The sequence below is a fragment of the Siphateles boraxobius genome, unplaced genomic scaffold (assembly GCF_051911475.1).
Source record: "Siphateles boraxobius isolate OS27281-9 unplaced genomic scaffold, OSU_SipBor_1 130, whole genome shotgun sequence".
Lineage (NCBI taxonomy): Eukaryota > Metazoa > Chordata > Actinopteri > Cypriniformes > Leuciscidae > Siphateles > Siphateles boraxobius.
The window spans coordinates 34,143,045-34,280,497 of record NW_027508734.1 but is presented as its reverse complement, the minus strand read 5'-3'; the positions used below and the strand labels follow the sequence as shown (position 1 = coordinate 34,280,497).

The following is a 137,453-nucleotide window of genomic DNA, read 5'->3' as shown; positions in this document are numbered from 1 at the left end:
ACGTTTATTTAAAATTAACAGCATGACGACTAGAAGTGAATGTGCTTTCCATTAAATGAATCACACACAGTAAACAAATCCTTAACAAAAAAACAAAACAAAAAAAACGTTGCAATGAACGTGCTTTGTTTTAAAGGAGCTGTATGTAAGAAATTTATTTAAATTAATCATAAAATGGCCCTGATATGTCACTAGACATTAAGAAATCATGTTCATTTCAAATACTTATATCACTGACAACAGTATTCCGGCCAGGATATTGTCATTTAAAAAGTGAAGTTGCAGCCCTTAACTGATGTTGATGTTGTCATGTTGTGTTTTGGTCTGATGCGCCACCCTCCACCTATCTACCAATCACGAAGTCAGTAGTGTTGCGGCATCCGGGTTGCCAGCTCTGCTAGTTACCACAGCTGCAGCTACAAACGTGTCTGAATTGGATAAAAAAAAGTCTAACGTTGCGAATCAGATAAACTGATAGACTCATAAACTCGTTATGAATCCGAAATACTCGTTACAAAGTCCGAAATAAAACAAGGATCTGTATAGGAGATGCCTTTGAAAGATGGAGACGGCTGAAAACGGAGAAGAATTTCTGGACAGGTAAGATTCATCTATGTTTGGCTAACTTGTACTTGATGTAAATGGACATTTCAAATATTCATGACAGTCGAACAAAGTTATGCATGTTCGTGCAAAGTAACGTTACGTTAGCTCATATGGAGGAGGTGGGTCATCGAATTGGAGGCACTATAGGCGCAATTCCACGGTAAAATAACTTTTTCTAACGTCCATAACACATATGAAAAGCACATTGTAGCCTATGATGTGAATAATGTGTCCCAATTGGAACGTTTTGTAGCCTACTTGTTTATCATGCAAGTTCTACAGCCAAAACTAATAGAATGACGTAATCTTTCACATCACATATTTTAGCGTTATGGACGTGTACTGCAGAGTAAGTTAAAAAATACAGCTGGTCGCTTTCACTTATAGTGTCAGCTAAATGAATAGCTGTATCTTTGATATCGATTACACACAGTGACCGAGGCTTGTGCTTGTACTTACGTTAATGACAGATATACCGTTAGTATACTAACAGCTACTGTTCTAACAATGTACTGTCACATACGAGCGTACATCTTTACTATTATATTTGGCTAATCGCCATTAGTAAATTTTTGCGATATATAATTAATTTGCAAAACATCTCTCATTTGAAGCATAAACATAATTAACAGAAAACAAACTTAGCCTACTGTGTAGGACTCGTCACTTGCCATTGGAAGCTTCTGTAGCAGCCTACGTTCCTGCTTTATCCTGCAGCCTATCTGGCAACCTCGAGTCAGGGAGGAGGGGAAGGGGATACACCGCTCTACAGTAATTTGAAGGTGATTGCAGTACCAGTTTTGGCCACAATCCTACATACTGCTCCTTTAAATAAATCACACACAGTAAACAAAACCTTAACAAAAAAAAAACTTTGCAATGAACTGCAATTTAGACGCACAAACTGGGTGCCGGTGGGGTGAGACGTATGCTCGGGTAGATTCGGCTTGAAGTCGTTAATCCTCGGATGCGCTGTTACAAAAAAAAAAAGCTGTGCACAAAGCCAAGCGAATTGGGGTCTTGCGCACCCAACGCTTCATTTTTGCCGCGCGCACCTTCGCGCTCGTGCGGACCATAGACAGTAAAAGAAATGGACGCATCGAGTATAAACAAGGCTTTACTCCGTGTCAGCGTGCGCTCTGATCGGTAAAGTGGCACAGACCTCTCCAGCAGTAGCAGCCTCCGAAGCACCACTAAAGGCTGATTTATACTCCTGCGTCGGACCTACGCCGGAGCCTCTACGCCGTAGACTACGCATTGGTTTTAATTTATACTTCTGCGTCGTTGTCCGCGTTTACGCACGCAGAGGGAGCATGTGAAACCCGAGGGAGCGGTTTGAGCAGACCAATCACAGCGCTTGCGTCCGCGTAGAATTGACGCGTTGTTACATTTTTGGAGAGGTGCATGTCAAGCCTGTTTAAAGGCTGATTTATACTTCTGAGTCAGACCTACGCCGGAGCCTCTACGCCATAGACTACGCTTTGGTTTTAATCTATACTTCTGCGTCGTTGTCCGCGTTGACGCACGCAGAGGGAGCATGTGAAACCCGAGGGAGCGGTTTGAGCAGACCAATCACAGCGCTTGCGTCTGCGTAGAATTGACGCGTTGTTACATTTTTGGAAAGGTGCACGTCAGGGTACGCCGAAGGGTACGCAGAAGTATAAATTTAAACCAAAGCGTAGTCTACAGCGTAGAGGCTCCGGCGTATTTCCGACGCAGAAGTATAAATCAGCCTGTAGGAGTGACGGCGTAGCTACGCCGGGGAGTTGACGCAGAAGCATAATGAGGCCTTCAGGCTGATTTATACTTCTGCGTCGGACCTACGCCGGAGCCTCTACGCTGTAGACTACGCTTTGGTTTAAATTTATACTTCTGCGTCGTTGCCCGCGTTCACGCACGCAGAGGGAGCATGTGAAACCCGAGGGAGCAGTTTGAGCAGACCAATCACAGCGCTTGCGTCCGCGTAGAATTGACGCGTTGTTACATTTTTGGAGAGGTGCACGTCAGGGTACGCCGAAGGGTACGCGTGCTACGCACAGCCTATGACGTAGCTACGGCGTAAGTTCGACGCAGAAGTATAAATTGGGCTTTCAGGGTAGGCCGAAGGGTACGCGCGCTACGCACAGCCTACGACGTAGCTACGGCGTTCGACGCAGAAGTATAAATTGGGCTTGACTCCGCCTCTGTTTCCTTCGTAAGCTGATATTAGTATTTAAACATTCTCTATGATAAATTTTTTTTGTAAAAAATTCAAATGACGGTGTTCAACTATAACCATCGGTCTCACGGTTATATAATAACCGTCACATGCCTACTTTATTCTACACTGCTCTGTCCCTCCTTGTAAAAATGGTCTGATGGGTTCCATGAAGCCAGTCCCTCAAAACTAGGCAATGGGCTCAGATTGGTTAACTGGCCCAGTGTGTTGTGATTCGCTAACCACCTAGTGCCCGTTTTTCGGAAACGTCACGCCCCGTACCTTTACCGGTAGTTTGTGCTTTGGTGTATTATAAATGATGGCGTCAATAAAACCAATCGGACCCAGAGAATGTTAGTGAAGATGATCGAGCAGAACCTGTTCAAGAACGGCTGTTAAACGACGTTTCAGAAAGGTTTGTTTTTTGGTGTTGTTGTTCTCTCATTACTTTTTAGATATGCTGTTATTAAATTGTACTAATTATTATAGTATTACAAAAAATAAGCTTCATAAACAAGAATTTCATATAACCGTTCTAACATATTATACTACAGTCCTCAAAGGGATTTTTTTGAGTAAAGACTGCGGATCTATAGTGATCGTTTCTGACTGTACGACACCGTTACTTTTGTATTTTTAGAACGATTGTAGAATCGTTAGATTGTTAGATCGATTGTTAGAACGATTGTAGTCAAATATCTGTCGCCAGAACTATTAACCCAAAACAAACAATAAACTTTGGCTTTACTACAGTAGCCAAATCAGACACAGAACCATGTTTAGCATGCCTGTAGATAAACAATCATGTAGATAAACAATACATAAAAGCTCTAATCAAAGAATAATTTACACTAATTCCAAGTTCGCTGTTAAGATTAAAAAAAGGTGTCTGTCGGATAACGTTAAGTATGAATGAGCATTAGCAAACTGGTTTGCAGAGCCAAACAGCATTGTCATTTGTTTACTTCTTTGCTACAACGAACAATTAACAATACGAACTATTACAGGAAAGCACGACGAAAAATAAATCATATATAGGTTGTGGCCCGTAAACAACAGCTTCTGTTCCTAAAGTTGGAACTGCTCCATCTTTCAGAACAAGCCGTTGTGCGAATCTTGCATTGAACTTGCGAAGATTGTGGAAGCTTTCCTTCGTAAAATGTGCAGCACAGAGAGCGAGATTTGGGTAATAATTATGAGGGACCGAGTTAAAAATACATTTTAACAATTGAGATCCCTAACTCCCCCGACCCTAGGAAGGCTGAACAAAGTGAACCTGCAATCCGGATGAAAATTACAGCGTTCCGACGGCATTGCGGCAACAACAGCCTATACCACAACAACTCTTCTCCAAGGCAAAAATGGCCTCACCCCCCTTATTTAGTATTCTCAGAGGAGGGGTTTAGTGGGGTTAGTGATGTCAGCAACCCTGGAGGAATGTCGTGTAGTCCCTACCGGACGTTTGCTGTAGTCCTTAGAAATTGATTTCTTTAAAAGAAAATATCTCCCTTTGCTTTGAACTCTGAGCATTGTAACTTTGCAGACGTTGTTTATGCTCAAACAGCAACATTACATACTAGCTAAAGTTAGAAAAGTGAAATCGTGTTTTACCACCACTTTAACAAACTCATTTTGAAATCACTGCACTGGTGTTTCTTACATCACAAACTAGTCACAAATACCTTGTAACCAATCAGGTCAACGTGTAGGCAAAGCAAAGCAAAAGAGTCTCATGAGCCTCCCCATATAGTGTTATCCCTGTATATTTTTCTGTTGATAGGAGAAATCGGGTACATTTAGCAATATAGCGGGTGAATTATGTATATGATTATGTTATGATGAACTATATGCCTTTCTCCACTGACGTTCTATGATCTTCAAAGCGTTTCTAAGGATGTTGATTTTCAGAAGGCAGATTGAGATGGCGAACAGGAACATGATTTGTGTAACATTAGCAACACATTATTAGCTGTTTGATAACGTAGTCAAGAAAAAGGCTAATGATATTAATTACCGTTATGTGTCCCACGTTGTAAAGAGTGATACAATTGTGCAGCATTTACCGCAGTAACTTGAGTAAAAGCTGACCGAGTGAATCTTTGAGCTGGTGTGAGTGAGTGGAGGCAGGGCTCATTTGCATAATCCTAGATCCGCATATACTAAATGAAGCAAGGGTGTAAATTTACATTCAAGCTATTTTAAGGCATGAAGAAAAAAAAACTTTAAATATATAATTTTGATGATTAAAAACGAGTTATTGGAGAATTATTGACAACAGGGAGACTTTAAATCAGATCTACTGAAATACACCACATTTTACAACTAACAAACTCTAGATCACATTTGGCAAAATGATTTGCTCAAAAAACAAACAATACTACAAAAATTGCACAAAAAATATTTATTGATGTGGCAATCTGACAGTGCATGTTATTAAAGCATATCCACTCTTCACAGAAACAACCGAAGGTGGAATGTGGATTCATGCAACATGCCTTAAAATACTATAGTAAACCAGGAGACACTCCCATACACTGCTGAAACTCACGTTTATAATACAGGTTCAATAGCTGAGCAGTGCCACTGTAAGAAAAGTACATTGCTAGATGAGCACAATGAGACAAATCTTGCTTTTTTGCAGTGCTTTGGCAAGACATTGGCATTATATTGATATTACAAGACACCAATGTGTAGACGTGTGGAAACCGTGGCCAGCCAGCCACCTGCCAACTTCATGTATGATGTAAACTTATTTTATTGCTACAAAACATTATTATTTCAAATCCAGGGCTTCATCACCACGTCATTGATAATTGCTTTAAAAGACAACTTAAGAGAACATATTTTGAAAAAATATTCTCCCAAAATAGTTCTAATTAGTAAACACACACAGCTCCCAAATAAAGAAATAGAAAAAGGCTCGTACATATTGTAAAAACTGAAAGCGAACTGAAGCTGTTGGAGGCAGTATATAAACATGATAAATGGTACAATACTGCCCTTTCTTCCATAAAACAGTCAATAAGCTTGATTGATGTGAAACTATTTCTCTGGAATTATTCACAGTTTTTGGAAAATCAAATGAGAGGGACTTCGATTGCATGTATATACAGTACTGTACAAAGACTATAAAAACCTCTAAAGCCCTGGTTTCACAGGGCTTAGATTAAGCCAGAATCAGGCCTTAGTTCAATTAGAATATTTAAGTAGCTTTTATAAACGTGCCTTAGAAAAAAAAAGAAAAAAAAACATTACTGGTGTACATCTTAAGGCAAAACAATGGCACTGACATATTTTAATATAATGTTTCTTTCAGTTGAAACAGCTCAAACATGAATTTAAGTCTGGGACTAGCTTAAGCCTTGTCTGTGAAACCGGGATCAAGCTTCTATTCTGTGATGTAATATTTGAAATACATTGTTCAATTCTAGTCACAAAAAGTTCAAAATTTTGTAATGAATTTCAGAACAAACACTAAAAAAGAGTGTGTTTTGGTTTTCAGGCACTGTAGTGGTCACACACACCAGGATTTTGGACACAAACACAGCTTTAGTCAGAGTCAGAGTCTGAGTCATCATCTGTGAGGAAGAAGAATATGTTAAGAGAAATGAAGGAGGACAGCCTCTAAATAACAACAGGAAAAAGAAAAAATAGATGGGAAATTCCCCGCGAAAAAAAACTGCACTGTAAGTTTAATGCATGAGGATTACTACTGCAGATTGCTTGTAGCAAGGGTTACTTTATATATGATACTGAAGGAGTTCAGCCTGCCTAGTCACATAACTAGAGTAAACGCTACACTGTGGATGATTATTTATAAAGTTATGAAACCACGTTTGATAAGAAACCACATCACTCTTCCACTTCCTGCAACTGGTCTCACTAACTGTCTTGATGCTTTAGTATGATGTGGAAAGTTTTGTGCAAGCAATCAATCATTCCTGTGAATGAGACTTCAGCATAGAAAAGAGAACTTTAGGTAAGACTTTTGTTAATGCTTTTTAAAAAAGCTGTCTCCTACGCTCACCAAAGCTCCAATTCTATCATCATCAAAAAATTCAAAAGAATAATAAAACAGTAATATTGTTAATTTCTTTTTCATTTTAAAATAACTGTATTAATATTTTGTAACAATATAAACATATTTACTGTCACATCTGATCAATTTAATGTACACCCTGCTGAATAAAAGTATTAAAAAGAATCTTACTGACCCCAAATGTTTGAAAGGTAGTATACATAAGAGCTCTGTATAAATACCTCGTGTGTTTGGTGGTTCCTCACTGGAGTCACCTCCCTTGAGGAAATTGGCCAGTTCATTAAAGATGAAATAAAAGTCCAGGGCGAAGATTATTGTGGCAACAAAGCCAAAGACCTAAGAAGTGAAAAGAGAAAGAAACATGAGATCAATCTAAACATCACACAACTGAGTCACATGTAGCAACTATAAATCATAGAGAATTTGACTGAACTGATGTGAGCCTACCCCAGCAGCCTTTGAGGCTCCATCCGGATATTTGGACACAGATATTATAGAGATGATGAAAAAGATGATGGAGGCGCTGACACAGCGCAGGAAGTCCTTGATGAAACAACAGACATGGAGATTTGGAAAGGAGGACGGAATTTTGGTAGTGTAATTTGATCCAGCACAGTCATTTTGTAGGTCAGTAAACTTACCATGAGGGGCCAGTGAAAGCCCTTAAATCTCTCATTGAACTTTGTAGAATAAGCAAATAGCAGGAAGAGGGCCGCCAAGAACTCAATGAAGGGAGCGGTGACGAAGGCAGCTGCTGTTGAAGCAGCAAAGCACACAAAGCTGATGAACGACAGCACCTGAGGAGACAGGAAACATGATGATGCATTTTTATTTAAATATTGTTCTTTATTATTTTGTTTATTTGTGACAGGGTGAGAGCACTACTTATCTGCCTTAACAAGAACCTGCTTCTGCCACTTTAAATACTGGCTGATTGGCTCTCAATGTTTTTTTTTTTCATTCATTAGCTGGAAAAAATCACTCTGAAAGTGATTCCAATTAAATTGTTTCTCTGTGTCATTATTATTATAGTTGTGGTGTGGACTTTCCTATTCTCAAAGAATTAAAACGATTATTACAAATATATAGTTAATCGTCCTTAGTGTTAACGGGCATTTATTGTATAGCCTACTAAAATAAATTAAAGTATCAACCTCATTCATGTAGCAAAATATAAATATATTTTTATAAAACAACTGTTATTTCCAGTCAGCAATCTTGATTATATATAATCATTATAAATACCTTATATATAACAGCAGAATATGCTTAGGATTTGCTTAAAGCGAGCATTTTTGAAAGTTGACATGTTAGACAGATAATCAACCGCAGCTTCAAAAATCAAGGCCAAAACAAGCCCAATGATATATTATTTATTATCAATAAATGAGCCTGCTACATATTAAACAGAAACCACTCAGAGTTTGAAAAGCAAAAACAGAAGTTATTTTACAAAAATCATCACATTGCAACAAAGCGGGAGAGCATGCACTATCGTCCGATCACCTGTGAGGAGAATAGATTTGGAGATGGAAAAGGAGAAAAAGACAAGAGCACTAAGGAGGAGCTGTGATATAGCTAAATATTTATAATAAAATAAATTCGAACCATATCTACCGTTAGTATTAGTATCCATTTTTTATTATAGTCTGTAATGATTAATACATAATAAAAATATTTTAAAAAATAATTTAGGTCCATCTCCTCCCCTGCACCGTCCATTATCTCCTAGGTTTTCTCTTTGTTCTATCCATTGGTTCTTGATTGGATTGTAAAATGTGGGCATTGCACTCAAAAATGGAGGCAGATGAACATGAGTTTGGGTTTAAGCAGACTAAATGACTGGAGAAGTCGGGCAGACGTCACTAGAGAGAAGTCTGTCGCTTTCACCAGAAGATCAAGTTATGACATTCTGATTGAAAACTACGTGGACAAAAAAATATTTAAAAAATGCATGGAATCGTTCACAATAAGATTGATAACATGAATTTGGTGAGAACATAAATAAATATTTTTCTATTTTTGGAGCTGTGGTGTGCCAGCTTTTCTCTTTCTTTTTGCAACTTTTTGTCCTTGAGCACCCTCATTAAGCTTTTCTTTTTCCCTTTGGATGTGCACACTGTATGTTGAATCTTTGCAAAAATAAATTTCCATAAAATTTTTAATTCATGACAACCTTTTTTATTTATTTTATTTTATTATCCAACTCTTATGGAACTTGGCTACTTGGCATTGGCGAAGGACAAATATAGACCTAACAACTGGCCACATTTTTGTCTGAACTGTAAATAACACAATATTAGCCTAATTATTTGTTTAGCAAATCAAAATATTTTGCATAAAATATCAAGGAGGTTTGGTGACCTCTTCTAGCCTTGATAAAACTCCCCCTTCAGATGAACGAGGAACGTTTGACCAATATGTGACCCTGGATCACAAAACCAGTTAAGTAGCACGGGTTATATTTGTGGCAATAGCCAACAATAAATTGTAAGGGTCAACGATTTTTCTTTTAAGTAAAGAACATGTTCCATGTAGACATTTTGAAAATGTTCCTACCGTAACTATATATTTTTTATTTTTATGAGTGAATGCACCACAAATGCTAACATACATGGACAACTTTAAAGGCAATTTTCTCAATGTTTATTTTTTGCACCCTCAGATTACAGATTTTAAAATAGTTTTATCTCGGCCAAATATTGTCCTATCCGAGCAAACCATACATCAAAAGCTTATTTATTCAACTTTCAGATGATGTATAAATATCAATAATAAAAAAATGATTCATATGACTGGTTTTGTGGTCCAGGGTCACATAGGCTACTGTAGAAAACAACTAATGTGCTCATTCTCATTTTACTTCAGCAAAGAAACAGAAACTTTTCAGAACAAACATATTTAAAAGACAATTAGGCTTAGGCCTGAAGAATAATCATTGAAAAACAGATCGATAAGAAAAAGAAACTAAAATCAGAAGAAAATGCCAAGATTTATGTCGCAGAAAGGACTTGTGAAGTGTCTGCATCCAGGTCAAAACAAACAAACAGACAATAACAGATAATAGAATTCGACAAAACAATGCAATTAGGACTTACACACTAGCTATGATGGGTGGATAACAAATAAAGGTCGAAAAGCTTACCACTTCACCGAGCAGCAGTAGTCCTTTTCGGGAGGAGATGAATTCTTTACTCGGGAGAAGAGAATGAATTACGGTCTGTCGTGACCGGTTACTATCCGACGCCTCGATGTCCCCCATCACGCTGACGAAACTCTTCTGTTTCGTTATAAAGTTCACAGTAGTGATGCGTCCCACTATCCGCTATGAGACAGCTACTCTTCGCAAATCGGCATAACTTTCCACGGAGTGGAAACGGAAATAATGACTGCGGAAACGAAGCACACAAAAAAGAGCAGCATCTGCATTCCCGAAATCTGGAGACCGTTAATAAGTGAACAGAGAATGTGGGCGAAACATCTCTCACATCACAGGAGTCTCCAAGTAGCAACTGTAAAGATATTATGTGCAACAACTGCACATTTCTGACTGAACAGTTAACCCTTATCCTCTGTTTGGGTCTGAGTCTGACAGACTTCAAGCCCCGCTAGTAAAAACATGGAAGGTAGCTGTTTCATACTTCCTAACTTTGGCTAACATTGTTCATACTTTATTTCGACCTTCTGATAACTCTAAATTGTAATGTAGACATGCATTTTCGGTAAAGCTGATTTGAAACAAATGTATGCCTATTGTGAAATGCGCTATATATAGCCTACAAATGTGAAAATAATAACAGATAATAAAGTTTTCAGAATGTTTTTAGAAGTCTTTAATGAAAAATGTTTTTGAGGTCATGAGTCATAAATGCAACCACTATAATAACCTATTTTGTGAACATATCAACATTCTTAAATATATAATGCATGTTTAATATATACCATGTTTTTATATTGAACATGGTTTGAAGAGATTGTTCTTGCTGGGATCAGCTCCAAATTTGCATAATAATTCTGGATAACAACAATCTTTCAAATAAAGTAAAATTTTACTTGAGGAATAAGGACATTTAATCAATCGGGGTTAATATTTTAAGACATTAACAACAAGATCCTCAATTTGATCTACTACATGGACAAATGTATCATGGTGATAATTTGTGCATAGCTTTCCCTTAGGTTTAACATGTAGGCCTATGCATTATTAATGAAAGAAGTGAATGCATTATTACTATACAAGTATTTTACAATCTTATTTTGGTGAAAATGGTCTGTTCACAAAATGAGAGAGCTGGTCCTGCAGAGCTTTAATTCCCCCCTGTTTGGGCCTCTGTGGTGGTTCTTGGCTTGTTGAATGTGATTTTTTTGAAAAGGACACAGCCATCCAAAGACAAAAAGGCTGCAGCCACAAAGCCCACGATCTGTCAACCAAAAGACTCTGTAGTAAGAAACTTGTTGTGTCATAACTGGGTCATTCACAAGGATGGCATAAGTTTGAAAACATCTCATAGATTTAATAAGGCCTGCATAATCATTGAAAATATAAAGAGAGAGTTCCAGGAAGTGAGGATGCGTGAATTCTCACCCCTCCGCTCAGTGTGCCCTTTACTGTGTACGTAGAAACTGCTACCAGGCTAAGAATACACATCAGTGTAGCTGCAAAGAATGAGTTGAACACATCCTGTGGAGCAAAAGTGTATTACCAAAAATTGTATTTGCACTAACAACTGCAGTTGCAGGTATATTCGCATTAATTCAATCAAGTGCATAGATTTATGCTCTTACAATAAGGGGCCAGAAGAAGAAAGTGAACATCTTGTTGAGTTTCAGTAGGTAGAGCAGAAGAAATCCAAATGTGATGAAAAACTCTATGCATGTTGCTGCAATGTAGGGGGGCCTAGAAGCCACTGCATAACACACAAAAGCCACAAAAACACACACCTGCCAAAACAATAATACTCAAGAGTTGTTCGAGGAATTTCAACAAGACATTTAGTAAGATGGTAAGTAAAATGCATTATTGGAAAGTAATGTGATTTTGTGAATAATGATTTTCAACAGCCTTTGAATATACAGTATTACATTGTGTTAAAATCATCTGTGCGAACCTTGTTTTGTTTTTTTTAAGCAGGTTTACATGGTTTCCCTTTCTAACAATGTTGTATTCAAAGTATCAAGTCTGTGCCTTGTACTATTTAAACAAGTCAGTGATTGTCTGAGCATTTGTCCTTCCCAAAAAGTATTTTAAAAAGTGTGCAGTATGTTAAAATTTCACTAATGTCTCACCATTTCTGCTATTTTCAGTAGACCTTTTGTGGACTTCAGAAAGGCCAAATCAACTTCCATTGTGGCATTCATATGATCTTTGTCCGTATGTTTGAAGTCGTTGAGTTGTTTTCAAAACACAGTGTGGCAGATTTAATACAGTACTTCCTGATTGAATGCTTCCTCTTAGTATCAGGAAATGAAATATTTCACATCTTTTCTTTTAAATGCACTTAACAGTTTTTCATCAGTATAAACGGATTCTCTGCATTTAGACTTGCTCAGATCTTTTTGTCTGGTGATAATATTCCTGCATGCATTGAAAATTATGTAAAGTAATTTCGTATAGCAGCCCTTAACTGGTCCTTCAATTTCTCTCAGGTGTGGTCCCAATTTGAAAAAAAATAAAATACATGTCATGTCACTATCTTTGATCAAATAAAAATTAAATGTATGCCTTTTTGTGATTTTTTGTGATTTTATTTACCTATAAAAGTACAATATTTGTAAAATAAATAAAATATTTCTAAATATTTGGGGACTTTGGTGACGTGATGGTATAAAAATAGCAATTTCAATAGTCACTAGATGCTGTATGCATTATAGGCTGAAATCTATAAACCATTGTTGTAACGAACTTAACCTCTTAACCGTGTCCATGTTTAGTTAAGTTTAGTTAAAGAAGCCAAAATATACTTACAGACAAATATGACCATGCTATAAGACAAAGGCAAAGTCGGAGACAGAGTAATCCTTTATTTCTAACAAAAAACATCAAATGTCAAACTCCAAAAAGTACCAAACAGGTAAGAATAAACAATAACCTAACAATAACTCAATAAAAAGTAAATGGTAACAAACAGGTAAGAATTAATGTAAAACATGTTTTGTTTGGAAGCATCAACAAATCTTGCAGTAGGACTTTGAAAAGTGTGTGTGTGTGTGTGTGTGTGCTTGCGTGCATGCGTGCGTGCGTGTGTGTTTTGCACAGGGGCTGATTGGCACATTTAAAAAAAAATTGGCTCGGTTATTTGCTCATTCAATTCTTTGTTTGTGTTTTTGTGAGTGACTTTTTATTTGACAAAATAAAAATAAAAAACTGCTCTGTTTTAGGCTCATTCAACGCAATGCTTTTGTGGATGAGTGTGTGTGTGTGTGTATGGGAGAGTGTGATTGTTTGCCACATTGAGAATGTTGTATAGGCTCACCCCTTCATTTATGTGTATGTATGATCTGCATTGTGGTGTGTTTATTGATTTTTATTGGACAAATAAGACAAATTGCTCTGAATAGTATTTCCTATCTATTTCCTATTTGTGCCCACTTTTGTCCACTAAGAGCCAATTAAGAAAGGTTTTTTCCCCCAACCACTTAAAGGGACACCAGGCAACTTTTTTTACCTTAACTGAACAGCTTCGGAGTCAGTGGAATGTTTATATTACTTATTTCGGGTTGAATGGTGGTGGTTTCACACCCCCTGGTGCCTGAGAGCGTAAAAAAACTCACTTGCAACTTTGGGCCTGCGGCCGCCGGCCTCGCCGTCAGGAAGTATTGCGTGATATCAGGTCTCGCGATGTAACGAATTGCTTGACGGCACTGCACACGTACACGCCCCCATTCAAGCGCCGGCTAGCTATAAGCAAAGGGCAATGATAGATAGAGTTATGGCTGAGCCTGTAAAAAAGAAGCAGAAAGCTAGGAAATCTTTGTCGGAGGACCAACGAAAGAGGAAACGGGAGACTGACCGAGCTAGAAGTCAGACTTGAGTAAATATCAAACCTGCTTTTTCAGAATGGCGAAAACTGAAGAGAAACAGAAGCCTGCAATACGGATGCTGACCTGGCCTTCTTGCTGTTGCACTTGTAAGTATCTTTGGAATAAACTGTTTAATATTTAAATTTCAAGTAATTGTGACCTCAGGATGTTTGCTATTGTCTGTAATGGTTTTTATTATGATCGCTGTCTGTTACAGCCTTTCTAGTACGCTAGATACTAAAACACGTTTGATTTCTGTAGTTGTTTGGCCGTTCCTGTGGCCTACCCGCGTCTAAATGGCTAGCGGAAATTATGGCTTGATCTAGCCCTTCTATGTGTCTAATTTAGCTTGCACGTTGCATCCAGGTGTTACTTTGCTTTTTTTTTGGCGCCCAGGTATAGCTTTTTTGCCGTGCGCTACATAGTGTAGAAGCCGATGGCTCACCGATCGCATTCTGTATTGTATTGATGGATAATATGCTACAAATCCTCTCAACTACAACGAAGCCCAGACTCAAAATATTTTCTGTGACCGGCTTTTTTGCAAATTATCCCCTCACCCCTTCCCTTGGCCTGATGTCGCCTCATTCATATCGTTTGTTCACGGTAAAAATACTAGTATGCATGACAACACAATAAAAAAATAAATCGCCATCAGTTGGAAAGAAAATATTGCTTTACTTACCTCGGTAGACATAACTGGTTTTGAAATAGCCGGTGTTGTTCCGAATTTCGACTCCCTGCCAAAATTATTACCCCCCTCGTTGAAATCAGTATCTGATTGCCTAATCCTAACCCCACCCCTAATCCTAACCCCTCCCCCACAACTAATCCTAAACCTACCATACTAGGGGGGTAATAATTTGGCGGGGGTCAGAATTCGGCAACACACCGGTTCATGCTCAGTCAGCAGGGTTGACAGCTGATCATCTGGGCTGCTCATGACGAGGGGAGAGGAACAACAGTTCGTTTTTACAACAGTGTGTTTGAAAGCATTTACTACCAGACACCAGGGGGAGCTAGGGGAGCTTCGTAGAGAAAAAACACTCAGGCTTGCCTGGTGTCACTTTAAAGGTGCAGTGTGTGATTTTTAGCGGCATCTAGTGGTGAGGTTATAAACTGCAACCAACAAAAGTTATGGTGGCTGACAGGGAAATATGTCATCGTCTGAGACAGCAGAGAGTAGCCAGTTCAGCAATGAGGTTTCTTTACAAGGATAAATTAATAAATTATGTATTACATTTATGAAATTACTTAATTATTCAGTAAAACTATGTTATTGCGAATATTATTGTTACTTGTTCATCATTGTGTAAGTGTTTTATTCGCTGAACTAAGCTTGCTTCCTTGCACGAAGAGCAAAATAGTAACAAAACGCGTTTGACCGTTTAGGACTGCTGTAGAAACATGTCGGCGCATTTCAATGTAAGGGGAGCTGCGGTGTATGTAGATAGAAACTGCTCATTCTAAGGTAATACAAATATAACGGTTCATTAAGTAAGGTCTTTTACACCACTGAAAACTTATTTTTCAAGGTAATGACGAAACTCGCTCCGTAGCGATGTTTGTTCGCTGTCGGCTATGGTAGAAACATGAAGGCACAATATGTCGACCTCCATAAAAAGGGGTGCCCGCCGGGCCCGGATATAGGCATGGGCAAGGAGGGGCAATGCCCCCCCAAATGCGTTGACTGCCCCCCCAAACGTGATGGCATGCAAAGATCGCAAATTTAAAAAAGATTTCAAGAAAAATGGTCAGAGTGAGCGCTCTCTGCTCTCTATCCCTCATTCAAAGTAGCTACTGATTGGTAGATGCATAGGGAGGGCGTGGCCGCTTCTCCGGCTTGTGGTAAACCTGCTGAGCTTCACGTCTCAGTCAGTCACTGCAGAGCGGAGCACGCAGACACACACTGTGACAGTGACAAACTTTCCAATGAGATTCTTGTCGCAAAAATTATGTTGGAAAAATAATTCAAAAAGACTAATGATGATGAGAACGTAGAGTTTGTAGATCTCTCCACCATTTGCACATATCTACACGGGTATAAGAATGCCTTTCCTCAGCTCCATCGCATGTATGTGACCTCACTTGTGATTGGAATATCATCTGCATCATGCGAGAGCTCTTTCTCCACTTTGTCTCGGGTTCTTACCCCCTTCCGCCGCACTATGCTACATGAGAGAAAAAGAAATTTAGTTATTCTGGCTCACGAGAAGGCCATAACAACAGGTCTAGATATGGACGCATTTGTTAGGACTTTTGCACAGAAAAGCAGACGACTGATGCTATAATGACTGATATAAGCCATGCGGTGTACAGAGCTAAAGAAATGAAAAAAAAAAAAAAAAAAAAAAGAAATAAAAAAGATTGAAATAAAAAACAAAAGGACAGACAAGACAGACAGAGAGATAAAAAAAAAAAAGATAAAAAAAAAAGATAAATGCAACCTCAACAGGGCACAAGCCAGTGTCCTATTTGTGTCCAACATAAAACCTATAAGACAAATCCAATGCTGATAGCTGATAGCTTTGAGCTGATAGATTAGAGCTGGGGCGATATAGGATTTTTTCATTTCACAATATATTTTTTCATTTCTGGCCATATCGATATATATCACAATATAAATCAAATCACTATATTTATCAAATTTAAATGTTCCGTTAAATGACTTGCCCCCCCTGATATTCTACCTGCACCCCCTAGTGGGGCTGGCTGAATCCGGCCCTGGTGCCCGCGGGTATGGAGATATAAATGTCTCATTCTAAGGTAATAAAACCATAACGGTTCATTAAGTAAGGTCTTTATACATCACTGAAAACATAGTTATGGATCTTATATTGCATTTCTGTCAATAGATCCTCAGAAATATTACACAATGCACCTTTAAAATTGTTGAATTGAGTCCATGTGTAAGTGTTTAGGCGGCAAACTTATAGGGAAAGTTTGCAAAGTCTTGTACCGCTCAAATTAAGGAAACTATATTATATAAAAAAGGAACCTTAAGGGTTAGACAACATTGTGATTCTACTGATTGTACTGAAGTCAACTTATTGTTTCAGTCTTTTATTTAAGCAGCCACACATTATTTTACAGACAATTTCAATTCAATTATATTGTGACAGACAAACGATATGAAGCAAACACACTGCGTGTAGGTTTTGCTGCACCATTTCATTAACGCTTTCAATATGCTACAATGTACTTGAAGTAGGTGCTGCAGGGATGGCGTTTTTTTGTAGGCCAAAACCTGGAAACAAACATTTTAGCATTCGCAAACTATTGCAAACGAACCGTGGTGTAGTCAGTTTATCGGCTGAGGTTAGCTTTTTATTTCTGGATGTTGTATTTAGGCTTCAAAATTCATAAAAGTTGTGTTTATTTGTGAAAGTTATCTCGATGGACAAAATGTGCAAATATCGGAATATAAGGAACAAGATAACAAACAGGCTTCCTAAAGTTAACTAACCAAGAGAATATCCCACAATGTAATTGTGTTTGTAATAAGGAACACCCACAGTATTACAAGTGTGCATAACAAAGTTTGTGTGTAACGTTAGCCATTGTTACTCAAGGCATAAGGAAAAAAGTTTCTTAAAGTAAGCTAGCTCTCTCAAAATGTCAACTACTATGTCTGTAGGCAACTAAAGTGTAATAATAATAATAATGGCTTAGTTTGTAATAACAACTTTTGTGACAATTTAAAAATAGAGACTTTTATTTTGACATGTTTTGGTTGCTCATTAATGTTGCACGTAACACTGCAAGTTTTGCGCATCACCACACTTGCTTATTTGTCTGTATAACTACTAAACTATTTGTCTGTGTAACTACTAAACGTCGATTAAACTAGCGTGATGATTGTTAACTCGTTAAAAACGTTTTCCAGTGTTGTCTTACCTTTGTGTTCATACAAATCTCTGTCGACAAATGTACTTGTCCGACAAACACCTGCACTGGGAAAGCATTTCATCGGACATTCGCGCAACAGCAGCACGTCTCTCAGTGACAGTAAGTCCTGCGCCAACTTGCGTTCTACGCAATATAACGGCGACCACAACTCTCATTCTTGTCTGTTTTTGTTACATGTTTAGTTCTGTTCATTTTTTATTCAATTCTTCACTAACCGAGCTACATTATGCACAAGCAGCTTTGCATTAACAGTACTGACATGAGCTTTTTGCCTCGTACACCTTCGAACCTTTGACTGACTGATGCCATAGAGATCTAACGCTGAATCCGAGAAGAGATTAATTATGTTGTCTTCCTCTGAAGGAAAACTGGCTAGAAATGGCGAGGAGAGGAAATCAGTGGTGAGTTAGTACTGATGAATAGATCCTCTTCACTGAAAGAGGGTGACTTATACGGCTGAGAACACATTGAACATAATATCGTTAAAGATGTTTTTGTTTTGAAATCTGCATCCACTTTTGTTCAGATCTGGTTAGAGGGAAATATTGCAAGTGGAAAGACAACATGTTTGGATTACTTCAGCAAAACCAGTGGCATTGAGGTAATACAGTAAATGGGTCAATGACGTGGCGTGTCAATTCTGGTGTCCAAAGCATATTAATTACATTAAAAATGTATACATTTTTAAATGCACTTCATTAAATGACTCAACTTCCCCCTCTTTAATTACTCATGTGAGAATTCAATACAAATATTTAATCTTGAAGGAACTATTGATCTCAAAAGTCCCAAAATGTCATTCCGGGTAACTGTCCCGGCTTAAAATCTGAATACAAAAATACGACAAAAATGTAAAAAAATATAAATAAAAGTATTTACAATCTACTTGGGCATAATTGTATTGTTTTCAACGATACCTACAAATATAGTGATAATACTAAGTTTATTTAAATTTTTATGACATAAAGACTTTTTTCTCCAAATTGTGATTTCTCTAATGTCATTCCTGGATAACAGACATAAATTACCATTTTGGACCATAATGCATTTTGGTATGGCAAGTGAGATAATATTGTATCAAAAAGAAGACCCTGAAGGAGCACCAGAACATGTGCAAATGTGAGTAAGCTTCTCTTAAAATGTTGATATTTTGACCTTTTCGGTCACTGGTGCACTTTGCAGCAATATCATGTGTCCTTTTGGATCACACTAATACAACATTTATAATGTTTTTATATTAAATAACGATCTATTTGATCTAAAAGATTAGCTTATAGCGATGGTAGCTAAGTTGTAGTTTTCCATGGTGGTTAAGTTAGTGCCTGATTATAAAGAAAAAATATTTGTTTTGTCATTCCTGGATAACAACATGTCATTCTTGAATAACAAAAAACCTCTGTTAGCCAGGACATGTCATCCGTTATCCAGAATGACATAAGCGTAACAATCTAGTTTTTAATTAACATTTGTAAACTTTTAGGCATAATTATTTTATTTATATTATTAACATTAACATTATTTACATAATTGTATGTTTTTTTGCCATATTTTTGCTGTCATTCATCTTGATTTCATATGATTCAATGAGTCACATTCAATTATCTTTTAATTGAATTTTGTAATGTTAATAATAATAATGTAATCACGAATGATGTAGTCATATTTATTAATTATACCCCATTTTGGTAACCCTTTATAATAACGGCATGTTATTAATCATTAGTTAAGCATTAGTAAACAGTTAATTCATAATTTATAAAGCATTAATAGACATTAATAAACAGTTTACAAATACAGCTATAAATGCTTTATGCTTGATTTATAAGCATATCTATAATGTGTTTAATAATTGTATTTTCATACTTTCTTAATGATCAATTTATAAATTCTAAATGAAGTAGTGAATTATTTACAAACCAATTATTTGGGAGTTGATAAGTGATTCATAATATCACTTAGAAAGTGTGAGTAAATGTAGTAAATTCAGGTAGTTATAAAGACATCTTATAAAAAACATTATTTAGACATATAATAGTGTGTTAGTAAATGCTTTATTAACATGTATTTCTACTGTAATTCAGGGTTCATTCAAGTAGTTATAAAGCATTTAGTAGTGGTCAGTTAACTATTTTCGTGAGCTCATCTAAAGTGAGGACTAGTTATGCCTCGTAAATCATTTATAAAGGAGATTTAAAGAGTTAAATAAACTGAATCACTGTGTTGTGTTTGTTTCCTTTTTCTGTTTAGAAGATAACTGAGTCTTTAAATCTCCTTTGTAAATTTTTACAAAGCATAACTAGTCCTCACTTTAGATGAGCTCTTCAAAAGAGTTAACTGACCACTACTAAATGCTTTATAACTACTTAAATTAAACCTGAATTACAGTAGAAATACATGTAAATAAAGCATGTACTAACACACTAACTATTACTATATGTCTAAATAATCATATGTATGAATGTACATTTTAATAGTTTATTAATCATTTACATACACTTTCTAAGTGATCTTATGAACCACTGACAGTTCCTACATAACTGGTTTGCAAATAATGCAATACTTCATTTAGAAATGATAAATTGATAAATAATAAAGTATGAAAATACAATTATTAAACATTATAGATATGCTTTTAAATCAAGAATAAAGCATTTATAGCTGTATTTATAAAATATGTTAAAGTTTTATCACAAAATGTGTGAAATGCTGTTGCATTTAAGTGTTTTCGGTGAATTAATCAATTTACATAAAAAAATGTTGATTGACACGTTTTTAACGATTTTAAAAAAGTTTGTGTTTCTTACTTTGTTTCAAGTTTGAGTGTTGGAAAGAAAAATGACAGGAGGCTGGTTTTCATGGTATTCCTGAAAAATATTGCAGAATGTCCTTCCGTCTAACAGTATGTCATTCCGGCTTACAATGACACAGGAAATTAATTTAACCCGTTTTTTTGTGTTAGATTACACAATTCAGTTTTTTTGTTGAGTTAAGGATAAAACAAGTCTTATTTATTTTATTGGAACACATTTTTAAACTTTTCCCAGCTTTTTTTTTTTTAATTTGGTTCTGAATTTGAGTTATCAGCAGCCAAAAATTAGCCCATGTCTATATGAAATCCCAAATTGATATTAATTATTATTAAAATGTAGTTTTCCGAGCACTAATTGTTTGTTGAGCTCCAGTTATGGATATCAGTACATTTGTATATGCCAACAATGGTAGCAATGTAATTAATTTAAAAATTCATTACGTTACCCAGGAATGACATTTTCATGGGGAAAAAGATCTGATTCACCCAAAAAAATGGTTAATTACATTCTTGAAATGTGTACATGTAATTGCATTACATACACAACACTAATAAGTATAGAAAGTTTTATTTTTTTCACGTTTTAAATCCTTATCCGTCATTCACCCAACTGCATAACATTTCTCACAGTACCTGTAATCTCTCTCCCTCTATTCTTGTTATTCATTTATTTAATAGACAACTAAAACGTGTCTTGTGTTTCAGGTGATGACAGAGCCGGTGTCTAAATGGAGAAATGTGCGGGGTTGCAATCCATTGGTAGGGATCCAGTAGCACTTTATTGTGGATTTAATGAGCTTTGTAGTTCCCCCTGTCTTTACACAGCTGAGTTAAGCCTGCTCAAAATTCTGCGTAAAGAAGATACAATGCAACATAAAAGCCATACTAAATTATACCCTATACCCTATAAGCTCTAACCCACCTAAGCTCCTTCTATACCAATATGCAGTTAAAATAGTAGTGTAAATGCATTTATGCCACCTCTGTGCAGCATTAAACAGTCTGTGTAAAGACACCTAATTTTCACTTCAGAGACACTTCTGTGCCCCCTTTGCACTGTAAATTTGACACAATTGTAGGCTATACTTTATTGCATTAAGACCTCTTTACACAGACAAGTTAAAGCTGCTCTGTGCCTGCTCAAAATTATATGTAAAGATACTATGTTGTATAAAACCCAAACTAAATTATGCCTGCTCTGACCCACCTCAGCCCCTAGTATCAAATCAGTTGTAATTGATGTGTAAGTGCATTTATGACAACTATGAACAGCATTAAACAGTCTGTGTAATAACACATAAATGCCACTTCAGAAGTGCCCCTGCGCCAGCTTTGCAGTGTGCATTTGTTATTATTAGACTTAATTAAAGCATTTTTACACCGATGAGTTAAGGCTGCTCTCTTTCTGCTTAAAATTCCGTTGCCACATAAAAGCCAGGCACAATTATGCCTGCTCTGACCCACCTCAGACCCTGGTTTAAAGGTATATGGATAAAATTCCTGTGTAAATGCATTTATGCCACCTTTGAGCAGCATTAAAAACAGTCTGTGTAAAGACACTTAATGCATCTTAAGAAGCTGTTCTATTAAACTTTTGCAGTGTAAATTTGGCATTATAAATGTATTCTATTCTGTCACAGGGATTGATGTACCAGGACCCAACCAGATGGGGGCTCACCCTTCAGACATATGTGCAACTCACAATGCTGGATCGCCATGTCAAACCAATGGCATGTATAAGTCCTCTTTCATATCCCTACAGTCAGTTTTGTTCAGTTGCTTTACATGTAGCCGTTTCTGTTCTGCAATACAGAAATGAGTCGACGCCTTCTGTGTAAATAGAGGAAATGGAATGCTAATCATTCATGACCTGTTGTTTTTCTTTCTATCATTACAGTCACTGCCAATCAGAATGCTGGAAAGATCTATTTACAGCGCTAGGTACATTTTTGTGGAAAATCTTTTTAAAAGGTAGATTTGATCAGAAATCTGAAATAACTTTGTCAACTATTTATTATTAAATGTGTAGCTGTTAACGTTAAATAAAACCGTATTGTTTGGTTTGGTTGACAGTGGAAAGATGCCTGAGGTGGACTTTGCTGTTTTAAGTGAATGGTTTGAGTGGATCATAAAGAACATTGCTATTCCTGTGGACCTTATTGGTATGGCTATTTATTGGCTAAATATTTCTGTATTGCACTGGATGTTGCTTGTTAGATGTGGATAAAGGATTTTTTTTTATTGTTGTTGTGTAATGTTATTAATACATGTGTTCACATGTTTTTATTCAGTTTACCTGCAGACCTCTCCACAGACCTGCTATGAGAGACTAAAGCAGAGGTGCAGAGAGGAAGAAAAGGTTATTCCCTTGGTGAGATGTTGTTGAGCTATAATTCAACTATTGTGTGCATGCAAAAAACAAATCTGAAACAAAAACCAAAGTTGAGTCTCTACACTGGCAATAGATGATATCAGAAGGATAGATTACAAATATTAGACATTTTATCATATATTTTAAGAGATACTTTCACTGATTTGCACACTTTAGGAATACCTAGAATCCATCCATAACCTGTATGAAGACTGGCTCATTCATCAGAAGTCATTTGAAGTTCCTGCTCCAGTACTTGTGAGTTTCTGTCAATATGTGTTGGTTAAAAAGCCTTACTGCAACAAATGATATGTATTGTTGTGACATACTGTATAATCACCTGTTGACAAGCTGAACTCATGAATAATGTTCCATGCAATATATATTGATGTAATTTGTTTTTTCACATTGGTGGGCAGGTAATCCCAGCAGATCATGATCTTAAGAAGATGCTGCATAAGTATGAGGAGAACAGAGAGAAGATACTAATGGTGCATTGCTCTTGAGTAAAGGATCTCAAAGAATGATGGTTTTATCAGTTTACAAATTTCTTCAGGTCTCTCAGAGACAGATGAAGCAGTCACTTTGTGCAAACATTCCTCCTGCAATGAAAGTTGATTTAGTAAATCATAGTAGAATTTGTAAATTAATTTATATAAATGTTTTATTTGAATGCTATACTATTTATTGTTATTTCGTGTATTTGCATTTGTCGTCCTAACTTGGTTTAAGCATTTAACAGAATATAAACTCATTTACTTGTTTAGTTTCATAAAATCATTCCATATTATCTAAAACTACTGCAATTGGAAACATTTACATTGGTTCTTTTGTTACATCAGTAGACATTTTATATTCAGAATAGCAATTCTATGTGATTTGGTCCTGCATTTTACATTTACATCATCATATTCAGGTGTAATGAAAGATCCCTTTCTTTTATTTTCATGTTCATTCTGCCACTTGCAGATACCTTCACTAAACAAGCACAGATCCTGATGGTAAATGTATGTTACTTAAGGTGTTACTGAGACCAACGTATTTGACATTGTTTTACATTGTTTTAAATAAACTACATGAAAAATTATTTGAAAATACTGATTTATTACATTTCAAATCTAGTCACATAATTTTATGGCATTCTCCATTGTAGCCTCAGCACTGTAAGATTAATACAAATAATGACCTTATTACTTTCAATAATAGGCAGTATAAGATTCACCAGAACACCATATTTTTTACATTTATATTAACCTACATGAATCCAAGGTTAAACAGTCCCGCAGAACAAGTGTTCTTCGATTAAGACAAGTAGGTGCACATTTAGCTGTTCCTCTACATTTAGTAAGGCACAGTACCTAATAAATCAAGCTCTAAGAATCATTTTGACCCAAGCAAGCTCCAAGACAACATTTCATGGTGGGGCCAATGTAGGCGTGATATGGGCTTGAGGTATGGGTATGTCTATGGGTTCCTATTCTTTCCTATCTGAATTGGCACCAGTATAGGTTAATTTAGGTAGGGCCAACCAACATGGAACCCATGGACAAACCATGAAATGTTAGCTGGGTTCAAGAAATGTATAGCAGCAAGAAACCTTCCTTCACTTTAAAAAGCTATAATAAAAGGTATGGCACACAGACATTCTTCCTGTTACCTTCAGAAATTGTAAGATACCAAAACTAAACTGAAATCATGGCTTTATAAACAAGAAACTCTGTATCAATAAAAATGCTTCATACATCATTACTAGCACAAAGGTATTATTTTAGTCACTGCACTGCCACACTAGCATACTTTAAAATCTCTGACATGGGTGAGGTAAAAACCTTGAATACTTTGAGTCTCTAAACCATCACGTATGTTTGGTCTAGCTCGTCTTCTGGTTGTTGAGATATGGGACTCTTGTGTGCGCTTGCACCCTCATTGGCAGTCTGACTGTGGTCAGTTGGTGGTCCAAACACTGTTGTACATTCGTTCAGTGTGCTAGGGATGTAGATTGACTGAGGAGGCTCTTTAATAGTGCTGTCCTGTGCAAGAACGCCATCAGATCCAGCACAGCTCCCGCAACCTGCAATGTTGCAGACAGGCTCCTGGGACGGGCTGCACAAGATGGGCAGGCTCATGCCATCTGGGGATTTTGTGGGTGGGGTTGTGGTGATGTCATTGTGTCCACTAGATGGCTGGGTCTGTGCGGTCTCCTCTATGGGGTATTTAAGGGGTTCATCTACACTGAGGTCCTTCACGTGCATTTTCCCCATTCGCTCAGTGAGCTCAAGCAAGCAGTCATCTGTTGAGCCTTCACGGTTGCGTCCTTGCAGCAGTGTCCCGACTTGAAGCACCAATAGTCTGTCGTCTAAGGCCTGGGCTTCTTCAAGTGGGTTTGGGATGTGTAGCTTTCTAAGACCTGGGGTGGTCTCATTGTGTATGGCTATAGACTGGGGTCCACTCATGTCAGTACTGACCTCGTGGAACAGGCCTGCATTGTGGCCCCTGCATCCAGCCTTCTCCTGGGCTTTGAGAGGCTGCATCATTCTTTGAGACTTTTGGAAAATAGGCTTTTGTCGGATGGCCAGGTCTGGGTAGTTCTCCCGCATCTCCAAGATAGACTTATCATCAGTCATGAATGAGCTGGATGGTCTATCTACATCAGATATAGTACTGTCTTGAGACTCGTTGAGTTCCTGATTATGAGGTTCATGACTTTTAAGTGACTCTTGTTGCTGTTGTTCCCCTGGGTTTACCAGTGAGCCGCCTTCAACATGCCCATCATCCTTAAAAATATCCTCATTTAGATTACAGATGTCATTGATGGGTTCTGAAACTTCTTCCCCAGCACTGAAGGTCAAAGGAGAAGCTCTCGTTCGGAGGATGTCCAGACATTCTACATGTGATCTCTGGTTCATGAGTTCGAGAAGATACTCGCACTCTAACCTGGCAAGGAAAAGGTTGAATCCCATACTCTTGGCCTTTTCAGGGTCAAAATGATCAGACAGTCTATACTCTGTGTCTGTTTCCACACAGTATCCGATAATCTGAAGAATACTCCTGGCAAAAGGCAATACTGGCTTGATGTAATAGACAAAGTTTCCTGTAAATTTCTGAGAGAACAGGGAAAAACAGTCCCAATTAATGATATAGGAATCTATAGAATTTATGACAAGGTTTAGGTCTCTTTTCACTTCTTAAATAGTTCAACCTTGTGTCCTGACTTTGTGATGAATTAAATTCATGTTCTTTTGAGATTGACAGTGTGTACACCAGTCTAAGAAATGTGGGGTTTGAAATTCCACTGAATGTATTCTTTATTTTTATACCTAGGGTCTTTGAGAGCCTACATAGAAGTAAATAATAGAGGACTGTTGAGATATGTTATCAATTAAAAATAATATATAGAAAGATATAATAATATAATGACACAAAAATACAATGATACATTTTCTGCAATAAAAGTTATGCTAAAACCATTTAAATCAGGTGTACTCTTTGGTTAGGCTGTTCTAGGTCTGGCAGTCAACCACCTGAGACTGGTTTAATCTGTTTTTAGCATAATCAACTCTCAGAATATTGGCTATTTCGATTTGGCAACATTTGGCATAATTCCCATGGTTTCACAGACAAGGCTAAGCCTGTCCCAGACTAACATGTTTGAGCTGTTTTAACTGAAAACAACTCACAGCTGTCCTAACCAAAGGAAAAGTATAGCCTACCCCAAACCCTTCTAAATCAGAAAACGGACTGACAAGGTGATATGAGACCAGAGAAGAACAGCAAACCATCTGTGGCTGGCTGTTATTGCCATCAGCTGGAAGAGTAGAGAACAGACCTATCTATAAAACCTTTATTTACCTTTAATGTTTTAATCTCTTTCTTCCACGGAAACAAAAACAGGTTGACACAGAACATCTCCAGTAACTCGGCGGCTTTTCTAAAGTCGCGGACGTGTCTCTGGCAGTCTCTGTATTGTGCGTACTTATACAGAGTCTCGTAGAAGTCCAGCAGCGTGTTGAATCTCTTCCGCGGCTCTTCCTCCGGCAACAGCAGCACGCGCCTGGCTTCATCTGTCACCTGTGTCTCCAAACACACTTTCACATCGCCTTCACAACTAACTTCGTCGTAGTACTCTAAATACTTAACGAACACGTCTTTCCGCGAAACCGGCGTTTGATCGTCGACGCTGTTGGTCATGTTTGTTACAGAAAGTGATCAAGTTGTCTCCCGATGAGGAAGCGAAAGTAGTATGCAAATAAGGAGTGATGATGATGCATATGCAGGTATCACCAACGATGCAAATACGGAAGAACCCCTATATTTTTTGATTCTAGTATAATCACGGTCCAGGATACTTTAATAAAAGGCATGAATGTCTATGTCCATGACCAATAAGCTAAACGGTCCTGTATCGCAGCGTTGTAGCCTATAGCGGTCTCATGTTCATCTCAGCCTTAACATAATACGTATAACATTATAAATAATATAACAATTATCTCAACAATACCAGCTGTCTATGTTTTGACAGAAAAACGGTTGATGATACCTACATGTCACCATTATTGTTATTCTTCCTTCAAATGCGGGAAACATTACTGACATCTAGTGCAGAAAATAAGTAATTCTCATCACTTTTGTGTACGAGTGGCCAGAAGACGGCGATGTAATCATACAGACGCTCAAGTCAAAAACACTTTTGGGTAGGCCTATGCCACAAAGGAAAATAACCTAACTTATGGATATGGGGAAAATCAAATCAGACTTTTAAAATTAATAGGATGAAACATCTTAAAATGCCCCTCTCCAATTTAAAACTTTATCCCAAATGATATTCTCGCAGCTGGGTGGCCTACAGTTTCTGCTCTCTTCATTCCACAAACAAATCTGGCTCGCCTCTTATTTATAAACACAACATTTTCCCACATTCATATTTCATATGGAACAATCATAATATTCTTTATAAAAACAAGTACTTATTTTTTCAAAACTGGCATGATAACAATATTAAGTTAGTAGCCTACGTGATCTTTTTAATGAACATGGGTGTCTAGTATATAGCCTACATATGGCAATAAATAAATTTTTCCTGTAACGCAGGCCCTAGAGAATTTGCCATAGTTTTCGATGCTATTCCAACAGGTGTTATTACATTGTTTAAAGGTTTCGATAGGACTTTGTTTACCATACTACCTATTTTTGATCCCACTCAGACAATGGCAAGATTTGTCTAGCCATACTCTAGCAATAGGTCCATTCGTGCTCTCTTTCAGAAAGATATTATCTTGTATTATTATTGTACGTTTTGTTATATTTTTTTCTTCTTCTCTCCTCTGGTGGTTGTTCCGGTTCTTGTTTAACATGTTGATATTATTTGTTGTCTATAGTATAATTATATAGGCTATAATAATAATAAAAAAATAAATACATACAAAAATGTATGGGGAAAATCCAGCTTTAAATGGAAACCGTTAAGGAATTTTTTAAGTAGCCTATCTTGTGTAAAAAAACTATTGGTGTAGGAATGTGGTAAACATTCAATACAATTATAGTAAGTACCATGGAATTACCATCTGATGATGGCCACAGTACTTTTTCTAAGCTCAGCGCAATAAGGGAAATTCCATGTGGAGATACAGACCTATGAGTTATGGGACTCAATGAGCAAGGAATTAATGCTGGAGCTCCTGTTTCCATGACTGATCTCTAGAAGCTTATAACTGCACACACGGGGAGAGATAAGTTATAAATAAATTATTTATATAATTGATATTATATTGTGATTATATTATTAATATTATATTATATAAGATATTGCGATATTATATAAGTAAATAACAGTTATTTTAAATTGTAAATATATTTTACTGTATTACTGTTTTTACTGTATTTTGATCAAATAAATGGAGCCTTTCAAAAACATTTAAAAATCTTACCGACCCCAAATTTTCGCATAATAAATTAATTTATTTGGAATATGAACAATTAATATACAGTTGCAATCAAAATTACTGAACTGCCTTGACCTGCAAGAATTTTGTTGCTGAGAAGAGAACAACATTTTATGGAAACAATTCAACAAAGGCATCAGTTATAGAAAGTTTATCAATACACATTTGAGTGATTCTGAGAATGTAAAGTTGATGAAAAAATTATTCAACCCCCAAAAGTCAAATTTTATGCAGAATCTTTTATTCTTTATAACTGTAACCCTTATTTCTTGATGCCGCATCGACGATTACTCCAGTCTCTTCATCGTGGGTAACATAAATAAAACACGGGTTACAATGGTGATAATTCACGTTTCTTCTTTACTCAGAAGCATCGGCACAACAGCATGAACAGCTGCCTAACTCGTCTCGCATACAACTCACTTCCCCTCTCTCCTTTTTTTTTCTTTCCCCAGCGCGGTCTGCCTTAAAGAGGCAGGAGCACAAAATAACCTCTACACCAATATATATAAAACTTTGTATAAGACAAATAAAAATGTATAAAACATTTTCTTAAATTATTATTGTTTGACATCTGTTTCTTTCCCAAAAATAAAATAATCAACTAGTGAAATAAAATAAAATAAAATAACGAACTAGCAAATTTAAAGGTTACATAACCTTCCAATAAACGCAGCCTATAAGTGATTAGAAGCTACATGATCTCTACTGCAATCTCGGCCCATTCCTTGCTTGAAAAAGCTTCCAGATCACTGATAATCTTTGGTTTTCACGTTACCACTGCTTTCTTCAAATTACACCAACTATTTTCAATGAGATGTAATTTTGCAGGCCACTCAAACATTATACGACTGATCCCTGATCCAAGCTTAATCTGGAAGGATTATTTTAGGATGGCTGTCCTGCAGGAAAGTCCATTGATCATCAAGCTTCAGTCTCTGCACCGAAAGCATCACCATATTTAATGATGTCCTTCATACAGCTCTTTTGACTTGACCATATTTGCTTCTTGTCTTTAGCACATGCATGGGCTAAATCCATGTATGTTTAACAGCAAATGCTAATTGTCACGGTTCACCATCTATCCTTTGCACTACATTCCCCAGAATCCTCTTTGGCGCACCTGCAATCACTCTCCCCTGAATTATCACCTGCACCTGTTTACAATCAGCCTCATCAGCCAGCTCATAAAAACACTCACCACAGCATCAGTCTGGGTGAAGCCTCCAAAAGGAATCGACCATAACCCATTTCCTCCCGAAGTCTTTGAATCATCCTGAAACCACCAAGTAAAGTATACTCACCTGTGAAATACTAACCTCTGTGTCCTTGTCCCGCTGTTCCCAGAAGTCCTGCCTGATTCCATGTTTCCCGTGATCCGATGTTCATCAGAGTGTCTGGAATTCCCGCTGAGGTCTACTTGTCCGTGGTTGCATCTGAAACAGAAAAAGACAAGTATTAATGAACTGTGATTGCTTGAATTCAACTAACATAAGGAGGATCTGCTCACCTGGAACCTGCCCTGCACGTAGCGATCATCTCGGAATCTTCACCTGAACTTTGCTGTAAATGAACTCACGTTTGAATTCACGTACCTTTGTCTCCGTGCCTGTATCCTGACAGAAGGCTTGACCGTACCGACAGAACGATCAACCCCATATATATATATATATATATATATATATAAAAAGATGAGCCGAAGGAGGAAGAACAAGAAGGTGAGCCCCATTGAAACACCTATCCTTTTCCAATAGGAGCTCTCTCTAGAAGAGTATGCGGGGCTGTACCTAGAACTTTATGATGATATGACTCAGGATGAAGAGGTACTGAAATGGAGTTTCTGGGGTGGTCTGAAGGACACGCTAGCCCAGATTATTCTGGTAAAGGACCTAAATATGACCTTTCTGGAATTCGTGGATCACACGCTGTGGGCGTGTGGATCCAACTACGTCATAGAAGATCTCCCACTCCAACCAGTTCCAAGCCCGCTAGCGCCTGAGCCCGTCGCCTGCCCGTCAACGCCTGAGACCATTGCCTGCCTGCCAGCGCCCGTGTCTGCTGTCCCAGAGCCAGTCTTCGAGCAAGAGCCTGAGCCCGTCGCCTGTTCGCCAGAACCGGAGCCAATCACCTGCCCGCCAGAGACTGAACACGCCGCACTCGAGTCTGCTCTGGAGGACACAGCGCTCATTGTGGTGTCCATGGCTGTTTTGTGTGTGTGGGCAGCACACACATCAGCGACAGCCCATGAATCCAGCCCAGAGCTTCCTTCGCCGCTGGTTCCGTCCAGCCCAAAGCTTCCTTCGCGGCTGGTCCCGTCCATCCCAGAGCTTCCTTCGCCGCTGCGCCAGAGCCCGCTGGTCCTGCGCCGCTGCGCCAGAGCCCGCTGGTCCTGCGCCGCTGCGCCAGAGCCCGCTGGTCCTGCGCCCCTGCGCCAGAGCCAGTGTCTGCTGTCCCAGAGCCAGTCTTCGAGCAAGAGCCTGAGCCCGTCGCCTGTTCGCCAGAACCGGAGCCAATCACCTGCCCGCCAGAGACTGAACACGCCGCACTCGAGTCTGCTCTGGAGGACACAGCGCTCATTGTGGTGTCCATGGCTGTTTTGTGTGTGTGGGCAGCACACACATCAGCGACAGCCCATGAATCCAGCCCAGAGCTTCCTTCGCCGCTGGTTCCGTCCAGCCCAAAGCTTCCTTCGCCGCTGGTCCCGTCCATCCCAGAGCTTCCTTCGCCGCTGCGCCAGAGCCCGCTGGTCCTGCGCCGCTGCGCCAGAGCCCGCTGGTCCTGCGCCGCTGCGCCAGAGCCCGCTGGTCCTGCGCCGCTGCGCCAGAGCCCGCTGGTCCTGCGCCCCTGCGCCAGAGCCCGCTGGTCCTGCGCCCCTGCGCCAGAGCCCGCTGGTCCTGCGCCAGAACCCGCTGGTCCTGCGCCAGAGCCCGCTGGTCCTGCCCAGCCCAAGATCCTCTTTGCTGCCGGATCCCCCCCTTTCCTTTAATTTCCCCATTAAAATTTTAGGGGGCGCAGTATAGCTGCTAGGGGGGCCGCGGAGGTCTCTCGGACGAGGTTCCCAGTGCCACCATGGCCACCTGAAAAGACATCTCCGCCATGGCCGCCCGAAGGGTCCTCACCGCCATGGCCGCCCGAAGGGTCCTCACCGCCATGGCCGCCCGAAGGGTCCTCACCGAGCTTCCTTCGCCGCTGGTCCCGTCCAGCCCAGAGCTTCCTTCGCCGCTGGTCCCGTCCAGCCCAGAGCTTCCTTCGCCGCTGGTCCCGTCCAGCCCAGAGCTTCCTTCGCCGCTGGTCCCGTCCAGCCCAGAGCTTCCTTCGCCGCTGGTCCCGTCCAGCCCAGAGCTTCCTTCGCCGCTGGTCCCGTCCAGCCCAGAGCTTCCTTCGCCGCTGGTCCCGTCCAGCCCAGAGCTTCCTTCGCCGCTGGTCCCGTCCAGCCCAGAGCTTCCTTCGCCGCTGGTCCCGTCCAGCCCAGAGCTTCCTTCGCCGCTGGTCCCGTCCAGCCCAGAGCTTCCTTCGCCGCTGGTCTCGTCCAGCCCAGAGCTTCCTTCGCCGCTGGTCCCGTCCAGCCCTGAGCTTCCTTCGCCGCTGGTCCCGTCCAGCCCTGAGCTTCCAGAGCCCGCTGATCCTGCCCCAGAGCCCGCTGATTCTGTGCCAGTCCTGTCCAGCCCAGAGTTTCCTTTGCCGCTGGTCCTGCTTAGCTCAAAGCCCTCTTCACCGCTGGTCCTGCCCAGCCCAAGACCCTCTTTGCTGCCGGATCCCCCCTTTCCTGTCAATTTCCCCATTAAAATTTTGGGGGGGGCGCAGTATACCTGCTAGGGGGGCCGCGGAGGTCTCTCGGACGAGGTTCCCAGTGCCACCATGGCCACCTGAAAAGACCTCTTCGCCATGGCCACCCGAAGGGTCCTCACCGCCCTGGACGCCCGAAGGGACAGCTCCGCCCTGGACGCCGAGGGTCCGACAGCTCCACCCTGGACGCCCGAGGGTCCGACAGCTCCGCCGTGGCCACACCCACAGCCTGTTCCGCCCTGGACGCCCGAAGATCCGACAGCTCCACCCTGGACGCCCGAGGGTCCGACAGCTCCGCCCTGGACGTCCGAGGGTCCGGCAGCTTCGCCGTGGCCACACCCGCTGCCTGTTCCGCCCAGGTCCTACGAGCTGCCAGCTCCGCCCTGGAGGCTTCCCGTCCTGTGCAACCACGCCCTTGTCAGCCTCCAGGGCGCCCACACTCCCACCCCTTTTGATGTTATTCGACGCGAGGACGCGCCTTCGGGGAGGGGGGGGGGTTCTGTCACGGTTCACCATCTATCCTTTGCACTACATTCCCCAGAATCCTCTTTGGCGCACCTACAATCACTCTCCCCTGAATTATCACCTGCACCTGTTTACAATCAACAGCCTCATCAGCTAGCTCATAAAAAGACTCACCACAGCCTCAGTCTGGGTGAAGCCTCCAAAAGGAATCGACCATAACCCATTGCCTCCCGAAGTCTTTGAATCAAGTAAAGTATACTCACCTGTGAAATACTAACCTCTGTGTCCTTGTCCCGCTGTTCCCAGAAGTCCTGCCTGATTCCATGTTTCCCATGATCCAATGTTCATCAGAGTGTCTGGTATTCCCGCTGAGGTCTACTTGTCCGTGGTTGCATCTGAAAGAGAAAAAGACAAGTATTAATGAACTGTGATTGCTTGAATTCAACTAACCTAAGGAGGATCTGCTCACCTGGAACCTGCCCTGCACGTAGCGATCATCTCCGAATCTGCACCTGAACTTTGCTTACTCACCTCTGCACTGTACTGCACTGATTCACTGTAAATAAACTCACATTTGAATTCACGTACCTTTGTCTCCGTGCCTGTATCCTGACACTAATACAGTTTTGTTTTAGTTTCCAAAGGCCTTTTCCTTCATTTTGTTTTAACACAATTTTAAACAACCACACAAATGAGTGGCTTAAAAACAGCAGCGTTGAATAGGGGTTGAATAATTATGTCAATTGCTGTATTACAAAAAAAAAATCCTATAACTGAAAAGCATTACATTATATATTGACATTATCACTTTTAATTTGCCACTAAACTGTTATAGATGCAATTTTTAAATAAATTTAAAAAAAAAACTCTGTAAAACTTTGTAAATTATTACAGTCTCCGGGGGTTAAATAATTTTGTCTGGAACTGTATTTACCAATACATAACAATCAAGTTATGAACATATCAAAACATATACTGAATGCAGCAAATATTACAGGATCACAAAATGCACAAAAATTAATAAGCACTTATGTCACTGAATAAAGAGTTATTGGTGCTGGAGAATAAAAATAATAATAATAATAATTCGAATAACAGGAACTAAAGGGGGAAGAAGCTACTTCCATAATCTCACTTAATTTACCTTTTCTGACCCGAAAATATTCAGTAAAACTTTATTTTTAGATGACATAATTACACAAGTTAAATTTGCTTACCATAGAAATACATTAAATGATGCATAATTACTAGCAATTAACCTAAACCAAACCTTAACCCTTCACCTTTTAGCTAAATAATACTTGTAACCAAATAATCAGTAGATGGTCAAATCCACATTAATTACATATAACAATAAATGTTTATAATAACTTGAATAAAATGTTTCAGTTATACTTTGATTTCTGTGGTGTGATAGATTTGTGTGGCTCTGCATGGATTAAATGAGCATTCCTCTGGTATAGTTTAATAGAAGAGGATCTCTGGGACAGGAGGCTAATTAAGGTGAGAGCTATGGCACAGGCCATCTGTTCAAGGCACTTTCTGTGAGCCCACCATGCAAACAGGCATGAGAGAGAGAGAGATGAATATCCACATCAGAGGCTTGTAATTCATTATGAATGACAGGAGTCAATGAGCAAAATGGTTCAGGAAACATTCTGTCCGTTTGGATGCCTTTAGTTAACAATCAATTGGCTCAGCCTCGGCAGGCCTGACGTGAAGTGGCTCAGGCTCGGCAGGTATGACGTGAAGAGAATAAGGCTTGGTGGGTACTGTGGAATTGCGGGGTTTCTAATCCTCAATACCCACAGTAAATGAGGAACCACTCAGCAATAAAGCATAGTCAATGTACTGAGAAAGGGAGAAATGGATTTTTCCCCCAGGTAACTTGAATTTAATGAATTTGTTTAAACCCAAACGAAAACTGTCTTTAAGGGCCACATCATTAAACTCTGTGCAATCACTGAGTTCCACAAAGTCCTCTACGTAATGCCAGAGGTGGAAGGTCCAGGGGTCAGAAAGTAAAAGTCCTGCCATAAGTTTATTCCACCCATGAACTCAGCCAGCTGATCTCACTAATTAGGTCTACCTACTGGCTGAAAAACTGCTAATTAGCAGATACAGGTGATTGGAACAAACTACTGAGGAGGACTTTTACTTTCTGAACCTGGACTTTCCAGCTCTGCATAATGCTCAATGGGCCGATTGCCTTGACAGAGGTGTAGGAGGGCAACTGCTTGGTTAATTTTGGTAGGTCAAGTATTCTGTAATGTATTCCACTGTGAGGCAAGATGAGAACCCAAGTGCGGTTTATTTACAAAACATGATCAAACATAAAACAAAGGCATGGCGTGGCATAAAACTCAATGATCTAGCAGGGTTATTTAATTTCAAACGATCAGAGTGATAGTTTGGAGCTAATCCGTTCATGGCTTTAAAAACAAAAAGCAGAATTTTAAAATCAATTCTGTAACAAACTGGCAACCAGTGCAACAAACGTAGTATTGGAGAAACATGATCAAACTTCCTTGTGCCAGTCAAAAGTCTGGCTGCTGCATTCTGAACCATCTGAAGACAACTGATATTGGATTGACTCATTCCAATATAAAGAGAATTACAATAGTCAAGTCTAGATGAAATGAACGAATGGATCACTCTCTCAAACTCTGCAAATGTTAAAAAACTCTTAAGGTGAAGATACACGGGTCAACTTTTTGAGCAATGTTGCTGGGCGATTGCCGAGCGATTGTTGCTTGGGCACTTTCCCATTGAAAATGGGCAGTACATTTCTATGTGGATAATTTAGATCTGTCGTGGGCCCTGTGTCTCATCTGGTGCCCGTTGACGTCAACATTGCCCAGCAACATTGCTCAAAAAGTTGCCCAGTGTATCATCCCCTTTAGCCTTAGATAATAATCTTAATTGGAAAAAAATAGATTTAACTACAGCATTTATCTGTTTATCAAACTTAAAGATCAGAATAAAAAATAACACCCAAGTTTTTCACAGAGTGTTTTACATAGGGGACCAAATCGCCATCAGGAGAAATGGAAACACCTGTGGTACCAAAAACAATACCCTCTGTTTTGCTCTCGTTTACATGCAAAAAAATGAAGGAAAACCAAGACTTAGGCTGAATCCCAATTCTCTGTCTTACCCCTTCCCCTTACCCCTTACCCTTAGTTTTGCACGTTCCCGTGAGAGTAAGGGCTATCCCAATTCTCATTTTGATCTAGGGGTAGGGGTAAGGGGAAGGGGTGTATACCCCTTAAGACCAAGAATTTTCGCGAGCTTACTTGAAACCAAGGGGTACCCAGAATGCACTGCGCAACTGGCAACAATGGCGGACATACCATCCAGAGTGTCTCATAAATGTAAGTTTTTTCGGCTTAAATGATTGATAAAAAATTTATGAAAGTCTTGTTTTGTGCTCTACACAGTTATGTACATATATATTTGCAACTATGTTGTTTTTTGAAACGTTTTTAACGTTTTTAAAAATCGCTAGTTTGCTACGCTAGGCTATGCTAACGTTACATTGCTGATTTGCACAATCAGTCCCACATTTCGAGATCACCCAAAAAGTCTGGGATTCAGCTTTTGCTTTCTACAGTTGCCATTCATTATCTGTACATTATTTGAAAATGACACGTACGTGATCAGCTTATCAGGTGATGCATTCAGCTTCAAACGGATCCCGACTGGAGACGATCAACACGGGAATATTAGATAAACAATACATTCAGATTCACCGATTTAAATGAACGAATTCAGTCCGATTGAAACAACACCTTGTACATGTAAACATAATGAATAGTGAAGGCAGAAAGCAAAAGCCGAATCCCGGACATTTTGAGCGATCCCGAAATCCAGGCGACATGTCCGGGAAAAGGAAGACGTTGTATGTCACCCTGGAGACATCAATACGTGCTTTACATATACTGTCCTGTATCACACAGGGACGCATGAGGAAACCAGGCAGCTGATACACTTTCGGGATGAAAACGAACTGAAGTTTTTACGATCAAAATATGCTGCAAAGCAACTATGGGAGTGAGTCATGCGTTCATGTTGTAGCCATTCATTATTGTATTGTATTATTTTAATCATTTGTAATTCATTCCTGTTCATGCACCTGTACATTGTTGTTGGTTATGATACAGGACACTGATGAAAGAAATGGGTTTGGAGGGAAGGGTTTCTGGCCAACAGGCATCAAAGAAGTGGGAAAATCTAAAGCAAAGATACAAGGTAACTTATGTGATGTTCTGTTAAAGAAAAAAAACATACATCTTCAATCTCAATGCAAGGCAATGAATGCATACTGTATAAGTTATTATTGTATTTTGTATTAGATTTCGACTTCCAACGATTATGAAAATACGATCCAACAATTATGAAAATAACATAATTGATAGTGCCTAATCGGTCAGATAGCTTACACACAAACATGTGGTTGTTAGTATCCAATCAATACTCTTAAATAAAGTCCTAGTTCTAGGCATTATTTAATTTTTTTTGTGTGTTGTGTGTCCTTCCAGGAACTAAGAACTCCCAAAACAGGGTCAGGTACAGACAGGGGGGAAGTGACCGCTGCAACCTGGCAATATTATGGTGATATGCATGAGGTGTTGGGTGCCAGGCCCTCACTGGACCCTCCTGTGGTGGTGGCATCCTTTTATGAGGATCCCATTACAATCCTCATGGTATGTAATGCAGCACATGTTAACATGTTCTTATTGTAATGCTCTTATATATATATATATATATATATATATATATATATATATATATATATATATATTAGTGGCTGGGTAAAAAAATATAAATTTCTCGATTTTAATCTATTCTCATTTTTACGAACCAATATCGATTCTTAAATCCCAACAATCGATTAGTCATCCTGTTTTCAGTTGATGAATGAATGGTTCATTCTGCCCTACAAAGGCAAAAATGGTAACACTTTACAATAAGGTTCGTTAGTTAACATTAGTTAACTACATTAGTTAACATGAACTAATAATGAACTACACTTATACGCCATTTATTAATCTTTGTTCATGTTAATGTCAACATTTACTAATACTTTAGTACTGCATTTTTGTGGTCCAGGGACTGTTTATTCTGTTGAATAACAAATTTTGACTATTTAGGATATTGTTGAGCCCTCATCCCCAGCCAGCACTTCTGCAGCCAGCAGTTCAGAACCCTCTACCTCTGCCTCTGCCTCTGCCATGGCAAGCCCCTCACCCCCCCCCCCCCAAAAAAAAAAAAAAATCCGATCCTGGATTTCCTCACTGACAGAGACCCTCTCCCAAGACAGAGAGGTTCTTGGTCCTTTTTGAAAAGATGGTTGATAAGTTGTAGTTTTTGTATGTTTTTTATGTTTACTTTATTGGTTCTTTAATAAAATATATTTTATAAAAAATAAGTTTGGTCTCTTTTTAAAGAAGACACTTGGCAAATTATTGCTGAAGTGAAAAAAAAAACAATTGCCTGTTATGTTTACTTTACTGGGCAATAAAGACAGATTTTTGTAAACAATGAAAGTGTTTCTGAACACCAGTGACATTCAAAACAGTGATAACTGAAACAGATATACAAAACACCATGCAGTGTATAAAATATTTATTGCAAACAGACGTATTACACAGATAAGAACATCTGCATTCAAATCTAACACCAATGAACAAAAAAACATTTTTTATTTTATCCAAAGCAACTAAAGATGTATATACATTTTCCAGTCTTACATTTTCAATGTACATCGCCTGAAACTAGGACAGCCAGTCTGTTTCGTGTGTCATTTCCAGAGGTTTCGTTGTTTGCCATGGGTTCACGGGGTGGTTGGTGGTCATGCCTATCCCTTAAGATGTCTTCATCGGGATCCAGTGTGTCACCATTGTCCATACACACATTGTGCAAAAAAGCACATGAGGCGATCACCTGGGGTGCAAACGTGGGCTTGACCTCCAAAGCTCTGAAGAGTGTTGACCTCCACCTGGTCTTCATCATGCCAAATGCCCTTTCAATAATGCTGCGCCCCCTTGACTGACAGTAATTAAACTGTTGCTGTACTCTTCCATGCACTGGCTCCTTGAATGGGGTGATGAGGCAAATCGGCGTTTCCAAACAAGGATACCCACCATCACCCAGAAGGATGTAGCCCGTTGGTGGATACCGTCTTGCGATATAAAAACTGCTATTCTTCATAATTCGTGTGTCATGGACAGACCCCGGGTACCCCACATAAATGTCCAGAAACCTGCCATTTGAGTCACATATTGCCTGCATGCTGATGGAGTAAAATCCTTTATAATTTAAATAATCTAACCGGTGACGCTGTGGTGGTTTTATTCGTATGTGGCTGCCATCGATTGCGCCAACCACAGTGTGGAATGCAGGGGTTCCTGAAATGCTGACAAAACCCTGACCAACTGCAGGCAGGTCCACTGTCAGAGGGAAGCAGATTGCTCTTCTCAGATTGTCCCATATGTGCTGGGCCACTCTGTGGATGATGCGGTGAACTGTAGCCTTCGGAACATTAAAGACACTGGACACCACCCGATAAGAGAGTCCATGTGCCAGCCAATAGGTGTATATGAGTACTTCAAGCTCATTACCCCAGCCATGGTCCTGCTCCCTTTGCAAAAGCCTCTGTAGGCTGTGCATCGCTGTTCTGGTGAGTCGGAAATCCTGCCTCAGCTCAGTTTCAGCGTTGAACCACATGCGCAGTATAGGCATGTTGTGGTTTATGGCACAGTATCTCGTTGGAGTACCAGTCTGGAAAAGAAAACCTTTCACACCATTAATGGGCTGAGTTTGAAAAATATTTGACCCCTTCAAACTGTTTATGTCTGCCACAACATAATGGCTACAGTTACGTCAACAAAAAAAAGCACATAGTGAATAGAATTGTCTCCAGGGTTACCAACTTCAGATAAAGATTCAAAATAGTATTTTTTTTTTAATAGAAAAATACGGGACACTCATAATATTTGTACTGTAGGCTATCTCACAGTGTAGCCTATGTCATTTCCACTGAATCTCAAAAAAATTCACATTACACACAAATCAAAATAGAAAGGTTTTGTAACAGTAACGTTATATTATTAAGCTTTCTATTTCAGTAACCTCTGAAACATTCTATTCATCAAAGAATCAAACAAAGCACATAACGTTAGCAGGGCTGAACTGAAACAAAAAAATATATATATTTAACGTTAGCTAACAGCTCAGCTTACTGTGTTGGTTAGTTCGGTAAACGTTGTTTGTTACCAATCCATACATACCATAAATACCATAAGCGGATCCACCAGCATTCGTAGGCGTCGTAGACCTCTTCTTCTCCCTTGATTTCTGCGATTTGTTGCTGACAATCGCAAATAAATCTCCAGTACCCACGCAATCGACATAAACATACTTGCAGGCGGCATCTTGAAAGTTTCGAGAAGTTTCGAGAAGTTTGTGATAAACGCTTGTCGCCCCGGGTGACACAGACGCCGGTTAAGGACGATGTAAGATGACGTAACCAAGTGGCGTCTCACCATGACGTAACCGAGTGGTGTCTCATTTCATAGGGGTATGTTTGCACTAGCGCTAACCACTCGGTTTCAAGGGACAAGTGCTAGGGGTAAGACGAAGGGGAAGGGGTAAGGGGAAGGGGTAAGACAGAGAATTGGGATTCAGCCTTAATATCAGACAAGCATGCTGTAAATGAGCTTAGGCCCTTTTCGTCATTTTTCTTTAGGGACAAATACATTTGGGTGTCATCAGCATAAAAATGGAATGACACCCCATGTATAGAAAAGATAGTCCTCAAAGGAGGCATATACAATGATAACAGAGCTGGGGCAAGAATGGAGCTCTGAGGGACTCCATAATCCAAAACAGAAACAGAAGAAGAAAACTTGTCTAGACAAACAGAAAATGTTCTAGAATTCAGATAGGACTTAAACCAATCTAGAGTGCAACCTTCAATACCCACACAATGTTCAATTCAAAGCAAAAAATGTGTTGGAAAAATGGGGGCAGAGAGCAAGACACTGGCTCGCCGCAGGGAGCCATACCGTGGAAGAATACACATATGGGATAGGCGTAGGGATCACAACATATGGACCCAGCCTAACACAGGTTCCACCAGTGCATACGAGTGATAGGCCTGGCATCGGACGTTCTGCCACGTCCGTTGCCGAAGGGTATGGAGGAACTCGACAGGGTTCGGCTAGTAAGGGGAACTCACTGGAGCAAGAATTGCGCACGTATCCGGTCCATAGGAGGGGCATGACGCAGCAAGCCGACACTTCGAACCGGGCTTACAGTGAACTGGCTTCAAACGAAGGGAGCCCACGGGAAGCAGCGGTTCGACACGTAGGCTAGTTTAGCAAATGTGAAGGTTTTGCCCAGCCCCCAACTCTATTTGTCTTCTGTTCAGCGGTGCACTCTGTGTCAACTCCTAGGAGGGAGCAATACACTCTCTTTGGAGGAGCTCACCACCCACGGCCTCACGATAAAGTGACAGCTGAATTGAAGAAGTAGGCCTCATGTTTTTGCCCCTTCAAAATTCTATAATAGTTAAAAGACATAACTAAACGTGAGACTATGTGTATTGTGATGCATTATTATTCTGCCAGATACAAAAATTTATTATCATGCAGTAACTTACAATATTTGCTCTGAGCGTGTGTGTGACAGTGATTCATGCGCATACATGTCAGTCAACGCGGCATCGCACGTCAAGTTCGTAGAGAGCTTTATTCAGTCCATTTTAAATTCGGATAGATATTACCTAAGAAGTTCAAGTAAAGGCACTAGAAATCTGCGCTCATTTAAGGGACGGAGAGAAAGCACTGACACCTGCAGGATTTCATCTGACCGTACTTTTTATTTAACACTAAAAAGTTAAATAAGCATATTATAGTCTATCTGTTCCGTAAGATCAATGGTACCGCCGAACGAGTGTAGCCTCTATATCTTAGACGTTTTTAAATTTGAACTCCAAAAAGCAAAGAAATTGTCAGACATCCATGAGTGCATGTTCACAGAGGAAAACAACTGAAAAACAGCGCTGGTTGTTCTTTCGATACTCGACAACGACGGAATCCAACGGCGTGGGCGAAGGTATAAGGCGTGTATTAAATTTTATGAAATAATCCGAAAAACAAGTATAAACATGGTAGAGGTTGCAAGTTCAGCTGAGGTGACGTGATGGTTAGCAGAGAGCAGACAAACGGCTAGTGACATCAGCAGCAATAGACCTGTCACTCAAGTGGCCACACCCTTAATTATGCAGAATTTTAAGGCTTAATATATTAATTTAAACGGAGTTATAAAAAAATTCACCCCCCTCACAGTTGTCATGAAGGGCAACATTAGCTATATAGACCAAAACCACTTTTTGCACCAGGCTTTGGACTCGGCCCTCACCGAGTGAAGGGAGAGGGTCGGTGACCATCTCTACGAGGAATTTTCTACCCCCGGTGGCCTCTCAGGGACGCTTAGTCTTATGCTTGCCACCTGGTTTGGCAGCACCTGAGGCAGTCTGGGCGGTCTGCCTGCGGTTGGCTGTGCGCTTAGGCCTGCTCGGTGGAGGTTGCTGCGGAGGCCCAGCGGCAGCAGAAGCGATCCAAGCTTGCGATCACTGTTGCACTGCACTGTAAACACCAGCACCAGGAGAGTCTACCCAGAAGAACACCGACACACTCGCTCGTTGTGAATCAACAGCACTCTTCAGAGACATTCGAAACGATCGCCTCCGAAGCGAAAGACAACTAGTGCGTGCATTCACTTCCGTAATTATACCCGCATGCTGGGGCGGAGCGTGTGATGCATTCCACACACGCCAATCTCCATTGGCTCGTTTTAACAGTACTCGAAGATGACAGGCTCACTGACGCCATCCCAAATCAGTCGATATGTCGACTACGTTGAACGTGAGCGTCTGGAAGGGAACTAAAGGTACGAATCCGCTGCGAAACCCTCAATGTTTTTGTAACTTCATTTGGGAAGGAGCAAGTGAATGTAACAGGCATATGGTCAGAAAAATTCAAGTTCACAGATCGAAATACCGTGCAACACCACAAGATCTAATGTGTGGCTCTGTTTATGAGTTGGACCATTTACCCCTTGAGTAAAATTGAAAGAATCACTCAGATTAGTAAAATCCTAGGCCAATGGAATTTGACTCACAACAAATGTGGATATTAAAATCCACTGCCAGACATCCCACCACATCTGCCAGAAAGTCTGGGACAGTTCAAAAAGAACAGTCTGAGGGCACAAGTTTAGAAAAAGGGCTTGTATCCCCCATTCTCATCCAAGTCTCACTCACTAGTTAAAAATCCAGTTTATTTAAGTTGAAGAAATCTTGCAAAAATAAATGTCTTATTTACAAGAGAGCTCCCGTTTACCAGAGCCATCCTGTCACTAACTGGATCGCAGTCCGGCTGTGCTGCACGGCACAGCGGGCGAAGATTGCAGAGATTTACACCTCTGCAACGAAATCGTGGTATCCGACAGCAGGAAGAGATTAAAATTGTATACTGGGTCACAGGTAAAATTCATTGATAAACTGCAAGATACGCAAGATTCTCGTCGCTTCATAACATTACATTTGAACCACTGCAGGCACATAGATTTTTTTAACGATGTCTTTACTACCTTGCTGGACAAGTTGCAATGCTAGTTGAAAGTTGCAATGAAGTTGCTGTCTATGGAGGGATCAGAAAGCTCTCAGATTTCATCAAAAGTAGCTAAATTTGTGTCCCGAAGATGAATAAAGGTCTTAGGGGTTTGGAATGACATGAGGGTGAGTAAATAATAAATAAAAAAAATCATTTTTGGGCGAACTGTCGTTTTAAGAGCAGTTGGAAAATCTTCATCTGCACATTCACGCAGAGCTGATACACAACTCAAAAATTTTCTTCTGTAAATGCATCCCGTTTTATTTTTGAACCGCTAGAAAGCCAAAAGTTACATAGTGTACCTTTAAGTTTGTGTGTGTATATCACTACTCTGTATTTACAAAATTAAAAAAAACAAAAAAAACATTCAGAGATGAACGTCTCGTCTCGATAGATAGAAGTCTGGTGTTTTTATTTATTCAGAGGATACAGTGGTAAAGGAATAAAGACTCCTATACAAAACATACATCGACATCTGCAGCTCTATGAAACAGCATTATCACTTTGGACAACCGACCAAAACATGACAGAGAAATAACACACTTAAGATGTAGATTAATCAAACGTAAGTCAACATTTACAACGGGCTTTGATGCCAGGGTGCTATTCTGGTGTAAGAATCAATATCCATGTGGTCTAATGAAACTGGTGAAATAGTTTAGCACACAAACATAAGCCATTGTAAAGTGATTTTCTGGAACATCAACTCCATAGATGCAACTAAAATGCACAAACCTATAAAAACAGACAGAACATATGCAACAAATGGAAAGTAGATCTTCATTAATAATAATTTGCCAATATTCCTTTAAATCTGACTTGTGTTAATTTTATCTTTATGCACACAGAATTGCTACAGTCTCGTGCTAACAAGTGTGACTTAAACTCAAGAGTTTACAGATACAGTATTAGTTTTACAGTCTGGTGGCAACAGCTAATACACCTCTACTCATTACATCATATAACATCTGGAGCAATTCTTCATCTAAGGTGTTGACCAATACAGCTCATGCCTTTACAGAGCTACGTGACCAGAACGAGACAAGCTCGACATTCAAAGTTCAAACTACAATAAATAAATAATAGCGGGCCATTTAATATTAATTTGTTTTTAGCTGCTTTTCACGACACAAGAAATGCATTCATGCACCAAATTCAATTGAATAAATCCCTACAGACCCTCTTTTCTATAAGAATATAATTTTGTGCGGTGAGGGGAGAGTGAGGAGAATTGAGGTGAGGTATCATGCAGTCATTTTATGGGCAACTTTTACACACACACACACACACACACACACACACACACACACACACACACACACACACACACACACACACACACACACACACACACACACACACACACACACACACACACACACACACACACACACACACACACACACACACACACACACACACACACACACACACACACACACACACACACACACACACACACACACACACACAACCTTGTGTGTGTGTGAAGGTAAAAAAAAAAGTGAGTGGACAAGTTTCTTCACTTTAGCATGTTAGTCTAACAGTCATGGTGCTTAATAGGCACATTGAATTTAACATGCAGGAAGCCATTGTGTTGCAGTAAATGAAGTGGTCAATGGGCAACAAAAACAGAAACTAATCTGATACATAATTATTTTGGAAGCACAGAGTGTGTCCAGCAAGAACTATCTTATGTTTCATTTCATATTGACATCAATGCTACAATGGCTTTGCTATTAAGCTACTTAGTTACCAGTCTCAGCTCTTCTGTTATAATGTACACATCATCAATGCAGTTTAGGAGAACAATGTAAAATTGTTTTACAACCTTTGGCAAAGTGTCCCCTACAGCCCTTTCTAACTATAGTTTGTATTTGCACTGATATCATATTTGTCGCACATCTGTTGTTCTCTTAAAAAGATCTTCAAATGCATTTGAAAATCAGCATTGCCAGGAGACTTTAGGAAAACAGTAGTTTCTGCAAAAAGAAGGAAATATAAAGAAATCACAGTGATCTATGAACTAGCTGGAAAGCAGTGGTTCTCAACCTTTTTGACTGCAAGGCCCTTCTTTGTCCAAGACAATAATTAAACTTAATACGGCATGAAATGGAAGTTGCGATAGTTTTTTCTTCCCTACTGTGACACATATCTGAGGGAAATGCCTCTTGAACAAGAAAAAAGGGCAGGACTTGATTTTTGTCCATCAGGAATGGATTGGATTGTTGTGGTTTGCTATTGCTTTGACCTTTTTGTCCTGCTCTCGTTATTATGATTAAAGGGTCATTCCACCGGTGGAGACATGAATATGTATTGAAAGTGGGTCATATATGTAGTAGAACAGTATCATAAATTTCTAATTTGGGACATTCTTGGCCGATAAAAGGCAGAAAATTACTTTTTAGTGCTTGTGGACTGTAGACTACAATCCCCATAGTGCATTGCAATGCTCAGCAGGCCACTCCCACTACTCCGTGCCGCCACAGTAGCTAGCATAACTGTAAGATATTTGTGCAATGAATCTGCCACGTTAGCGGGGGAGAGATATTGTTCGGTGTTGTTGTGGGGGGGAGGAGATATTGTTCGGTTTTGTTGACGTTGGTTTTGTACATGCGCTTCATAAGTCACACACGCACATTTACACACACACGCAAGGTCTCTCCCTCTCTGCCGAGCGCGCGCTACACGGTTTGGAGCTTGCGAGCTCGAGATTCCGGGAGATTTGAACTAATTTGCGGGCATCAGGGAGCCGCTATCAATATGCGGGAGACTCCCGGAGCTTCCGCGAGACTTGGGGTGACTGCAATCTGCCCCAGCTCGAGCCATTGCAGGCTCCTCGTCCTCGTCTCGTCGGAGCTTCAGCCGCCTCCTGTTCCTCCATAGCCCTCAGCTGCTCGTCGCTAGACTGTGGCTCAAAGGTAGCCACGAACATCCGTTTGTACGATAACTTCTTCAAAATCCAGATCCTCCTTAATGTATCCATCTGCGTATTCAGTACCTTCGTCCATATTTTCAAAAAGTTTCTGCCGGTGAAATCAAACGCACTGGCACTGATCTGTGATAGGTCTGTTAGCGCATTAGGTCCAACCCCCTATGGGCGGGTTTGAAAGGGTGGGAACTAGTGCTTGTAGTCTTTACAGAAATCCCCCCCTTTTACACTTCCTCCTACAATGACGTAAAATGACGATTTTTGCGTCATTGTAGGAGGAAGTGAAAAAGGTAAATAGAGGATTTCTCTCATCTAAGGTGAAAATGAAAGAGTGTTGCACGACCATTCAATAGTATGACTGGATTTCTAACAATGGAAAGCTTAATGCAAATGGCTGGAGTGTCCCTTTAAAGATTAAGAGGGCACACAAAATAATAAAAAATACGGATAAATCATTTATAATTAAAAGAGTAATATTCCATAAAAAATTAATTGTCAATTTTGATTTCACGGTGACTTTAAAAAATAGAATGTCAGTTCCCTTTCAGTTGATAACGTCGGACGTAGTCGACGTCGACTGAATGGGGATCGCGTCAGAGAGCCTATCATCTTCGAGTACTATTGAACGAGCCAATGTAATTGCCGTGCGTGATTCACATCACACACTCCGCCCCGCGGCGTGGGTATAAATAGTTGCACTAGTTGCCTTTCGCTTTGGAGCCGATCGTTTGATGTCTCTGAGAGTGCTGTTGTTTACAACGAGCGAGTGTGTCGGGGTTCTTCAGGAAGACTCTCCCAGTGCTGGTGTTCTACAAGCACGAGTGCAGCGGTGATGGCGAGCTTTGAGCTCTCAACTGCTGTTTTAACAGCAACAAATTTCTAAATGTTTGTGTGTGTTGACGGCTGGTTAGAGGGCGGAAAAGTGAGTGCTTCACTGTTTCAGTTCTCTGTTCAGTGTTGCCACGGTCATTCCCCTGTGTGCTCCAGCACTGGTGACGGTCCTATTTTCTGAAAGAGCAATACGGGTGCGTTTGCCTCTTTTTAAAGATGTCATTCCAACTGTGCGTTTATGGATGCGATCGTTCCCTTTTCATCTCTGACGGTCATAATTGTTGCATCAAGTGTTTAGGCTATATGTTTATATGTATATAAATATGTATGCATATGTGCTTATATGTTCAGTATGCTGAGGCAGCTTTTGTGGACGGTTCATGTTCTCATTGCGGGAATATGACTGTCGCGGTGTTGAGATCAAGACTCGCCTTCGTCCGCGAAGTGCGAGTCCCCAATACCATGCCCCACCCCCGGGTGCCGTGTGGGATGGGTGATCGGAGGATAGTGATGGATGTCTCGCCCGGTAACCACTCCCTGTGGGCTCCTCATTCCTCCATCACACCGCACCCGATGGAATTCCTGTTGAGCATACTGGTCCCTCTGTAATGGACTGATCAGCTGTTTCAATGGGGGTTCCCCCTGAGGATAAGATGTCGATAGCAGCATCGGAGGGTGAGCTGGCCTCTGGAAATGACGACTTGGCTGTGTTATCTCCCGCTGGGGGTGTAACATTGCCCAAGCCAGATACATAAATGTCAGCTATGCTGAAACGGGCCGCCGGGGCTGCCGGGCTCGAGTGGAACCTCCACCGTGTCCCGTTCAGTCTCGGTTGGAATCTGGAGTTTGGTATCTTGGGGCAGGCCGCGCTGGTTCTCAGCTCGCCGCCCCAGTGCCTTTCTTTTCCGAAATGCATGGGGAGCTTATCAGGTGGTGAACAGCATCTTTCTCTGCCAGAAACTGCCTGAATAGCTTTTCCCCCTCACTACCCTTGATGGAGGAACGGTGAAGGGTTGCGAGGTGTCCCTCCATTGGAGCGTTCTGTCGAAACAGGTGCACCTGTGTCCGGCGGCCGCTGCCTTTTGGGGGGATCCTTGTCTCCCCCCTAAGGCCTGTGAGTTTTCGTCCGTTCCGACGGGCAGAGCTTACAAAGCCTGTGGGCAAGCCACTTCCTCTTGCATGCCATGGCGTTGCTTCAGGTCTGTCAGGCCAGGGCACCCATGGCATGCACAAGGTTAATCCAGACCGTGCGCTCATAGGTGAGCACCGCACTGCATTCGACCTCGCCCTCCGGGCATGAGTGTCATAGCGTGCGTGATCGGTCTGGCGATGTCCACCTTAGTGGTCCAGGAGCGCCATCGTGTGGGGCCGGGTGGAGTCTTTGTTTGTGTGTGTGTGTCTGTTCTGCCGCTGGCTCCCCCCCTCCAAAAAAAAGAAAAGCGGAGCAAGCGGTACCCACACTTCAAAGAGAGAGCAATTTCATCTGTTCCTGGGTCCCAAGAGGGCCAGTCTGGCGGGTGTGAGCCTGTATAGCCTTACACTCCTCAGCTCCCCCTTGGTCGCCAGCAGGCAGCTTGGTGCGTTCGAGGACCCGGTCACCCGCCTTCTCACACGCCCCCTGCCGCTAGTGGAGACAGGTAAGTGTTGCACAGCACACTAACACCACTCTCTCTACTTTGCTGCCCCACTTCAGGCTCGGCTATCCCGCTCAAGTCAGTGATAATCATCACATTGGGTGTTGAGCAGACGTGCTCCTGAAAATCCAGTGATATTCATCACACCGAGTGTTGAGCAGTGCTCCTGACTTGTGCGTGCTAATCTTATCCTGCTAGCAAAGGATTTGATATAGCCGCTCCTCCAGCCAGTTGTAAACTCGTTCTTCGTGCTACTAGGTGGTGGGTTTTGACCATCTTGGCCCAAGATTGGTCTGCAGCTCCGACCTGAAAGACATGTGCTTCAGATCTCTACCTTCCGCACCGCAGGCCATCCTGTGCGTTGCGTGTGAGGGTTGGAGTATCAGTACAGAGTCCTTTCCTTCGAGTGCTCCAGAGCCCGTTGGGTCTGCAGGTAAACTGGGAGAGAGTAATCTCGCCCACGGGCTGAGTATCTCTTTTTCAGTTTTGAAGATGGACTCGGTCTAACACGTCTCTCCAATGATAATGTGTTCAGCTGGTGTTTGAAGTGAGAAAGGGTCCCACTGAAAGAAATTTCAGAGGCTCCTGGGGTATATGGTAGATGCAGCCATTGGCTTCCTCCATATATGACCGCTTAAGCGCTAGCTTCATGACCGAGGCCCGAGGTGACCGTGGCAGAGCAGCTCACCCTGTGTGACTATAGTCATCCCGGTCTGCTGCCAAACCCTCTTCAACTGAGGGGTCATTTATAAAGGGCGTGTTTTAACGGGAGCCTGGGCGACCCTCGACTACACGGGCATATGTGCCTTGAGTTGTTGGACATTGCGACCGTTGCTTAAGCTTCCCTCGCATGTCACGACTCACCCGCCACCTCCTCCTTGGAGTCTGAAGCTTCTGAGGACGCTTTGTTCCACTATTTCCGCTCTACTCAGTCGTGCCGCCGACGAGCCTCATGACAGTTAGAGCCAGGGTGAGTGGAGACTCCATCCCCTGGGGTCCAGCTGGGTCATGACCACTCCAGAGCCGCCCAGTTGCCCCTCCGGTTTCGTCTCCTTGCCAGTGTTGTCCGAGCGGTCTACCCTTGGACAGACACTAGCTCTCAGCTGCCCCAGGGTCCTGCAGAAATGTGTTTCCCCAGTGAGCCTCCTAAAAGCGACTGCGACTCAGGTTCGTCTGGCGCCTGCTCAAGTCAGTGAATCCTTTCACACTGAGTGTTGAGCAGAAATGCTCCTGTTACTCAGTGAAGTTCTTCGCACTCAAGTGTTGAGCAGAAATGCTCCTGTAGCTCAGTGAGTTTATCACACTCAGGTGTTGAGCAGAAATGCTCCTGAAGCTCAGTGAACTTATCACACTCAAGTGCTGAGCAGAAAATGCTCCTGAAGCTCAGTGATCTTCACATGTTGTGTTGAGCAATGCTCCTGTCTTATTGCGCCAAGTCAGGAGGGAGCAGGTCTTCATAGTTTTCCCTTATTGGCCCAACTAGACCTGGTTCCCATCGACAGCCTTCCTGTGTTCCCCTGAACACTTTTTCAGGGACGGGGCACGATGACACCCGCGTTCTACCCCTGGAGTTTCCGGGCGGTCTTACATCTGAACGCGGAGGTTCAGGTGGCTATCACAGGGACCTGTGATAGTTACCATCACCTCTGCGAGCACCCCCTAGAAATGGGTAGCGTGCTTACGCCTTTAGAAGTGGAACCTAGTCATTGAGTGTGTCTTCTCTCCAGAGGAGATTCTGAAAGCTTTCGATCACTTCAGTGCTCTCTTTCCTGCAAGATGGGTTGGAGTAGGCTGTTTTCCTTCACCCTCAAAATGATGTTGCCTCGGTGTTTAAACGACGCTCATCGTGATTCAGAAGTATGGAGAAGCACGTCCCGATCGTCAGGTTCCTGAGGAGCAAGGTAATGTAAATCCTTGCGTCCCTCTTTATCCTCTTGGGCCTTATCTCTGGTGCAACTGCACTGCAGAGACCGCCCCTGAGCAACTGCAGGCAGTGAGTTAAAAATTCTGTTATATCAGTTCTCCTGCTCGCATGGTCTCTACTAGAGGGTAGGGACTTGCTCGCTTTCGGTCAACGTATTGTTCCCTGGAGTTTGGGCCGGCTAACTCTCACAAGCTGAGACCCTGGCTCGGATTGTGCCCAAGGTTCCTACCTCTCCCGTAATAGGAGCAGGTGGTGAGCCTGCAAGCGCTGCCCCTGGAGGAGGCAGATCCAGCCCTGGCTTTCTCTGTCCGTTCGCTTATAGCGGTTAAACGTGTACAGAACACAAGCCATAGACCTCAGACCAGCTCTACAAATATCTGTTAAGAATTCAGCAGAGAGGGAAGGCTGTTTCCAAGCAAAGTTGGCCACTTAGTGCTTGCTTTCATTTCGGTAAAATTTCCGAGATGCAACATGTTCACTTAGGTGTTGAGCTCCTCTATGATGAGTGTGAAGTGCTCCGCCTGGGCGTTGACGATATTCTTTGCTAAACAGATTCTAGAGTTGGGGGCTGGACGACACCTAGTTGAACCGCTGCTTCCTGTGGGCTCCCTTCTCATGAAGCCAGTTTCAAGTCAGGAGGGAGCAGTTGAACCGCTGCTTCCTGTGGGCTCCCTTCTCATGAAGCCAGTTTCACCGTGAGCCCGGTTCAAGTGTTGGCTTGCTGCGCCATTTCCCTCCTATGGACTGTATACGTGCGCCTTTCTACTCCAGTTGAGTTCCCTTAAAATTGAACCCTGTTAGTTCCTCCACACCCCTCCGACGTCGGACGTGCGGAACGTCTGGTGTTAGGCCTACCACTTGTAAGCAGTGTGGAACCTGTGTTAGGCTGGGTCCATATGTTGCGGTCCCTATGGCGACCCCATATGTGTATTCTTCCGCGATACGGCTCCCTACGGCGAGCCCGTGTCTTCCCTCGGCAGAGTCTCTCTACCGTCACTGTCCGGTGAGTCTCCCCCCGTCTTAGGCTGGAGCCACCCCAGTGTTATTCCATATGTTATACTGCACGGTCATCCGGCCAGTTCATATGTGTATTTTCCACATTTACCTCCCTTCGGGTAGGATGTGCTTCCGCAGCGTCATACGGGAACGCTTTCCCAGTGGTCCTGTTGGAACAGCAGTGACTTCCCTGGCCTAAGCCCTGTCCTTCCCCGCCTTAATTGCAGGGGGCATCAGGAGGCTTTTGTCTAGGCGCTGGAAGGTGGCAGCTTTAGTGGCGCTTTCATAGGTTATCCCCATTCAGTCGACGTTGACTACGTCCGACGTTATCGACTGAAAGGGAACGTCCTGGTTGCGTATGCAACCCACCGTTCCCTGAAGGAGGGAACGGAGGACGTAGTCCCCTTGCCACTACCGCTGGACCACCGCTGACTCCGGGTTACGCTTGGCTCCTCAGCGAAAAAGCAACTAGTGCGTGCATCCACTTCCGTATTTATACCCGCGCCGCGGGGGCAGAATGTGTGATGCGAATCACGCACGCCAATTACATTGGCTCGTTCAATAGTACTCGAAGATGATAGGCTTTCTGACGCGATCCCCATTCAGTCGGCGTCGACTACGTCCTCCGTTCCCTCCTTCAGGGAACGGTGGGTTGCATACGCAACTAGGACGTTTAATGTTGTATATCAATTTTTTTCAGTATTTTAATTAATATTGTGTTAATATAAATAATTATAGGACTTTTGGGGCTGGAATTTACCCTCTGATTGAGAACCACTGATGTAAGGAGCAAATAAATTGTGAGTAGAAAAGTATGGATAAAAAGCAAATCGTTTTTCTGATGACATTCAAATTGCTTTAAAGGTAATTTCTCATATTTGCTAGTTATTCTACGAAATGTACAAAATATTATCTTAAAAAAAACTTTACAGATTACAAAACGTAAATAGTTAAAACCAACCCTAAATTTGAAGAAAAGAAGAAAAAAAGGTTGTAAGAGATAGTCACGTGGAAATATTCACTCATGCAAGAACACGCTCAAATTGTCAGACTAAAAAGAAAGGTACATTTCTATTCCCACGTAAATTTCTCCAGGTGATGTTCATTGGGAGGCTTTCTGCTCTTTTTAAAGTCAAGCCATCCTAAATTAGCTGTGGTGTTTGTGAAGTTGAAATCATCTATAAGTATATAAGTAAGAGAAGACCATAAACAAAAGACTAGGTGAGGTGACGCACAAAAAAAGTGGTCGCTAGCCCTGTGTTCTCATGGCGGCTCCCGCTTTGTCAGATAAAACAGGAGGTGCAGTGTCTGCGTCAGGTGAAGTGAGAGGTAATTGTGGGCTTCTGCAGGTGTGGGTTTCAGCTCTTGACTCAGGGAGACCTCAGCCACACAAAAGAGTCCCTCTCAAAGCTGGTTTGGTACAGGTGATGCATGAGTGTGCTGGAGAGATCAGGATTACAGGATCCTGTGGGAAACGCTGTCCTGAGGACTGCTGTCCGCTGCAGTGTGTTTGAGCAGATCCAGGGGCATCAATGGAAGGGGCTGGTTTTGTTCACTCACGACTGCTTCGTATGGGGGCGCTTCTTCAAAAGGTAAGGCTGACAAAGAGATGGAGGCGATTGGCTGGTGTCTGAAATCCCGTAGTCTGGTTGGGTATTGGGAAGAGCTGCTTGCAGACACCCAGGAAGCACCAGCGGGCAGATCCTCCGTCTCTCTGTGATAGTGAGCACGACACGGGTCTGTGAGGGAGTAGGGGGGTGGATCGTCCGTAGGAACATATACTTGTGTTCCTTGTCCCACACATTCATCGTAACTGAAAATAAAAAAGACCATTTTGATTAAATATGATTATATACACATCTGATTTCAAAACATTTCGACAACATTTCTATCAATATAATATCACATTTTGTTAAATATAGGAGGATCCTGTTGCACACCTTTTTTAGGAAACCACAAAATATGTACTGTAAACTTGGTAGGTTAACTATTCTAACCACTGGGGGCAGGAAATGTTTTGGCCCAGGGATTTTCAAAAAATGCTTTGTCAAGAACTTCTAAATATGTTGATCCCCTTGCTAATATATAATACATATAATCTGTATGAGGGAAATATTTAGTGTGATATTATAAATAAAACAAATTTTTTCTCCAAAATGAAAAAAAGGCTTTTTTTACTGTTATTATTATAAAGACACAGAAATGATTAAAGTATTATATGAAAAATATTAAATATACATTTCAAATACACCTAAATGTATGAAATCTTTCAAAAATATTAGGGCTGTTAACAGAACAAAATATTGGGATTAATCTCATAATTTCTCTTGATATTTCAGGATTCTTTATTCTTTGGCTCAGCAGTGGCAACGACACACAAATAACATAGTCAAACAATGACATGAATCTAAAATGATAAATTAACCCTTAAACGCATACCTCGGGTCTTTAGTGACCCGGGACGTCATTCACTACCCTCCTCCTCAAATTTTTTTTTTTTAAAGTTAGACATTATCCTTCTATATTCAAGTGTTCTTCCATCAATTTATAATAAACAATATAGCAAGAAAAAATTATAAAATTATAAAATAATGCCTGATTTCCCATACATTTTTGAAAAAAATTAATATGGTCACTAACAACCGAGGTGTGTAATAGTGCTAGTATATTTTTTTCTGCACAACAACAATTGAATCTTTGATAACTGAATGATGGTGGATCTCGTGAAGAAGCTATCAGTGATCAAAATATTGATTTTAAAGATGTTGATAGTTTTGAGAATATGTTTGAGATCATGAATATGAACCAGATGCTGAATGTACTGGGAAATGAGCTCTGATGAGGACAGTGATGATGGTATAATACATCTGCTCAAACTGAACCCTTCCAAGATCCAAAAGGTAACAAAATATGCTTTATTTTATTCTTCTGTAATTGTTACTCTAATATCAGGAGAGATTTATATTATCTCGACAAGTAGAGATTCATCCAGATATAGATCCGGGTCGCTAAAAAAAAAAAAACAACAATACAAATGAATATAATAAAAATATTATATAATAATACATATATAAAAAAAGTATAGTTTAAGTTGAGAAAAATTAAAGGTGTAGCGAAGACATTTTAGGCTTCACCACATGTACCACAAGTGTCCGATTTATGACAGATTTTTACATTTAGAGCTCAGATTTTACTTATGGTATTATAATGCCTGGATGCAAGATCTTCTTGGCTCATGCTAAGTATCATGCTTGACTCATTCAATTATCTTTTTTCTTCTTCCCACCACATCAAGTTGCCAATTTTACATTATCTTTGCAATACCCTGCTACACAGCAAACAATGCTCAAGTGAAGCATATCAGATTCAAAGCCTGATGTTTCCATCCAGGAGAGAAGCAAACAAAAAGATAGAGAAAGGGAGTGAAATGGCTTACTTGCTTGCTTGAGTTGTGTGTGTGTGTGTGTGTGTGTGTGTGTGTGTGTGTGTGTGTGTGTGTGTGTGTGTGTGTGTGAGGTGAGCTACATTAACCAGGGTCATGGGCACTTCCAGTAGCAATAAAGCAGTCATCTGCCTCTGACCTCAGCAAGAGCAGGGCACAGAGTGTTAGAAAGAGTAAGAGCGAATAGCAGCAGGGTAATTGGATCTCGGCATGGTTAACCATATCAGACTGTCAGAGAGAGCGAAAACGGGATGCTAGAATTGGTTTAGGCCGCCACCCCAGGCTTACACATGAGAGGGGGCTTTGTGGTGGGCACAAAGATCTCTGTCATAGATGCATCTTTTGTCTACACAAAAGATGTGCAGTTTTTTTTTTTTTAAAGAAATTAATACTGTTATTTAGCTTAGATGGAGTCAATTGATCAAAAATTAGAGTAAAGAAAATTACAATGTTACAAAAGATTTAAATTTAAAAAATGCTGTTATTCTGAACTTTCTACTGACAAAGTATCATAGTTGCCACAAAAATATTAAGCAGCACAACTGTTTTCAACATTAATAATAATAATAAATGTTTGAAAATCCTGCTTAGCCATCGCACGAATAAATTATATCTTTAAATGTATTACAGTAGTACAATTATTTTGAATTGTAATAATAATATTGCTTTTTACTTTTGATCAAATAAATGCAGCCTTTCTGAGCATAAGTGACTTTCATGACTCTTAATGTATTCCATACAAAAAGACAGACGTAAAAAAAATTAAACATATTAAAAATAAACACATTTATAACATTATACATTTTCAGGCAATATTAGGCTAAACTAATTATTTTAATGTGTTTTAATGAATTTTATTGAATTTAATGTGCCATTTAAAAATGAATGCAACATTGGTTAATAACTTCAACTGTTTTTCAACTGTCAGCCAACCAGAGATGCAGCGGCAAAACTAAAGAATGACCTTCAATCATGACAGATTTTGCGGTTTGATCCCCATCATGACAAGATAAGTAAAACTGAAAAGACAGAGAACCTCTAAGAGAAGGAGAGAGAGAGACTAGTTTGATTTAGTATGAACCACTTAAAAAAATATTTTTTTGTACTTGCTCCTTTAATGGGTGCCAGTCATGCTTAGCCATTTTCCCCTGGTATCATTACCTCTTCCAGTTGAACAGGTGGTGTGTTAATTAGGCCTCATCACCTCACTGAAGCTTGACGAAGGATGAGAGGGAGTAGATCTCGGAGTATATGGGACACCCCTCAATACAGCTGCTACTGCTGATATCGGATACGTTTATTATATGATCAACAATTGTAAAAGCATTAATTTTCACCAATGGCAGCTTAATCTAACAGATGGTTCCATGAAAGAGATCCACAAGATTTCTGCAAATAAAACCCATTTTATATTTGCAATTGAGCAGCCATAACATTTCTTTGTACGCATGATATACTATAATTGAAAATGTTTTGGTTTTTAAATTATATTTGTTCAGTTTTTAAACTTCAAGACTACAAAAACAATTCTTTAAAATGGCCATAATAGTGAACTTATAATTTAATTTTTTTGGTTGCACTTTATTTTATAGTACATGCACTTATATGTACTTACAGTGTACTTACCTAAGAAACTGGGTTATCCAAAGTAACTACGGGTTAAGGTTAGGTTTGGGGCTAGGTTCAGAGTTAGTACCTAGTTATTACCCAGTTATTGCAATTACTATAATAAGTACATAGTATGTACATGCAGAACAGGTTTGTAAAATAAAAGCGCTACCTTTTTTTTGTCAAGCTGTGAAGCTCCAAAAAGGACAAAAACCTAATTCAACTACAAATGACTTGTGCAGAGTCTCCTCTTCTACCTACCCCAGCCCTTTCAGTCCTAGATTTTTTCATTCTATTTTCAAGTCCTTTTCTTCAGGCTTCATCTGCGAGTAAAGTTTTGCTGTAGTTCAATGTTTTACTAGAATTATAATCATGTATGCAAGTCAACATTTTTTATTTGACTTTGTTACACTTTTTACATGATTAGTATGTCATATATATATATGTATATATATATATATTTTTTCTACCTTAAGTGTCTGATATGAGGATGAAATTAATGAACTTTAAAACAACAGCTGACATTTAAATTGGTATTAACCATGTTTTTATAAGAATTATTTCCCCCCAGACCCTGAAAACCCTGACAATGCAAGATAACTTACATAATAGCACATAAACACATGCACATCAACTCAGGATACCAATCCAGATGTCAGCACATTTTGCTACAGGTGGGGACCACAGCTAACATGACTCCATGTCTGGAAACTTTACACTGCCACCATAAGCAGGTCAAACTATAATGACAGCGTGACTGAATGCTCATAACCCCACAATGCTCTGGCAAATGTCTCTGAGAGTACTGCACTCAGCTATACTGTGGCGTCACCGTGTCTAAGAATCACACACTTCAGCAGACACCGCTACTTAACTTGGCAATGGTGGCCAATGACTGCATTCCTTGGATTCTACACAAATGAGTTATGCAGTCTTTTCATTAGGTTGTACCTTACCTTGCATTACATTATGTGATTGATTTGCAGACATACAAAGTCAAACAGCAACTTCCTCTGCAGTGCAGCATTCTGAGTCCAATTAAGTCCACATTAATATATACTTAGATAAATTATGTAATGTGTAATGTGTTATTCACCCAACTCTGCATTCTGTTATGTAGCTTAATCCAATGAAGAGCGAGACGCAGAAAAAACAAGATACTAGAGACTTTAAGGAACACAGATAATCAACTACACTTTAAACACTAATGATGCCTAAATAACAAAGAAATGGAATAGGGGCCAGTGGCACCAGCTTTGTGTAAGTTACATCTTAGCCTAGTTTTGAAGAAAATGAGCACTAAGTTGCAACTTACGCACTACTAAGTATTTTAGCGTTGCACCATTAAACTTAGTTGAAGTGTAACTCTACGAATTAACTAAATATTTATGGAAGCCTCCGATTACGGTTATAATAAAATAACAGACTGACTGAATGGTAACAAACAAGCAATGAGACCATTATAGTTACATTACACCCCCCTGCCTGAAGGCATCTCCTCGTGTTGTAACAAAACCAACAGAATAGGCTGGAAGGGGGTTCCAGAAGTGGACGAGAGGCAGGAAAAGACAGGAAACTGATGGATCCATCAGAGGCAAACACCAAGGAAGAGAAGATGGAGGGAGGAGCTAGGGGGAAGCCAAACGCCAGACCAACTGTGGTGGAGCCGAGGAGATAAAGACCCAGGGTGACAGTGTAAAATCTGGAGGGTCAAGGCAGAGCCTGAGGTGGAGAAAGGGGCTCAAAAGAACGGGGCGGAGATGGTGGGAGTGAGGACTATGGTGGAGTTGGAGGGAAGGAAGAGCCCAGTGGAGCTGACGGGGACGAGGGACGAGGAGTAGTCAGAGGCCAGAAAGTCTGTGGAGCAACCAGGGTGATGACTGGCCAAGGTGAAGCCAGAGAAATGAAGGAGCCTGGTGGAGCCTAAGGGATTATGGACCACAGTGGAGCAGGTGGAGTTGGAGCTAGGGGATCGACACACCATGGAGGAGTTGAAGACCTGGAAGCCGCAGGGCAGCTAGGCGGAGCCACTGACAGAGGAGCCGAGGGGCTGAAGGGAACCAGTGGAGGCAGACCCAGGGAACTGAATGCCATTGTCAGAGGAGGAGGGAGTGGGAGGCTGGACAAGACAAGATGAAGGAGACTCGAGGCTGGGTGGGACCAGCAGCTACAAAGGAGACTTGAGGCTGGCTGCAAATAGTGTTGATGAATGAGACTGGAAACTGGATGAGACCAGTAGAGATTGGATATTTTGGGGAATGATATCATGCAAATCATCATTCCATTCCTTGTGGATATGTGTCACAGTGTTGGGTTTGTGTTCCCCAGGTGTCCACTAGAGGTCCTCGTTATCACGGTGTCCTTCACTATTGACTTCATTTCCCAGCATTCTGTCTGTCACTGTCACTCATCAGTTCATTGCACTCAGCTGTTCCCCGTCATCATTGTTCCCAGCTGTTCATTGTTAGTCTTGTTAGATCTGTGTATATATTCCCTATCTGTGTTAGTATGTGTACGGATTCGTTGTTTAATGTCCCCACACTTCCGTTCCTGTTGTTGCTTCTCTCTCGTGTTTTGTTGTTTATTCTTGGACTGTCTTTGTTGGAATTTGACCCTTGCCTGGACTGGATGTGAGTACGGATTACCCCTTTTAATAAATACCTGCTATTGGATCTACGCTGTCTGTGTGTGTGTTCGTGACAGAACGAATCCGTCGTCACAAGATCCAGCGGTATGTTTTGCAACATCTCTTCCCCAGCCACCGAGCGGGAGAGAAGGGAGTTGTTTAAGGGGACCCGGTTGGTAAAGTTCCGTGGGACCCGTGGAGGTCGCCGCAGAGGAGGTGAAAGGGAGATGTATCACGTCCCGTCTCCACAGTCAGAGACTGTTCACGTCCCGTCTACCCAGTCAGAGACTGTTCATGTCCCGTCTGCCCAGTCAGAGACTGTTCACGTCCCGTCTGCCCAGTCAGAGACTGTTCAAGTCCCGTCTGCCCAGTCAGAGATTGTTCACGGCACGTCTCTCAAGTCAGAGACTGTTAACGTCGCGTCTGCCCAGCGAGAGACTGTTCACGTCACGTCTGCCCAGCGAGAGACTGTTCACGTCACGTCTGCCCAGCGAGAGACTGTTCACGTCACGTCTGCCCAGCGAGAGACTGTTCACGTCACGTCTGCCCAGCGAGAGACTGTTCACGTCACGTCTGCCCAGCGAGAGACTGTTCACGTTCCGTCCGCCTTCCTGGACCTGGACTATCTGGAGCGTCTGGCTCGGATCCTGGACATGCCCGTGTCTGCTGTTCCAGAGCCGGAACCAGTGTCTGCTGTTCCAGAGCCGGAGCCCGAGGCAGAGCCAATGGCCATTCCAGAGCCGGAGGCAGAGCCAGTGCCCGTTCCAGAGCCGGAGGCAGAGCCATTGCCGGTTCCAGAGCCGGAGGCAGAGCCAATGCCTGTTCCAGAGCCGGAGGCAGAGCCAGTGCTGTCTGCCTTCTTGGATCTGGACTATCTGGAGCGTCTGGTTAGGATCCTGGACATGCCCATGTCTGCTGTTCCAGAGCCGGAGGCAGAGCCCATGCCCGTTCCAGAGCCGGAGGCAGAGCCCATGCCCGTTCCAGAGCCGGAGGCAGAGCCCATGCCCGTTCCAGAGCCGGAGGCAGAGCCCATGCCCGTTCCAGAGCCGGAGGCAGAGCCCATGCCCGTTCCAGAGCCGGAGGCAGAGCCAATGCCCGTTCCAGAGCCAATGCCTGTTCCAGAGCCAGTGCCTGTTCCAGCGCCTGAGCCAGTGTTTGTTTATGTGTTTGTGTGTGTCCTTGTTACCATTTCTGTTCTAGTGACTGTTCCTGAGCTGGTGTTTGCAGTTCCTGAGCCGGTGACTGCTGCTCCAGAGGCAGAGCCAGTGCCTGTTCCAGAGCCGGAGACAGAGCCAGTGCCTGTTCCAGAGCCGGAGACAGAGCCAGTGACTGTTCCAGAGCCAGTGCCTGTTCCAGAGCCAGTGTCTGTTCCAGAGCCGGAGGCAGAGCCAGTGTCTATTCCAGAGCCGGAGGCAGAGCCAGTGTCTGTTCCAGAGCCGGAGGCAGAGCCAGTGTCTGTTCCAGAGCCGGAGGCAGAGCCAGTGTCTGTTCCAGAGCCGGAGGCAGAGCCAGTGTCTGTTCCAGAGCCGGAGGCAGAGCCAGTGTCTGTTCCAGAGCTGGAGCCAATGTCTGTTCCAAAGCCAGTGCCTGTTCCAGTGCATGAGCCGGTGTCTGTTGCTGTTCCTGTGCCATGGTCGCCCTCGCCCTGGTCTTTACCGCCCTTGCCGCCCGAGGGGTCTTCACCGCCCTGGCCGCCCGATGGGTCGTCTGCTTCGCCCTGGCTGCCCAATGGGTCGTCTGCTTCGCCCTGGCCGCCCGATGGGTCGTCTGCTTCGCCCTGGCCGCCCGATGGGTCGTCTGCTTCGCCCTGGCCGCCCGATGGGTCGTCTGCTTCGCCCTGGCCGCCCGATGGGTCGTCTGCTTCGCCCTGGCCGCCCGATGGGTCGTCTGCTTCGCCCTGGCCGCCCGATGGGTCGTCTGCTTCGCCCTGGCCGCCCGATGGACTGTCCGCTTCGCCCTGGCCGCCCGATGGACTGTCTGCTTCGCCCTGGCCGCCCGATGGACTGTCTGCTTCGCCCTGGCCGCCCGATGGACTGTCTGCTTCGCCCTGGCCGCCCGATGGACTGTCTGCTTCGTCCTGGCCGCCCGATTGGACTGTCTGCATCCGCCCTGGCCCCCGGCTAAACCATCACCCCCTGTTTCTGTTCCCTTTCATGGACCTGGCCCCCCATCCCTCCCCCTGATCCTCCACCATTCCACCTCCCTCCTGAACTCTTGTGTTGTGTGTTTTGTCTTGGAGCGTCTGGTAGCCGCTCCGTAGAGGGGGGGTTATGTCACAGTGTTGGGTTTGTGTTCCCCAGGTGTCCACTAGAGGTCCTCGTTATCACGGTGTCCTTCACTATTGACTTCATTTCCCAGCATTCTGTCTGTCACTTTCACTCATCAGTTCATTGCACTCAGCTGTTCCCCGTCATCATTGTTCCCAGCTGTTCATTGTTAGTCTTGTTAGATCTGTGTATATATTCCCTATCTGTGTTAGTATGTGTACGGATTCGTTGTTTAATGTCCCCACACTTCCGTTCCTGTTGTTGCTTCTCTCTCGTGTTTTGTTGTTTATTCTTGGACTGTCTTTGTTGGAATTTGACCCTTGCCTGGACTGGATGTGAGTACGGATTACCCCTTTTAATAAATACCTGCTATTGGATCTACGCTGTCTGTGTGTGTGTTCGTGACAATATGGAACCGCACAGTGGTGGTAGTATGGGCGGGACTCCATTCCATGCTCTAAAACTATAGTAACACTCCCTCAGAGATGAACAGTGATACCGGCTCATACACCTGGTCTGACTGGGCAGGCTCCGGCTCAGGGTCTGTGATGGGCTCTGGTTCGTTGTCCATACACGTAGAGAGTGTAGATTCAGTCTCTAGGACGAACATTGGCTCAGTCTCAAGCTCATGGACGGACATAAGGGCTGGCTCACACACCTGGCCAGACTCGGTTGGCATAGGCTCTGGGTCTGTGGTGGGCTCTGGCTTTGGGTCCTTAGCGGGTGTGTGGAGGTGTTGTCTGGCTTCTTGTTCTGGTTATAGGCAAGGACATCAACACTAGACCGCTTGCCATGTAAGATTGTCCACATCAAGCAAGTCCAGTGAGCCTTAATTTGCTCCCATCCAAAAAAAAAAAAAAAAAAACAGCCAACAAACAGAAACAGGCAGAATATTCATATTAAGGAAGATTTTCACAGTGAGGGCCATAATATGGAAGCTTATGTGTAGCAATATTCAATCTGAAATGCAATATGCAAAATGATAATGCAATATGTAAAATGGCAATGCAATATGTAAAATGGCAATGCATTTCTGTATTTAAATTTACATTTTTCATTACATTTGTGCAACGTTTGGTGCAAAATGAAAATGAAAATTCAATTATATAATTTACATTTGCCATTTCATACATATGTTTTAATATGTAAATTGAATACATATTTTAACGCTTTATAAGTTGCAAAATTAAAATGAAAATGTATTAAAGAAATTATTAGATCTGTTTAAAATGTTCAAGCAAAAACTGTAGCAAAATGATCATTTAAATGTTATTTTTCTTAATTGCATTTACACTCACAGTTAAGACACTTGCGATTGCGTTTTCATTAAATGTCCCGCAATGAATGTAGCAAAATTCAATGTGCAAATTGAAAATGCATTCCGAGCCAATCACGCACCCGCCCCGCCCCCTCCCTCCCTCCCGCCTTGTCAATCACTGCATCAAGGCGGGGCTCGGCAACATTTTGAGGTGTTGGAAGGAAACGTGGCGGCGGCAGAGCTGATACGAGTGTACATTTACTGGCAGATGAAGAGGATCGTGAACAGAGAAATTGTAGTGTTTCCGAAGATTATTATGCGGCGTCTGCAGGTGATAGAACCAGTGCGTTGTTGGACCGTCTGGGAGAATGTTCTGCCTTATCACCAGTTTGATGTCATCATTATGCTGTGGTGTTGTTGTCTGATGCAGGACTCTGTTAATGCTTGTTTCGTTTTGTATTAAATATCCTCATTGTCTGATACACATATGCTTAACTTTATTCTTATTAATATTAACTATAATTACCCAATAATGTTGGAGATCCTTCAGGTTTTCTTTACACATGCATTGGCCTACTCTGAGATCACAGAATATGACGGGTCAAATTCATAGCTACCAAACAATTTGACCGCTCTTTATTTCTTCAAAAACTGACTGTAATTTTCAATAAAGTGACTCATGTGATGTATGACCATCTCCCATTTATATTTTATTAAGCATATTGATTAGATATATTAATATACTAGCTATGTGTTGCGGAATCTGACGGTTCATAGCCTTTACATCCTGGAAAATGTGTCCGCTCTTTATTTCACCATATCTGAATGTAATCTTCAATAAAGTGACTAATTTGATGTTTAACCATCTCCCTTTTCTATTTTATAAAGCATATTGATCAGATATTTATAAATATATAGGGCCATCACGGAATCTGATGGGTTTCGATGCCACCGTCTATAATTGGTCTAATATTTTAAAAACTGAAGCTGCACAAACAAAACTTTAACCGGCACAAACGAACGAGACTATTTTATTTGGAGGATGTGGGTGGCTGGGTGACCTCAGAATGACCTATAAATATTCTTTAAATATCTATTAAATATCTAAAAAATTGAAGCAGCACAAACAATAAAGCAAAGTAACAGCACAAATGAAGTAAAAACGATTGAGCCTATTTTGCCGACGTTTTGCATTGGGTGGGGGCGGGGCCAACTTCACGCAGTGATTGACAAGAGCGGGAGGGAGAGAGGGGGCGGGGCGGGGGCGTGATCGGCTCGGAATGCATTTTCAATTTGCACATTGAATTTTGCTACATTCATTGCGGGACATTTAATGAAAATGCAATCGCAAGTGTCTTAACTGTGAGTGTAAATGCAATTAAGAAAAATAACATTTAAATTATCATTTTGCAACAGTTTTTGCTTGAACATTTTAAACAGATCTAATAATTTCTTTAATACATTTTTATTTTAATTTTGCAACTTATAAAGCGTTAAAATATGTATTCAATTTACATATAAAAACATATGTATGAAATGGCAAATGTAAATTATATAGTTGAATTATCATTTTCATTTTGCACCAAACGTTGCATTTCAAATTGAATATTGCTACACATAAGCTTCCATACCACAAAGGCTGCTGCAATATCCGTTTTTTTTTTTTAAATCGGTTTGGCATTTTGTCACATAGCACTGTGTATCTTAATCCAATGAAGAGTGAGACACAGGAATAATGATACACGGGAATTTAAAAACATCAACTTGATCACAGAGAATCAATGAACAACTACATGTTAGTGTTGAAGTTGAGACCACCTAAACTGAGACCAAGTCAAGACTAGGGGTTGGCGATATAGCCTCAAAATTCTATCACGATATTTCAAGAATATTTTCAATAATGATATTTATGATGATATAGACTTTTTTTTTTGTTGAAAATTTTCTTATTATGTTTATCTCACCTAAATGTTTGCTCACTCATTGCGTTTTTACAATGTGGTAATTTTGTTGTTAAGAGTTTATACAACACAAGGAAGCTTGATTTCAATCTTTGAATTAAATGTTAAATGTGTGTAGGTCTAACACCAGTATTCATAAATACTACAGAAACATAATAAAGTAATCAAATGTAAAATAACACATAGTCTTTTAGTTCTGTTTCCTGATTAAATTAAATACATAGGCTAATAATTCTCATTCATTACAATTAAAGCTATCTTTTGTTGTTTTGACGACAACATTAATGACAGACGCATAGCCTATGGCTGCTGTCACTTTTACAGCTAGTGCACGGATCCATTGCTGTTTTCATTATGCTGTCTGTCACACTGTCACATGCGTTTTATACATAACCGACTGTGTTTATGAGTATACTTACCAAGACCGGAAGTTTTACACAATTTTGCGTTTTTCCCCCCATTAAAGCGATATAATCCGCGAAAAATAACTTTATTTTCTCGCGAGCTGTAGGCTACTCTATGTATGCACGCAGTGCAACTCTCTCAGAGAGTGCGCGAGTAGCTTACTGGATAGTTTAAAACCGCTTGAATGTTTAAACTGATAAGAATTAAGAAGACTTGAAAATTATAAACTTTAGTTACGATGCACTGATGGCCCGATTGTGCAAGAGACCATTCAGTCATGTCCCGACTCCTAAACGCGCGCGAGAGAAGACGCGCGTCGGCAGCCCCGCTGAACACTCAAGCTGTTTGTGAAATTGCTATATCGTCATCGGAGGCTGAGAGGCTGCTCTCGCGCTCAGACAGGTGTTGTTGTTGTGCGTGCTAGGGAAAGTAAATGCGCCATACGTCATCGGGTCGCTATATCATTGATATCGCGATATGACACTTTTTTATCATGTAAAAATGTATTATCGTGGACGGTATGATATGGCACACCCCTAGTCAAGACCAAGACCAGCATGTGCTGAGACCAAGACAAGGCCAATACTTTTAAGGGTTGGGGTTGAGACCAAGACGAGGCGCACTTACTTCATGTCGCGTGCACGCGTCTCAAGTGGCCAAGGCCGCAAGTGTGGATATTTGGAAAGGCCCAAAAAACTGAGGGCTTATACAAGGAGAGACATAATCAACGTAACATAGAACAGGTGTTACTAAATTAGAAAACAAGCAATTTTAATTTTTTTTATAACCTTATGCCAATCAGGGTGTTTGTTACTTAGCTCAGATTGGTGTTTGTAATAAGTTTATAATTATTATTTTTTATTATTTAATATTTATAGGCCTTTAATAAAATAAAAATTTAAAACATTCTAGTTTTACTTTGTTTTTGTCTATACACTATTTCATCTTTGAATCAAATCACAGCACTGTAAAACTTCATCTGCAAGTATCCATGCACCTGTGTTTGATACTCCTGTAACAAAAGAAGTGACAGATCTTTTCTTCAGTATTGTGACATTCATCGGAGTGAAACAGATTATTGAAAAAAAAATGCAGGGCAGGGACATGGTTCTATGGTTCTATGGTTCAATAGCCTGTATAGCCTGATACAGTTGTGCTCATTTAAAGGTTCACAACACCTGCTGTGTAACCTATAATCAATATGAATAAGACATCTGTTGTTACCCTGGTTACCCTCAGCGGTGTGTTCCCCTACTCCTCATCCATAAATAATAACTCTGATTGAGAATCCTCCATGTGCAGGTGTGTGTGTGAGGTGTTATCAAGATAAAGGCACATTCCAAATGTCGAAGCCTGCACTGCGATGAATCACAGGAAATCTAATTTGGCTTTTTTCTGTATGATAATAAGGTATAGCGCAGAGGTCTTTCTAGGCTATCTATATCCTTCTGTGTTACATAAAGCTGTTCGCTCTCTTCAGCAAAGGCCAACAGGGCGAGAAATGTTTTGCACCACACCCTTCTTCCCCTGTTAAGGAACACGGCTCCTCAGGGACTCCTTCACACACACATACTGAGGTGCAACCTCAACTAACAATCATTTATTAATCAGGCTATGCAAATGTCACAGCCCAGCCATGACTGTGTCTCTCATCTCATCTATCCATTTCCTAAAATAATAAACAGCATGTGTTTTCTTTAATGTGGTTTTTAAACACACTATTGTTTTTCTCGGGAACAGATATGAGCATCAGTTGTTTTTCCACCTCTGTCTAATGCAGACAGTTCACCCTTCCCCAGAGAACATGATGAAAAACACCTGCAGAGGTCTTTAATATAGTATCATTCCACACCCAAACTTTAAATAAATTTGCATATAAAAATAATATAAAACATTAAAATACAACATAAACAGACTATAAACGGGCTGTATGTAAAAATTGTCATGTAATAATTGATTTTTTTATTGCCAATGTGTCAACAGCATGTAATGAAACTTAAATATCATGACCTTTCCTAACTTCCTAGATTGTCCATGAATGCTATAACAGGTGATCCAATAGAGGCAAGTTGTAGAACCCAAGTAAGTAAGTAAGTAAGTAAGTAAGAAAGTAAGTAAGTAAGTAAGCAAGTAAGCTTCATTTCTATAGCACCTTTCACAGACAGAAGGCCACAAAGTGCTTCACAACAGAAAAATTACATAAAAAAAAAAATATATATATACACATAATATAAAAGGCCAAGACAAATACGAGATCATATCAACCCAAAGGTAGCTCATTTGAAACCTGAACAAATAGATGAGTCTTTAGTTTACACTTGAAGGTATCAACACAGTCTATAGAGCGCAAAGAGGGCGGAAGATCGTTCCAAAGCCTAGGAGCAACAGCCTGAAAGGATCGGTCACCTCTAGTACGAAAACGAGTGAGTGGAACCTTCAGCAGATTCTGATCCACAGACCTCCGGGTCCGCACAGGGATGTAGGGCTGGATCGGATCACTGATGTAAAAAGGAGCCTGACCATGCAAGGCTCTGAAAACTAAATCCAGAATTTTAAACTTGATCCTATAGGACACTGGCAACCAATGCAGTTATTTTAGATTAGGGGATATATGAGTCCTCCTATTTGTACGGGTCAGAATTCTGGCTGCAGAGTTTTGCACTAATTGCAGTCGAGAAAGCTCCTTCTTGTTTAGACATGAGAGTAAACTATTACAGTACTCTAAACGCGAAGACACAAAAGCATGAATGATGAGCTCCAAATCATTTCGTGAGACCATTCTTCTAAGTTTAGATATTTTCCTTAATTGAAAAAAGCAGTTCCTTGTCAGCTGCTTACAATGCTGCATTAATGACAAGTTTTTGTCCAAGATAACCCCCAAATTTCTAAGACTTGGCTTAGCAGACTGGCCTAAGTCACCCAAGTACTGTTTAATCCCTGAAACTGAAACATCAGGGGCAATAACCAGTGTTTCTGTCTTGTCTGAGTTGCAGAGAGTTATCACTTAGCCATTTTTTTGGTTCGACGAGACACAGGAGCAAGGAGTTTAGCTTCCAGATCTCAGACGGCTTAAATTAGCAGTAAAGTTGAATATCATCAGCAAATAGGTGGAAAGAGACATCACTGAACCTTTGTATGATCTTTCCCAAGGGGATCAAATACAACAAGAATAAAACCGGACCCAAAACGGAACCTTGAGGCACTCCACATACCAAATCCGCAGACTCAGACCCTATTTGGTTAGCTGTAACACTGAAGCTACACCCAGATAAATATGAGGAGAACCACTGTAGAACTGACCCTGATAGACCAACTTGATCCCTCAGTCTTCTCAGCAAGACCTGATGGTCAATGGTATCAAAGGCTGAGGACAGATCCAAAAGGACTAGAACAGTATGTTTTCCAGAATCAGCTGACATCATAATGTCATTTGACACTTTCAATAAGGCCGTTTCAGTCGAGTGATGTTTACGGAAACCGAACTGAAATGACTCATGGATGTTACTTTTATCCAGAAAAGATGTCAACTGTTCACAGACCACCTTCTCAAGGATCTTGGACAGGAACGGGAGCTTAGCAATAGGCCTAAAACTATTTAAGTCAGTAGGGTCTAAACCTGCTATTTTTGGTAAGGGCTCCACTATGGCATGCTTGAAACACACCAGTAGACAAAGAGAGATTAACCATTTTGGTAACACAAGGGCCGATTACCTCAAACACTTTTTGGAAGAGCCTATAAGGAAAGACATCAGATGAACAAGAAGATGGCTTCATCTTAGTCACCAGTTCCGAAATATCAGCAAACGTCACAGTCCTAAAAGAGGACCACATGCTGGAGACAGGCTCAAAAACAGCAGGGGTACCACACGGAAGGGGCAGAATTCCATCCCTAATCATCTTAATTGTATTGGTAAAAAATCCCAAGAAGGCATTGCTGTCAGCTTCACAGAAAACAGGGGTAACTGGAGCAGCAGGACATACAAGAGCATTGATCGTGTCAAACAACACTTTAGGATTTTTTTTATTCAATGTTACCAGTTGTCTGATATAGTCAGATCTGGCATTTTCAACCATCACATTGTATGACGACACAAGATCCCTGAGATAGTGCCTGTGCATCTCAAGACTAGTGGATTTCAACAGACGCTCAGTCTTTCGACACAGTCTTTTAAGACTTAGGATGTCTTCATTTATCCAAGGGCATACTTTTTTTCTGAGTAGAAAAGTTAGATTTAACAGGAGCCACCTGATCCAAAATTGTTACACAGTGAATATTAAAACAATTAATAAAATCATCCACATCGAGACAATCCATGACTAAAACAGGATCAAACATATCAAAAAATGTATCTGCAGTATTAGCAGTGATAACACGCCTCTGAGACCTAACTGCTGGAGACTTTAGCTGATTAAAGTGCAGTTTATTCACACAAAACAAGATCAAACATTAAACAAAGGCATGGCATCAAACATAAAACAAAGGCATGAAACTCAAGACATGGACATGGATATGGACTTAAATACAGACTACTAATGACTAAATGAGACACACCCGTCAGGTCAGGTCAGGTCAAATATATTTATATAGCGCTTTTCATAATACAGATTGTATCAAAGCTGCTTCACAGTATCAAACAAAACAACTTAACAATGTTTGTTTATTACTGGAAAAAAAAGACATCCAAGTTTGGTAGAGCTAATCAATGGTATGATTGGTTAATTAATTTGAATATCCCCAACTGAGCAAGCCAAAGGCAACAGTGGCAAGGAACCGAAAAACTCCATCCAGTGACCTAATGGTGTCCTAACACCCCATCAAATGACCCAATGGAGAGAAAAAAAAAACCTTGGGAGAACCCAGGCTCAGTCGGGGGCCAGTTCTCCTCTGGCGTTTATGAACTAGAGGCCGAATTTACAGTAACTGTAAGATAAAAATTTATATGAATGCCTGGCTAAATAGATGCGTCTTCAGTCTAGTTTTAAACTGGGAGAGAGAGTCTGAGCTACGAACAATATCAGGAAGGCTATTCCAGAGCTTCGGAGCTAAATGTGAAAATGCTCTGCCTCCTTTGGTGGATCTGGATATCCTAGGAATGACCAGAAGCCTCGAATCTAGTGATCTTAAAGAGCGCGATGGATTGTAAGGCGATAGAAGATCCATTAAATAGATGGAGCTAAACCATTTAGAGCTTTATAAGTCAAAAGCGATATCTTGTATTTAATACGGAACTTTATAGGTAACCAATGAAGTGATGATAAAATCGGTGTTATATGATCATATTTTCTTGATCTAGTAAGAACTCTAGCGGCTGCATTTTGGACTAACTGTAGCTTGTTTATTGAAGATGCAGGACAACCAGCTAATAAAGCATTACAGTAATCTAGTCTCGAGGTCATGAATGCATGAACTAACTTTTCTGCATCAGAGACTGATAGCATATTAAGTAGCTTAGCAATGTTTCTAAGGTGGAAAAAGGCTGTTTTTGTAACATATGAAATATGCTTTTCAAAAGACAGGTTGCGGTCTAGTATAACACCCAGGTCTTTTACTGTAGCGGATAAAGTAACAGGGCATCCTACTATGTTAAAGTCGTGCTGTGAAGGGTTTTGTGGACGGTTTTTAGAACCGATAAGTATTACCTCTGTCTTGTCTGGAATTAATAAAAGAAAATTACGTGTCATCCAATCTTTTATATCATTAACACAATCTGTCAATTTGGGTAATTTAGCGTATTCATCTGGCCGTGATGAAATATATATTTGAGTGTCATCAGCATAACAATGGAAACTAATTTCATGTTTCCTTAGAATATTACCAAGTGGCAGCATACATATTGAGAATAATAAAGGGCCTAACACAGATCCCTGCGGCACTCCATAGTTTGCCGAAGTTATAATCGATTTTTCTCCATTTAAGTAGACGAAATGGTAGCGGTCAGATAAGTATGACCTGAACCAGCTTAATGCTTGTCCTTGAACACCAGTGTAATTTTGTCGTCGATCTAAGAGTATTGTGTGATCTATAGTATCGAACGCAGCACTAAGATCAAGTAAAACTAGTACTGAGATACAGCCTTGGTCCGAAGCTAAAAGTAAATCATTTGTGATTCTAACAAGCGCAGTTTCAGTGCTATGATGTGGCCTGAATCCAGACTGAAACTTTTCATAGATGTCGTTTTCTTGCAAGAAAGAGCCGAGTTGAGCAGACACAACTTTTTCTAATATTTTTGACATAAATGGAAGATTCGATATGGGTCTGTAATTTTCTAGGTTATTTGGATCTAATTGTGGTTTCTTAATAAGAGGTTTTATAACTGCCAGCTTGAACGTTCTTGGAACATGACCTAAAGATAAAGATGAGTTAATAATATTGAGAAGAGGCTCTTCCACTATAGCTAACACTTCTTTCAGTAGTTCAGTTGGTATAGGATCTAATAAACATGTTGTTGTTTTAGATGAAGTGATAAGTTTATTTAACTCTTTTTGTTCTATGGTTGTAAAGCATTGTAATTGTTCTTGCGGGGTGAAAATTGCGGCTGAATTATAAGGCGCGAGCAGAGATCGAACGTTTACGATTTTGATTCTGATGCTTTCAATTTTCTCTGTGAAGAAGTTCATGAAATCATTACTACTAAACTGTAACGAGGTATTTTGTTCAGACGACGTCTGTTTATTTGTTAGTCTAGCCACGGTATTAAATAAAAACCTTGGATTATTTCGGTTGTTTTCCATTAATTTGCTGAGGTGCTCCGCCCTGGCCGTTTTAAGGGCCTTTTTATAACGTGACATACTGTCTTTCCACGCGATTCTAAAGACCTCTAAATTAGTTTTTTTTCCATTTACGCTCTAAATTACGGGTTTCTCTCTTTAAAACATACGTAGTATTATTGTACCATGGTGCTATACTTTTTTCTCTGACCTTTTTTAATCTAATGGGTGCAACAATATCCAATGTTCTAGAGAGAATGGAGCTCATAGTGCTAGTTAGTTCGTCTAGTTCATCTGTTTGTTTGGGTTCAGGCAGCAGCTGGGACAGATCAGATAAGCTATTTGAGAAATGATCTATGGTGGATGGACGAATTGTTCTACCTGGTCGATAACGTGGCGCAGCATGACATATTATAGCAGTGCGTAATATGCAAGTTACAAAGTAGTGTTCAGTGACATCAGCACTTTGCGGTACAATATCTATATCGGTTGGATCGGTTCCATATGATATAATTAAATCGAGTGTATGATTAAGACGATGAGTTGGTCCGGTGACGTTTTGCTTGACCCCGAAGGAGTTTCGGGGTGAACATGATTTAGTGAACATGATTCACAAAATTTTGAACATGATTCACTGATTTAGTGAACATGATTTAGACAATTGACTACTTGACACACAAAAGACTAGGGAAGCACATGGCAGGATCACATGAGGGCAAGGGAATCACATGACAAGACATGAAACATGACCCAAAACAAGACGTGACAAATGCCTACAGACTGATTTTTATGTGAAGGGCCGGTTTCGCCGGGAAAATCAAAAGGATGTGAAGCTTACGTGCACTCCCGAGAGCCTCTCTTCCATTCTATGACACATGAAATTAATGTTTATACAATGTTCAGGATAATGCCGAAAGAGCCATTCTGTAATGTAAATGTGCCATGCAAAGAAAATGTATTAATTCAAACTTTAGACTTGCATAACCAGATCTATAGTATATAGTTTCAAATATAGGCTACTTCATAATCAAACTATAATAACAATGTAATTTTAAATTTCATTTGTCGACATGATGCCGTTGAATTGAAGAGCTTGTGCAAACCTATCCACATTGCTATGATCAGATGTTTTCTTAACTGCCACTTTGTCACACTGTCATCTTCTTTGTGTGTTTATGTTGTTATTGAGAGGAAAGTGCACAGCACATATTTACATAATCATCTAAACGTCACTCTCAGCAGCATGGACGGTGTCTGGATGTCTGTTAGCAGTATATCACTTTAAAGGTATTTCCAACTTCTTTTTACTTCTATGCGGAAAACAAAAAGGGGTGTCGCCGTGAATCTATCGGGGCATTGAATCACGTTCAGTACAATCACTCTTGTACATTATGTGTACACGGGTGTGAGAACTGGCTGCAGTTCACTATACAGCCACCAGTGTCGCTAATAACAAGGGTTTATGAATTATACATATAACCCCTCTAAATATTTATTATTTTTATTAACATTTATAATTTAGTATAAATCAATTTTTTATGTATTAATAAACATTGTTTTTATATTAAAATGGATTATATATATATATATTAAACACACATCATTCACTATCCATTGTTCAAACACACACACACACACACACACACACACACACACACACACACACACACACACACACACACACACACACACACACACACACACACACGATCTCCTGGTGGATATTTTTTAGTAATGGATAGTTCATGAATTGTGTGTATAGAATCGTGAACACTGCAGTGTGTGTGTGTGTTTCTGGGATCTGCCTTTTCTTTCTTCTGCTCTGCGGAAGTGGCACTTCATGGGCTCCACAGGTGAGCAGCTCATATACATGCCCTGAGCACTAAGTTCTCAGGTGCCATCTGTGGCCATGGCAGTCCTGGCGTGAGTCACATGCCACAGCCCCTCCCTGTCAGCCCCACTGTGCTAATAGCTCCTCTTTCCAACGTCCTGAAGACATCAAAGATCAGCATAGCGGTGGACTCCATGTTAGAGTCCACATATGTGCATGTATGTTAAACTGGCATGTTCCCAAACGTGGCATGCGGAAATGCCTGGGTAGCCCAGTTCCAACACAGCATAATGGTCCTATGCCAGTCCACATAAACACAAGAAAATAAACATTTTTCTTCCTCTAGGTACATATTTTTTTGTAGCCATTTTGCTTTTACTGTGAAGACATATAGGCCTGAGTTTGTAACAGTGGCTGAAAGGGCAGGCTGCAATGTGCCAGTGGTGATAAATGCACATTATGATGTGACTGGAGGCTCATCTCCTCTGATCTGAAGAGTGATTCTGCCCCCACTCATTTCTGGCACAGATGAATGAAGGCTAGTAGAGAGGCAGGCAATGATCGAGAGCTCCGTTCGGCTTCGGTGCCTTAGCATCTGTAAGACCTCCCCCTCTCAAACGCTTTAAATTCACAGATACCATACAGAACACTATATAACCGTATAACAGTAAAACATAGAACCCTGGAATTGAGGTCTTACAATGGAAGAAGCAAAAATAAATACAAATAAAAAATAGCAAAATTATATTTTTAAGTAAAGAAATATCACACAATAACACATCCATTCTATCAGACACACCAGACCAAAAGCACGATTATTACTATAAGTATGATGAATTGTATAACAGTTAAATAAACTACATTTTAAATTACTTAAATTTTAGACACAAAATTGCTGGTTTCCTTTGTCTATTTTTGCTCCATCAAATAAATAGTTCCAAATGAGGACTTGTTCCGATCCTAAATGAATGAATGCTGTTGAAATAATCGGTTGAATGACTGATTCAATCACTCACCCATGAAAGGTGACTTTTTTTTGTTCCTGAATGATTCTCCTATACCAGTCCTTCTGAGGCTTCTTGGGCTAGACTCCTCGTCTGCATTGAACGCTAGAATGAGACGGTCTAGTAAGTGCGCATGGAATATCACGCATGTTCCTGCCCCCAAGGTCATGGTACGAAAATACTATTAAAACTTAATTTTGGAAAAAATACTTTGAATTAAAAAGCTTTGTATTGAATTAATAAAAAGCCAGTAAATATAGTGAATGACAACTGTCTGTGGTCTCCCAGTGGCTTACATTATTGGCAGTTTAGTGTTAATTTAATAATTTACAACAAAACAAAAGATAACATGTATGCCTTCATCTCCGAAAACATTATTTTTGTCTTACATTTCATAATGAACTCAAACAAGCTCAGTGTGGATTCGTTTTCTGTCAGTTCTTTTTCATTAATTGGAATATGTTCAAGGGATTGTGTGTGATTGAAGGATACACTTGATGCATCCTTCAGAATGAGCTGACTGAAGGACACGAAACGAAAGCTGCCTTCCAAAGATCCTTCAAATTGAGATGGCCTTCAGTACTGACGTGGCAGCAGATATGCAGCCTTACTAGGAAACAGCCTTACATTTGCGAAGCACCCTCAGTGTTGTTGAACGAATCTGAATGAATTCAGAAGGCTGAATGAATGATTCAATGATTGTCTCGAAAGGTCACACATTGCCACCTACTGGCGCATAGATGTAGCCTGCAGAAAGAGTCAGTGAAAAATCTCCATCACTAAAGACTCGGGTATACATAATTTTCCGTATTCCGCTTCGACTTGCGCACAGTTGAGCGTACACGCATTTCAAAGTACATTCCCTTGGCCATGAGCGCAGAAAGACGTGTTCGGCGCGTGCACACCATCTTGCGGATTTTGTTTTCAAGTGGTCATTTCCCTCAGGCGCACCATCTACAAAAATTGGACTGCACACAGACAGACTGCCGAAAATATACTTTGGGCTTAACACAGCCTGACAGTCTATCTGGAATGTGTAAAACAGACACAGAAAATCTAGGGCTGTGCAACGATTAATCGCAATTAATCACATCCAAAATAAAGTTTGTGTTTACATAATATATGTGTGTGTACTGTGTATAATTATTTTGTATATAAATACACACACATGCATGTATGTATTTGAAAATGTACACACATATGCACACATATATTATGTAAACACAAACTTTTATTTTGGATGCGATTAATCATTGCATAGCCCTATAAGAAACACAGATCAGCCAATCAAATTGAAGAACCGGCACTAACTGTAGTATAATAAGTTTCTTTCCATAAAAATAACTGCATTAGATGCAGACTTTTCACTGTAGGATAAAATGTGGTCAAGAGTGTGTAGTGGTAATCTTTCATCATCTTGCCACATAATCTCAACAGAGGTGTGTGGGTATGGACCGCCTGTCTCTAATTAAATTTGGTATCTGGACAGAGGGTCAGATATCTCTCCCAAATAGAATTACACACCATTCAGTAATTCTTAATAGGCCTCCAGGCCAGCACTAATATTCTATATCAGTCATAATTTACTTTTTAATAGGAGGAGGCGCTGCTCTTTCAGGTAGCTCTTGCTCTTGTGGAGAGGTAATTTCACCCTGTTAAAAAGCCCCTTCACAGTGCTTTACCAGAGGGCTCTGGCAGCCTAATGGAACTGTCATAGAGATGTAAATACCATTGGCACTTTGTGAAACAAGCCATGAAGGGCAGGCAAATTGAGCACAAGCATGACCCTAACTAAACCTTTCCTCTCTGATACGCACACACAAGCACAAACAGACAGCCACATGCTTAACAATTTAGACATCTGATGCAACCGAGGAAGCACTTCAGCACTGAGAAAGAATAACTACAGGAGTGATCAATAACCTAACTAGACAAAGTCACTTTGAAAGTAGATTAACTGACTCAACAGTCAGGTCAATCAGAAGTGATTGTTCTGCATTAAGTCACAAGTCAACCTTCACTTGAGTCAGGTTGAGTCAACATCTTTGACAGCAGCACACCACGGTTTATATTTAAGAGCAGGGAAACATTTACACGCAATCCATTCGATAAGGTTCAATATATTCAGGCAGTGGAGCTGGGATGAATTTAAATGGGGATTTAAAGGGAAAGATGGGCTGGTTATGTCATCATCAAGTTCATGAATTATAATTGGCTCATGCTGACATTGCCAGGTAATTTTCCTAGACTGTCCAGCCATGTAACTTAATATTCATGAGCTAAGTCTTTACCCTGGTTATCCAGTTCAAATTTATTTTAATTCCATGTTCTTGAAGAATGTTTCACGCTGTCATGATATTGAGATGTAATATCAGATCACCTTTACGTTTGCTCAGCTATTTTCACACAAACTTAACTGTACTATTTTGATGAAGTGTCTAAGTCATGTTAATCTGTAAATTGGGTCTATTGCTTATAAAAACTGAAAAGTAGACTTGAAGTCCACTCTCCTGACATCTGAAAGCAATTATTCTTTTTTTTTCAAGTCAAGTGCAAAAATGAATGACAAACATATCACACTTTCCAGAAAAAAACAAACTCAAATGTAAGGTTTGTTTTGGCATGTTAGATGAATGTGGGTGTAGCAATGCACATTTCTTGATTTCCCATCTACTAAAAACTGCCAGTGTGCAGTGTGTGCTGTCAAGAGCGCACACTCTCATTCATTTCATATCTGGGAGTCTTTCGGTCCAATCATTTTGTATTTGTATCATACAATATTTCTTTTTCTTTCCTAATGTGGCGTAAAGATAAAGGTGCCTTTTGACCCCAAATGTAAAAAAAAGAACAAAAACTGAAACACCAGGTTCTAAAACTACAGCAAATTTTATTCTATTGTTCTGTTCTGTTCTGTTCTGTTCTGTTCCGAGTGCCAAGTTTTTCATTGGTTGATCATGATCAGTAACACTATACTAGAAATGCAATTTTAATGCAAACCAACAGAATATTTGAATACAAGATGCAATACATTCCACAATCACAATGACCTTAAAACTAAGCTAGTTAGAGGTAGGCAAGATCTGAGGACTGTCGTCATCTCTAATAAAGCTTAGACAAGAAGTCCTGTCGAAAATGAAAAAAAAAAAAAGAAATCGTTTCTCCTAACGGCGCCCTCTGGGGTGCGACTCTCTTAGGAGGGTCGCAGCGCTGCCAGTTCGGTTGTTCCCTGCCGGTTCGCCGCTTCAGGGCACCGAAATGGTTGTTCAATCAAATCCAGAGGCCAGTCTCGAGAGACTGGTTCCCTTATCGGAATTTCTGGCAGCGTGGAAACTTCTGCCAAATATTTCTCTATGGGTCCTGCACATAATAGAAAAGGGTTACAGCGGTTCTCGTCCGCCCAGATTTCAAGGAGTCCTCCCCACGGTGGTGGACTCATAGCAGGCTCTGGTAATGGAGCAAGAAGTACTGACACTTCTTCGAAAGGGAGCTATAGAAAGGGTTTCTCCTCCCAGCAGAGAGTCAGGGTTTTACAGCCGTTACTTCATTGTTCCAAAGAAGGATGGAGGGCTGCGTCCTATTCTAGACCTGCGCCAGTTAAACAGCAGGGTTCAGAAACTTAAGTTCAGAATGCTTACACTCAAACAGATTGTATCACAGATTCAGTCCGAGGACTGGTTTGTCACAATAGACTTGAAGGACGCGTACTTCCATGTATCTATCCATCCTCATCACAGGAGGTTCCTGAGGTTCGCTTTCGGGGGCGAAGCATACCAATATCGGGTTCTTCCATTTGGCCTAGGTTTATCTCCCCGCACTTCGTTGGCTCCGTTGGCTCCGTTGAGACTCCAGGGCATCCGCGTATTAAATTACATCGGCGATTGGTTGATTTTAGCTCAGTCAGATCAGGTGGCAGTTCAGCATTGAGATGCTGTTCTGTCCCACATAAAGAGTTTGGGGTTGCGGCTAAACACCAAAAAGAGTGTGCTCCTCCCTGCTCAGAGGACCACTTTTCTAGGTGTAATTTGGGATTCGACCACAATGCAGGCACGCCTGTCTCCTGCTCGTATTTCTGCGATTCTCACAGCCGCAAAGAATGTGAAACTAGGCCAGTCACTCACTGTGAAACAGTTTCAGAGACTGTTGGGTCTCATGGCAGCTGCGTCCAACGTTATTACTTTTGGCCTTCTGTACATGAGACCCCTGCAGTGGTGGCTCAGGACCAAGGGGTTTTCTCCGAGGGGAAATCCGTTCCGCAAGATCAAGGTCACGGTGCTATGCCTTCGTGCCTTGGCCTTGTGGAAGAAACCTTGGTTCCTCGCCCAGGGCCCAGTATTGGGGGCTCCTTGTCGACGCGTCACGCTTTCGACGGATGCTTCCCTCACGGGATGGGGGGCGGTCATGAGTGGCCGCTCGGCGCAAGGTCTGTGGCAGGACCATCAATGTTCCTGGCACATAAATCGTTTAGAGTTGATGGCGGTATTTCTAGCACTCAAATATTTCCTGCCAGACCTGAGAGGCCATCACGTGTTGGTCCGCACAGACAACACTTCGGTGGTCTCCTATATCAACCATCAGGGGGGTCTGAGGTCACGTCACCTTTGCAAATTGGCCCATCAGATCCTCCTATGGGCCCAGGGGAAGTTACTGTCGCTCAAGGCGGTATATATTCCGGGGTGTCAGAATGTGGGAGCAGATATTCTGTCGAGACAGGGGCTGAGGCCCGGGGAGTGGAGACTTCACCCAGAAGTGGTGGAGTTCCTGTGGGAAAAGTTCGGTCGTGCTCAGGTAGACCTTTTCGCATCATCAGATTCAACCCATTGTCCCATGTGGTTCTCTCTAACGCACCCAGCTCCTCTCGGTCTGGATGCTATGGTGCAGGTGTGGCCGAGGCTGCACCTGTACGCCTTTCCCCCGATATCTTTGCTTCCGGGGGTTCTGGAGAGGGTTCGCCGAGAAGGGGCTCGTCTGCTTCTAGTAGCCCCTTATTGGCCGACCCGAGTTTGGTTCTCGGACTTGGTGTCTCTTCTGGACGGCTACCCCTTGGAGATCCCAATCAGGGTGGACCTCCTGTCTCAGGCCGGGGGCACGATATTTCACCCTCGGCCGGAGTTGTGGAAACTGTGGGCCTGGCCTCTGAGGGGGCCAGGCTCAGGGAGACCGGTCTTTCGACTGATGTTGTAGAAACCATTCTTCAATCCAGAGCTCCTTCCACGAGAAGGCTGTATGCGCTAAAATGGAAACTTTTCACCACGTGGTGTGTTGAACGTCAGTTAGATCCTGTTAACTGCCCTGTTGGTTCAGTTCTTGATTTTCTGCAAGACCGTTTCTCGGCCAGGTTATCTCCTTCCACCCTAAAGGTTTACGTGGCGGCTATATCTGTCTACCACACCCCTCTGGGGGGTACTTCTATTGGGAGAAACCCTCTAATTACTCGCTTTCTCCGTGGTACATTGAGGTTGAAAACCTGCACTGCACGCTAGAGCACCGGCTTGGGACTTGGCCATTGTACTCGAGGGTCTGGCTTTAGCTCCCTTCGAGCCCATCGAGGAGGTTTCTGAAAAGTCCCTCACTCTAAAGACTTTATTTCTCCTTGCTATCTCATCTATCAAGAGAATTGGTGATTTACATGCTTTGTCGGTTGCTCCTTCATGTCTGGAATTTGCACCTGGTATGGTGAAGGCATTTCTCTACCCCAGGCCGGGTTATATTCCTAAGGTCCCACTGAATGTTGGGGGCCCAATAGTGCTGCAGGCCTTCTATCCTCCACCCTTTAATACCCCTGACCAGGAACAGCTTAACCTGTTATGTCCAGTCCGGGCTTTAGATGCCTACGTTCACAGAGCTGCCCTGTGGCGTAAATCTGAGCAACTATTTGTTTGTTTTGGGTCACTCAAGAGAGGATGCCCTGCATCTAAGCAGGTTATGAGTAAATGGATAGTCGAGGCTATTTCATTGGCTTATGAAGCGGCCGGACAGCCTTCACCTATGGCTGTGCGGGCCCATTCTACTCGGAGTATGGCGGCCTCTATGGCCTTAATTTCGGGAGTTTCCCTTCTTGACGTGTGTAATGCGGCAGGATGGTCCTCTCCTCATACATTTGTCAGGTTTTATGACCTTGACCTCTCCACTCCTGGGGCGAGGTTGCTTGCTTCTTAGTGTGCGCAGGACCTCACACAGAACGGGCATTTGTCACTATGGCGTAGTGGGTATAGGGTTCCCACCGCGTCTCAAACGCAGCTCGAGTTCCCTTGAAAGGGAACGTCTCAGGTTACGTATGTAACCCTGGTTCCCTGATAGGGAACGAGACGCTGCGTTTGCCTGCCATACTTCCTGCATGCCCTGATTGACTTGCTTCAGGTTTTTCAGAAGCTATCGCGGTCTGATTTCAGGGTTGCTTTATAGTTTCCTGGTCTATGACGTCACCTATGTCGTAGCGGGCTTCCATTGGACTGATTTTACACGTGCTTCACGACGTAATCACGCAGAGCATTCCCACCGCGTCTCAAACGCAGCGTCTCGTTCCCTATCAGGGAACCAGGGTTACATACGTAACCTGAGACGTTTTTGCATCCAACCTAAAGCCAGTGTATTGAAATGATCTGATAAACAATAAAACCTTTCTCACTCTGAAACATCCCTCTGTGATGGGCTCCCCTATCTGTGAAGAGTATTCTATGGGTCGCTGAGTGAAGGCAGGCAGTCTAAATGGCAAGGAAGGGAACTGACAAATTCTTTGAAGATGCCAATTAGACAAGCTGCCATTTAGATCAAACACACCAAGCCTTTTTCAGTGCAAAGCTATGGCATTTATCAGCAATCCTTGCTTGTTAGGAGAACAGGCTGAAGGCTAAAAGTTGAAGGTGTCCAACCTTCCTAACAGGATGAGAGAACCTTCTGAACAGAGAAAGGAAAAGGACTGAGAGCTGAGAAGAGTGAATACAACTACCCATTTGGTTATTGCAAACTATTTTTCTTTTTTTGACCATTTCTCTTTAATCCCTACACTTTCAAGAAATACAAAAAAATAAAAAATAACACAGACTCAGGTTTTAGCCAATACATGTCCCTAAAGAGGAGGGTTTGTGTCAACACAGAGCAATTAAGTTTTTTCCAGACTTCACAACTAATTTTTCATTTTTTTCAAACAGACAATTTAAGACTGAATGTCGGCATTCGGTTAGGTGGGTAAAATTTAAGGCCTGGCGAGTGTCTGTCGGGCTATAGTTTTTGTGGTGTGTTCCACACGTCGGCTCTCATTGGACTCAAGTCGTGGCAGTTTGCCCAATTCAGCATGTTGAATTGGTGTCGGGGCCGTCGGTGAGAGGGGAACTCTGATTGGGTGTTCAGTTTAGCGAATGAGTTAGTGCATGAGAATAAAGCGAAAGTGATGAAAGAGAGCAAGTCAAGATGACACAGACAGAAGGCTGATCTAATGTTATGTTATCCTACCCAAGCATTCCAAAACGTGAATATTTTCATAACAACATGAGTCGCTTAAAATGAAGAAAGTTATCAACATAACAAATATTCAGAATGGTAATCAAAATGCTAAGGCAACTTTGTTTACGTTTCAAATATCTTGTATATCCTTGTTGCGGTTTCTCCTTTTGAATGACGAATATAGACTATTGATACCTGCTGATATTATAGTCAGGTAATTCAGGTAAGTCGCAGAACGCACGTGCTAGTTTGCAGTTGGCTGTAGTCTGTGCTGTGTGTTCAGGCGCAGCTTTTTGGTCCAGACGCAACCGACGAGAGGCGACAACACAGCCGGTTTTCTTCGCCTCTAGTTCTTTGAAGTCGGCTTGGTGTGTCCCAGGCTTTACACTTCAAGTGAAATGAAATATGGCAAATTATGGTGGACTATTTCTATCTTCATCTTCTCAAACTGGCTTTTAGCTTAGTTATCAGCCCATGCTATGCTAAAACCTTTAAAGACTGTGGAAAGGTTGGTGGAATGGAATCCATTAAAGAGGCAGTGTGCCTTCTCTGTCACAGCCGATAAAAGTGATCTCATTACTGATTACACACGCGCACGCTTCCTCCTCTACCTTCCACTGTATATACAATATATGGGTACAACGGGGTTAAAGGCACACCTTAAGAAACATTTGCTTTTCACTATTCTCATAGTGTATGATTGCAGAAAAAATATATATGAGCAACAGATTTTTTGTGTAAATAAATAATAAAAGTGGTTTATTTTGTTTAAAAATTGTGTAAGTGTATGAAGTGGCAAGATTGGCCTTTTACCACACACATGGGCACACATTACTTATACAATATTTTAGCAAAATAATTTGTTTTTAATAATATATAAGTTGATACTTGTTAAAAAAAATACTTTTTTAAAAAAATTACTAGTGAAAACTTTAGCAAAGTTTGCACTATTTTCTGTTTCTTTTGATAAATAAAATTATTTATTTTTATTCAGTAAATATACTGTCGTTAAAATATGTTAGTATACAAATATATTTTGAAAATACATACAACTATTTTAAAAAGTAAATATTCTGAAAGCATTGAAAGATATCCCATAATAATTTAATTTAGATTTACAGTAGTAACAAATATTTTATTATATGATATGATTAATATCATATTTTTAAATATGATGGTTTCATTATAAATATGGTGATTATCTCACCCAACTTAATATATGATATTTACCATCTGAATCTAACCATGTCATGTCAACAAATGGAAAAGTCAGTCAGCTGTTTATTATCATGTTAATTATTGTGCGTTTAGCCCCAACAGCAGGGCCCCCTTTACCCCAAATGCCATACTTTTACATATTCTTCCAATATTGAAAAACCGTTGCTCTAATTAGCTTGAACAAAACAGAAAATCATTTACAATACCTTTGTTTCAAAATGTATTCAATAATTTGAGTAATTCTCATTTGCTACTTGAATCTACAATATTTAAAAAAACATAAAATATTAGATCATAGTAGTTCAGAATCAACTTTGCACTGCTGCCCGTGTCCTACTAGTGTCAAGGATCAGCCAAAAATCCACGTTCATCTTGAAAAGCGGATGTTCTGGAAAATGCTGTGTGCAGCAAGTTTTTGTGGAGGAAAATAAAACCAAAGGAGCATTTTACCCCGTGGAGCCTTTATGTTGTACCCTATCAATCCAGAGGTAAAATAATACTCACTGAGGTGGGGAATCTGGGTACATGATGTTGACTTGAGACAGTGTCTCCACATAGGAGTCAAAGTCAAAAGCAGGGGGAAAGTCCTCAACACAAGTGGACCTCAGCTCTCCAATGGAGCCCCCATATGAGAGGCCATCTGGAGCTGTACAAACAACAACAAAACATGTGAATTTCTGTTTCTTATATTATAAGTTTGAGAATTTTAGTGAGACTTTTATACATTGCAAATTGTTTTGTACGTTATTTATTTGCAAAACCAATACTGTCATGCTCTGAATGGGATAGTTCACCCAAAAATTTTGATCATTGTCTCACCTCTCCACCATTTACTCATGTCGTTCCAAACCCAAAACACTTTTGTTCATCTTTACAACACAAATGATATGACGAAAAAAAAAATATATTTTTAATGAAACCTGAGATATTTTGGTACCTCATTGAAAATCTATTCCACCAAAACGTTGCTGCTTTGTGGTTTAACCCAAGACTACTAAAAATAAATGATAATTTTATGTGATAAACAGATTTAATTTTTAGCTTTTATTTGCATGTATATTGATCAACACACATACATTCAAAACATCAAATATAGTGTAAGCTCAAACATAGTTGATTGATGCTTAAGAACAAAAGATATATGTTTTCACATCACACAAGCACATTCAAGCTTCCATTTTTATCATATAAAGCGATCTTGTCTCTTCAGAATACTGGGATTAAACCGCTATCTCTTTATGCACTTTTTGCACAATCAATGTCTTGGTTCTGAAGACTTTTAATGGAGGGACAGAAATCTCTCAGATTTAATAACATCTTCATTTGTGTTTCAAATATGGGTTATGGGTTCGGAACGACATGAAGGCGAGTAAATGATGACAGAATTAAAATTTTTGGGTGAACTACCCCTTTAAAGCATTGCAGTACCAGTGACAATGTAATGTGCATAAAAATGTGGTTATGACATAAGACCATTTTCTTTAAAGTGTTAGTTCACCCAAAAATTTAAATTCTGTCATTAATTACTCACCCTCAAGTCATTCCATGGCAGTCTATTACGCTGGACACGTGAGCACCATGATATATATGCGTGTGGTGCTGACATAAGAGCCAGCTAATACTGAGCCGGTGTTCTGGCGTAGAACCCGGAAGTGCTGCACTGTGTTTACAACGTGAATAGCGTCAGAGATTGACACGGAAGAGAATAAATTTTTGAATAAAGTCGGAAACTCTCAGATTTCATCAAACAGATCTTCATTGTGCACCGAAGATGAATGAAGGTCTCATGGGTTTGGAACGACATGAGTTTTTTTTTTCTTTTCATTTTTGGGTGAATTAACACTTAAAGGTCTGCTACACATAAAGACATCAAGGTAAAGGAACATACAGATGTCCAATTAAAAGATTTATTCTAAAAAAGAATTATACCTCTGCATAAAACATACTGCTACATAATAGCATTATAGGTACAGAGCAGACACTACCAGTATTTGTAATCGTTGGAACAGCAACGAGAATGTGAATGTGTTTTATTTTATGTCTCCAATTTATTTTAGGTGCCTTATCTATCAATAATAACCTGGATCAACAAAGTATGCATTACATTGTGACACCATCACAAAACAAACTGCAGTAATGTGCCACATAAATTGTAAAGATCAGACTAAAATGATCATACATAAAACAATAGTTAAAGCTTTTCATAGTACAATTAACTCAATCAATAATCTAAAGAAATCAACAATTTTCATGATATAACTGAACATAATAGTGAAAATGTCACTGGATAAGATAAAAAAGAAACCAAACTGTGACATAAAAAAAAAGAAAGATAGCACAGAAACACAACAACATACAGTAAGTTTGTTAGATTTCAGTACAAAAATGTTATAAAACAGAATATGCCCTTGGAACATGATAAAATACACCAGTTATTTCTCTGCTAGGACAGTAAAATCCAAAGTACTGTATACCTAAACCTTCAAAATGCTGCAGTTTATTATATATATATATATATATATATATATATATATATATATATATAAATATATATATATATATATATATATATAACTAAGGACTAATCCTGGTTTAATCTAAGACCTGTCTGTGAAACCAGGCCTATGTGTTTTTGATATGTTATGGAGCCCATGAAGTTAGGTCACTGACCGTAGCTGGCACGCAGGTGGGGGTTGCGCAGTCGGCTGTCTTTACGCAGACTGCCCACAATGATGGTGACGCAGGAGAGGAAGAGCACCAGCCCGATGACAATACCAGCCACCACCAGAGGGGACACCAGCAGGCTGGCTTCATTACCCCCTTCTTGGCAGTCTGGGTACTCATGAGCATGACTGCTCTGGTTTGAGCTCGCTGAATGGAGGACATGGCAGAACCAGAGATGGGATTGTGTGGAGGTTTGAGAGAATGAGGAAAATGGGAAGATGACATGAGAAAAAGAAAGAAAGAAAGAAAGAAAGAAAGAAGGGAAACAGGAGAGAAAGATGAGACGGATGGTCAGTTTTTAAAGCAGTTTCAACAATTTACAGTAGTAAGTGTTACATAAAACACAAAAGAGACATTTTCTTCTTTCCCACACAGATCATAATGGTGTGGGATTATGTCAGTTTCCATATAATAACCCTTCTTTGAGACACAAACACACTCACACACCTACCTCTCTGTGTACCGCAGATCAGGAACACTCCCCAGACTTTCATCCCTCAGTGGATTAGATTCTCAAGTCTGCAGCGTTAAATTTTTAATCCTGACCCGTTTTAATTTTTAAATGCGAGTGGAAGACTTTCATTTCAACTCACGACAAGCCAACTCCAGCCATTAGCTCCCCTCTGACTTCCTTCACCCTTTCCATTCAGACCAGAGAGAAACCAAAATAAGCCACACACACACACACACACACACACATACACATACACATACACATACACATACACACACACACACACACACACACACACACACACACACACACACACACACACACACACACACACACACACACACACACACACACACACACACACACACACACACACACACACACACACACAAGCTACAGAGATACAGTCAGATTCAATAAAGCCTATTGGGAAAGATGATGATATTAACACTCTGTGGGCTTGAGGCCTCCAGCCCTTCCCGGAGAAAAACAAGACTGAAATCAAATCAGTGAATCTGTGAGGCCAGCAGTGCTTGAATGGTAACCATATTTATTCTAAGGACAAAGGAAACATTTGGACGTATTAAGTGTGATCAAAAGGTAACCCAAGGTAAAAAAAAAAAAAAAAAAAAACATTTCAATTTTCTTAATACATTGCACATCACCTCATTTCTCAAAGAATATGAAAACAGTTTGTTCGAAGATGTAGTCTCTCTAAGCCCCTCCTTTCCCAGAGCTACTCTATTTGGTCAAATGGCTCAGGCTGCTGGTCTAGGAACAGGAATGATGTCGTCGATTTTTCGTATCAATTCCAGTGCAAGTCCTCATCCTTTTGAAGAGCATGCAAAGTGAAGCAGCAACACACTGCAGCAACACAAACCAAACTCTTCCAGGCCTCAGCTACAACTACAGTGTTTGAGGGTGGGTCAAAGTAGACTCTGTTTAAGGAAATCTAATGAAGCCCATAGGCTGGAATTATGCAACTATATCACATTGTTACGCAAGTATGTAACAGGAAGTGAGACAGAAATTGCTGATGACTTGTTTAGGCAGTTTAGAATTGATTCTTTCGTTTAGGAGATAACTTTATTTGCTATGCACTTTGAACTATAAAACTTTGCAGAACTTTTACATTCACAAACAGCTAAATTAACTGTTCACTGTTAAAAAGTTTGGGGTCATTAATTTATTTTAAAAACAGTCAAAACATTTATATATTTTTTGAACATTCTATTCATAAAATAATCCTAAAAGAATGAATCAAAAATATTAAGCATCACTGTTTTAAACACTTATAAAAATAATACATTTTTTCCTGAGCACCATATCAGCATACTAGAATGTTTTCTGAAGGATCATGTGACACTGAAGACTGGAGTGATGATGCTGAAAATTCAGTTATTATAACAGTTATTTTAAATCATTCATATATATTACAATATTACTGTATTTGTCATCAAATAAATGCAGCATTGGTGAATGGTGAGCATAATAAAAACATAGAAAACATTCATTGCAAAAATTACCAAGCCAAGCAATATTTGAATAGTAGTGTATATTTGCTAGTCACAGTCATGTTCAGTCTGTTTTGTTTTCATTCATGACATGTGCTCCCTTTGTTCTAGTTTCCCGCCACTCGTCAGTTACCATGGACAATAACTACATTCATCACAGCTGTGTTGTTTAGTTATCGTCACTGTGTATTTAAGTTCCTGTCTGTGTTGTTTAGTTGTCTGGTAATGTTTGTGCATAGCACACTGTCTCGCATGTTAAGTATCTTGTTCTGTGTTGCTTAAATAAACCCTGTGCTAATACCTGATCTTCTTCATCTTCCTTGGAGCATTGCATTACAGCTACAGACTAATTCTAACCCTAAAATGATTTTTGTAGAAGTCATTATATAACTATTTTAGTGTGTGAATTTGGTTTTCTTTTATCCTGGGTAATTAGCAGTAGTTAAACTTCACTACTGTGCATTCAACTTATTCATCTATGTGTTCAGATCTGATTTATTAGCATTACTGTGTACTAATCCGTGGGTGGTCAGTGCTGGTTGACAGTGAGGTCTCTAAAGACCACATGGTTGCGTCTCCAGGCCTACAGCAGCATGGAAACCTCCAGGCATCCAGCTGGTGTATGCTAACATGTCTGCTGTGTCTTCTTCCTCAAGATGTGTGGTATTATATGCTGACTCTGACTGAGATTGCATTTGGGAGATCAGTTCACTCCGGTCAGACTGGATTCAGTCAAAGTGTGTGGCTTATGTAAGTCGTCATGTCCTTCTGCTGTCCTTCCCTCCAGCCCTTGCATCCTTATCCTGTCTAAGATAAAAACTCATGGCTTTATGCAGAAGGTTGCAGCAGGCTAAGAACTCTATTGCATAATCACAACAACTTATTACACACACACACACGCACACGCACACACACACACACACACACACACACACACACACACACACACACACACACACACACACACACACACACACACACACACACACACACACACACAGAGACATACAGACACACACACACACACACACACACACACACACACTCACACACACACACACACACACACACACACACACACACACACACTTCTTCTCTTCCTGCTTTTGTCATGCTTCCCCCTGGGAACAATCCAATTTTGTGCCACATATTTCCAAAACTGCAGCCCACATTTTGTGTTCAACATTAGGCACTTTCTCACACTCCTATTTCAGTTCTACACTAAGACAATACTATTCTAAAACTGTCGTCTTTATTGTCTTTTGTAGTAAAAAATAAAAATAAAATTCTTAAAACAAGATATATTTTATAAATTCTTTTTTTTTTCAGACAAGACTAAAATATACTACAATATTCGAGGTAAATTCTTACTCAGTTTTTCTGAATTGCTAAAACACATTTCTTGAAACCATCACTCACTTTCTCAAAACCTTAAAGGGATAGTTCACCCAAAAATGAAAATTCTGTCAGTAATTACTCACCCTCATGTTGTTCCAACCCCGTAAGACCTTCGTTCATCTTCGGAACACGAATTAAGATATTTTTGATTAAATCTGAGAGCTGGATCACTCCTCCATAGGCTTCTTAAGGGATTGACACTTGTTCCCCGAAAAGTTATTAAAAACATCGTTAAAATAGTCCAAGTGACTACAGTGGCTCAATCTTAAGTTTATCAAACGACGAGAATACTTTTTGTGCGCAAAAACAAAACATAAATAATGACTTTATTTCAACTATTCATTTCCTTCTCTGTGGGCCTCGAGTCAGTTCACTAGTGTAAAAGCGTAGAGCTTCTGTTGTTGTACGTCACACGCATCACACACATGACCAGCGTCGGCCAATAGTGAGCCTACGTGTGACGTAGCTCTATGCAATCACACTACGTTAACTGACTAGAGGCCCACAGAGAAGGAAATGAATAGTGAAATAAAGTCGTTATTTTTGGGGGGTTTTGCGCACTCTCAGATTTAATCAAAAATATCTTAATTCGTGTTCCGAAGATGAACGAAGGTCTTACGGGGTTGGAACAACATGAGAGTGAGTAAATACTGGAAGAATTTTCATTTTTGGGTGAACTATCCCTTTAAACATTCAAAGAACCTCTGACTCTTCTGGCAAGATCAAACTATTGCCTCAAACCATTTTATCTGTGCTCAAAATCAAACAATGCTTTCAGATTATACACACATCAGTCAATATTATTATAAACACCACATACCATTCGTTAGACACTACAGATAAAAATGGAGAACAGAAGCCAAAGCATGCAGTTACAGAAAAAAAATTATATTGTAACAAAGTAGACAAATTTCTGAATTACTTAAAAAAGTATAGTAATCACAACTTACAGTAGTAAGGTGAATAAGTTGTATACTGTATGGACTGCAAATATAGTATTATACTGAATATTGTATATTATTGAATGTCTGTATATTCAACTCTTGCATAAGTTGCATAAGTATTTTCACAGTTGCATACTGTGAAAATACAGTGACCCAACTGCTAAAGCCAAAAAGGTTGTAGTAAAAAAAAACTCTATATGAAAAGCATGTTACAGTTACTCAGAAGAGTTGTGCAACAAAATCAAGGTCAGTGAGAGAGATTTTATTCTGCTTCAGCATTGTGTCTACATGTTGGTCTGGCCGGAGGACTTTATCCACATTACAGACAATGTCGTCTCTGCAAGTAAAGGGGAAAACCCTAAAGCCAGATCCAGCCTTGACAACATTCTTCACACCTTTGCTCTTTCTCATCCTCATCCTTTTCCTCCTTGTTCACCACCTCTTATACACATACTCTTCCTCCTCTACCTGTTATATTGTTTCCATTGCTCCAACATTTTGAGTCAGTTTTGGCTCTGAATTGACATGTATAACAGTTTGTTTGGTCACATCGTTAGAAATAAGTGTGAACTATTTTTAGTTGTTGTGTGTAAACAATGACATCTGTGTTGTAGTTGTGTTTAACTTTTGCCTGCCTGTGTTTAGCATTTTGAAACATAAGTGCATGTAGCCATGTTTCCATCCTCTTGTCAACCGAATTATCTGAAGTTCGGTAAAAAAACTCATGCGAATAAAGCTGGTGAAAGTGTGTTTCCATCCAACGGCTTTAAAGCGAATAAAAACCTGTACGTAATGACGTCACATGCTGTTTTGCGATCAAATTGGTATATCGAATTGATTTGAGACATTTTAAGGTGTTTCCATTCATTTTCGCACTGAATCGAACAACATTCGAGCAAACTTTTACGAACAAAGTTTTGCTAGACAAAACGGAGCCTAATAGTGCTTATGTGCCAGCTGATAGCGACATATGTAAGGGAAAATGTATATGCCAGGCGGTTGTTAGCCTGAAGGGGTTGTATTCGCTAACAACCGCCTCGCTATACATTATCCTGCTTATTACATGGCTACCTACCAAATAAATCAATAACTTTACACAAAATATTAACTTAAAAAGGAGTTTATTGATTTAAAACGAGTAGTGCTTCTGCTAAAGAAAATAGTCTGTTCCGTCTCTGAACTGCGTCCATGGCAACGGTGTGTTATACTTAGCAGCTCCGCAGTCTGTTAAGAAGAAATAACACACCGCATTCTACATTAGAATTCAACCAAGCCACGTAATAACAAGCAAACCTAACATAAGAAAACAACGACTCTATAAACACATTGCTATGATGATGCAGATGCACGTAAATGCCCGACGACAACGGAGGCAGCCTGTGGTGTGGGAACGACAGCGCTCCATCAGTTCTGGGAGATCATGGTTCAGAGACACTTCACGGAAACCCTTTGGTTGAAGCATTTTTTTGCTTTGTCCACTTACATCTGTCTTTGTTGACATCCGACATGTGTGCGCAAACAGAGCGGGAATACTGGCCGGAAATGAACTCGTCTTCTTCTATGTTTTGTGGCGTGTTGCAACCATAAAAGGGCCTAAAACTTAATCGCAATTCATTATTTATTAGGCAAATAACGTTTCCATCAGCTTTTATCGCATTTGCCGTATATCGATCAAGATAAAATCCGATGAGACCGAACGTATTTCATTCAGTCGATATTCATGAAATTTAATCGTATTTTACTGTTTCCATAAGGCATTTTTCATTCGATATCACTTAATTCGGATAAAAAGGTGTGGATGGAAACATGGCTACAGTGCGAATTGTGTTTTAGTGAGGGAGAATGTGTTTAGAGTTTTGCAAAAAGAGTGCATGAGATTTGCAAACTGCACCTGAACTTGTTTAATGTTTTAAAGAAAGAGAGATTTATTTGACAAATTGTTTTAGGCAATTGAGAATTTAGTTCAGAGAATGAGGTTTAGTGTTTTAGCAATTCAGTAACTTTTCAAAACTCTCTACTGAAAAGTGTACTGAAACTAAGTGTTAAAAAAGGCTTGCTCTAAACTTATTCGATTTCTGACCCACTCAAACCCAAACTGTAGTTATAAACTGTTTACATAATCCAGTATAATGCATGATTCTTCATAAAAGGGTACATTGCAAAAGACAAAAAGGCTTTTCCATGTTGCTGAAGTGTTCAGCATGCTATGCAAGGCAACAATAAACTCAGTGCCGAAACTCGACTTGGACCTACGCTCCTGGTACACGTCACCACTGCTCATGTGGGCAGTGTGAATAACCTGTTCATTTGGACTGCTTATGTGCTGCTTTTCGGTGCAGTGTGAAAAATGTTGAAGGGTCTGAGAGAGGGTGGAAAAAGTTGATATAAAACAGTATTATGATGTAAGTACAGTAAGTACACGTGTATGTTCTTCACATTTACTCTGGTAGCCCTCAGTTCAAGATTTTTCCTGTCATTTAGACTGATATCATCTCAAGCTGACACCAAGAAACCAACCAAACACATATTTCAGATCATAAGACAAAATTCCAACACTTTACCACCTCTCTATGTGAACAAGCTAAACACTATACAGGAAATTAGAAATTAAGTATCTTGGCTAGAAGATTTCTCTATAGCGGATATTACAGTAGGGCAAGATTTACTAATAGCTTGCTCCAGCTTAAAACCTATTTCGGCGTTAAACACTGAAAAGGCTTGGACACAGTTATTTTTGTGGCTGACATTATTGCATATGCATTTCTGGGAGTTTCCCTTTTTAAATGTAAAATTTTAGGAATGAGAGTATTTCAATTTTAGTTTGCACAAATTACTGGTATTTGCGCCATTATTTACCATTTTGTGCCATTTTGATTTGCACTAGATTAACAAAATCTTGCTTTATAAATTAAAATTAGTTCAAGAACGGAGAGACCATTACAATAGGATCAGGTCTCATTTCAGGACGGTCAGCAAACAATATCCAAGTTTTGTAAAGGCCTTTATATTAGGGAGAGTAAAACCATTGAGTGAGATTTTATCTGAGCACTTCTCAGTGTGATTACTGTCCACATAAATAAAAACTTTCAGCAGCATTTACAGAAACATAAGGACTACATTTAGATCTCTCAGCAACCAGGATGAAAAGTGTGTGAAGAGAAGGTCACTCCTACCCACACATCCAGAAGCACACACAACAACACACACAGGAACAAATACACACAAGCCTGGATTGTCTCACTGAATATTATATGAATAACAAGGAGAGCACAAACAGTTCTACAAATCAAATGTGATGAATCCAAACAAATGATTAGTACAACGATTGCTCAATATTAGAGTAAGAAAAAATGCAGTATATACAATGGGAGTCCAAAAGTCTGATCTAGTTTTTTTCTAAGAGGGCAAATCAAATAAGACATTCTGAAATTCATGTCATTTTTTTCAATTCAACTCGTAATTCTGGTAATATACTTTGTAAACAAAATGTTGTATGTTGTATGAAATAATTTTCAGGCTTTTCCCACTGTTTGTGCAACTAATGCAAATATTTATACATGATATAATGTAACCTATAACATACATGCCTAAATAAAGCATAAATTATTGCAGGAAGAATGTTGCTCACTACATCACAAAATTGAGTGCAAAACAAAGTTTAGAAGGCACTGCAATCCTGTATGTAAAACCATTGTTCTGGAGTGTTTAGAAACACACAGGCAGCATGTAAACACAGCTGGATAAACTGTCAGGATGTCTTGGTCAAAACATCTGTAAATATCATTGTCGTGATAATTTGGCCCTCTAATAATATGGCTTTTTGGGTTGGCACACTCTGCAATGATGTGAAGCTGCAGGGGTTATAGAGGCTAAAAATGACAAGAGAGAAAAATGTGAAGTAAGTGACCTGAGGGGAAAATGGTAAGTAGAAGGAAATATAGAATCTTATCATATTATGGGGTGTCTGGGTTATTGAGTATGACACATCTAACACAGAGCAGGGTGATAATCCATGTGTGATGCTCTTAGTTTTAAAACAATAGGTTACTATCGTAACCCCGGTTCTCTGAAACATCGAGTGGAGAGATCCACCTATTGGAAGGGCATCCGTACCTGAACTCTGCAGAAGCATCCAATTGCACCAAGTCTGGCTAGACAGACAGAAGCGTGCAGCCAATGCCCGGTAAGGCCCCGGCCCCTTACCTAGGGGCATAAAACGCCTGCAAGCGCTGCTATTCTCCAGTAAGTATATTCGCTTCTCGTGCGGCAAGCGGGTCAAAGCTGGTGGATCTCTCCACTCGATGCTTCAGAGAACCGGGGTTACGATAGTAACCTATTGTTCTCTTTCATCATCTCGTGTTCGAGATCCACCTATGGGAGAGACATGGACAGCTCCCCGATTGCCCAGTACACTCACAGTGAGGTTCTGAAAGCCAGAGAAAGACGGTCGCCCCAGGGAGGCGGTGCCCGACATATCCCATAATCATGGACCTGCAATATTGACGCACACACACAACTGCTGTGCAAATACAGGACATGAAACATGTATGTGGCACCCACATGATAATAACTCCAGCAACACAAATAACTCAAACAACGCAAATATACACCCAGGAAGGAATGGAATGCATGCTTGGTGACAGGAATGGGCATGGCCTGCCGGCCCATTCCCTCCTTATTCGTTACTTCCAACGGTGTTACAGGGAAGGGCTAAGAAGACCCCACCCCTAAAAACAAATGTGCTACCGAAATTCTGGTGACATCCAGTCGGTAGTAATGCACAAAGGTATGAGGAGAAGCCCAACTGGCAGCGGAGCAGTTGTCCTGCAGTGACACTCCCGTAAACAAAGCCCAAGAGGCGGGTAAGCCACTCGTGGAATGAGCTCTGATGTCCCTTGGGGGCTGCACTCCCTTGGATTCATATGCCAAAGCTATAGCATTCACCAGCCAATGTGAGAGGCGTTGCCTAGATATGGGATTCCCTCTATGAGGGGGCGCCCATGAAATAAAAAGCTGGTTGCTCTTCCAGAAAGTACTGGTCATTTATGCCTGTAAAGCACGGACAGGACACAGAAAATTACGCCTCTGATCCTCCAGGGAGAAAAAAGGAGGAGGGTGAAAAGCGGACAGCTCCAACACCTCCGAAGTGAACGCAGGGAAGCATTTTGGCATGAAGGCCAGATTAGGCTTAAGGGGAAACCTTATTTCCACTAAGAGAGAATTTAGTGCACGAGGGATGAACCGAGAGTGCATGTAGCTCACTGACACGTTTGGCTGATGCCAAGGCCAAGAGCAAAGCTGTCTTAAAGGACAGCAGCTTTAGGGAAATACTTCCCAGAGGCTCAAAAGGATATTGAGACAGAGCCTCCAGCACCGTGGAGAGGTACCACTCAGGAACAGTTCTCCAGATGACTGGCAAAGAGCGCCGGGCACCCTTCATAAATCTGCGGATTAGAGGACGCAGCCCGACTGTTGATCCCCTAAAAGCCCACATGACAGGCCGAAATCGCAGCCAGGTAGACCTTAAATGTGGAAAAAAACCTCCCTTTTTCCATGAGGTCTTGAAGGAAACACAAAATATCAGGAACTGAGCACTGATAAGATGTGAGATCACGCCTATTACACCACCCTTTGAACACTTGCCACATACAGCCATATAAGGACCGTGTAGAAACAGCCCTGGCATTCTGTATAGTAGCAATCACACGCGGCGAAAGCCCCAGTGCGCTTAGGTTCGTCCTCTCACGGCCCAGGCCCAGAGAGCCACCCTGTCCGGGTGTCTCACCCCCTCTCTGAACTGCGACAGACAGTTCATTAGAGAGAGAACATGCTCTTGAGAGAGATGCACTCACATGGAGACTGAGTTCAACTCCAAACCCAGGAAAATTACATTCTGACTGGGTATTAAATTGCTCTTCTTCACATTCACCCTGAACCCGAGAGATGTGATGTGTGCAAGCACAAGGCAGGTGTCCTGAAACACTTTCCCCTTCGATTCGGCTATGATATGCCAATCGTCTATGTATGTCAGAATCCTCACCTGACATTCTCATGGGTGCTAAGCCCGCCTCTGCACACAGACAAAAACACAGAGGACTTAGGACGAGTCCAAACGGCAGAACTGTGAATTCGTAACATGTGCCCTGGTAGGCGAAATAAAGAAAATTCCTGTGTAGCGGATAAATGTTTAAATGGAAAAAAGCATCTTTCAGATCGATCGATGTGAACCAATAGTTCTGTTTTACGGCGTGGGCGAGTGAGCCATGAGTCAACATTCTGAAATTGTATTTCCTCAAATGTTTGTTCAACACACGGAGGTCCAAGATAGGGCGGAGAGAGCTGTCCTTCTTTGGGACCAGGAAATAACGAGAATAATATCCCTGATTCATCATACTGGGGGGCACAACCTGAATCACTCCCTTGTTAAGGAGGGAGGATATTTCCTCTTTCAGAATGTGTGAGGCGCATCATGTGTGAGGGGGGGGGGGGTCACCCATGCCAAGAGCCGCCATATCCTTCACCTCAAGGCCCGTGAGACCGTGCTTGAAGTCGAGAGGGTCGCTCCAGTTGTGCCTTATGTGCTTCGCGCACGCTGGAAGGACGGGGGAGAGTTGTTTCCTCGGACCGGCAGGGGGTCCCAGCACTTTCCCGTCGTAAATGTCCCTCTCCTGGTCGGTGGCGCTATGTGGAGCCGGCCACGCAATGTTGAGGCGAGCGGCCACTCGCTCACATACTTCCTGGAGGATGGACTGAGGCAAGGCCGCGTGGGCGTTGGCCTGGGGAACGCCAGAGGGCGGGAAGGCCTCCTCGTCCTCTAAGACCCCAAGAAGGGCCGCGCCATCCCAAGCACGAGGTTGTCCGCGAAGATGTCCTCTTCGGGGAATGCAGGATTGGGCTGGTCAGCCCAAATAAGAGAGCTGGTGCCCCGGGAGTCCCCCGGTAGCGCGTCGTCGTCACCGTGTCCCCCATCCGAGTCAGAAAGGCCGAACTCAGCGCACTGGGTAGCTGCAATTTTAAGACGGCGTAGTAAAAGCTTCTTGGGCAGCATAAGGCACTGACTGCAATTCTCTGGTCTCTCCAAGGCTTCTTAAGCGTGTTTATGGCCCAAGCAGAACGAGTGAAAGTCCTTAGTGGCGGTGAGAGCCCCACACGCGGCCGGGCAGGCCCATGATAGGCTGTTCCCCGGAGAAGCGGCAGATTTAGACAGTGACATTCCGGAGAAGAACTCGGAAAAATCCGTGGTGGGCAGCCCTGGAAGGAGGAGAAGGTGAGAATGGCGAGAGCGCGGGCGGCTCCAGATGCAACACACAGCTGATAGGCTGAAAAAACGTCTTTCACATCTGGCGGAGGCTGATCAGGCGATATATCCTCCTGAAGACACGCAAGTGAGCAGCGTAGATACAACCGAACTGTGTAAGTGCAGAGTTTGCGAGAAGCGAATGTCAACTGGAGAATAGCAGCGCTTGCAGGTGTTATATGCCCCTAGGTAAGGGGGCGGGGCCTTACTGGGTATTGGCTGCGTGCTTCTGTCTGTCTAGCCAGACTTGGTGCAATTGGATGCTTCTGCAGAGGTCAGGTACGGATGCCCTTCCCATAGGTGGATCTCGAACAAGAGATGATGAAAGAGAACTGAAACAACTGAAATACATTCAAATGTTTGGGGTCAGTAAAATTTATATTATAATAATATTTCTAAAATATTACTGTTTTTAAACAAATAAATATTGAGCACTTTAACTTCTTTCAGAACTTTTTAAAAAATCTTACAAACCCCAAACTTTTAAATGGAGGTGAATGTATACTTTTTTAATTTTTATTTCATTTTTTAAACTGTTGAGAAATAAGTTACTGATCAAATAAAGCTTTTACTCTTACAGCATGCCAATTCGGAGGCATCTAACCCCATGAAATGTTGTATATAAGGACAAGTACCTCATAAGTACACTTGTAAATGTGCTTCACACCTACAGTACAAGACAAACTTGCCTCACACAAGCTTCTCCTAAGCCTCATGAGAAATGCCATCTGCCAGAGTCGTTAAAAGTTGACATAACCTTTTACTCATTTCCACTTCTGGGTCCTAAGAGATCCAGCTGGGAAGGGCATGACAGATAGCGCAAGCCTTGACACATCCTTCAATCTCTCCAGCTGACCCAGATAACACAATCATTTCAACATGATTGAAAAAGTCTAGCAGGCTTCTAAAATTGTCAAAAAAAGTCTATTTAATATTGTCATATTAGTCACATTTAGGGAAACTTTAGTATACACTTGTCACATGTATGTTCCGTTTAGTTCAGTTTCTGTGTTGTCTGTATTGGTTCTCATTAGTCACTATTCTAAGTAGTTTTCTAAGTCTTGTCAGCTGTTCCCGTTTAGTGTCCTTATTTACTGTGTATTTTCACTGCCTCTTCTGTTCTGTCCATTGTCGATTATTGTTTATGTTAACGTGGTCATTATCTTCCTGATTTTGTAATTAAAGACATTGTATCACCATCTGCTTCGTCGTGTGCTTTCTACAGCCACCTGACCATGACAACACTGTAAAAAAGTGGCTGCCTAAAATTTTTAAGTACAATCAACTTGGATGTTTAAGTCATTTCAACTTAAATTGCATTAAACTGACATACAAATGTGTTAAATCTTGGCTAAAAGCTGAAAATTGCTTAAATACATAGTTCTGGCATTAAACTCTGGATGGTGCAGGCTGTTAAGTCTTTGACTCATTTGATAGCAATCACATCATTATCTACATGGCACAGCTGATTGGTTTCTGTTGCATCAGCGTCCAATGAGCTGCAGCTCAACATTCAAACAAATACCGGGGTAGGGAGTGCAGCGCACTTTCAGAAACCTTCCACCTTCCCCAGCTCCACCTGTATAGATCTGCTATGGGGGTTAAATCATCTATGTTATTTGCACCAGCAGCAGCAGCATCTTACATGCTCACAGCAATGTCTGTGATTGTATTGGCAGTAGCAAATATCAGTACTTGCACTGCAGCAGCAAAAGCAGCGTATCAGATCTATTCCACCAAGACCAAATACATTAACACTGCCATAGCCATGCCAATCTCCCAAAGAGTTGTCATGATATAACTTATTTTGATGAGTTAAAGCAATGTAAAAAAAAAGCATGTTGTTATAACTTATTAATAATATCATTTGTTACAGAGTAGTATTGGTTTATAGTTAGATTAAATTAGCTTTTAAGGAAAGAAATGGCATGAGAGGAGCGTAAAATGTCTAACATCACAGATCTTATGTTTTCAAATCTGTGATGCACAGCAGGCAAAGGACTGATGAGATAAGACAGAGGGAAGAGCCCTTAGTGACAAGGTCACAGGATGGACAGACGTGTTGTCAAGAACACACAATCCATTCTCATAAAGCAGGAGAGGGCCGCTCCAATGAACAGCTATTGATCCAGGCTTTGGTGTTTTGTTTCCTTTTAAATCACGAGAGGATTTTCAGGCTTTGAAGCCTCAGTACTATCTTCTTTCCAACAACCCATTTAAAATCAGACAAGCACTTGGACTTAAAATAATGAAGGATTAAAATTATAAAGATTATTTACTCTAACTGTGGATAATACTGCTATAATTAATATTTGGAATGAAAATTATCACAGGGCTTATATAAACAACAGAGGAAAAACAATAATAAAAAATGAATAAGACTGGAAAAATGTACCCAATTATATCATAATGAAATAAAGAAGCTAATATTAGAAACAAATAAAGTGAGGCAAATTATTGCAACGGTTGAGTTATTACTGCTATAGTCTCTTGTGCATATTAATTGTGCATATTATTGTCTTTTTCATGCTCTCATAAATATCAGAATAAATCTCACTAACAAGAGTTTATTTCCCTCAGAAGAAGCCTAAACTCTAACCCCAACTGTTCAGATGCCTTTATAGGGGCACGTCTGTAGAAGCAGAAGTGCTAAACTGTCACTGTTCAGTTCAGGACATCAGTGTGTTGATTTAGCAGCAGCAGTGCAGCTTCCGAGTATTGAGCAAACGTCAACTCTGATTCAAGATCCGCACTGTGGAAAGCATTAGGCAGTCATATCAAATGAGCCACTGAGCGAGGGGAAGCATGGAAAGCCATCAACATAAAAAAAAAACTCCTGTTCCCTCATGCCAAGGGCAAGTCTGGCCACACACCTTCCTATAAAAAAGACTTACGAAGTAAGGAAGAGTTCATCACAAAATTAAAACTATTATAAAAGTAGTCCACACAGTGGATTATATTATAAGTCTTCTGGAGTCATACGATAGCTTTTCGTTATTAAAGGGGGAAGAAATCCCTCTCTTGGTGTTTGCAAAGGCTATTCTTCAAAATGGCAATATATGCCTAGAAACGACACAGTATAAACCAGTGAGATTTGGCATTAATGATTGTAATCCTGGCGCCAAGAGTGGGGTTGTGTGAGATTCAGTGAAGGGAAATGCTCTTCTCATAAAGCTTTCATATGTCCTCAGAAGACTTAGTAAAAACCTAGTGCATGAGTCATATACACCATGTCTATTTACACATTTTTTTTTGTGCTTACTAAATAGATAGTTCATCTAAAAATGAAAGATACGCCATCATTTATTCACCTTCATGTCATTCCAAACCTGCATTATTTTCTGTATTTTTGTGTGCCTATAATTAAAGTCAATGTTCTTCCAATTGAATCTCATATGTTCCACAGCAGAAGAAAGTTAGTCATAGAGGATTGGAACAACATAAGGTTGAGTAAATCATGACATAATATTCATTTTGGGTGAATGGAGCCTTTAAGCTTGACGGACATGGTCCTTAACAAATCTGCATAAAATTCTTCACAAATTCTCATTTTGAATACATAAAAAACAGCATACATATTTGAAATGGCTCAAGGGTGATACAATGACAGACTGTTCATTTTTCGGTGAACTATCTCTTAAATGTTTACTAACACCTGAACACAAATAAATCCAATTCAAATCAAATGTTGTTGTTCCTATAAAAATGGCCTGCTCATTCGCACAACAACAGTGCCAGGTGGCTCGAGAACGAAATCCTTGAAATAGGTTCCAAGGTGCAAATCCATGAAAAAAGTTAAAAAAAAATAGTTGTCTCTGCGCAAACTTCAAAAACGCAAATCTGTGAAAACGCTGATGGCGTGCACATGCGTATTACATGTTTAGTCTATATGTATGCGCGTTTGAATATATATGTGGGCAGGCGTGTAGTCTATCTTTAAAAAATGACCTCAACAAATTACTTGTCTGACCTTAAGAATTATTTTTAATTTGATAGAATTATTTATCGCTTCCACGTAGCCAATTGAACTGGAATTATTTTGACAGTGTTTTATCTGTACAGAGGTAAAGGGAAGGGAAGGAGGCCTTCACAGGGGAGAGACTAGTTGACACTGCGTTGTCGACGTGTCCAGGAGCAGGTCCTTTATACTGTTTGTACACTGTATTGGTACCTTAAAATGTGTGTTCATACCCAGACAAAACATGGCAAAACCGGATGTAACTGACATTAAAATTTCATATTCTCCTGATCCATGTTCATTACACTGGTGTATTTCCTCTAAACTGTGTGCACACACGCACACAGATACACACCCACACAACAGTTTGGATGAGCTGTTCACAGCTGGCGTAATGCATTCATAATATTTCCCCTGCAGGGCCTTTAATGTGAGTGAGAAGAGTCAGCGGTGATCCTGCGGGCCTGTAACGGATGCTGGCTGTTTGCTCTGTGACGGATGGGGGATAATGGATCTGATTCTGGCAATGATGTTTGCTCCCGTCCGCCGCCTGTGCTGAAGGCGGTCTCTGGGAACACTGTGTCACTGTCTGGCCTTGTTTGATGAGGTTTGTTACTGGGCAGTCTGTCTGTCAGCACGCTGGGCTCGTTCTAACCACCCCAAATCGACAGAACAGAACTGTGGGCTTCAGCAGCTCAAGGTCAGTCTGTACCCAGCGTCATCTGACTCGGACTGGACAACAGCTGTTGAGCGGAGAGCAAGACACTATAAAGCATTGGGACAGAAAGTGAACACGCCTAAAAGATACCACGAAACATGAATCACATTGACACAATGCATGCACACATTAGGGTAAAAATATGTAGTAGGAGATCTGCAACAGGAGGGGATAGCTGCAACATTTAGCTTTAGCTCCAGCTTTGCTTGTGTTTGTGCGGAATTTAACAAAGCCCCAAGAACACTGTTTTGTGTCATGCCTAACAACACCATTAGCTGTTCTAAAATCACTGTAAACCACGGATTCACTTGGCTTATTGCTTTTATAAACCGGCTACATATACCTGGCAAGATTTCATACAATTAACATACAGCAAGAAAAAATGTAATAAATTATTAATAACAACATTTGTTTTTAACTAAAATCTATAGTCTTACATAAAATATGCATCAAACGGCAAGTGACCCCAGGAGCAAAGTTGATATGTATACTAATGACATGACTTTTCATGAATACGTATCATTACACCTAGCTGATATCCCAGCTATATCAGTCATCCCATTTACCCCCCTAATAGGTAAACATGCAAGAAAAGCAAATAAATGGTAGTAAATATGTTGTTAATTATTGCATCAAAATCATGCCAAGCAATTCCTCCATACTATCTAAAGACTAAATCATTGCTTTTGGTTTGCACGTGTAGTCCAAAAGGAGGTGAAAGAATGCAACATGCCACAGTGAGTTCTTCTAATGGAGATTCAGAGCCATTAATTTCTGGTATAATGGAAGAGAAAGAGCCTGCTGTACAGTACACAGTGGAGCCTGTAGTGAATTGGATGTGGGTCAGAGAAATGCCGCATATCTAGGTCATACTGAATCGTATAGAGGCTTAAGCCTTCTCTTATTCTGGCTCACCTATTAATAAAGCCCATAGGGGAGACACAGATTACAATTCTGCCTGTGACGCTCCATATTCACAAATCACAATCTCATTATTTAGCCAGACAACAAAGCTCAACTGTGAAAACTGTGTAAATCATAGGGAATAGCAACTGGCTACTCCCTAATTTTTCCCAATTTGACACTGGATGAGTGCTGAAGATTTGCATACAAAGAAAATTCTGTCAATTCTACTCACCATCATGTTTTCCAAACCTGTATGATCTTCTTTCTTCTGCGAACATGAAAGTAGATATTTTGAAGAATGTTCGTAACAGTTATGGTGGCCATTAACTTTCAATGTATGGACAAAAAAGAAAGTCATACAGGTTTGGAACAATATGAGGGTCTCAGCCAACTCAGGTCTCCCTTTCTGTGCCAAACACACCTAGTCATTGGGGGAAAAGCTGTAGATTGTTTCAACTGTTGGTATGAAAGTTCCCTTGGTTAACAGGGAACTCTGATAAGCAGGACAGAATGAGGTTGTAATATATCCTCTGGAGGGATGCATTTCAAATGTGGGTAAAACAAAGGAAGTGACAACAGCAGCAAAACAATATTTAAGGCAAAATGAACCATGTCCTGCCATAATCGGACTTAAAGTCAGCATAAAACAGAAGTTGTGTTAGTCTTTTCTTCATATTTTAACATATACCCGAGTGATGTGGCTCCTCAAACAACAACAAAAAAAACATAGGTACTTGATTTTGTCCATCGGGAATTGATTAAATTATTGTGGTTTTCTATTGCTGCGATAACAGGTCGTCCCGCCTTTACACGGAGAAACACATCATCAGAGAAGAGAAAAGATGCCATTGCAAGAGGGAGGGGAAGTTATTTTGATTCAAGATTACAAGGCCACATGAATAATAAAAAAAAAGATTATTTATAATAAACACTGCAATATTCTATATAAAAAAAAGAAGAATAGTCCATTTTGATTTCATGGTGACTTTAAAGCCACACACATCCACATCATCCGGTCTGGTAACTTTTTTTCCTGGATCTGCCTTCATTGATGACAGCAAGGTAACAATCGCTTTCGCCCAAAATTGCGTCACTGATTGTCATTGCTGTGAAATTAAACCACTAAAACATCTCAATACAATCAGCCTGACTAGGCAATAGCTCTCCATATAGCTTAACAAACAAGCAAGCTACTCTGGTGTTAGTATAAAATAACACTGTGCAAGGTTGAAAATGACCCCAAAAGTCAAGATATTAATTGCCCTTGTATAAGTTCTTGTTTGGTGTAATATAGCTATATTGTATATTTGTTATATTGTATAGACAAGCTATTTTCTATTGCTATTTTCCTAAATCAGCACGATTGCAAATTATACAACAGTTAAATAAACAATAAGTGTATTATATTAATTTATTATTTTTAGAGACAATATTATCAATTTGTACTGTTGTTGATTTATTTTGCCAACAAAAATAGATACAAACAGCAGAACAGTTGTGTCTCCCTGGAGCATAAAGTGAATTTTCATTCTTGAATGATTTTTTAATGCGTTTTTAAACAAATCGGGTGAGTCAATGATTCAATGACCCATTTATAAAGACAGTTGCTCAATTCGGAGCCACAAACTAGTACTTTCCCCATATCAAAATGTCACCATATCCCATGTCACCTGTTTTGTTCATAAAAGAATCAGCCTGTTTGAACGAATCGGTCGAATAAATTATACTATGATTCACTAATGAAGACTTGGCGCCACCAACTGAAGGTTTTAGTTTCATATATAGTTTCATTTTATTTTCCCCAAACATTTCTATATTTAAAATACTACGTTTAGAACATTCATCTCATAACATTATTTGTGCAATTGTAATTGCAGTGTAAATAGATTTTAATAAATGGTAAGATGGATTTTATGATACTGATTTAATTTAATTGGTATGAAAGCCATAAAGTCTATAGTGTTAATAAGTGAAGTTATTAAACGATTTTCAATAGTATGTAACTTTATTTTTTGTAACTAATTATGAGAGGGCTGCCACGGCCCAGTTGACAAGCATGTATAAATTTGTGGGATCTTGTTTACCAATATTCAGTTTAAAATATGTTAAGAGTAATCTATATTTCAAATATTTAATATTTATCAATAAAAGTGTGCAAAATATTACTTTTTAAAGTAGACCTATTATGCTCCTTTTTACAAGATGTAATATAAGTCTCTGGTGTCCCCAGAATGTGAATGTAAAGTTTCAACTCAAATACCCGAGCTCAAATACTCAAATATACCTCAAATCATTTATTATAACATGTTCAATTTGCCCCTATTTACCTTTAAATGCAAAATCTACTGCTGCTCCCCGCCCCCTTTCCAGAAGAGGGTGGAGAATGTACAGCTCCTGCGTGGATACTCCAGCAACAACAAAACTGGAGAATCTCACGAGCCCAAAATGTCCGAAATGGCTCAGCCTTATACAGTATTTTCAAACCGGAGTGGGACACATTTGGATAGAGTCATGAAGAAGTTACAAGTTGATGAGTTAACTATCGATTAGCATTTTCTTTCATGATCATCAATACATTTTTGTGTTTATGTGAGGACACCTACAGAACAAGAGAGAGAATATACGCTGCATGAAGATAGGACATGTATTGTTTTGTTTAATTACAGTTATAATTTATATATTAATCATGTATGTAGATAGGACATGTATTGTTTTGTTTAATTACAGTTATAATTTATATATTAATCTTTATCCACATTAGCCATACAGCTTTGCTAACAAGCACATTCAGAGACGCGATTTGGAAACATTCACAAAATATGAAGTGCGATACTTACTTTTTCTGGATATGAAGTTTAAGCACGAACAGTTGGTATTGAGCCATCTTTCAGAATCAACTTGTGCAAATCCAGTGTTGAACTGACCTTCGTTTGCGAAGCAGTACGTAAAATGGTTTGCACAAACATAACACTTTATATAATTTCTTCTGCACATTTCCTTCATAAATGAAATTCATCCACTGTGTCCTCATGCAGTGGCTAAAATGCCGGGAGTCTATGAAGACTCTTATGTTCATTGGTACATCCATAAACAGAACATTTGTAATGTTTATGTGGTGCAGATATTATATAAATAGGTGCTATAGCAAGGAAATAAACATGGCGTGCTATGTGGGGCTCACTCAGGGTGGTATCTATGCTAATTAATCATTTTCACATTTCCGGGTTTCTCAGAAGCAGAAGTCGTCATAGATGGATAAACTGCTATAGCGGTGAAAGAGAGACTATATGAAATATATTTTTTTGTGTGTTCACATTTGCTCAAATAGCAAAAGAAAAACTCCATAATAGTATTTCCACAACTTAAAAAAAAAAAAAGAGTAAAAAAAAAACCAGAGAAATTGATAACGGCAGTCAGAAGAGAGAAAGATGTCAACTTTACCGTCACTCCCATAGCCATTGTATTAGAAACACCATCCCAGCAGAAATCTGGAACAGCGTATTTACAGACACTGCTTCTGATTTATGGGGATTATGAAGAAAAAAAGTTGGTGGATTTTTACCATTATAGGCTAGTTGTTTACACACACTGTGGACACACATCAGTGTTCAAACACCATGAACATAATTTTTTTGTTAAAATGCAAGTATTTTAACATTTTAAAAAAAATACCACCACCTTAGCTGCATATACACAAAGAACATGATAAATTAATAATATGCAACAGTTGATAAGGGGGAACTTCAATAGATTGCTGTAGTTTTCCCCAGCTATTGCACTGCAGTATGAATACAGTTTAGTGTTTTTTGCTTAGCCATTGTGTATGAGGCAAGACAGCTGCCTCAGTCGGCTACGCTGTCATGGGAGCTGTCAGACGGATTTGGTAAACATAGAGAGAGTACAGCAAGTCAGTGTCAAAATCTCCCCGCTCCACTGTCTAATTCAAGAAGACTAAGTGAGAGTGCAACTATCCACTTTCATGTTTACTGCTCCTCAACTTTATAATGAATCTGTGAGATGTTTGTAAAACCACAACCACTCAAAATAACAGAAGACACAAAGAATGACAACTGTGCACCTATTATAGGAATTTGACAACATTCACTGTCCAACACAAATTTAGCAAACACTGTTGCAGTACAAAAACTCTTTTTTTATGTTCACAATAGCATACTTCCATACATTCCATACATACATTCCACTTCCATACATACTACTTCTGCTGTATGGAGCATGCAAAATGTACTGCATGCATAAAATACCTGGATTTATGCCAAATTACATGGGAAAATGTGCATTTCTGACTGTGGTGAGGATGCGCAGAGATATCAAAAGCTGCAGGAGGGCAGAGAGAGCCCTCAAAACAAAATATAATCTTTGCAGATATTAATATATTGCTTGCAAAAAAGAAAAAGTAAAAAAACAACAACTGACTATCCACTGATGTTCTGAATCCTTGTTCTTGCATGTCATGGACAAAAAATTATATTAAATATGACTATCTATTTTTTTTCAATCATTATCTTCCTAAACTCTAAAAATGACATTTTCACAGCAAAAAAAACAAAACAAAAAAAAACAGGAGTAAATACTGTGTACAGCATATGTTACACAGTACACACTACAATTAAATTTTAAACCGTATCAGTTAGCGTTTTTGTTTTAAAATAAGTAAAAAATTAAAAATAAATACATATAAAAAATCCAATTATTGTATAGTTGTCATGCTAGGTTGTTGCAAGGAATGTGTACGACAAATGTGATTAGAACAGGGAACAGACTTTAATGATAAATCCAAAAACATGTAGCTTCAACATATACATAAAAAAGATCGGACATGGAACTGAACAAAACAGTGACTATATACAGGTATACACCGGGATAATGAGGGAAATAAACAAGAACAGCTGAACAGAATGATAAACTAATGAGTTACCAAGGAAACAAACTACGAATTCAGGAAAGGCTTAACAGGAACTAAACAGAACATACATGTTACAGGGTTCCTGAGGAGGATGAGGAACTGTAGAGGGATGAAAACAGTCAAGGGCAAGTAGAACAATCCATGGGGGATTGGAGGGTGGGAGGAGCCAGGAGCAGGAGGAGTTCGGCGGAAACCCAGAGTCCAGTTAGGACAATGCCCCACAGCGGAGTAGAGGGACGGAGGAGCCATTGTGGAGATTTCCTCGGCGAAGCCATGGGGACAATGGAGCCGTTGGAGAGGGAGCCCAGAGAGCGGACAGAGCAGATGAACCAGCACGACACCACAGGGTTTGGGGGCTGCAAAGGAGCCGTAACGATGACCCCCCGGGGTGGAACCAGGATCCTGAATGGCTAAGGTGGAACCAGGATCCTGAAGGGCTGAGGTGGAACCGGAGTCACTGAGGGCCGAGGTGGAGCCAGAGGGAGGGCGGAGCTAGATGGATCCGTAGTGGCTGAAAGACGTGGTGCAGCAGACTGTGGTGCAGGCGAGGTGAGGGGATATCCAATGGAGGTGGAGCCGGAGGATCAAGGGAGCCCAGTGGAGCCATAAGTCAGATGGTCAGAGGTGGAGCCAAGGCAGAGGACTCAGGGCAACGGGCCGAGGTACGCGAACAGCGGCTGGAGGCGGAGCAGGGGTGTTCCCTTTCGTTGTCACTCCGAGTTACGTCGGATGACGACGAATGGGGTTTCGCTTAGAAAGCCTATCAACTTTGAGTATTACAAAACGAGCCAATGGCAAAGAAATGCCATGGGTCTGCGGAATTTGCATGACGTAACTCCGCCCCACCTCGTGGGTATAAAAGGAGGACGCCGGCAACAGGCAGATATGTTTTCGCTTCGGAGCCAAGTGTAATTCTTCACTCCTTAAGCTATCTCTGATTGTCAGCTTCTTACGAGACGAGCAACTCTCCAGTGTTGGTGTGACGGCGATCTCCCGGCGAGTGCACACTTCCTGCTTATCTGAGCGTGGTTTGCCAGCGAGTGTGTTCTCCGCGGGCGCTTCAGCACTGAGTTTCTCTCACAAAAAGAGCTTGCACGCCGCACGTCTTTTTAAAGATGCCTCGCCCGTGCACTTCTGGTTGCGGTCGGCTGGTGTCTGACTCTGATGGGCACGAGCGCTGCTTGGTGTGTTTGGGCTTTAATCACGCTAAAGCAGCGCTCGTGGATGAGTCATGTTCTTTCTGTGGGAACATGACCATCGCAACACTTAGATCGAGACTCAATGATCTCGCAAGAGTGAGAGTCCCCTCATCCACACCCCGATATAGCGCCTCCTCGAGAGGCTCTACTTCGGCTGGTGGCCAGGGTGATCTGAGGGTGACTGTGTGGAACAAAGCGCCGACTATCCGTCCGTGCCCCGCAGCACCTTCTCCAGTGTTGCAACCCGCGAGCGTTCAGGGGATCCTCGCGGGACCGTCCTTTGAGGTCCCGCGGGTGTCCTTTGGCGCTCCAGAGGAAGATGCGATGTCAATCGCAGCATCACAAGGCGGGTCTGATTCGTCTGGAAGTGATGACTCGTCACAGCTGCCACCCTCGGGTGTGAATACGGCTGTGGCTCAGTCCGATCCAGAGATGTCGGCCATGCTTTCCCGGGCGGCTGGATGATTGGTTTTTGGGTGCAGCTGCGGCTTCCCGTCCTCAGCCTGCCCCAATACCTTTCTTCCCGGACGTGCATGATGAAATCTCGAAGTCCTGGAAGACTCCCATGTCTTCCCGCGACCGCTCGTTGATTTCATCCGCCTTTCCTCCCCTCGATGGGGCAGCCGCCCGTGGGTACACTGGGCTCCCCCCGGTTGAGCGCTCTGTTGCGATGCAGCTGTGTCCTCAGAGTGCTTCTTCTCGCGGCGAGCCTAAGCACCCATCCAAAGCCTGTAGGTTCTCGTCTACCCTAGTGGCGAAGTCCTACAGAGCGGCGGGACAGGCGGCTGCCTCTTTGCATGCCATGGCCACTCTGCAGGTCTATCAGGCCCAGATGCTAAGGGACATGCACGAGGGTAGGACGAACCCAGGGCTCTTCGATGAGCTGCGCGCCGCCACCGACCTCGCCCTCCGGGCGACGAAGGTGACCGCACGCTCCCTGGGTCTGGTGATGTCCACAGCTGTGGTCCAGGAGAGACACTTATGGCTGAACCTGGCTGACATGCAGGATGCTGAGCGCTCTCGCCTGCTCGACTCCCCCATGTCCCAGGCCGGCCTATTCGGCGGTGCGGTGGAGGACTTCGCCCAACAGTTCTCCACCGCCCAGAAACAGACTGAGGCCATCAAGCACATTCTGCCCCGACGGCCCGCTGCTGCCTCCACCCAGCAGACCAGGCAGATCCCTCAGTCTGTTCGCCGCCGAGGGCGCCCTCCTGCGGCTCCCGCCCCTCCCGCCCGGCCCAAGCAGCAGCCTCCACCCGGGCCCGGTAGCGGAGGAAGCCGCAAGAAGGCGCCCCAGCCCTCTCCAGCCCGCCCCCCGCTAAACGCCGGGCCAAGCGGCGCTCCTGAGACGGGCTACTCAGGGATGTTGAAGATTACTTCTCAGGAGATGGTAGCAGGACCACTCCTTCCCCCGGTGGAGGGCCGGGGGGGAATCTTTTGTTCTCCACTCCCCGCTGCTCACCCACGGGTGGCCAGCACCCTAATGTGGTTAAAGAAAGAAGTAACATTTCCATCCCTGAGCACACAGAGTTCTCGGACGACACGGTGCGCCGCCCCCGAGCCGTGCACCCCTCGTCCCCCTCTGTTCCGGAGCCGGTTGACAGTGCGCGCCGTCCCCGGACCGTGCCGCTCTCTTCCGCCTCTGTCGCCAGCCCCCTGGCAGAGCAAACCCCCGTGGAACGTTCTTCCTTCCCTGGTCTCCTCTGTCAGGGCGCGGTTAATGACTGTGCCCCCACGTCCGGGCCAGTCATTCCGCCCTGCTGCACCATCGGTGGGAAGTCTGTGGTCCGTATGACCCCGCTGGTACAGTTCTTGGGAGCCTGGCTAGAGCTTCCCCTCCTGTCCCGATGGGTGGCACGGACCATCAGGCTCGGCTACGCGATTCAGTTCGCGCGGTCTCCTCCCCGCTTCAGGGGAGTCCGCTCCACTTTGGTCGGTGGCAACGCCCCTATCATGAGAGCAGAGATCGCCACCCTGCTGGCGAAGGGTGCGATCGAGACCGTCCCTCCGGCCGAGATGAGGACCGGCTTCTACAGCCCGTACTTAATTGTCCCCAAGAAAACCGGTGGGTTACGGCCAATCCTGGACCTGCGTGTGCTGAACCGTTCCCTTCACAGGCTGCCGTTCAAGATGCTCACTGCCAAACGCATTTTCGAATGTGTGCGGCCCCAGGATTGGTTTGCAGCAATCGACCTGAAGGACGCCTACTTTCATGTCTCCATTCTCCCTCGACACAGACCGTTCCTTCGGTTTGCCTTCGAGGGGCAGGCATACCAGGACGCGGTTCTCCCTTCCGGGCTAGCCATGTCTCCTCGCGTCTTCACGAAGGTCGTCGAGGCAGCCCTTGTTCCCCTTCGGGAACACGGGGTTCGCATCCTGAACTACATCGACGACTGGCTGATCCTAGCTCACTCTCGAGACCAGGTATGCGAACACAGGGACCTAGTGCTCCGGCACCTAGCTCGTCTGGGCCTTCGGGTCAACTGAGGAAAAGAGCAAACTTTGCCCCGTGCAGAGGATCTCTTTTCTCGGTATGGATATCGACTCGGTCGCCATGTCCGCGCAGCTTACGAGCGAGCGCGAGCAGTCACTGCTGACTTGCCTGAGACAGTTCGAGGGCAAGAGTATGGTTCCACTGAAACTCTTTCAGAGGCTCCTGGGGCATATGGCATCTGCAGCCACGGCAACGCCGCTCGGATTGCTTCATATGAGACCGCTTCAGCTTTGGCTTCGCGACCGAGTCCCGAGGTGGGCATGGCAACACGGCACCTTCCGAGTAACAGTTACTCCGTCCTGCCGTCAGAACTTCACCCCGTGGTCGGACCTCAGTTTTCTACGGGCCGGAGTGCCCCTGGAACGAGCTTCGCGGCACGTCGTTGTAACGACAGATGCCTCCTCCACGGGCTGGGGTGCCATGTGCAATGGACGTGCTGCCGCGGGCTCCTGTACAGGACCCCGCCGCCTCTGGCACATCAATTGCCTCGAGTTGCTGGCCGTACGTCTTGCTTTGCGCCGCTTCCGGGCCGTGCTCAAGAACCAACACGTACTAGTCCGTTCAGACAATACCGCCACTGTAGCGTACATCAACCATCAAGGTGGTCTACGCTCTCGCCGTATGTCGCAACTCGCCCGCCACCTCCCCATATGGAGTCAGAAGCATCTGAGGTCGCTTCATGCCCTTTATATCCCTGGAGCCCTGAACTGTGCAGCCGACGAGCTCTCACGGCTTCAGCCCCTCCCGGGAGATTGGCGACTCCATCCCCAGTCGGTTCAGCTGATTTGGGACCAGTTCGGGGATGCACAGATAGATCTGTTTGCCTCTCACGACTCGACCCATTGCGACCTGTATTATTCCCTGACCGAGGGCACGCTCGGCACGGATGCTCTGGCGCACAGCTGGCCGCGGGGCCGCAAATATGCATTTCCCCCAGTGAGCCTTCTTGCGCAGACCCTGCGCAAGGTCAGGGAGGACGAGGAGCAGGTCATTCTGGTCGCGCCATACTGGCCCGCCCGGACCTGGTTCTCCGAACTAGTACTCCTCGCGACAGCACCTCCTTGGCCGATTCCCCTGAGGAAGTACCTCCTTTCTCAGGGACGGGGCACCCTATGGCACCCTCGTCCCGATCTTTGGAACCTCCACGTGTGGCTCCTGGACGGGACGAGGCAGGTGTGAGTACCCTACCACCAGCGGTGGCGGCTACCATCACTTCCGCTAGAGCGTCGTCCACGAGACACGTCTATGCGTTGAAGTGGAACCTCTTCGTCAACTGGTGCTCTTCTCACCGAGAAGACCCCCGGAGATGTTCGATTAGTGTCGTGCTTTCCTTCCTTCAAGATAGGCTGGAGCGAAGGCTGTCTCCCTCCACCCTGAAAGTCTATGTTGCCGCTATTGCCGCACACCATGACCCGGTCGAAGGTAAGTCTGTTGGTAGGCACGACCTGATCATCAGGTTCCTGAGAGGAGCGAGGAGACTGAATCCTCCTCGCCCTCCTCTCGTTCCCTCTTGGGACCTCTCAGTGGTTCTAACTGCCCTGCGGAGTGCTCCCTTTGAGCCGTTGCAATCAGTGGAGCTTAAGTTCCTGTCTATGAAGACAGCGCTCCTGGTTGCATTGGCCTCCATCAAGAGGGTGGGGGACCTGCATGCATTCTCCGTTGACGAAGCGTGCCTGGAATTTGGGCCGGCTTACTCTCACGTGATCCTGAGACCCCGGCCTGGATATGTGCCCAAGGTTCCTACCACTACCTTCCGGGACCAGGTGGTGAACCTGCAAGCGCTGCCCCCGGAGGAGGCAGACCCAGCCTTGGCACTGCTCTGTCCAGTACGCGCCCTCCGCGCCTATGTAGACAGGACGCAGTGTTTCAGGACCTCAGACCAGCTCTTTGTCTGTTATGGTGGGAAGCTGAAGGGAAAGGCTCTCTCCAAGCAAAGGTTGTCTCACTGGATAGTGGACGCCATTGCTTTGGCATACCAGCAGCAAGGTCGACCGTGCCCCCTTGGTGTGACTGCCGACTCCACCCGGAGTGTGGCATCCTCTTGGGCTCTAGCGCATGGCGCCTCGCTAACAGACATCTGCAGAGCTGCAGGCTGGGCGACACCTAACACATTCGCCAGATTCTACAATCTCCGAGTGGAGCCAGTGTCCTCTCATGTACTCGCTTCAACCGGCTAGTACTGGACCCGCTCAGGTGTCTTCGCTTGCTCGCCATTCCACTCCACGGACTGGATACGTGCGATATTCTCCTCAGGTGAGCTTCCCCGAAAGCCCTGAGTCCCTCCAGCACTCCTGACGTTGGCGCCAGTGTCTATTGCCTGTGCGTCGGCTAGGTGCCTCCCGTGTGCATGGTCCCTCCCCTGAGCGACCCCCACATGTGTATTTCCACTGTAAGCCTCTTGAGCATGTGTCTTTCCCTTGGCAAGCCACCTTGCCACCCCTGGGGTTGAAATATTCCACCTGCGGCTGGACACCCCAGTGTTCTCCATGTCTCCTTCGGGTCACATGTGTATTCTCTAAGTCCCCCCCTCTGGGTTGGCAATAAATGCATATTTCCTCTAAGCTATGGGATATGCTCCCCAGTGTACCTTGGTATTCCTGTGCTAAATAGGAGTCCTTCGTCCGTGCCAGTCTCACGACAGGGATCTCAGATTTACGCAGGGCACTGGAAGACAGCTGAGAAGGTGGCGTTATTAGACTGGTAACCCCATTCGTCGTCATCCGACGTAACTCAGAGTGACAACGAAAGGGAACGTCTCGGTTACGTATGTAACCCTTGTTCCCTGAGTAGGGAACGGAGACGTTACGTCTGCCTGCCACTTTCCGCTGTACCGCGGGGATCGCCTGAGCTCAGTCTTGGCTCCTCAGAGAAGAAACATATCTGCCTGTTGCCGGCGTCCTCCTTTTATACCCACGAGGTGGGGCGGAGTTACGTCATGCAAATTCCGCAGACCCATGGCATTTCTTTGCCATCGGCTTGTTTTGTAATACTCGAAGTTGATAGGCTTTCTAAGCGAAACCCCATTCGTCGTCATCCGACATAACGTCTCCGTTCCCTACTCAGGGAACGAGGGTTACATACGTAACCAAGACGTTTTCTTGACTGGGTGAAGCTGAAGACCTGGCAGATCCACACAGAGAGAAGCAGAGGGGCTGAAGGAAACAAGTGGAGGTGGGGCAGAGGAACTGGCTGATTTTGGATGAAGAGGTGGGAAAGAGAGAGGCTGGGAGGGAATTCTGGGAACACAGTAGACTCTGAGCTGGGCAGGGCCAAGAGAGTTCATGCGGGGCGGGACCAGTGGAAATTCCCTGAGAAACAGGGACATTTCCTCATCCAAATTCTCAAAATATCCACCAAAGGTCAGTAGCAGCTCACCATCAGTGGTGAGAGTGTGGGTGGGGTTGTCCTCTATTCCCTACGACGGACGATGTTGCCGGTTTACACACCTGGTCAGACATCTTGTGAGGCTCAGGCTCCGAGGCGATGGCTTGCTCTGCCCTATTCTTTGGCATGGGCGCGTGCTCTGGCGTTCGCTCCGTGCAGCTTGGCTGGCTGGGCTCTGGGCTTGGCTGCGTACCGTTTGTGAGGGTTAATCCATCGCAGAACATACAAAATTCAAAAGTCTGTCTACAAATGCTGTACTGATTTAAAAGGCATCAGATTACTCACATTCATTTCCTATTTTAAGTATTTTATCCTCCTGCCTTTATGAGCTTTATGAGTTAGAAATGCCACTCTAAATATATTCTTTGCCACTTTTAAAAACACAGAAGCTCTCAAACAAGGATAATGAATAAAATAGTGGTTCCTATTCTCACCTCGAAGACAGTTTCCTGTCATGGATGGGCAGCCATTTAAAGACACCATTCCCATGTCATTTAACCCAGATTAAAGGGCACAGTGGTGATAAACCTGGGTGCTTTGGATACCACATATCCCAAGCAAGTTAAGCTAAGGGGGGATTAACGCCAGAGATCCGCATTATCTAGAACTCTAGGGTTTTAGCGGGTCAGGAGATGCAATAGTAGGGCCCATTTCTGCCGGATTTTCTAGATTTGATCCCAATCTCGCCGTTATGGCTGGCAGACTGAGCCCATGGGATAAGGCATTGGCCCTGTGGCTTAATCTAGTTTAAGTGGCACCCATGAACCACTTCTGTATGTCTCACTCAATCAACATGAATCCACCCATCTCCCTTTTCAAACCCAAATATAGATCACCTAAAAAACATTGACAAAGATTATCACTTTGGGATAATACGGACTGCCAGGCACAGATGGAAAGCGCTGCAGGCTGGAATTATTGTGCTGCTGTTGAGTAAAGCTGAATGCTGGAACTGCAGCTGTTACTGAAATGCTGTATACTCATAGAGCACAAATCCAATAAATCCAATATTATTTTATATTTGCCCGTTTTACTATGGTCTGATAAATTATATACATGACAATCTCAAATTTAAAATTACATGAACAATTAAAAACATGTACATTTACCTATGGCATGCACAATACATGACCATAAATACCAGACAATATTCACATATTTTTGGTATGAAATAATTAATCCAATACTGAAAGTAAACAATATAATGTAGTTTTCTACTTTTCTACTATATCTAATAAAGTTAATGCTTGATTGAAGTTTAATATAAAATTGGAGATTTTGTGAAATATTATAATAAACTTTCCTTTTTCTGTGGAACACAAAAAAACTTATTGACCATCACATCAATTATTGACCATGAAAATAATTATTGGAAATTGGTAAATTTCTTATACTGGTGCGTTTCCAAAAACATAGTTCTATGCCAACTTTGTAAACTGCTTTATGAAAGAAGAAGTGATTTAGTCCCAAAGCAGTAGCAATTGTGAAAAACTCATAAGTATTACTATCATGCTAACTCCCACTTCCCTCCTCTCACTCTCGTATATAGCTCATAAGCATATATATTCATAACTCTTGCAAGGTTGCTTCATTCCAAGAGTGAAATTGTTAGTCATGCTCACATAATCTCGCATCAATTTTTTAAAATTCAGACATAAAACGATCTGATTTTGTCTGATGGTTGGAGCTGTTGGATATAGTTTGATAAAAATTCTTTGCACTAAAATATGAGCAGATCACATGAACATTTAAAACCGAGCCAGACTCATTTCCCATGCCAAGTGCTATTTGTCTAATGTTTCACATTTTGTAGGAATAACAGTCTCCACAGGGAAAAGATAATATCTCAGTCAGGGCAAGATCATATTTTTAATAGCAACAGAATTCATAGTTTGTGATATGAAACTGTAAAATATACGGTTATAAGCACTTTGGTTATATCAAATGTCTCAAGGATCACAAGTGAGTTAACTTGATAAACTGTACATTATTATCAGTAGAAAGGAGAGCTGCTATGGACTAATACTGTTTTAATGTGGACCACTGACATTGTCAACTGTGCAAAAGCACGGCCAACTCAAGGAAGTATGTCAGTGTGGGTACTCTTCCTCAGGAAAGGTTGTAATAAAGTTTATTTTGATAACCCAAAACTCAGAGTCGCCCATTGCTCATCTAATTGAAAGCGTTTATGTGAGCAGTAGCAGGAGAGACCTTCTCGCTCTAGAATTAAAATGCATATGCACTCGAAACAATCGAAACAAAGCCTTTCTACAACTGGGATTTGCATGAACTTAAAAGTAGCCATGAAAGTCACCAAGTTTGGGGCACCAAGTTTGAAAACAGAGCATTTAACTAGCATACGACGCCGTGCTAAGCCGTCTGACAGGAATAGAAGCAACCACGCATGAATCTAAAGGACTGATGCAACGACAACGGTAACATTTTTAACAACTTTGAATCTTGCTTTCTTGTCTTCTTTGCCCCTCCCTCTGGGATGACTGTAGGAGGGCGAGTGTTTATGAGTGGGCTGTAGTAGCGATAATGGTGGATGTTGTCTGTGCCAATGATGTAGGGAGAGGTATGATGGGTGTGCTATTTCACACACACAGCAGGGGCATCCCCAGTGGGCTAGAGCCAGCGTCAGCAACCTGGCTGCAACACACAGATCTAACCAGCTGAGACACTGCCTGACTGAAGGTCACATCAGGAACAAAGGAAATGGCAACACAGCAGGCGATCTGCTGATCAATACTAACTCTAATTGGGCAGTAAGTAATATTAAATACAGTACCAGGTAAAATAATATGTCATGCTACAAAAAAAGGGGGGGGGGGGGGGGGGGGGGGGTTGGAGCATAAAAGTTGTCCATAAGATTTGATGATGAATATTTTCAATGAATAACACCCTAAATTTGGTCTGTTCTTTATACAAAGCTATTGTATTACTTTAGAATACTTGCATTAAGATGCATAAGTTCTATGGCCCACTTTTATGATACTTTTATAGTGCTTTTTGTCCTTTGGTCCTTGACAGCCAAAACAATGTAGGTTTTTATCATTATTTATGTTTTGTTATTTGCTTCCACTGTGGGGGCTGGGAGCTTGGAAAAAAGCTGTCTGCAGGGACCACAGGGCTAATGTGACATATAAAGTGTTGGATAGATGAGCAATGTATCATGTATCAGAGTGAATTGAGGGGAGGGACTAGACAGCGCTACTCTATGCGAGTGCATTTTTAAGGAGTCCTGCAACCTGCAGGCTTCTGCATTGTACATGAAATTTTAACATCTGGGGAAAGCAGCAAGACACATACGATACATTTCAATATTTTAAGTGATCTAACTATAAGGTACCACAGGTTGTCTTCAGGTGCCACACACTACTACCTCAGGAAAATATCATTCTGAAAGATTCCGACATTACTAATGATCAAAAATATTCATGTTAATGAATTCATGCAGGGGGTTATATACATTACAATAGAAATTGATTATATTTTAATATAATATCTCAGTCTGTCTCATCCACTACATTACATTTGTCACAGAGCATCATTCCTTACCCATTTCTATACATAATTCCTAACAAACACAACAAGATGCAACGATATCCAAAGACAGGCAATTTTTTAAATCAATGGGGTGAGGTTAAACAAAATACAATGTCATGTTCTTTTGCTACGTGTTGAAAGCCTTGTGACATCATCAGTGTAAGTAGATACAATTTCCTGTGTCGGTAAACAGTTTAGCTAAAGGTCAGTCCGAATTAGTAGATGCCTTAAACGCGCTATGGCTAAAGGGACTGCCTGTCCCTTACGAAGGTGTTTAAAAGAGGATGGTGGCCACTTAGCAAACAAGATAATAGCCTGGTTTCACAGACAGGGCTTAGATTAAGCCCGGATTAGGCCTTAGTTCAATTGGGACATATAATTAGCTTTTTTAAACGTGCCTTAAAAAAACATTACTGGTGTGCATCTTGAGATAAATCAATGGCAGTAACAAATTTAAGATATACCAGTGCAAGTTGCTTTCAGTTAAAACAGCTCAAACATGCATGTTAGTCTGGGACTAGGCTTGAGCCTGGTCTGTAAAACCGGAGGTATATGTCAGTTGGAAGAACGGTAACATAATCACACACATTGCCTCAGGTTTCACAATACTGGTCTCGTATAATAATTACAGCAACAACAAAAGGTGATATTCTGATTAAGAATTTGCAAGGAAAAGAATGACTGAAGTAACATTGAGCATGCATTAACATTCAGGAACCATTTTTCTAATATTGAATCAACTAGCAAAACTAATTTTTTATTGGATTTGTTTGCCCAGGGTGGAGAATGATCCCTGATGGCTGACAACCTACCTTAACGTAATTCAACGAGAAGATGTATCGCTCTCAGTCAAATATATGTATGAAAACATTTAAATTCTCATTCTTAGATGACATTTCTGGCACTCTGAGTAGTAGTTTACATGCTTTATATGTTATTGCGCTGTAACTCTGAGCTCTTTCAAGCTGCCAGACAAACTGAGGAGAAAAGTGCTCCCTTTAAAACAACCCTGTTTAATCAATTCAGTGTCAAGATAGCCCAGTTGAATCACAACTTGGAGCCACGTTGCCATGGTTTCTGTCTCGACCCCCAGCTAGCTGCCTACAGTTTGGTTTGTTTGTTTATTCCTCAGAATAAAAATGGTATCAACATTTCAAGTGTGTGAAGTAGGGATGTCAATTTACATTAATTTAAACAACAACTGATTATGGGAATTTATCAATTAAACAGTATCCTTAACCTCTTAAATCCGAAGCCAGGGACGCTACTAAGTTAGGTATCATTTTAAAGTTTAGAAGATTGGCATTAGTGAATATAGGGAATATGACCTTCACAAGTGCTTTTAATTTTTTACAGCAAAATGTTTGTTAGCAAATGTTTCCATGTGAAAGAAGTTTCTGTCTATATAAAGAAATGCAACAAGAGTCTCAGCGCGATTTGTAACTCAAATTAGCACGTGATGCGGAGTGTGTGCAAGACACTCCGCTTCATGTATTTTATAATGTCAGGTTCGCATCTTCTCTCTTTATCCCAGAGCATTTGATGTTCTGTATTTATTATCTTTAAACTGATTATGACATTGGCATGATACATTTACCTGACATAATTAATTGTTACACTTGATTTTATTCCGACTGATTGTTTTCCCAAGTAGATTAAATGGATTTGTATGTTACCACAAGTTTTGCGTCAGATTAGTGACAACTAATATTTGGCACTAATTCAAGTGTAAGTGGTTCGCAACGACAAGAATTGAATTTCCGTTTAGAACAGCAAATATGTTGCTTGACCAATCACAATTTGGGTGTTTCTTATCTCTGTTTTAATTTAATGTTACTTTATATAAGTGTACGTGTGAACCACGATATGGCCAATCCAAACCTATTAAAAGAGGAGTAATGTTGGTCAACTTATATCTGTAAAAGTAGCCATACCTCTGCCTGAAGTAAACGTTACTTTAATTTCAAGTGTATGCAATCACAGGGGCTATACCAAAGTATCTTTGATTGTGTAACAAGAAAGAGACTAATCTCAGGTATATAGCCAATTACCTCTGTTTGGTGACCAAAACTGATGAGCTTGTGATCGTGAGACCCACGTTAAACAGAAGGTGTGAGGACCGACATAGTTTCCTAATATGAACGGGTAAAATATAAGTAAAGAGTAGTGGTCGACCGATATATATCGCCAATACTGATATATCGGCCGATATTTGGCATTTTTAAAATATCGGCAGATACGTTTTTCTGATTGGCCGATGTGTTGGAAGCGGGACTTTTATTTTGACGGCGGTGCTGAGAACACCAGCGCCTGAGAAGAGAACGGCAGCGCCTTATCACACAGCGCTCACTCACATTCTCTGTCTTCATTAGTTTACGATCTCTGTCAGTCATATCTAATACTTTGTTAGACAGAACTGGTAAACAAAGAAAGTAAATGGTATGCGAAAAAGTAAAGTGTTTGCTATTATATTATTTGTAACAGAAAAGGCAAACAATCAGGCTAAAATACATTGTCATTTAACGTCAACATTCAGCAAATGCGCATCTCCATCATTTAAACAAATCTCTGAATATCTAATAAACGTTTAATTTTACAAACCTTGCAGATTTAATCAAATCCAGCTGTGATATCTTGTGAAGTGTGCATTTGTAGCCTGCATAAACGTGTAACGTGTTACGTTCGGTCTGTGTGAAGTGAGTGAATGCGAACAGAAGATCAGCTTCACAAAAGACGCGTTCGAAAATTTTTAAATCCTTCAATTTAAAATATGCTGTGCTATATCCAGTTGCCCACTGTGTCATATTCATATCGGTTTCACTGTGTGCTGTATGTAAAATTAGTAAAAAAAAGTATTTATTTAAAACAAATGATTACCAGTGTGCATGAAATTACCACATTACTGGGTGCCCTGTTACAGTGTTTACTTCCTTTTTATTCACATATTCATACATTTTTAAACAATTACTTTATTTGTGAAAAATACTGTGATTGCAGATTCAAGAAGTTGCTATCTAAAGTATAAGCATGTTTATTTTAAATATTATATATATATATATATATATATATATATATATATATTCCACCCAGCTCTCTAAAATATCGGCATCGGCCATAAAAAAACCCAATATCGGTCGACAATTAGTAAAGAGTTAAAAGGAAGAATCAAAGAAGAATCAGCCAAACTGATCAATTGCATGGCTTGAAGACATTAGGTGTGTTCGACTTGAAGCGGTGCTGTGCAGACCGATCAGTTTATTATATAAAGGTATTGCAAGAGTGATTAGAAAACAGATGGTTTTCAATATTCTGTAAATATAAAATGTATTCAAAGAGTGTGGAGATTTTTCTATCATCCTTTACTTTCTCTTCCAGTCCATGATTTGTATCTCACCTACTGCTGGTGGTTTATGTGTTACAAACACAGAGTTACAGACCACAATTTTACACAAATTTATAGAACAGAGGCTTCACACTAGGGATGCTAACGATTAAACGATGATAGATAAATTGTCAATAATAATTTAATTTGGTCAAATAAGAGAGGTAGTGTTGAGAAGCGTGCGTCTCATGTGCAAAACACGTGCGGCAGACACACAAGAATAAATGAAGCGCGCACCATAGTTAAATATTATGTACCATGTTGGACTTGATGTGGCGCTGTGCAGACCAATCGTTGTGTATGACATCAAAGTACTGCGAGAGCAATTAGAAAGCATACGGAACTGGATGTTTTGCTTACCTGTACAAATCAGTTTCATCAACATGTACTCCCTGCCACAGTCTTTCTTATAGTAACATCCTAATCGATTGACCAATCAAGTTCCAATTTTGAGCTTCTCCTTTTTGCAAAGAAGGATGATGGTCTCATCTGCAGGAACAAGAGAGAAAGAGGGATAGAAAGAATGTAATAAGTATGAAATCGACGATCACCCAGATGTTTAAATGCCCTGAGGCTACATCCCACCTGGGACCACCCACCCTATTTCAATCATATGACCACAGACCCTATATATTATTTATGACAAAGAGCATGTTTATTCAAATAAAGCCAAAACACCAGTCCGTTCAGAGAGCATTTTTCCAGACAGATAAACCAACTAACTATCTCTTAAAGACTTTAGCTCGTATACAATGCTAAAACAAGCACAATTTCAAATTTGTAGTGTTTATGTGGGGTTATAAAAAGTCTTATTTTTGTATTTTCTATAAATCCAGTTGCACAAAAAAGGAGATGATTAGAAAATACTGTATGAATTGAGTTGTAAACAGTTTGATTGATTTTGAAATGGTTCATTCAAGTGCAAAGAACTACAACTTGATGACTTCATAATATTTTATTAAGTTTATCTTACCAGTGATTCATGATTCAGGGTACTAATGATTTATTTACAATTTGCATTTGACTCAATACTTCTCAAAAACAACAGTGCCATAACTATAATATGAAAATGGAATTAGAACAGAAATAAAAATTATGTAAAACATAATTTTCTTGTTCTGGATGATTCCCTGGGCAATAACAAACAGAAAACCACTTCAAAGTATAGATTTTTCCATTGAACTGCAGCAAAGTTGTGTATAATCTTTAAAATGGAACAACAGCTGATAATCGAATGACATAGGCTACATTAAGTGTACACTAACCTCCAGATAACGTAAAGCAAATATGCCTAATTATACAGGACGCATTTGAGAAAGCATGCATAAAAGTACTCACATGCTTTGGTGTAATTCTTGTCAGTCTTGATTATATCAGAAGTAGTGAAAACAAGACAGTGCAAGAGGAAAACTGGAAATTAAAAGGAGCAGAGAGACAGTTGAAAACGAAGGGGTGACATTTTAATTTCATTATCATAGGCTATTATTTTATTGTAATTCTGCATCCCTGCTTGCAGAGTTGCCTCTGATAACATTACATCTCATGGGATCTCGGGATCTCAGATGTGTGTGCAGGTGCAATCATTCAGAACCAAGGGAGACTCCTTGAGCAACAAGCTACCATGGAGCATGGCTAATAATTCAACAAACTAAGAGTGGTACATAGTGACCATGTTGTAACATTATTAGGTTACGAAAATAGCTAATTTTGAAGGGAGAACACAGACAGACAGACAGATAGATAGCTAGATAGATAGATAGATAGATAGATAGATAGATAGATAGAATGTTACAACATAAAGCCATTTTTAAGTTACCAGCCAAAATATTTTTACACTTTACATTTCAGCGAAATGAGACCACAGTCTCTCAGAGTATAGTGAAAACTGTCATGTCTGTATGACTTTGAGATAAGGAACAGGTAACCTACTTACCCGCTCGCAGAGAAGAAAATAGACCCATGGAAGTTAAACGTGGTGTTTCTCGGATTGCTCTGCAAAGCCCATATGGGCTTGCAGCTGAATGTTACTCTGCTACCCTGTTACTCTGCACTCCGACGTGTTTCAGCCTACCTACCACATCCCTGCAAATTCAGCTCCTCTACATGTCTAAATATCTTCCGCGGTCGATTGTCTCGTTCACTGCATGCATGTACAGCACATCAAATCACCTGACAGAGTTGCGCAAACGAGGCTTTAATCCGAATCCAAATTCCAAAACGATTTCTTACTTGATCACGGCGCTTTTATTACAGAGACTGTTAAAATAACAGCTAACAATTGCTGTATGTGTATCCTCGACTGCTCGCCACCTCATGGCTGAGTCTCCTGGCACTTCATAAGGCTTTCTGAATAAAGAAATGAGGGCAGGTGATGCTGTGCCTTTACAGAGAGAGAGAGAGAGAGAGAGAGAGAGAGAGAGAGAGAGAGAGAGAGAGAGAGAGAGAGAGAGAGAGAGAGAGAGAAACGCACTCGAGATTGACGAATACTTAATAGTAAATAAAACGTCTCAATAGAAGAGAAAATCATAATCTTGGTTGATTTTCTCTCCTCTCTGCTCGCTTTCCTGTTGAGCTTCTTGAAACAATAAATTACTTACAAAACATTTGTTATCATCGTAGGCTAAAGAGTGCAGATTAGTGTGCTATATTGTTTAGGGATAATCACAGAAAGCAAAATTATACTGTAGCCTACACACAGAGCCGGTCCGAGCCTTTTGGGGGCCCTAAGCAGAATTTGATTTGGGGGCCCCCTCCCACTACGCGAAGTCACCTGTGCTTGACGATTATTGACACAGATGTCACGCAATAATGATACATTATAAATGAATACAGTGAGGTTATGTATTAATACAAAATAAATACTTAAAAAATAGATGCCTACTTAAATAAAAAGTTTTAACTTTTACTTTAATCTTTTACTAACTCTGAAACTTCTTAAAACAAACTGTCTCAAAACATATAAAATAATTTATTTGCTAAAATAATGACAAAACTGAGAAATCAGAAACATAATAAGAGCAAGGGTTCAACAATGACAATTATTGTTGAAAACTGTAAAAATATTATTATTTCTCAACTGTCTCAATACAGTGTAAAGTCCTCAAAATCTTTTTTATTATTATTATTGTAACATACTTTGTTGGCTTGTAGATGACAGAATCCAACAAAGTCTGTTACTATAATACCGGTGTTGTGCCGAATTTCGACGTCCTGCCAAATTATTATCGAAATTCGGCACAACACCTGTAATGATGTAGGCTACTGGCGCTCGTTGTATGTGTGTATGCAATCTATTTTCCCCCTCGGGGCTTGCCGTAGATAGGAATGGGTCGTGCGCACTTGGTACTGGAGTGTCGCGGGTTTTTGGAGTTAGTGATCTGATGTGTGGTATAATAAAGTGGAGGAGAGTTCAAACTGCTATGTTTTTTATTTATTCAAACTGCTACCCTTACACCTAGAAGGTTAAGTTCCCCTGCGGCTATTTCCTCCAACTTACGTGACTATGCGCAGTTGCGCAAGAATTGTCTATGCACTCGTGAGGTGTCTAGATTATGCGTATGACCTAAACGCTGGCAGACAAAGCAGCAGTTGTTGGCAGGTAGGCTATATTGATCATGAAATCAGAATTTTCTTGTCTTGAATTATTCATTAATTAATTCATATTCATTCTTTCATTTATGTCACTTGTTTAAGTCATCTAAAAAAAAAAAATTATAATTTAAACTCGATTGGACCAGGGGGCCCCAAGCAGCCGCTTAGTTCGCTTATGCCTCGGGCCGGCCCTGCCTAACAACTAAGCAAATTATTTGACTGAACTTAAATTTGTTTGCTCTATTCACTAATTTGTTTTTACAATAGGCTACACAAAACTGTGAGAAAGCACAAATAAGGTCAACAACAGCAGTGCATTTCCGTATAGAAAGATAGATAGACTAGATCACCAACATAACACCATCTACATCCTCTTTCTCCTCTCTTGCTCAAACACACACTAAAAAATGCTTAATTTCAACATTTACTCTTCTCATCCCATGCACACTCTGGGAACTAGTGGCCTCTGCCCAGTTAATGCAAAACAACAACAACAACAACAACAACAAAAATATTAATGTATAGTTTTAACAGTAACAGAAAAATATATTGTGAAATAGTAAACGTGGCCACATATTAATAAGTTCTGGGAACAATTGTTCATGGCCAAAACGAGAGTGAGTAAACATTATTACTCGCATTAATTTCAAATACCTATATTTCCAAGCAAGTGGGTGGCACACAATAAAATTAAAGGGATAGTTCATCCAAAAAAGAAAATTCTGTCAGTAATTACTCACCGTCATGTTGTTCCAACCCAGTAAGACTTTCGTTCATCTTCGGAACACAAATTAAGATATTTTTGATTAAATAGAGCTGGAACACTCCTCCATAGGCTTCTAAGCGATTGAAACTTGCCGGCCCCGAAAAGTTATTAAAGACATTGTTAAAATAGTCCAAGTGACTACAGTGGATCAATCTTAAGTTTATCAAGAGACGAGAATACTTTTTGTGCGCCCCAAAATTTTTTAAAAATAACAACTTTATTTCAACTATTAATTTCCTTCGCTGTAGGCCTCGAGTGAGTTCAAGTAGTGTAACTGCGTAGCGCTTCTGTGTTGTACGTCACACGCATCACACACAAGACCAGCATCATGTGACGTCCAACACAGAAGCGCTATGCTTTCGGGCCGGCAAGTTTCAATCCCTTAGAAGCCTATGGAGGAGTGATACGGGTTGATTCCCTGAGCATAAAAATATAAAAATCAAGCCGAATTCTCATTTTTTTATTTTTTTGAAAAAAACTAAAACAAATAAACTAGCTGTTTTCTAATTTTTCAACTTTCAATATTAAAAACGGACCAATGAAGCATTGCATTTGTATTCTAATGCATTTATCAAAAACCAAAACTACAACCGTGTTCTCTGTTGATTTGATAAATTCAGCACAAATACATCAATGAAAATACAAGTTTTGCATGTTCTTTAATCATATTCTTCAAAGATTAGTTTTATAAAAATAAGTTTTCATTTGACCCTTAGAATTTTAACAACATCACAGCATACATTTTCACAGTGAATGCTGAATCTATCCTTGGCATTATTATGCCTCAACTTCTCCACAGGCCTCTTCCATTGCTTGAAGATGACTGGTTGTAATGGTTGCAACTTGCAATCATATACTTTCCATGTCCAAGAGAAGAAGAACTCCACAATTGGATTCAGGAAAGGAGAATATGGTGAAAGGAAAACCATCCTGAAAAGTGGGTAATGCTCAAACTACTCTTGAACAGTGTTGTAATGTAACGGAGTACAAATACTTCGTTACTGTACTTAAGTAGAAATTTCAAATGTCTGTAATTTACTTCGCTATTTAAATTGATGTCAACTTTCACTTTTACTCCACTACATTTCCTAGACAAAATGTATACTTTTACTCCGATATATTTCCACTAAGCATCTTCATTACTCGTTACTACAAAATAAAATCAGATTAAATGTGTGCGGCTGCAATAAGGGAGGTTTGGCGGATCACTGCTCCTAGATTGCATTACGCACGCTCTGCACACGCTCTATTTCAGCGTAATGCTTGTTTGTTGCCGAAGGAGGAGGAAGCACAACTGAAACCGCCATGGAAGTACCTACTGGAGGACCGGGGGGAAACTCCTTTTCCTTGATTTACTGAAGCCTATGTGTAAAACACATTTGCAGCTGCACAGCTAGCACATTGAGCGTCTGGCTCGCTCATCGGCTGTGCTGCGGCAACTGCACATCCAATGGCGCGGGCGCCTCTGACGTGCGACCAATGAGCTAGCCCTACGTCATTACACGTCAGAGCCTGCCAAGGGGGCGTGGGCTTAGCCTATAATAATCCTCAGCTCTTCTTGCTTCTTCTCCTCGTCCTATACGCTCTATTCCTCTCCCCTCAGCTCTTTCTCTTCTTTTCCTCTCCCTCTCATTAATTCCCTTTCACTACCCTCTCCACCACCTCTCACTGTTATGCCTGGCTCACACTACAGGAGTTTTAAAATCCTAACCGATTTTGAAATCTGGTTGCACCACACACTTAAGAAGAATCTTTGCAGATTTTCTTCCCTCAAATCTTAAACATGCTCAAACTACAAGATTTGAAAATCATGGCGCATCACACACTACAAAATGTTAATAAGATTATCATGCCAGATATGATTCCACCATGATCACGTGATCTCACGCAACAGATCGGAAGCGGAAAAGTGGATGTAAACTAAATATCTGTCCTTCAGATCAAGTCATATTTGAAAAATATGCCGTGACCAACGAAAGCGAAATCTTTAAAAAAAAAAAAATCATCCTTTTAACATTTAAGGATATTTCTAATGAATGGCGTCATCTCTATGAGGTGACGTGTCAGCTTCAGCGTTGCCTTGCCCATGCGCCGGAATGGGCAGCTGAGCCTTATAAAGTGGAGCTCAAAGTTAAAATTAAATGTTAAAATAATTAACAGCTTGTTTCATTACATATATATTAGAATGAATCCGAATTTCTTTGTTAATTCAACGGAAATGTATGACTCACTCAAAGGCAGTCTCTTTCCGCCACCTAGTGGCCTAACTGTGTAACTGGACTGAGTGACAGCCTGAGACGCAGAGACGAGATACTGGTGAAATATCAGCAGAACGCCTCTCGTTTGGTGAGATTACAGGATCGTAACTAACTGTTATTTAACAATGATCTAACAAGCTTGTTTCAGGTTTATGTTCTGTTATACTATGTGGACCCTTATTTTGTCACTGTATCTTCCGTTTACTCCACTTTCTTTTGTTTCGGTTTCATTACTGAACATGTACTAGTCTTCGTGCCTGCTGACAACAGTGTAACACTTTTATTTAGCAATAAATAAATAAATAAAGATAATACCGCATATCCTTTTTTACAGTCTATGTGCATATCACGCTGATGAGTCACTCAAAATTACCTCATTCCTTCACCACGACAGCCCTACTTGTTTCTTATTGGCTATTGTGACAGTACTGACGAAATCACAATCTTGCTCATCCCGATAAATATCAAACATGTTTGATATGATCGGGGCGAGCCCGATTTGTGTGAGAGCAGATCGGGAGGTGCAAGATTCGATCTGTGAACGCCTCACATTACCAGATAATCTGCGCCGAACATCGGAACCGATCGAGGTCCTCGACAAGATATTTTCTACGATTCTCGGCAGGGGGAAATCGGGCATAAATCGGCCTAAAACTCCTGTAGTGTGAGCCAGGCATTACACTTCTTCTTTTCCCCCTTCTTATTCTTCTTCTTTTTTGTTGTTTTTATAAACCCCATTTTTTTAGTTGTTGTTATTGAGATAGCTGCGTAAATAATTAGGAAATTATAGGGGTGTAACGATACCCTCATGTCTCGATGTGATACATATCACGATAATGAACTCACGTTACGATATTATTGCGATACTCCAAGACATATGGTAAAAGGTTAACAAAAAATGTTCTGTTGATCAAAATGCTAAATTTGATATTACATTGTGGGTTTAAGTGAATAGGCTTGGACTTGTAACCCAAGGACAATGGTGACATCAGAATAACAATATTCATGAGTTATTGTAGATGAATATGCTTGCACGTTTCACTGACTAGATATATTTAAAATAGTGTTGGCCACTTTTTACTGGTAACATCAGACATTTGGCTTTATCAGGACCCACAAATATTCCCCCATTGCATTATTATACATTATAATCAACATTATATATAGTAGTTTAATGTAGTACTTACACTAAAACTCTGAAAACTTGAATTTTTTCTCACACAGTAATTTTTATTTTGGGGGGACTATCCATGATACATATTGTCACTATCCACGATACGTATTGTTGCATTTTTGTATTGGGATATATTCTGGCACGATATATTGTTACACCCCTAGGAAATTAGCATTTCTTATGTCTTGTGTATTACTAACTCAGCAGATTTTTGGGGCTAATTGAAAGAAAAAATACCATGTGCAATTGAGAATTTAACAAATAATAGATTTTTGTTAGTTTAGTTTGGAAAAATTGTACACAAATGATTGTGATTTTTGTAAACCCAATAAAAAGAGCTGCAACTTTTTATTTATTTTCTCCAACCCATTTAGGACATTGACAGCGTGTTCAGATCACTGTGTTAACTGTTTTGAGAGCAATTACCCAAGTTTGGAGAATTGTGTCAAATCAATTAAGAAAAACTGTAATTCCAGAAAATTTTGAATTAAAATCAAAGTGGTGTCAAAGCTCATTGCACTTTTTGACAACTTTGAATGGCTCAAAGCATGATGAACAAAAGCAAGTTGAAATTCAGTAAACAATTCTATACATAAAAAAGCACATACTCTATGACAGACTGTAACGGTCATCAGCTGGAGTGCCCTTGAGAGCCACCAGAGGGCACATCACTTCAGATTTTTGTTATTCCCTCACAAACTACATTTCCCATAACTCACTGCCCGGACACATCATCACTGATCACATTCACCTGTATGTCATTACCTTGTTTAGCTCACCCCTTATAAGCCTGGTTTTCAGATTCACTCACTGCAAAGTTTTGTATGTTGTTGCACTGCATCTCTGACCATTTCTCTGGTTCCCTGTATTTCGTTTTATGGACTCTCTGCCTGCCTCTGGATTATCCGTTTGCCTTGTCACCCAACCTTGTGTATTTTGTTTGTTTGGACTGCCTACCTGGATTTTGACCTGTTGCCTGTACATTGGATTACGTGTCTGGATTGCCCCATTATATTAAAAGTTGCATTTGGTTCTCAACATTCTCGTCTCAGAGCAGTTTGTGACAGAAAACTACGCCATGCACAGATCCAGCAGCCGAGTAAGACCCAGACCCATCGTTGATCCAGCAATCCGTCTCATGCCTGCTCAGAAGTTACAGAATGACCGACCTACAAAGATGAATCCAGCAGCACAAATTATGCGTCTCCGTCAAGGAGATCGACCCACTGAGAATTATGGGATGGACTTTTTGGAGCTTGCTCATCTGACTTGCATGGATGAGGTATGCTTAATGATATTTTTTTTTTTGGAGGACTATCTGAGCCGCTTAGCTACCTTATGCCGTTTCATGACCCTAACGGGACTCTTAAACAGTACATTGACCTTGCCCTTTCCTTGAACGGTTCGCCATTTACTGTGGGCTTTGCAGAGGAAGAACCCCGCAAGGTCACAGTATACCATAAGCCTGAGTCTCTTCACGTCATGCCTGCCAAGCCTAAGTCTCTTCACGTCATGCCTGATTCGCCTGATCTTCACGTCATGCCTGTTCACCCTGATCTTCACGTCATTCCTGATCTTCACGTCATGCCTGATCTTCACGTCATGCCTGATCTTCACATCATTCCTGATCTTCACGTCATGCCTGTTCAGCCTGATATTCACGTCATGCCCGCCAAGCCTAAGTCACTTCACGTCATGCCTGATTCGCCTGATCTTCACGTCATGTCTGTTCACCCTGATCTTCACGTCATTCCTGATCTTCACGTCATGCCTGATCTTCACGTCATGCCTGATCTTCACATCATGCCTGATCTTCACATCATGCCTGATCTTCACGTCATGCCTGTTCAGCCTGATATTCACGTCATGCCTGTTCAGCCTGATTTTCACGTCATGCCTGTTCTGCCTGAATTTCACGTCAAGCCTCATCAGCCTGATCTTCACGCCAAGCCTCATCACCCTGATCTTCACGTCAATCCTCATCAGCCTGATCCTCACGTCAAGCCTCATCAGCCTGATCTTCACTTCAAGCCTCATCAGCCTGATCTTCATATCAAGCCTTCGCTCCCCGTCAGCCCTGCCGAGCCTGCACTTCACTTCAGTCCTGCCAAGCCTGCACTTCACGTCAGTCCTGCCAAGCCTGCGCATCACGTCATGGCCGCCGAGCCAGAGACTGTTCATGTTATGCCTGCCGAGCCAGAGACTGTACACGTTGTGTCCGCCAAACCAGAGACTGTTCACGTCGTGCCTGCCGCACAAGAGACTGTTCACGTCGCGCCTGCCGCACAAGAGACTGTTCACGTCGCGCCTGCTGCACAAGAGACTGTTCACGTCGCGCCTGCCGCACAAGAGACTGTTCACGTCGCGCCTGCTGCACAAGAGACTGTTCACGTTGTGTCTGCCGCACAAGACACTGTTCACATTACGTCTGCTGAGTCGGTGAGGCCCTGGCTCACTGAACTGCCTAGTCCACCCTGGCCACCTGAACTGTCTGGTCCGCACTGGCCCCCTGAACCACCTGCATGGCCTGCTCCGCCCTGGTCGACGGCACAGCCAGTTCCACCCTGGTCGCCTGCACAGCCGGCACAGCCTATTCCGCTCTGGCCGTCTGCACAGCCTGCTCCGCCCTGGCCGCCTGCACAGCCTCTGTCTCCAGGCCCTCTTCCGCTCCATGGGCCTGGCCCTCCATCCCACCCCCGAGTCCGCCTCCACTCCACCTCCCTCCTGGAGAATTGTAGGAGCGTCTGGAAGCCACTCCTTTGAGGGAGGGCTATGTAATGGTCATCAGCTGGAGTGCCCTTGAGAGCCACCAGAGGGCACTCCACTTCAGATTTTTGTTATTCTCTCACAAACTACATTTCCCATAACTCACTGCCCGGACTCATCATCACTGATCACATTCACCTGTATGTCATTACCTTGTGTAGCTCACCCCTTATAAGCCTGGTTTTCACATTCACTCACTGTGTAGTTTTGTATGTTGTTGCACTGCATCTCTGAGCATTTCTCTGGTTCCCTGTATTTCGGACTCTCTTTTTTGGACTCTCTGCCTGCCTCTGGATAGCCCGTTTGCCTTGTTCCCAACCTTGTTTGTTTGGACTGCCTACCTGGATTTTGACCTGTTGCCTGTACATTGGATTACGCGTCTGGATTGCCCCATTATATTAAAAGTTGCATTTGGATTTCAACATTCTCTTCTCAGAGCAGTTTTGAAACAGACAATGTTAAATGGATGGTATAACATGATGAAACCATTTTTTACACTAAATTGACTTAATTTACTATTTACTGTTCTTAATGCCAGAAATAATAACATAACAATCTATATTTATATTAAATTTATACTTGTATACTTATATTAAAATGTTACTTGACATGGTGGTTTATGACTGTGAAAGAGCTTCAGAACAAGATTGTGTCCTTAATTTCTAACATGTGTAGAGAGACTATCAGAGGAGGGTGCTTATGAAAGTGCCATGTATGTTGACATTTAAACAAGTGTTGGGATTTTAGTTCCTGAAGAAAGAGTTTAAAATTAGAGAAAACAGTCACAAAGGCATAGAACAGTGGGCAAGAGGAACAACAGCATACTGTGGTGTGATGCAAATTAGCTGTATATCTGTCACTGTCTTTTATAACTTTATGGTTTACGTGCAACTCAGGAAAGCCCCATTCACTTGTCTTTATGCATCTGTTAAATCTCAGTGGAGGTAAAGTACAGCAGGTCAGCATTTTGTAAGTGCAAGTGTGAATCACTTTCTTACACTAGTACAAGATCACACCTCTGGGATTTAAGAATGCAACAGCTCAGCAGATATAAATGGGAACAGAATGTGCATAAGCCATTAGATGAATTGCCATTGCTTGTTTCAAATCTCAACAGCACATCTTTCTTGGCATGAGCTGTGCTGCGACATACATCATTTGCTTTGCATAATTTACTGAAAAAGACGTATTATTATTATCATACTTAGTCCTGTCTTTGTATTTCAGAGCTGTATATGTGTTTGTGTCACCCTGGACACACAAACACACACACACACACACACACACACACACACACACACACACACACACACACACACACACACACACACACACACACACACACACACAGCACCTAAATATGTTATGTACACATGGATATTTACGCAAAAGACAACCACAGTCTACAGCCGAATTCACTCTTGAAAACTGCACAAAATTAAAAATCATGATGTTATGGTTATCACCATACCACCAATTTCCAGAATGGCTCCAGCTTTTAGTCCTGGATTTCAAACCCACAGAACAGCGTCTTTACTGATGTACTCATTTCAGTTCATGGAGATCTCTCATAAAAAGCTGATGATCTGAATTAGGTGTGTTAAAGTCGGCATGAAATTGACGTTGTGATAAGCTGAAATACAAAAAATCTGAAATCACAAACTTCCCTACAATATATATGAAGTATGTCTGAATTCACTGTACTCATAAAAGATTAAACAAAAAGTATACCTGGATGACTTATGAATCACTTTCATGGTGAGATCCAGAAGTGGATGGACAAAGACAATGACAGTATGGCATAGTTATGTAGTACATCCAGATTACATACATACTTCACAAATTCGTACTATATAGAACATTTTTGCGGTCACAAAGTTATTACTTGTTCAAAATAAGAACCTACTCAGAGAGTATGCAATTTTGGATGCAGCCATAGTCTTTTCATGAGTTCACACTTACATATAATTCGATAAAGTATAAATTGCGTATATGGCACGATGTCTGGGGAAAGGGCTTCAAGTTAGGAATTTGGCACGAACCCAGAGCACTCCCCACCCACACACACACGCACACACACACACAGATTGGGAATAATCGAGAGTGATGAGTTGGGGTGGAGGAGGGATGATGGAAAAGTGTCATGGAACAGAGGAAAGTCGGCTCTATATATAAGCCTCCTGTCTGCTGATTGGGTAGATTATATGAACATGCTCCACCCGATCTTTGTTAATAAAATATAATGTCTCCCCCATTGTGATGTATATCTGAGTGAAACATCCTCTCGAGAAAAAAAAATTAGGCCGGGACTTGATTTTTGACCATCCACAAAGTGTGATTACCTATAGGCAGTTCAACCTAATAGGTTACAATGACCTTAACATTTTGTCTCTTGTGTACAATACATACACTCACCTAAAGGATTATTAGAAACACCTGTTCAATTTCTCATTAATGCAATTATCTAATCAACCAATCACATGGCAGTTGCTTCAATGCATTTAGGGGTGTGGTACACTTTGGCACACTTTAGGCCCCTTAGTGCCAATTGGGCATCGTTTAAATGCCATAGCCTACCTGAGCATTGTTTCTGACCATGTCCATCCCTTTATGGCCACCATGTACCCATCCTCTGATGGCTACTTCCAGCAGGATAATGCACCATGTCACAAAGCTCGAATCATTTCAAATTGGTTTCTTGAACATGACAATTCACTGTACTAAAATGACCCCCACGGTCACCAGATCTCAACCCAATAGAGCATATTTGGGATGTGGTGGAACGGGAGCTTCGTGCCCTGGATGTGCATCCCACAAATCTCCATCAACTGCAAGATGCTATCCTATCAATATGGGCCAACATTTCTAAAGAATGCTTTCAGTACCTTGTTGAATCAATGCCACGTAGAATTAAGGCAGTTCTGAAGGCGAAAGGGGGTCAAACAGTATTAGTATGGTGTTCCTAATTATCCTTTAGGTGAGTGTATATATATGTTTTATTCTACCTTTCTGATTATGGTTATAGCATTATATCTTTTCATTTGCAAACAGTATAATGGCTTCAGAGAGGGTGACGAGATCTCAGTGGCCACAGCTGACAAGTGTTTATGTCTTTCTCAGGCCCTGTTTACACCTGGTATTAAGATGTGTTTTGGTTGATCGAATCAGAATAGACGAGGGAGACAGATACCCGTTTACACCTGGTATTTTAATCTGTCTCTTTTGTCCACTTTCAACCACCTCTGAACAGATTTCTTCGAGGGGAGGGTCTATTTCAGCTTTTTCGATCTAATGAACAAAATAAGCTTGCACAATTTACAGAGGCGACAGAAAAACATACAGAAAGCATCAGTTTTAGTTTCTGCTCTGACAGCCGAAAGACCACGCCAAACACTGTGAGTGCGTTTTAGAAACCAAGCATGGTGAGAGAACATTGTGCTTGGTACGTTTTTCATCTTCAAACCAAACTTGGGTCTCCAGCCAACAAAGTTGGCTAGTGCGCTTCCCATAATGTTTACACGTTAGGTCAGTAGGCAGAGAGTAGGCGTTCTTTTGTGGCTGTTCGAACACATTTGACCACATGAACGTTTATGCTATGAAAGCAATTCAGCTGAATGCTCAGTACTAGGACCACAAGGCTCAGTACTAGGACCGCTGCTGTTCACACTGTACATGCTACCTTTAGGAGATATCATTGGGAAGCATGGCATTAGTACTGTTATGCTGACGATACTCAGCTCTATATTTCTTCACGCCCTGACGAAACTTACCAATTCACAAAATTAACAGAATGCATAGCTGATCTAAAAGAAAACTGGATGACTGGTAATTTCCTACTATTTAATCATGAAAAAAAACAGAGATTATAATTATTAGACAAAAATCTTCCTCACGTAATAACCTAGAATACTGTCTAGCATTTGATGGCTGCTCTGTCAAGTCTTCATCGTCGGTTAGGAACCTGGGTGTGCTCTTTGATACCAATCTTTAATTTGAAAGTCAGGTGTCTAGTATCTGTAAAACCGTATTTTTCCATCTTAAAAATATATCTAAATTGATGTCATATGCTCTCAATAAAAAATGCAGAACAATTAGTTCATGCGTTCATGACATCAAGGCTAGATTATTGTAATGCTATTATGGGT

At 41.3% G+C, this 137,453-nt stretch overlaps 4 protein-coding genes across 4 annotated transcripts; 1 reads left to right on the top strand and 3 right to left on the bottom strand.

The window, feature by feature from the left end:
* Nucleotides 1–5,189: 5,189 nt before the first annotated feature.
* LOC143737603 (CKLF-like MARVEL transmembrane domain-containing protein 3) lies at nucleotides 5,190–10,619 on the bottom strand. Its single transcript, XM_077229294.1, has 5 exons — nucleotides 9,988–10,619; nucleotides 7,484–7,639; nucleotides 7,290–7,385; nucleotides 7,064–7,178; nucleotides 5,190–6,381 (listed from the first exon to the last, which is right to left on the bottom strand). Exons 1-5 carry the CDS (start codon nucleotides 10,102–10,104, stop codon nucleotides 6,353–6,355), a joined length of 513 nt encoding a protein of 170 aa, XP_077085409.1. The 5' UTR covers nucleotides 10,105–10,619; the 3' UTR covers nucleotides 5,190–6,352.
* Nucleotides 10,620–17,602: 6,983 nt separating this feature from the next.
* tk2 (thymidine kinase 2) lies at nucleotides 17,603–24,038 on the top strand. The gene is made up of 10 exons (XM_077229289.1): nucleotides 17,603–17,870; nucleotides 18,135–18,172; nucleotides 18,298–18,372; nucleotides 21,286–21,339; nucleotides 22,221–22,310; nucleotides 22,478–22,551; nucleotides 22,654–22,742; nucleotides 22,872–22,951; nucleotides 23,129–23,209; nucleotides 23,371–24,038. The coding sequence occupies exons 1-10, from the start codon at nucleotides 17,717–17,719 to the stop codon at nucleotides 23,455–23,457; spliced, it is 822 nt and encodes a 273-aa protein (XP_077085404.1). The 5' UTR covers nucleotides 17,603–17,716; the 3' UTR covers nucleotides 23,458–24,038.
* LOC143737596 (uncharacterized) lies at nucleotides 24,039–27,533 on the bottom strand. Its single transcript, XM_077229283.1, has 2 exons — nucleotides 26,801–27,533; nucleotides 24,039–26,052 (listed from the first exon to the last, which is right to left on the bottom strand). Exons 1-2 carry the CDS (start codon nucleotides 27,137–27,139, stop codon nucleotides 24,799–24,801), a joined length of 1,593 nt encoding a protein of 530 aa, XP_077085398.1. The 5' UTR covers nucleotides 27,140–27,533; the 3' UTR covers nucleotides 24,039–24,798.
* Nucleotides 27,534–52,854: 25,321 nt separating this feature from the next.
* bean1 (brain expressed, associated with NEDD4, 1) lies at nucleotides 52,855–125,145 on the bottom strand. Its single transcript, XM_077229287.1, is given in 6 exon segments — nucleotides 52,855–53,953; nucleotides 84,413–84,554; nucleotides 86,579–86,779; nucleotides 123,114–123,242; nucleotides 124,092–124,163; nucleotides 124,687–125,145. Coding segments are annotated over 6 exon segments (930 nt in total). The 5' UTR covers nucleotides 124,715–125,145; the 3' UTR covers nucleotides 52,855–53,595.
* Nucleotides 125,146–137,453: the final 12,308 nt, after the last annotated feature.

Coding starts and splice junctions, on each gene's coding strand:
- LOC143737603 (XM_077229294.1), bottom strand. CDS start 10,104: ATGGGGGACATCGAGGCGTCGGATAGTAACCGGTCACGACAGACCGTA. Junction 7,640..9,987: donor TACTGCTGCTCGGTGAAGTG/GTAAGCTTTTCG, acceptor CTGTCTCCTCAG/GTGCTGTCGTTCATCAGCTT. Junction 7,179..7,289: donor GAGCCTCAAAGGCTGCTGGG/GTAGGCTCACAT, acceptor TTCACTTCTTAG/GTCTTTGGCTTTGTTGCCAC.
- tk2 (XM_077229289.1), top strand. CDS start 17,717: ATGATTGTTAACTCGTTAAAAACGTTTTCCAGTGTTGTCTTACCTTTG. Junction 18,373..21,285: donor GCAAAACCAGTGGCATTGAG/GTAATACAGTAA, acceptor CTTGTGTTTCAG/GTGATGACAGAGCCGGTGTC. Junction 22,743..22,871: donor TATTCCTGTGGACCTTATTG/GTATGGCTATTT, acceptor GTTTTTATTCAG/TTTACCTGCAGACCTCTCCA.
- LOC143737596 (XM_077229283.1), bottom strand. CDS start 27,139: ATGACCAACAGCGTCGACGATCAAACGCCGGTTTCGCGGAAAGACGTG. Junction 26,053..26,800: donor AAGAGATTAAAACATTAAAG/GTAAATAAAGGT, acceptor CTGTTCTCTCAG/AAATTTACAGGAAACTTTGT.